Below are 144,179 nucleotides of genomic sequence, written 5' to 3'. Positions count from 1 at the left end.
GTGCATCACCTCTCTCCTCTCCATCACAGCTGTACATAGGGCACCTTTCAAACTGGTGGCAAACAGATCTGGGAAATGTCCTGAGTGAGAAAAAACATGGTTTAGAATTGGGAATGATGGCCCTGGTGAATGGAGAGAGCATAGGATGTGTGAGGTGCTTGAGCATCTCTGTCTCTGCCCTTCAGCTCATCACCCCTTGGGTAAAGGTGGCCTCAAGATTTTTTGAGGGGTTTTCCAGCTCCCCATGAGTGAATTAAGAATGGCATTATCTGGCTTATGAGAATTCCTTTTCTTTCCTTCTCAGGCCCTCATACAAATGCAGGCATAATGAACCATGGTATTTTATTTAGGGAAAGAAAGAGTATTCCTACTCCTTTTTCTGTTGATCTACACATCTGTTTTTGTTTGGCATTTTGGTTTGTTATTTGGATTGTTGGGCTTTTTGAGACTAAGGGGGGCTAAGTAAAAAAGCCACTTGTTTATTTTCAGTGTCAATTTTTAATAGAAAGCTCAGCGCGACACAGATAATCAGAGAGCAGGAGCAATAAGACAGCTCTGGGTGAGGGATATGGGGGCAAAATTACCACCTGATAACACTGCAGTAAATTCTTCCTTAATATTTATTGCTCCATGTTGCTCAAGGGCCTGGAGAGAGAGAGAGCACATTAGTGGCACTGGAGTCTTGTGGCTGATGGGTAGTGAGGATAGTTACTTCAACCTTTAGTGAGCAATCAAACGTCAATCAGACTCAACACTGAGAAGAGGGCTTCTAGCAGTTGGTTAGCATAACATTAAATAAGCATCTGCTCCTAGTCAAAGAGAGCTAAAGAGTTTTGAAAAGTAGAAAGCAGAAGATGAGGACGTCTAATGCAAATCCACACTGCTAGCAGCCATAAGGTGAGCTACTTTTCTGGTCTGTGCACAGCATGAAGGCTACCTTGAGCTCTTACAGAGTGGGTCTCCCCTCTGACACTGTGTCAGTGTCTGTAGGAGACACTTCACAGCAAGGCATTTCATGTCCCCCATGCACCCTTCATCTTATGGTTCTGGGTCTATATGTCAGTGCTCTGAGAAAAAAACAGGGCAGACAGCTAAAGAGCCTCCGCCAAATAAATGGGACAGAGTGTTTGCTGATCAATCCACCCCCATATCTGGCACAGTCAGTGAAACCAGCAGCTAAACAGGTCAGCCTCTGTCAGGAGAAAAAGTAGGCTACATGGGGAAATATTGAGTACAGACTTAGCAGACAAGGTGGGAAGCAGACAACAAATGAATACATCTGTGAATCTGAAAGAAACTCAGACTACCAGGGCTTTCAATTGCAAAAACCAAAAACTACTTGTTGAGGAAGTTGTGGATGCCCCTCCACTCAGAAGTGTTCAAGGCCAGGTTGAATGAGGCTTTAAACAACCTGATCTACTGGAAGGTGTTCCTGATCATGGCAGGGGAGTTGGAGCTAGATGACCTTTATGGTCCCCTCCAATTCAAACCATTCTATGATTCGGTGATATTTATGTAGATTCACATTGCTGATAGCCATGAGGTCCTCCCTTCATCTGAATAATGCATCCTACATGGAGTTCTTCACAGTGGGATAGGATATAAACACTTGCAGGGTAATTTCCACCAAGGCTACAAGAGAACGAAATTTGCCAGAGCTCAAAAAATGAATCTGTCATCGCAAGATCAGTATTTGCAAGTAAAAGTGTTCAAGTTCAGCTTATGATATTATTTGCCTTGGCTTCATGTCTGTCACTTTTAACGGATATTTTCTATTTCAGAGGCATAGAAGTGAAGGAGTGTGTTCCTCCATCAAGATTTCAACAACTCCTGGCTTTGGAAATATCTCAGACAGACCATCTTTCCATTTTTTTTCACTGTGCATGTGTGAAAAACAGTACAACCTCTACTATTTCAACAGGTGGCTTTTCACTGTAATGTGCTCCATGTGCTGTGCAAGTCCTTGCTGTGGTCCTGCAGGAGGGCACCTCCACAAGCAGAGTAAACTCAGCCCTCGTACATTAAACGTTGACAGTGCAATCCAAAAGTCGAAGTTTTGAAACAATGATACTGAGCAAATGGATCAGCACTGGAAACAAAAAATAAATGGAGCAGCTGAAAGTTGGATTCATTTCACATGCCTGAGTGAGAACAAACTGAATCTGTCAGTCAGCAAAGGGGAGTTAACAAGGAATTGTCTCAGGAATGCCACACTTTGCTATGGATGGGAATGCTTTATCTTGCTCAGGCATGGGATATCTGTGTATTTACATGTGATGTTCCCAAATAGTAGGAGAAAATTAAGTCAGTCATAAGATTCATAATAAAAAGTACATATCGCTTCATTGTCACTACCTCTCTCATCTAAGATGCCTTGTCTTATCAAGGATCACATGGACAAGATCATCACTTCAGATGAACCTTCTCCAATATCCTCTTAGGCATTTTGAATCAATGTCACATTTCAAGGAACAAAATAAATATAAACATTAAAAAAATGTACTGATTTATAGAAAGTGCATCCTGCCTTTTAACAAGGCTATTTCAGAGGGAAACAGTTCAGTCTCCTATCAGGAGTGATTTCCAATTCAAATTTGGCAACTTTGGGTATAAAACCTCTATGAACTAGTTCTTGCACATAACTAGTTAGTACCAAAACAAAAGATTTCTCTGCACCAGAGATGGGCTTAGGAAAGCCCAACATGAAAATAATTCAACATTCCAGTGGAACAGCAGATTAAATAATTACTCCAGAAAATAACATGCAAGGCCCACTATTGATGTCAGAAAGAATATTTTAGGAAACTGCTTTAAAAAAAGAGACAACTATGGATGAAAAAGCACCTACTTTGCATTTCTTTCCTACAGGGGGGAGCCTAGACTCTCATTTGACTCATTTTTCTGATGACTATTCCACGCCAACCTTTTTAAACTATGTCATTTTGGGAATCTTACCTGCTGTGCTTTGCATAAATTGCCTTTAAAATATATTATCATACCAAAAAAAAAAAGGTAAAAAATTTGTTAAACAAACACTATCTGTTTTCCCTCAGCAGTCTTAATGCTATTGGTTTTCCTTTTTGCTGTTTCTTCTTCTGCCTCATTAATGGTTATACAGATAGTAGAACTGGCAAATAATTTAGGACAAAGTTAGGCCTAAGTAAGCCTTGCTCACTATGCATTAGCCCAGTATAACTCAGGCCCAGCATTGAAACTCCACTCGCAGAAAACCCCTAACTTCACCGTTAACAGGGCATGTTGAAGTAGGTTTTCATGGCTACAGTTTCCTGAGTTGTTGCCTTCACTGCAACATCACAAGGGCAGAGGTCCACACAAAAGCCCAAATCTGTAGGGTGGACTTGCCTCAACTTTTACCAAAAGTTCAGGATGTAAGTAAAGAGTGCTCTGTGTTTCTCGAGACCAGTTTTTATGTTCCCAGTTTTAACAGCAGGAACTTTGAAAGGTTGCACTGCTGCAGTTCCCCCTCCAGCACATTGTGGTGTAACCCACCAGCAGTCCCATACTAAAACAACAGACTTGGGTTTGGAGCCCTACTAAAATTTGGCCCAGGACGGACAGTGAGGGTTGAGTTTGGAGTAGTCCATGGTGCACTTATTGAAAGAGAGCCAGACAGGACTCAGAGCTTCAGTAACGCATCTGCTCTTCACATGGGGACCACCCAGCTCACACTTGCCCTACTGTTCCTGAGGATGGACAGCCATCATGCTGGGTTCCCATCCATGTACTGCCAGTTCCTGTGCCAAAGAAGGTCCTGATCTGTATCTGCATCGACATCAGCCAATGGGAACCCTGAAATAGCACCCTGCAAATTTGAATAGGAAGAGGTAAGGCAAGATTTACTTTCAAGGCAAACAGCCCTTTGATATCAAATTCCAGCCTCTCAGCAGCAACAGCCTGATGGTCTCTAACTGTCACTAAACGGTGCATAGTGGCTTAGCATCACTGCCAGTGGGCGGACGGGCTGGAGAGCTGCTTCTTTCTGATGGCGGCAAGCTTGTGGGCCAGGCCTAGGGCTCATCCATGGAAGCGTGGAGCACTCCAGTAACACGGGCCAGCTCAGGAGCTCATGCATTTCAGAAACACACTAAATAAACAAGCAGACCAGGAATCGGTAACCACTGCTCCTGTAGGAAATCCATGCAATGAAAAAGTCATCAGCCCTGCCTTTTTTTATCCATTCCTCTCATTCCTGCGATTGAATTTCTTTCCATGCCATGCTTTCCCACCCCGCAGCTCCCCCTCAAATGTCTGAAGCTGCAATATTGGCTACCAGCACAGAGGAAAAAGCTGATAAAAGATGATACACCACTTTCCCTATTCCATAGTTTCCTCTTGATGGATTTAGAAAGGTCTCAAATGCAAAGAGAAATTAAATCAGCAGGTAGGAAGAAAGATGCAAAGTGAAATTCAAGATGCTGGAAAGCCGCTTTTCTCCAGAGGTCCTACTCTTCCCTGTGTCCGGAAGACAGGAAAGAGCAGACTGTTCATGACAGAGGAGAGAAAACTTCTGGGGGTCTTTAGGGGGAGCTTAATCAAAGAAATTATTTTCCCACAGACCAGAGCTGAGCAAACCTTAATAGCTTTTTCCTGATTGAAGAATAAATCAGCTATCAATTTATGACTCGAAGTGTGTATAACAACTTTCCAAATGTTTTACAGTTCTGCAAGTAGCAATGCTCACGTCCTTTCCATTTGGGTTTTGTTCTCGCCCACTGATTCAGCTAATGGGATAAATATTCCTCATGAAGCTGCAGTTTCAAAAATAATGCTTAAATTTTTAAAGAAAGGTGTTTCCAGCATCATATTATACATGTATGCATAGAGATCCACATGTATTAGAGGGAAAGTTAATTGTAAGCCCACAGTGGGCTGGAGGGGAAGATGTTTGCATGGGGAAGCCTAGCCCCGTGTGCAGCACAGTGGGGCTGGTGGAGGGCAGGGGGGTGGAGCAGACACCCTCTCTGCCAGGACATCCTGTTAACTGGACCTCTGCAGAATTGATAAATGGCTCCGGGTGGCTTTGTTTGTTTAAATGGAAGTCGACGTTTTAACAGCAATAAAGGACTGGCTCAATAATTCGCCAGTCCAGCTATCAAGGCGAGTATGAGCTCTGAAATATATGGGCTGCATTGAAGAAACTGAACCCCGCTGCGCCTCGGTTTGTATATACACACTGCTTGGGCAGCCGGTATAAATTGTAAAATAAGATGACAATATTAGCATCTTCCCTTGGCTTCACCTCACCAAAAGAAAACCACAGAGCGAAAGCTATTCAAGCATTTCCTTTATGCTCATAAGTTAATCAAGAAACATCAGGGAACAAGACAGCTTTATAACTTTCCAGTACAATGCAATACAATTCACAGACACTGAATGATTTACAGTTACCTTTCCAAAGTGTGGAGGAGAAAATAATGTGTTTGTGACTTCCGAGACAGACAGAAATAATGACAATAATGAAGCCAGGGAACATCTTGAGGCATTTACGAGAGGATTGTGCTCAAAATACTAAATGCTGCTTTCCCCTCTCCCCCTCCCAAAAAAAAAAAAAATAAAATAAATAAAGTGGGATCGTTGCTGTGTCAAAGTCAGGGGTCGATCCTGCTACGGGGCGGGGCGAGGCGGGTGGGTCGTGGTGCCTTTGGCAGCCCCCTCCTCCTGTGTGCTGCTACGTATCATGGCCGAAACAAGCCGCTTCCCCAGAAGCGCTCCGTGCCCTCGACTGGGACTGGGAGTGGAGGTACAGCCCCCGAGGACACAGAAATCCTCCCGGGCAGGTCACTGCCTTGTTCCTGGGGCAGAATTCGGTTCCCCAGAATTATCTCTTTTCCAGGCGGACTCTTTAAAGTCCCTGACACCTCTGAGGCTATAAAGAAGACGATCGGAATAAAAAAACGAAGAAACAAAAAAGATCCCCCAAATAAACCCGCCTCTCCCGTCATACCTTCGCCACCCAGGCCCGTGGAAACGGGGAAAAGGAGGTCACACCTCCTTTCCACGATCATCCTTTTTAAAAAGCGAGTGAAGTTCCCCTCATCCTTCCTCCAGGTATGCCAGGGCAATAACCCTCCCTAGGTCCCGTGAGAAATTACTTTCCGCCTTTCCACGGCTCAGCATCTCCTTTCCTGCTCCCGAGCGCTTCCGCTTTTTAGAATTGGGAGCGGTTCCCTCACCGATGCCTTTAACAAGCGAGAAAAGAGAGGGACTGAGAGGGAGCTCGGAGAGTCGCTGGGCACTCTACAGGTTTGCAGTCATCGAGGCGGACACTGCCGGTGCATTTCGCTTTACAACTGCCTCTCACCCACTGCAACGTTTATAGCTAAACAAGTTCACAGTCTACACATAGTAAAACATCGATGCTGCGCTTAATGGTTGCGGAGAAAGGCTCTTCGCAGGGATCCTCATAAAAGCCCTTTATTTAGTTTCGAGCGTTTTCTCGTAATCAATAAAAGTTGGTTGTTATCTCCCGGTGCATTTAGCGGGGAGGTTTATTGCCTGCCGGGAGGATTACGGGCGAGACGGGAGTGCACCATAGAAGGAAGGGACTCCCGAGTCCCTATATCCCAGCCTCGGATTCATAAAATATAACCATCCATTACGTTGCCGATATCTGGAGCCAGCAAACATATACAGACTATAAATTGTCGCCGGCGGGGTGCGGGCCGGCCGCGGGCGCGGGGGCTCGGCCCGCCCGCATTCCTCCCCGCGCAGGGGGGCCGGGGGGTGGGGGCCGGCCCATCCATCACCGCCGTTATGACTCTGCGATGCAGCAAATGGGTTGTGTAAGGAGGCAACGTTTGACAAGGTGGCATGGTTATCCTGTCCAAATGATGCATAATATTAGTATTAGGGCTTAGATCATCGCATGCTTTTAAAATCATCACCGCTAACTAGAGAGGGGGAGTCCTGGGGGCTGCAGGGGGCAAAAGTTTCCATGTAGATAATGATTATAGATGGTGGGATTTATGGGGAGGGGTGTGCTCACAAATAAACACGTTTACTGTAGCCACAGAGAGGGGTCGGATCCTGCCGGTACCGCCGTGTCGCCCCCCTCCCCCCGACCCGTCCTCCCGGGACAAGTTTCGGGAGGAAAGAGCGGTAGGGGCCAGGGCTCTAGCAGCCCCGGGATGGCCATTGGGACTGTACGCTTCCCATCCCTCCCGGACGCATCCTCAAGAGCTCACTTGAGGAGAAAGTAGAGACTTCTCACACGCCTACTGCTAACCGGCCACGGCCGCGGTCACAGATACTAGTGGGTGCGAGCGAGAAGGAGTTCTCTGGGACTAGGGAAGGGGCCAAACTCTCCACATCAGGAGCTGCCCTTAGAAATATAGGATAGTGAAACAACTTGTACCGGGATGCTTTCATGGAGTCAGGCTGGCCACGTGTGGCATCTCACCCTCCATCTTCCCGCTTTCTGGGGCTAGGAGTCAGACACATGCTGGGGGCTGGAAGATCCTCGTCCGAGTTGAGAGGGGAGTCTGTCCCGGTTCAGCCCTGTTGTAGTCCAGCTTAAATCGGGCATGGCCAGGCGGGCTTTTCCGCCTGCAGTCAGCCCGCCCGCGGAAGGGTTAAGGGAGTGTCTGAGCCAAGGGAAGAAAGAGAGGAATGGAGAGCTCCGGCTCCAGTCTTCCGCTCCTGCCTTCCCTATAAACCCCACCGCCGCTCCCCTGCCTGAGGCACTGCGCAGTGCCCGGTCCCTGCGAGGCTGCGGCACCGGGCCAGATCGCGTTTTTCCAGGGGAAACGGCTTTGGGATGCCGCTCCAGTCAGCAAACGAAAAGGAGAGGAGGAAGGGGAGAAAGCGCCTCTTAATTTCTCATATGTGCTGCCGCCTCGCCCGACTCCGTTACCGGAACACGGTCTAAGGAGAGGGCAGCAGAGGCTGGTGACAATGGTGCCATGAGGAGGATGAAGTCCTAGCTAGGCGTGATGTAACAGCCATCTCTGACCCCTGGATAGTTGACTTATGTGACTGGTGACACATTACCCGGGAAATGAGTCTGATGTGATTTCTAGAGTGTGCGTGATCCCCCCGCGCACCCGAACCCCACCCCTCTTTCCGGCTGCTGGGTGCAAGAAACCCTCCGACCACTCCGTCCCCTCCAGCATCCATTCCCATCTAGTCGGGCGGCCGGTGTAACCGCACCGGACCCCGACAAGCGGACAGGAGTGGTTTCTGGCAGCCTCTTCTTTTGGTCGCCGAGGAAAGGCAGTGGTCACAGCGGGGTGGGATGGGGGGAATGGACACACATGCGAAAGCAACGAAGGCTGAAAGAGATGGCCTGGGACCAAGCATAGCTGGAGGGATGTGATGGCTGGAAACCTTTGATTTAGGGTTTGCCTGTAGAACGGGGGTGGAGGAGGGTGGCCTGTTTTTTTTTAAGGCAAGCAAAAATTTGATTATAGCGTAAGGCAGAGGTCTGTGATTTGCGGTGAACGGATTTCATTAACTACGGCCGTTTGAATCCCGGAAAACCGGGTCAGGCCCGTAGGGCTGGGGACGAAGCTGACCCCGAGGGCGGGCGGAGAAAGCAACTCGGCCGCGGCGCCGGTTCTCCGAGCCGGGGAGAGCGGTGGCGGCTCAGAGCTCCAGTGGCCGCGGGGCTGGCAGGACGGCGGGCACTGCCCGGTGGCGAACATTGCCCTGGGGCTCGATCGCCTCGGCCTCTCCACACTCGTGGGACCGGCCCGGAGGGAGGGGAGGAGAGCGCGGTTGCTTTCCCCCTTGCCCCGGTGAGCAGGGGCAGCCGCGGCCTCTGCTTTTGCTTTGTGCTTTCTCCACTCGTGTCACCTGCTGCAGCCGTCACCTAGGCGAGAGGAGGGTGGCTTTGCTTCTCCCACCTCGAGGTTCATCTACAGATGATGATGATGATGATGGTGGAGGAGGCAGCGGTGGGCAGGAGGTACCCAGAGCGGCCGTCAAACCGTCCCTTCGGGGGCTGCCCGCCGACGCAGAAGTGGTATTTGCTCTAATTGCCGCCAACGAATGTCACCGGCAGAAGGAAAAACAAATGTTGCCCCCAAAGATCCCGGAGCAGAATTTGGCAAGGCTCCTAAAGACACCAATTAGCAAAGGCTAAACCCATTAATGAAGTGACGGCTCTCTGGTTTCTGCCAGGTGGTGCAGATCAGAGCCCCTGTATCTGCCGCAGAGCTCCGCTTCCCTCCAGCCAGGACCTCACAGCAAACCTCCACATCAATAATACGCTTAATGGATCTCATTAGGGCTGGGGCCGCCAGTCCCGGCCGGGGAGCAAGGGAGGGGAGGGGAACGGGAATGAGGGGGAAATGGACTCCCCTACCGCGCTGCAGAGAGATGGGCTCCCTCCTCCCGGGGGTCGATGGCCAGACGAGGCTGCCGCCTCCCCACCGGCAACGGGAGCACTCCGCTACCTGGCTCTATTCCTAGCAGGGCTCACCCACCTTACCCTCTTCGTCCGAACCCACTTAGCCCACCGAGAGACGAGCATCTTCTGCCGTGAGGGCTGCGGGAGGTCCCAGGGCGGCGGCCAGAGCCTTTCCGCGGAGCCCGGCAGTCCCCGCCGCGACCCGACCCCACAGCACACCCTCGAGCCGGGGCTGTGGAGGAGGAGGGAAGGAAGGGGCTTCTGCAAATTGATTTTAGAAGAAAAGCATCCAGACCTCACCTCTGTAAAAGGGGGATGGTAGAGAAGGGAGGAAATATTTCCGCTTTGGCTGAGGGAAAACATAAAAAAGAGGAAAAAGGGAAAGCTGGGGTAGGGTAAGCTCGGCCGAGGTGAGCTGGAATATTTAGCTAATGTAGGTTAACTATGAAAAGAGACTTCATATTTCTCTCTGAGGAGTCTCTCCAGGTCCACAGCCGAGAATACACACAGCAAACGTTGTGCTTGAATTATAGCTGAGGGTTTGCTTTATTTGAATTCACTGTTGTTTATTTAAGAAAGTGAATAAAGGTTTTGTGTAAACAGCCATTATTTCTGATGAGCGCTCAACAGCAATAAGAAGGGGGTGGTTTTTTTAGTCGAGATTGTGGCAAAAGTTGACATTTCGGAGATTGCAGTTTGTCTTGCCGACGCCAGGCAGTCCCGAGGCATGAGCTGCAGGGAAAGCTGAGTGTGCCTCGGAGTGTGAAACGGCGATGCCGAGCGAATCGGGGTCTGAAAACAATTATTTTTTAAGACATCAGCTTAAGCCTCGACATTAAAATAAAATAAAAATATTTTCCTAAGTAGCGGAGCCGGTCTCGCTCAGCTAACGAGGGAGGCGAACTCAGGTTTCGCTGCCGCCGGCCCCGTCACCCGCGGGGCTTTGCAGGGGGGTTCAGCGCCGACCCAGTGGTGCTGTGGCGGACCACCCCCGGCCGCCCCCTCCCACTGCCTAGAGGGACAACGTGGGACCCCAATGACAGCTCCTCGCCCAGCATTTTTACACCATAAATCCCTTGCTTAAAACATTGCGTCCCTTTTGGTTTATTACTACTGAATTTAGGTTTTTTTGTTCCAACGCGGCTGTTATTTCCGAGGTTGCCTCGAGTCTCTCTGTAGACGGGAGGTTTCTGGTAAGAAATCAGGAGGGGAAAAGAAAGATGATCTCTTTGGATGTCTTAATACAGCGCCCAGGGAAAGTGGGAGGTATTGATGAGATGATTCCCGGGAAAGACCTCGACGAGAGCTGGCTCTGACCAGCCCGGCTGCGCATCTCTGCGGCTCTGAATGCTCGCAGACGGGTGCGTGACGTCGGAGAGGCACGGAGAGGCCTCCCGCTTCACTATTAAACCGATTTCCCGCACATGTCACACAGGGAGGAGACAGAAAAACCTCTGTTTTCGGTGTGACTGCGTCTGTCTCATGGTCTCCCGTACAACCTCTACTTTGAAATAAGCCCAAAAAATGTCTACCCAGCACCCGAGAGGGGAAAGCCGAGCGGGTGTGTGCCAGAGAGCTGGTCAGGGCCACGAAAAGCGAGGGTAGCGTTGAGGAAGCCCCTCCTGGCCCCTCCGAGGGAACCCAATCCCCTGACAGGCAGGGGCAGCCGTACCAATGCAGATCCGTTAAGACGTGTGGGTGCAATCCAAGGTATTTGGAATCAATCGGCACAGGTATGGAAAGAGTCACAACGGATTAAGTGGGGAGTGTAGAGACCACTCGGGAAAAAAAACAAAAACAAAAACAAAAACAAAAACAAAAAAAACCCCACCAAAAAACCCACCAAAAAAACCAAAAGCTGTGACCCTCAATTTAAAGACCGTCGAGGAACCGGATGGGCGGGGGGAATCGTGGGCTCGGGCGTTTTGCCTTCAGAAATAGCCAGCATTCGAAGCCTTTCATATTATCAGAAGATAATAAAGCAAGCAAACAAAAAAAAGGGGCACTTTCACGCTTTTTTTTTTTGACCCATTGGGGAGGTGAGTGGCGTCGCATTGCTCTAAAGATGGACAAGTCGACGTGGATGACAAATGGCCATCGAGCTGCCTGCAGTCACGACACTGTCCCGACTTTTCCCGCAGAAACTTAGCAGGAACTGCAGCCTCTCAGGACCGGGAAAACTCCCTTCTCTGTCGAGACGGCTGCAAATCCCTCCATCCTCGCATCTTTCCCCAAACTCGTTTTCGTGGGTTTGTTCTACCTGCCCGAGGACGTGCACAACGGGAGCAATGCGGTAGCGAGATTATGGTGTTGTGGGGTTTTTTTTCCCTAGCGCCGGGGGAGATGAAAAAAAAAACCAAAAACACAAACCCACCGGCTCCGGCGCTTGGCCAGAGCAACAGCCTTGGGTACGCGAAGCACCACAGCCAGAGAGAGACAGACAGACAGAGAGGCAGGGAGGCAAAATCAGGAGCAAGACGAAGGAATGTTATCCAAGCTCTTTCATTCGTATCTGAGCATCTGTCTCCGTAGCCCGGGTCGCGACAATGTTATTTTTTTCCCCTTTTGACAGCGCTGTCTTAATAAGGTGCTATAAACGCGTGGTCCCTGCTTTCTCCGCGACCCGGGGTCCAGGTGGATATTGCTGTCCTGTTGTTTGGGCAGGTCGGAGGAGGGGAGAACACTCCCTCCCATACCTTCAACTCCGCGCTTAGAAAGGGCGCAGCTTCCTTTAACTCAAGGGAAGATAACCTCCCGACGAGCTTTTCCTTTCTCATCCAACCAGAGCAATCTCAATCTCCTCTCTCCCGCATGGGTTAGTCTTTAGGAACAAAGAGCCCCAAGAGGCAAATCCCTTAGTGACCGTGAACCGCGCCACGGCGGTTCATCAGAGGAGAAACAGTCACGGATATCTTCCGCAGCTTCCCTTGCTATTCAGTGAAGTTATAACCCCACGACAAACCTCGCGCTGACGGGCACAGCAGCGGCCCAAAGGATAGCCGCTTTCTGGGGCTGGAGGAGGGGCCCGCTCTGTGCCCCGAAATGTTGTCACCCCCCCCCCTTTTTTTTGTCCCTGACAGTCTTTTAAAAGCAGAACCAATTTAAGAGCTCCTTCCAGCCCCTTGCCCTCGCTTCCCTGACCCAGTAAGGCTCGGACGGGGCCGGCACCCCGGTTGCGCTGCTCTAAGCGGCCGCTGCGCGCACCCAGGGGCGCAGCAGAGCTCTGTGCGCACCTCTCCTAGAAATGTCCCTGTCCGTCGTGACCATGACGGAGCCTCTGCACGCTCACTTACACCTTATTTACAACTTCAGTCGTCCCCTCTTCACCCCGCAAGACGGCCTCTCTGTTTGCCGTTTGCTCCAACTCGATTTTCCCCAGTGCTCGTGGCTGGGGAATGCTGTCACCATTTCATTCTCCTTCTGCAGGTGTTTGCTGCTGCCGAAGTCCTCCTCCCAGCAGGGCTAACCCCGAGGAGCGTGTCCTCCCCCAGACCCCAAGAATTCTCACCCGAGCCCCCAGAGAACCAACAGGCGAGGGCCAAGTGCTTGCCCACCTCCGCATCGCCAGAGGACACCCGGAATTTTTTGGTCCTACTTCGCCATCTCATTTTCTAACGGTGCCACAGGCTCAGCTCCCACGGGCCCAGTATGGTGGGGGGTGGCTTCGCTTCGCCTGTCCTCGCCTGAATCTCCCCGGGCAGGATCGAGCCTCCCCGGCTTCGTACATATTTGAAAATAGAATTGCTCCGGTTAGGGCCTTGTAGAAAGCCCAGAGGCAAAAAGCCCGCTTCCCAGTAGGCAAGGACAGGAGCGGCTTTCGCTTTAATCAGTGCTGCCTGAGAAGGGAAGAAAGGGACGCAGGCTGCCTGAGAAACGGCCTCCCAGCCTCCCCTGTGCTCCGGGAGGAGAGGAGCACCCAGCGCCGCTTTGTATTTTGCCGAAGAGACAACCCGACGATGAACTCGAGAAGGAGCCGGAGCGTCCCGACCCAGACTCCAAGGGAGCCCCGGCGGAGTGACCTTCCCAGCTCCCTGGGAAGCATCAAATCCCGCAGCATCCACCGAGGGCGAGGGAGAGGCTGCCGTGTGCCCCGGCCCCCGGCGCAGCCCCGCGCTCCCTCCGCGCCGCCGCGGTCCCATCCCGCGCTCAGCCTCCGCACCGCCGCGCCTGCGTGACGTCACGGCGCGCGCCCCCGGGACGCACCGCACTCCCTGACGTCACAGAGCACTCACGACCTCCCCATCCCGCCGAGGGGTCTTGCGGAGACGTGCACCGCAAATGGGACCGACACTAAAACAAAGCGAGCAAACACGCTCCCCCATACACACGTACGCACCCCAAACCTGCCCCGCCGCCTCCTGGCAACGTTCCTGAGAGTCGCGAGAAGTCACACAGGCCAGTCGCGCCTCGCGTCAGAAACCAAAAGCCGCCTCACCAAATACACATACATACGTACGCACGTGCGGATCGGCAAATGGAACCGGACAGTTTATCACTGGGGCCACAATTTCCCGTCATCAGATCCGGTCCTTGTCATCGCCTCCATTAGAAAAGGATGAGGGAAAAGGGAGGGAGGGAGGGGAGGGGAAAAAAGAAAAGCAAAAAACACAGAAGACTGCCTCGGGAAGTTTTCGGGGCGAGGAGAGCGAGCGGGAGGGGCAAAGGCAGCCGCGGCGGCCTCATCGGCCCTGTCCCCCAGTCAACAGACTAACGTGGTTACAAACCATAGCAAACATTTTATTTACAGGAGATATATATATATATATTTATATATTTTGTCAGTGCAGTATTTCTTGGCCGGATTATTCGAAGCAACATGTTGCAACCAATGAGGACGTTGGCAAAATACTTCACATTGTAAATTGTTTGGGGCGGAGGGGGGAAGAGATTCGGAGCACATTCTCGGGAGTCCTTCGCTCGGATTTTCCTGGAGAGGACAAGGGGCGGGAGATGGAAAAGAAAATATTTAAAAAAAAAAAAAAAAAGAAGAAGGAAAAAAATAGAGAAGTCCCGCTCTCCTGCGTGCGAGCAGCGTGGAAGGAGAAGCGGCCGCCTCACACGCAGCCGTCCCGGGGCCGGGGCTCCCCGCTCCACCCGCCTCCCCGGCCTCTCGCTCCCGGCCGAGCCGGGCCCTGGCGGCGGGCGGGAGTGGGTCTGTGCCGTGCCGGCCTTGCCGTGCTCCCGGGGCGGAGGGAGGGAGATAAATTAAGGCGCGGATCCCGGCCGCGGGTCCGCCCCGTCTATAGGCCGCTCCGCGGCTCGGGGCTGGCGGCGGCGGGCGGCGGCGGGGAAGGGGGGGCGGTGCTGGCGGAGGACTTGCCGAGCCCGGCGGCGGGCAAGCTTCGCTCGGCGCCCTCAGTCCGTTCCGTGTCGCTGGGGGCCATATCGAGGGAGTCAGCGTCGCTGCTGTCGCTGTCGCCCTCGGAGCGACTGGGGCTGCGCTCGGGCTCCCCGGAGGCGGCGGGTGGTGCGCCGGCTCGCTGGGCCTCAGGCTCTGGCTCCGGTTCCGGCGGCGGCTCCTTCTCCTTCTGGGCCTGCGCCTCCTTGGAGTGCCGCCACTTCATCCGCCGGTTCTGGAACCACACCTTCACCTGCGGCCGCGCCGCCCTTAGACGGGTGGCACGGCCCCCCCACCGCACAGCACCGCCAACCTCCCGGCCCCACCACCTTCCACTACGGACGGGCGGTGGGGGGAGAAAAGGAAGCGCCATCTTCGCCTCCCTCTGCCCCCACCCTTACGTGACTAAGGTGGCTTTATGTTTTTTGTTCCTTCTTCCAGTTCGCGTGTTTAATTACCAAACACCACCCCTCCCCCCGCCTTTGTTGTTTGTTTTTTGTTTGATTGTTGGGGGTTTTTTTCTCTCTCTCTCTCCTACTTCTTCCAGGAAACCAAATCTTGCTTAAGAAACCACAGCGTTATACAATTCTGTGCACTGCGGACCCTCAATAGTGGAATCATTACAGAGTGATGTTTAATGATTCCGTTTGAAGAAGAGTTTTCACTTCCCCAAACCTAAGGATTTCTCAACGTGGGGAGAGATTTAGGGGAAAAAAAAAAGAGAGAGAAAAAAAAAGACATAAAAAATAATGTGATGGTTTCTACTTCCTTTGACCTAAACTGCCTCTTACAACGAGTTGCTCTTCAGTAAAGAGCACACTGATGATGTCTGCCCCGGCCTTGCTAGCCTGCTCCGCAGTGGCCAAAACAAAGGCGAACGCTCAGCTCCAGGCCGCGAAACGCCGCGGAACCTGCGCGCAGACGACTAGGGAGAGGTCCTGCTCTTCAGCCAGCCCCACCAAATATCAAGGAAGATAAAACTCTATGCAACCGCAATCCCCCCGAGTTATTCCTCTAAACTGGAAGTAAGATTTGAAATGAACCCGAAACCGTTCTTACTTGAGCATCTGTCAGCCCCAGCATTGCCGCCAGTTGCTTTCTGTCCGGTTTGGTGACATATTTCTGGATTTCGAATCGTTTTTCTAAACCTTTCCTTTGCAGGTTGGAAAAAACAGCCCTGGACCAGGAGCGTTTCCTCTTGTATGTCTGGGGCAGCGTGTCCTTGGTTAAAACTGCGTAAGGACCTGAAGGAGGGGGGCGAGAAAAGACGGGGGAGAGAGAGAGAGACAGCGTTATTAATAGCCATGCCTGTAAGGGAACCTTAAATCGATCAAAATAACAGCCGGATTGTGGTGTGCGGGATAGGCCCGGGCCAGCACGGCCCTACCTGGGGATGGATGCGGGTCCTACCACCATGTGCTTATTCGGGCAAAGTTGGAGCGGTGTGAACCCGATTTATTCCCCCTTTCCATACCTCTTCCCCTCCAGCCCCCCCCTCCCCGCCTCTTCTCTCGGCCCAGGGTATTATTACTTTTGTATTAGATGGGATGGTACTCTAGGTCAGGCCCTAGCCGGCTCTTCCTTCCCCCCAAGCAACCCGGCTTTCACCCCAGTTCGGAGCCTCGCTAGAAAACAAATGCCCTGGCCTTTCCAAAGGGCCTGGCGAGACCCCCCAGGAGGAGAGTGCCTGGGCCAGGGTGGGGAGCTCCTCCGGGACGGCGGGCCCTGCGCCACGGGGCGATCGACGAGGGACGAAATGTACCTGGAAAAGTGTCTTGAAACTGGTGCTGAACTGAACTCCTTGGGTTTGTATTTAAGGGACCCAGAATAGCAGAGGCCTCGTTAATAGGGTCTAGAGACGCGAAGAACTGGCCGGCGGAAGGCTGCAAGTTGGGGAGATGAACCCCAGTTTGGCGGCTGGTAGTTAATAAGGAGGTCAGATCTGTGAGCACAGGAACAAGGAGAGCTCGATTATATCGCCGTCGAAACCGACACCCCGGCACGCTCCAGGACACGCGCGGAGCGAGTCTCCGGGCAGAGGGGCGAAGGGGGCAGGGAGGGCACACCAGGCAGCAGCCTCCTCGCTCCGGGGCGGAGGAGCTCTCCCTGGGAGAGGCGGCCGTGCGCCGGCAATCAGACATCCTTCGGGGTATTTACTGCTTTGGTCAGGATGTTTAGACGCCGCGAGGGGAGATGGATTGCAGCAAAAGGCTTTTAAAACGGGCAATGCCCTCGGAGGCCAAAATTCTGCGCCCTCTTCGGGAAGTCGAGACCATTTCGTCTGCTGTTCTTCCCCCTACTGCTATTTTCCCCGGAGGTGGAAACCCTGTGCCATGGGGGGCTGCCCTGAGCTGGGGCGGAGTGAGGGGGTGGGGGGGAGCTATTTTAGGGAGCACTATTAGAAACTTGGATTTATAACGCTTATAAAAAACTCAACCCCAAACCAAACAAACAAATCAAAAAACCCAAACAAAACTCCTTATCTCGGCTAGATGGTAAGTTTTCAAATCGCGGGCATATTCGCTAAATACCAGGCTAAATAAAAGAGCCCCAAGAGCGCTAGTATGGAAAGCGGACAAACCAATTTCTCTACCTCTCAGCGTGTTGCCTTCTTTGACTTTGGGGTCAAACTCTGTCGATAAAATGCGGTCGATGCCGAATTTCAGGTCCTTGCTGGCGGGGGCCGGCGCCGAACCGTGAGTCTGGCCGCCCGGCAATCGGGCAGGGGCCGGGGCGCCTCCGCCGCCAGCTGCCGCTGCCGCCGCGGAAGACCGGTGTTGCGGGGGGCGGTGGTGGTGATGGGAGTGGAAGGCGGCGGAGAGCGGCGAGAGGCGCGGCGGGAAGGCGGTGGCGGGGGCGTCGGGGGCCACGACGGGCGTGGGCCGAAGCGGCGAGGCGGTGGCATGGAAGGGACCGCTGTGATGGACGGCTCCCAGCGTCGCCGGCATCCCCGTGGCGGGACCTCCGCTCAAGCTGTCGGCGGGTCCTCCCGCTGCCTCGCCGCCGGCGTGGAGGATGTCGGCGATGCAGAAGGATGGCTTCTTCGCCGCCGCGGCGTCCAACGGGAAACAGCCGCCGGCTGCCGGTCCCGATGCCGAGCAATACGCCGCTGACCACAAGCTGAAGTTGGATGCGTAGAAAGGAGCCAGCCCGGCCGTGTACATCCTTGCCCGGGGAGGGTTCGCGCTCCGCTCCACAGCTCAGCTCCCGGGTGCGTTCCGCGGAGCTGCCCGCTGCCCCAAGCGCATGGGGAGGGGATGACGAGGCGAAGGCGGCTGGCGGAGGACTTGCCGGAGGGGCAAGGGTGGAAAAAAAAACCCAAAACAATCACCAGAAAAGAAAAAGTCCCTAAAAACCCTCGGCGAGACGGAGAGAACGAGCGGGCGAGGAGTGGTGCGGCGCAAACAAAACAAACCCAAACCAAACCCCCTTTCCTTGCACTGGGGGAAGAAGAAGAAGAAAAAAAATAAAATATCCACCCCTCCCCAAAACTTTCTCCGGCAGCGACACTCCCGGCTCCGGAGCAGCCCTCGCTTCCCTCCCCGCGCCCAATCCACGATCCGCGGGGCCGGGCAGCACCGCCCGCCGACACGCCCACAGAGGGCCGTGTCAGTTGCGCGCTGTCGGTGCGGTGGCCCTTACCCGCGACTCGGCCGGTTTGCCTCGCAAGATACCCACTCCCCACCTCCACCTCCTTAAATTCCACCCTCGACTTTAAAACAACCCCCTTCCCCTAAAAAAACACCCTCACAACTACCTAAAACCAGAACAGCGCTGCGCTTGCCGCCCCGACTTCCAAACGTTTGAAAGAAACGCGCAGGAAAATTCTTGGGGATTGGAGGCAGGTCTGTCCTCTTGGAAATGATTCCCAAAGAAATGTATTTCCACCGCGGATAAATGAGCCCGGAATAGCCTGGAAGAAAATGAGTCTGTGCTGATGAACCCAACAGATGTATTTACGAGAGCTCCGAGCTATTCTGGGCCCACGACGCCTTGGATCCTACATTAGCAGCGGCTAATTAATTCATTGTATCTTGTTGACAACGTAATTCTGTCGATTTTTAGCGTGTTTTCCAGCCCGATGGCTGCGTCTGCTTTCACACCAATTTCACCTTAAAAACTAGCTTGTCATTTTGCAACCCTTTGACAAATAAATCACCTCCACTTAGGGGTTTTTCTGTGGGGTTTTTTTGTTTTTTTTTTTTTTTAAGAATACAAACATAAGCTATTTTCGCTGCAATAATTTAGGGACAGGTTTTTTAAAAGCGTCTTTTGCGCTTCTTTTTTTCTCTCTAACATATGTATTTATTCTCACCTGGATCTGAAAACAAAAAAAATACCCTCCTTTCTTTAATTTTAGTTTTCGTATATGTAAACAGATCGCTAACGTTTTGAACAGACTCCCCGGTCGGACAATCGCAGGTTTGCTGTTATTTTGTTTCAAAAATGGAGGTTTTTTAAATTTTTCTTTTATGTAGCTACCCAAATTCTAAAGGTTTTCAGGGAATCGCCAGAAAAGCAAACTATTTTTCTGTCGCCAGGTGTGAAGAAGTAGCTTGTGTGTGAATATTGAAACCACCTGCCAGCCAGAGTGAATTCATCCCTTGGGCAGAGAGCAGGGCCAGAGGTGAAGCTGGGTACCCAGGAAAAGCCAGGCACTGCTTTTCTTTGCTTTGGGGTTTTATTAGCGAGGCCAAGAAGAGAACGAGTTGGCTTTGCCAAATTGTGCCCAAAAACCGGAGGCGGCGAAAGTAAGAATTGATTCGGTTTAATTTTTTTCCCTCTGCTTCGACAGCAGAAAGCCTCTTCCCCTTGCGTCTTCCTCCCCTCCTTATTCCCAGATGACCCCAGAGCCAGCCTCTTGCTCTCAAATCGAATCAAACGACTCCGGTTTCACTTGCGTTTCCACGGCCGGGCAGAACCGCGCCACCAGCCCGCTCGAGAGAAGGGCAACGAAGGCAGCTCTGCCCGTTGCTTCCTAGCTGCAAAGCCCTTCCGAAAATTATTACCATCCGTGATACTGATACTGGTATTGTCGTTCTATCACTCTGGGGCTGGGCGCCGGCCAGCCAGGGGGAGGAAAAAAACTCAAACCAACCAAACCCGAACTACGGTGGTTTTATTTTTAGATTATTTCAAAGCTTCCCTCGCCTCACTGCCGTGCAGCGCCCGGCGCTGAGCAGCACCGGAGGGAAGAAGACGTTTGCGGGGGCCCTGGGCAGCCCCGACACGGGCGGCGGCTCCGCTTCGCCGGCGCTGTCGAGGCCCGGGACCCCGCTGGGCCGGCGCCCACGAACGCGCTTCTTCCGCCTTGTAGTCCCGAAAAGAAGCAATAAAGGATTCGCACTAATGCACTTGACCCCCTCGGGCTGGGCCTCGGGAGGGCGAGGGAACGGAGGAGACCGAGCCCCAGGGGCAGGTGTCTTCTCGCGGCCGGCCCGCTCCGCCATCGGCACGGCTCGGCAGCGCTGCGCCCCTGCACATCCTCAGCGACCGAAACCTGTCCCCCTCCCACCTCCTCCCCAGGGGGACAGACTGTCCTCTCTCCCTAAAGGCCGCCGCAGGCCTCCCTGTCCGCGCACCTTCCGCCTGGGCGGCCGGGGGGGAGCGGGGCTGCGCTGGCCGGGAAGGCGGCAGCCCCTCCTCCCCGAGCAAGGAGGGAGAAGGCTGCAGGAAACCCGGGGCTCGCTACAGTCCAGGTCATCTCCTGTTTTTTGAGAGGTTCCAACTCGGACTAAATGAGCGGATGTGCCTGCGAGATTTGTCCCAAAATAGAAGCGGCTTTAGTATTTTAGGATACAGCAGAAATCCTTATTTCTTCCGGAGAAAAACTTCATAATGAGCGCGAGCACTTCCCTTTTCAATATTTGTGCAACTTTATCTCGACCAGCAAGTTGCTTTGGTGACGCAAATCCGCCCTTGTGTATTGCAACTACAAAAATAAATGCAAGGAAATCAATTCCCTTCTAGCAATGAAAACATAAATATACAGCTGCGACTTTCCCCTTTAATCTTGCTTTCCGAGGGACTCGAGAAGGAGGCGAATGAACTGCGCAGGCAGGAGCGATGCCTTTTTTTAAGGAATGGAATCCCGAAGGACTTTTTTTTTTCTTTTCTTTTTTTTTTCCCAGACGCTGATAAAGGGCGGGGGGGGGGGGGGGGAGATAATTCGAGTTCTTACGAGGAGAAGATGGAAGGGCTAACCCCGAGGCGTTGCAGCTCTCTGCCCGCACCCGCGGGCACCGGGCCGGCAGCACCGCGGAAAGGGCCGGGCCCTGCCTGCCCTCGCCCCACGGGAAGGACGAGCCGCATTTTCGGCCGCTCCTGCCCCCTCAAACTTCCCATTCCGGCGTCGAGCCGCAAGCAGTAGGTCAACCCCGCGGGCCCTGCCGAAGGGCTCGTAGCCAGACTCCCCTCGGCCGCCTACCCCCGCAGCGCGGCCAGCAGCGAGTCCAGAGCGGTGCCCGTCCTCGGCACGGGCTCGTTCAGCCTGCGCGCAGCCCCCGTCGGGCCCTCCCCTTCTGTGCGGGCAGCGCTCCCCGAGGCGGGGTAGGGGGAGCACAGTCGAAAAACTTTCACTCTCTAGGACTCCTTTGACAAATACTTATTCACACTTCGTTGCAAACTCTCCAGGGAGATTATTTTCTCGGGTGGCATTACGGGGACTGCCGCCACCGCGGGCCTCCCACGAGCTGCCGTGCGCCTTGTGCTCTGTGCCGTGCCCCGCGCTGCGCAGCGCCGGCCGCCCGGCGCACCCGACCCAAAGCCCGTTCTCTGTCGCCACCTGCCGAATGGACCCCCACGCAAGGCACGGACCTGGCCTCTCCCCTCCAAATTTACCACTCGCTCCCTCGTCCCTGCGAGCAGCGAGCAAGGAAATTTTAGGACTCCCCTCCCCGCTCCCCCCATCCCACCGCCCCCGCAAATCTCGTGGTTGCAGGCTTGGCAAGAGCATCTTCCAGATTGCCGGGCGCGGGCAGTGTTGTCTTGACGGCAGCTGCCGGTCCTCCCCCAAGCGCCGCCGTGGGAAGCCGGCCTCCAAATCAGTCCGCAGGCCGAGACCCCTACCCCCGAGCCCCCCACCAGCACGGGGATCGGCAGCTGGAGGCAGGCCGCAGGCGCGGGCCGAGGGTTAATGGGGCTTCCCTCAGATGAGCATCTATTTGTTATCTGAAGTGATCGAGAGAAGCGCAGGCGCTGCGGGCAGGTTCTGCCTCAGAACCACAAGTGAATTAATTAACTGAAGCTGGTCAGCTCCCTGGTGTTACCTTTCTATTGTTTCGTGCGTTCTTTAGTTGGATACCTGTGCCGGAAAGCAACGACTGATGCTCTGTTCTTTGAGGAGCCTAAGTGGAAAGCACCTGAAAACATGCAGGTGGGGTCTGGGTGTCCATGCGGCAGGGCAGGATTTCAACTGTCCTGTGGATGTATTTGCACCAGTATCTGGGGTTGGGTGTGATTTTGGAGGGAATCACTTACAGCTTTGCATCGCGGAAAGATCTTGGGGTGCACAAACAGGAATCCTTGACGGGAACTGAATCCACGGGGCATGTCAAAACAACTCTGATTCTATGATTCTATGATGAAAAGCCCTCTGAAATGCCTGTTCTGTAGTTATTTGAAAACTCCGTGAGGGTTTCTACATGTGGGTACTCCCAAGAATTGCCCATATGCTATACCACAATAGGTCCCACTAGGCAGGTCCATGTGTCAATGTGCACTCAGGTCCTGAGGCTCCCAGCTCCAGGGGCAACACACGAGCCACTGAGCTGGAGACTTGTTCTCACACTTGCACATTTGCACTCTGTCTTTCGTTCAACTGCTGGTCTGATGAAATACATTAGATCATATGATACTTGACAGCTTTCAAGAGAAGAGGCTTTTTGCATTCTCCCAAATGCTCTATCGCCACTCAAGACTCTTCAGACAGACAAGGAACCTGAAAACACTGATTCCTCTCTGCCTCCGTGTACCTGACTCGTAGATTCACGATGTGGGAGGGCACTGCATCTTTTCAAAACCATGTTTATGAGAAAGGAGTGACCTCTTCTCTTCTCTTCTCTTCTCTTCTCTTCTCTTCTCTTCTCTTCTCTTCTCTTCTCTCTTTTTTTCTTTTTCCCTAATGAAAACTGCAGCTACATAAATCTTACAGAAGGGTCAGGGTAATAAATAGCTGTTGGAAAGAAGCACCTCTCTGCAGCTCTGGGAAAGGAGTCTGTGTTCTGAAGAGCAACAGGGTCAGGACAGTCCCTTCCTTGAGATTTCCTCTGGGTTAGACCAAGCAGGTCCTGCCCACTGAGCTGGCTTTCCTGAAGCCCATTTTTAGGTATTTTATACTGTGCCAGCAGCCGGGTACTGTGAGCCTGCAATACTGTAAGGGTTTAAGCTGCTCAAAGTTACAATGCCAGTCTCCTATGTTTACTCCATCCCTGCCCGCCTTTTCACAGAATCACAGAATCTTAAGGGTTGGAAGGGACCTCAAAAGATCACCTAGTCCATCCTCCCTGCCAGATCAGGCCACCTAGACTAGGTCACACAGGAACTCATCCAGGGTGTCAAACTATAGAAAATTAACTCTGCCAGTAAAAAAAAGCAATTTCTTTTCTGTCATAGTTCCCCAGACTAGCTTCTTTATTATGTGGCCAGCCAGAGTGAGTGAGCTGGGGGAAAGAGACATTTAGGGAGGACTGCTGTGACCCTCTTCTAGTCTACTCTAACTTCTTACCAGGTCACCCCTTGTTGTAAGTGCTGTCTCTTGGAGATGCTTTCTGCAGTCTAAAATGGATCCTTCTTGCATGGAAAGGCTGTGAGTTTGCTTTCATTTCCGTCAGCATCTCCAATTTCATACACTGCATCCAGACCATAATCTACTTGCAGAAGGAGTTATCACAGGCTAGCTGCAATTTTCCAGGCCACACGAAGACAGAGGTCTGCAGAGAGCTGGTCTGCAATTAACCCTCAGTAGCTGATTAAAAGGTGACTTGATGTGCAGAAGTGCTGACCTCCTGTTTTAACGTGCAACCGCCAATGACGGAGGCTTTTCACATTCACACACTAGATTTAATTTGTGCAGTGGTCAGCAACTCAAAACAAGTGTCATTGCAAAAAATGAAGGTGATTCAACGCTCAGCACAGAAGGGTAATCTGTGGGTATTCCCCAAACCTGACAGGAGAGTATAATTACTCCCGTTTTCAGCTAAGATCCAAAATGGCACCCCCTTAACTGAGGCAAACCGCTGCTATGGAGGACAAGCTTAGGGCATCTTAGTTCCATTGCATATGTAGGTGCAAGTACAGAGGGAAACGGAACAGAGGATTTTTTTATTCCCATAGTGGTCCATCCCCTGCAACAATTTTGTCACATCAACTGTTTCCATAAGCCCAATCTGATGCTTCAGGCCCACCGCCCCTTCAGCCGCAGTACATTAAAGGCACTGAGCAGAAAAGCCGTTCAGTACTGAAGAAGGAAATACTAATAACAGCCTAATAAAAGTTTTAGTAAGAAACTGTTTCCTCTTGCTTGCCAACAGCGGTCAAAAATGTGGGGAAGCTGGAAATAAAGCTACCAGAATACAGTTTCATAAAAGGCAAAATCAACCCCTGAAGGAAGTCAAGTTTCTAGAAGAAAATTACTCTGTAAAACTCATCTGGATTTGAGCAGTTACTGTTTTTCTTTCAGCCCTCCTTTCATGTTCTAAGTGGACTTAAACGCAGTAGATACACAGCAGTCCAGCTTTAAAACCAGCTCTTTCCTTGCTAATAGCATATATAAAATCCCAGCAGAATAAGACCATCACGGCCTTTAAAACAAAATCCCATTTTAAACTCTTTTACCTAAAAAGATGCCTTCTGGTGATGCCAAATGGAAGTGCCAGCCAGGGGAAGTTTTATAGTCCCATAAACAAGCACACCAGATTATATAGCATGTATGCAGCACCCTCCAGACCTACTTCCCTTGCTGGAACTGAGTCTGCCTTAAATAAAGTCCAGCCATAGCTTCCTAGTTCCACGGGCAGCTCACAGCTTCCCTGTGCTGAGCTCCACCAGGTCTTGGAAGACCCAGACCCTCTCCCTGTGAAACACCCAAGAGGGCAAGGGGATCTACTTGGAGCTGAGCATAAGATATCTGCTTCCCAGCTGTGGGTCTGGGATGCTGCCTACAGCAATAGCCATTCCTCTGTGCCTTCAGCAGATGGAAACAAAAACAGAGGAGATGCAGTCAACGGAGAAACGCAGCACAGAGGGGAAGTAATTTCCTACTGATACCTCTAACACATTATTTTGTATCTTGATGTCTGGGCTCTGGTTACCTTTATCTTAGCCAAGAGACTGTAGTGATCATAAAATGTATTTTGCTTTGATTTCTTCTAGAAAACTTTATCATGAGATTTTGATTATCTGTCCTGCAGCAGTGAATTCCAAAGGTTCATTATCTCCCCTGTCTGCCTTCACTGTCCTGTCCTTATGTTTTTTTTCCTAACTTCTCATCTCCTTGAGGCATCCATTCATCCTGGAATTGTGAAATGGAGAGAAAAAAGGCAAGGCTGACCAGTTTTTCCTTTCATTTGTCACTGTGTCTAACCCGAATGTTTACCCTTGCCCCTTAGATGTATAAACGCTTTTCCAAGACAAGACAGTCTCTTTTTTTTTTTTCCCAGTTAAGCAATCCATTTTGTTCAGAGGCCACACTGAATGGTAAAATGAATCTCATTGCATTTCAAGTCTCAGCCTGACTTTGCAAGGAACAAAAACATTGAAGACAGTCTTATTACTGTGATCTTTCACAAATACTAATGAAGCAGCACCCTCTAGTGCAAGCTAACAATAAGATCCTCAATAACAACAACTCTTCTGGGTCAAATTCAGTCTTGGTGCATCGCCACTGGGACTGCTGGAGATGAGCTCAGCCATAAGATTTTCCCTTTCCACGCTTTGAAACTTTCCCAGATTTCCTCCCTTGGACCCACATGGATGCTTAGGGAACCTATCACAGGCTGAACGTTGCTCAGGTCTCTGGCAGAGCCAGGCAGCATTGTCCACAGACAGGCAGCATGGACTTGCCAACCTGCCACGCTGATTCCTTTTCTGAGGGATGCTGCTGCTTGAGAAGTCCTGGACATAAGAAATCACAGAAGCTTATAAGCATAGGCACATAGAATGGTAGGGGTAGGAAAGGACCTTTAGAGACCATCTAGTCCAACTCCCCTGCTAAAGGAGGTCTACCTAGATCAGGTCACATAGGAACAGTTCCAGGCGGGTTTGAAAATCTCCCAAGAAGGAGACTCCACACCCTCCCTGGGCAGCCTGTGCCAGGGCTCCCTCACCTGAACAGCAAAATAGTTTTTCTTTATGTTTAAATGGAACTTTTTGTGTTCCAGTTTCAACTATCCCTTTGCCAGTAGCTCACCTCAGGTCTTGAGTGTTGTGAGATTCACAAGAGGGATCCTATCTGGTTTGAAAGGAACAAGGTCAAAAAGGAGGAAAAAAAAGGGGTTGGCTGATGCAGGGAAGGGGCCTGAGCCTAGGGCAGGACTGTGGGAAGCAGAGCTGGAGCATGGAGAGGGGTTCAGGACTCTTTAAGGAGAAAGGTACTGGTTTCTGGGAGAGCAGAGAACTAACTGGGTGTGGAAGCTGAGGCCGAGGGCAGCACAGTGTTGTATTACTTCTTGTGAATTTATTCCATTACTAGCAATTTCCATAAGTTTCATCAGTTTTATTGTCATTAGGAGGAAGGAGAAGAAGAAAACAACACAATTTTGGCAGAGCTTGAGCGGAGGAGACCCGCGGGGTGAACGAAGGGGAGTGGGGTCATTCCTGGATGCCATCAGCCACAACTTGGAGGCAAGTTAACTGTGTCGTGTCCCACACAAAATCCCATGGCTCAAACATACATCTAGGGGTTTTATAAAAACACAGAGCTCCTCTCTCACACTCTAAAATTAGCAGTGAGTAAATGGCTACGTGAGATTTCAGAAAAAGTTTAAAAAAAACATACCTGCTTAACCAGAGGTGGAAATTTTGTCCAACATTTCAAGGCTAGACCTTCCTTTCCTTAAGAGCTAGAAGGGAACTGCAGTGTTTAAGGCAAGGAAGGAAAATAACTCCCTCAATGTCAAACCAAGGTGATGCTGAGGTTTGTCAGCCAGCATAGATCCCCACAAACAGGGGGGTGAGCTTTTGCTCTGGGCACACATGGCTCCTTACTGGGCCAATACCAAAGCCAGAGCCCTGGGATGCCAGAGCCCTGGTGTACCAGAGCTAATGAGCTGTGTAGCAGTTTTACCTCTAATGCTTCTGTTTTTTAATGTACCGGGCACACTGTAAGTCCAGCTTTGGCTTCAGCATTAAAAGTAGGAAATGATGCTTTTTCTCAAGACGTGATAAATATTGGCTTGGGCTGTGATTTGGTTTTGAGGAGTCCTATTTTTAGGTTGATGACGAAGATTTCCAGGGTGAGGTTGGATCATGCAGGTAAGGGAGTAGTGGCAGCCCAAAGCCATCTCAGTGCTCTCTGAATGTGAGGCTGCACTGAGGAAGGATGCAGGGGCAGGTGGAGGGAGGTTGAACTCCTTCCCTCACCCAGCCTAGGCAGGAGCACTTCACCCCTGGGCTCTCGTGATGCTCCAGTTTTCTGAGGCAGCCCTTCACCTCCACCCCCATTCCCTACCACCTCCGGGGGCCCTCCGCACCATGGCTGGATATGTCCCTGCTAGGCTGGGAAGGGGATATCTTACAACAACCACAAAAACCTGTGGGATTGGGGAGAAGAAACGGCTCCCTACCTTCTCCATCGCCACACTGTGTTTTACTATTCTCCTCAAATGAAGCAAACACCATTATTTTCCCTTAGGTGTTCCCGGGGCAAGAGTATTTCATTGAAAAATGGTTCTTTAATGCTAATGGGAATTATACTCCTAGCCTGATTTATATTAATAAGGCATGTGCAGTTTCTTAGTACATTCAGACCCAGATGGGAAATGGGATTTTTTTAACTTTTTTTTTTCCCTTTTTTGTCCTTACATGCAACGTCTGATGAAGTGCTCCAAGCATACAATTTAACAAGCTATTCTCCTCTGGCCTTACAGATGAAAAATAGTCCGTTGTGTCAACTCCTCAGATGCCTATTTTTACACCTTCTGTTTGTTCTTAGTTTGACGTTGTTAATCACGGTCCCACCAAAGCCCCATTGTTCAGCTCTTCAAGAAGAATGTTGTTATATTGACTGTTTGTGCGTCAGCCCAGCTCTCTCTGGAGCTGCACTTGGATGAAATTAGATAATTTCCATTAGGAGAACAGGCATTATTAGTCCCCAATGCCAAATTGAGAAAAGAGCCAAGATTACTATTTCTGGCTGTGTTCACCTCAGGAAGGAACCTTCTCAGCTTTAATGGGATTTTGCTATTGTTGGTTGCCTTCTGTTTGACACTGGGCCAGCAGGGTTGAAAATTGTTTAGAAAGCTGCATGAAATATAATAGAGCCCAAGCCATTTGCTGCAGCACATTCCAGCGTGATGTTTATTTTGAAGGGGGAAAAAAAAAAAAGAGGAAAAAAAATTATTGTCCTTGGCAGAAAAAAAAAATCCCACTAACTTGACTCTCAAGAACATATGCTTCTTGTGGCTGTTGTGCTTTCAAAACGTGCAGCCAGGATTGGCACATTACGTACAGAAGTGGTAAATCTCATACTATGTGTAATGACCTACAGGGCTTGTAGAAGCAGATCACAGGCACAGGCAGAGACTTCATGACAGGAAAACAAGGCGAGAGGTGATACTGGGTCAGGTCCCAAGGAAGAAGCCTGATGTTTATCAATAGCATCGTGTTCTGCAGCTCTGTCTTCTCATCTGTAAAATGGCATCAGGCACACATCTGTGCCGCTCAAAGAAATTAGGAGGACAGGAGCTCCCCAGACTTTGCTTTTGCGGGTGCCAGGGCTCTCCTGAGGCAGACTCATCCTGCCCACAGCCCCAGGGCACAGTCCTGCCCATCCCACCAAGCTGCCTTCCCCTGGCAGTGCCTGGGCTCTGCTGTTGGAGGGCAGCTCTCCTCTCCCTCCTTCCTTGTGCCCCTCTCCATCACCTTTCCCAGACACCTCGCCGGCCTCTCGATGCTAATCCTTGACACTCAGGCTGAGAGTGGGGATGGTGGGCTGAACTCTAGCTCAGCCTCGAATTCCTCATGCATCTCTTTCTACTCCTTATAGTACTGTTTTGTTCTCTGAATGCCATCTTAAAATAATTATTAATGAAAGCAGAGTTGACTTTGGAGGGAAAGTTTCTGGTTCTTTGACATTTCAGACGTGTAAGCTATCTCAGGGTATCGAAATGCAGGACATTTTTTGGATGAGATCAGAATCCAAAAACACATTCTCCCTCCAGACTGCTTTGGAGCCAGACCCACCTTTACCACCTCTTGTCTATCCAAGCCCATAAGAAGCTCAGCAAGTAGAACAAAGTTACCTAACTCTAGAAAAAATAAATAGAGAAAGCAGTCTTCAAAGCCTTCAGACAAGGATCCATGCAACAGTGCCGGCGTTATCCCTGGGCAATAAACCAGAGCGCTCCTTTGTTTATATAACCAACAAACATTGACTGATTGCATAGTCGTGGCTCAAAATCATCCACCAAATAATGAAAAATACAACTAGGCTAAAACATTTCCTCCACACAAAGCTGTCACCTGCCTGCACAGGGCTGTTCTGACTCAGGCAAAGCAAAGCAGTGATCACCTCCAGCAGAACCGACACTCAAGTCCCTATCTAGATCCAGAGCATCAGCCACCCCAAGTGCCTCCCTCCACAGAGGCATTTGTAGAGCTGAGCTGGTGGGTGCAGTTCAAATTTGGCAGATTCTGGGTGGAGACAACCCCTTACTGTGATTGCTCATCTCCCAAATCAGCTATTCAGCAGCACTGACATTTTTAGGAGAGGTCAGGTTGGAAGTTGACCTCAGATAGACCCTGCTTAGAGCATCCTTTGGGACCTACCTGACACAGAAGAGATTTTAGGCAGGCTGTTGGGGATGATGGTGCGCCGTCATCATAAGGTTTGACAGCCGGACTCCCCTGAGAGGTTTCCTTGGTCTTTTTCTCTTTCCCAGAGCTACTGAAAAGTGCTGTGCCACCACACTGGTCACCCACTGGTTTCACAGCCCAGTAGAAAAGAAATTGATCCCAGTGCCACCTCTGGCAACCACCTCTGGAAAGCCACCTCTGGCAACTGCAGGCAGTGAGGCCCTTGGTATTTGGACACATCAGGGTAAGGTTTATGGGTCCCAGATGGAAACATCCAGATAATGCTCAGGCCCCTGTTTTCACCCCTCAATAAACTCTGGAGCTGACTCAAGGAGTGAAATGTTCAGAAACTGTAGATTAGACATAAAACAATCTGTGTTTATAAGGCTGGAGGAGCTCATCTGCACCCTGGCTATCCCTTCACATTGAGTATTTGTCTTCTCACTGACCTTTTCATTTTCTTCCTCTTCATGCTGTGAAATGTTCATTGTCTCCTGCTAAGGAAAGTTTGATAAGGATCTTGCTGAGAGCGGCTTTTAGGAAAACCCATTGCCCTGAAAAGGAACTAACCATTGTAGAACTAGTACTTCAAAGTTATAGCAGTATCTTGTTGGGGTTTTTTTTACCAAATAAATAAATAAAATGAAGATGAACAATGTGTTTCCATTTAAGGGGGAGTGTGGGAAAATCCAGGTCTCATCAGACTGGGAAGCGGAGTGATATATGCTGACTAAGAGACTGGAAATAGCGTGGCTGTCAATTGAAGGAATTTGGGGTTGAATAATCACATCAAACAGTCAATGTCAGATGGGAACCGTGGCCTCAAACCTGTGCATTTGAACTCCTCCGGATTCACACGAGAAAACATGCTTTGGCTCCACATGTCGTTTGTGGAGAAGCCCAGGGCTGGGCCATCCCTTCTGCTGAGCAGACAGGACCATGCACCCACCCGGACACCCATAGCAGAGCTGCATCTCCAACGCAGGAGGTCATGCAGGTTGTACCCTCTGCCTTATGTCACAACCCAAGCAGATGACAGCCCTTGCAAAACCCCTCTCCTTGGCTTCAGACATCTCTGTGTGGGAGCTCACTGCTTTGCTCCTCAAACTCGTCACCCCCTTGGCACTGTCATTTGTATTTGGGACCAAGGCCCTGGATTACAGAGGAACTCGTACCTACATTTACCTTTGCTAAGGCATTTTCCACTCCACCTGGCACCGGCCGACGTGCACTCAGCCATGGTCAGATGCTTCAGGTCTAAGGTTGTGTCCAGCATGACCCATCATCAGGATGGTGGTGATAATGGGACATAATAATCCTTGTCTGTTTCCCTTTCATGTATTTGCATCCCAAGATGCGGGTGGTTCTGCTGCAGCTGGCAAGGACCTGTGCCGTGATCCCATCCTGCGCCCCCAGCACTTCAGTCCAGCAATTAGGGATTGTCCAAGTATTCTTCAATGTTTTCTTTTATGGATAATTACTCTTTTTCTTAGCTGTTGAGGAAGGGAGAAAAGAGCAGAAGAGATCTCATCCTTTGGTGCTGTGGGACTTGGTGCTGTTTTAGTAATAAGAACAACAAGATATTGGAAAGAAAAAAAAAATGCAACGTCTAAGCATGTTTTTAAGGTTGGTGGGAAAAAAAAGACCTTCTAGTCCCAGTGGTATCAGCGAGGGAAACATCCATTGGATTCTAGTTCTTAAAAAAAATATATCTGAGTCATGCAGAAAGTGCTCAGCTTGGGTAACGTGTGGTTACTGGAGCGCTCAGTGAGGGGGAAGGGAAACAAGCTCCCAGCCCAGAGCCTCATCATAGCCTTATGAAAATTAACATGTCTCTGAAGAAGTGTTCTCAAACTGAGGAGGGTGCTGCTTGTCCAGGGGGAGAGGGAAGAAGAGAGGGAAGGATGTTTCACTTCCATCTCACTCCAAACTTGCTAAATTCAGCCCTTCATTTGCTGAAGAACTAGAAATCACGCTCCACCTGGCAAGATCATTTTCCCCCTTGTCATCAAAGGCTGGAAAATGGGTATCTGCACTGCAGGAATTTTTCTGAATAGGTGATGACAGTTACAACTTTATTCGTTTTTCCACAATTTTATGGAGATTTAGGTGAGTGCTCTGATCCATATTCACGAGAAAGCCTGCTTTCCAAAAGGTGAGATCAGGCAGAGACCCTCCATACCTGAGAGGACGGGGTGCTAAGTACACATGCACTCACGTGTCCGTACACATGTGTGGGCTCAGGACAACACCACACCAGGCAGCCCAGAGCACTGCATGGGCATTTTTCTTGGAGAATGGAGTCAGGACAATGAAAAGGGAGGAATGGAGTCGGATATTTCACTCTTTTTCAGAAAAGAGATTCTCTGACAGTAGGGAAAGACACAGAGAGACAGAGCAGGGGAGGAGGGATCTGTTTGCGTCACTGGTGTGACTGGATTACAGCTGATCCTCGCTGTGGACTGCGTGCCGCTCTCTTGTCATGGCTCTGCCTTGGCAGACTCTCCCATCTCTGGCTGAAATGACAGGAATGGCAGGAGCAATCGATCCTCTTGGAGATGCCCCCGAAATGCCACCCATCACCTCGCTCCAGAGAGACAGGAAATCTGAGTAGGGGGAAAAGCATCTCCTGATGGCCAGGTTGCCCCGAGCCTAGGGCAGGCTAACAGATCCTTCCATCCCACACTGGTTTCTTCCTGGAGCTTGACTGGGATGGTTTGTGGCTCAACCATAACGTTGCTTTTGGTTTGATGGTTAAATGAAGTCCAGAACCCCCCTGAAATAAAATAATTTAGGACCTTATTCTTCAGGTTCAGGTTTACTGCTGGTGTCTTAACCTACTCTGAGTTACAAATGAGTAGGCATTTCTCTTGTTTCTGCACCAAAAATGTCCCATTTTTCAAGTTCTCAGTAAAGCTGGGAAGTGTCCATGTTAAATGCTGTTAAAAGAGAAATCTTACATCTTTATCACCAAGTCTCAAGGGCAGGCATTTTCTCATCAGCTTTGTGGACAGGATATGTGAGTTAGAGAGATATGGGGTTTAATCACTGTCCCTCAGACATGCCAGGTAGAAGGAAAATGTTTTTTTTTTTTCCTGTGGTTTAAATTAAGGCATCTTTTGCAAATGAAATTGGTGACAGTAGCTGCTAGAGAGACAACACTAACTAGAGAAGATGCAATGGGATCCACTGTTGAAGGTCTGAGTCGTCAAACTTTTGGAAACACCAGGGCCTTAGGGTGTGACAAAATAAACAACCCAAAAATGAACCAGACAGAATCACAGCCCTTTTAAAAATAAATAAATGACTGAGCTGTTGCTTATCACCCACATGAAAGCCTAGGAAGTAATCCCCCAAGGTCCAGCGCCAGCTCTACAGCCTCCGAAACGAACACGACTAGAATTTCACTTTGGACCCATCTCTCCAAACATGCTGCAAATCCCTTTGCAATGAGAAGCACTTAATAATGCTTCTATTTATGATCATCCCTCCAAATTTAAACATACATTTAAAAAGCAAATAGGGCATGGGTGATGTGCAGGAACAGCTTGCTGCTGGTTTTTTTCTCTTCTTCCTTTCCCCCCCCCCCTTTTTTAAAAAAGAAAAGAAAACAGCCTTAAAGAGGCCCCCTCAAACGAGTTCTGTTCATTTGTTTTTCTTGGAAACTGACAGTCTCCTTAACTCCTTTTAGACACATAAGAGGTGAATGATTAAGTTGAAACTATTATCTTTGCAAAGGACATCTCTTCTGGCTGCCAGCCGAGCAGAGAGGAAAAGTGAAATGAAATAAACAGGCCAGAGCTATTGTGTCCCCAACCGGTCCCTGCGGCGAGGTGCTGGGAAGCTTGGCAAAGTTGAAAGGAGGTCCCTGGGTGGGGACTGTTAATGAGACAGGGCATAGTTTGGAAAAACTGTTTTTTTCTGGCCAGAAATAAGAGTGTGTGCATAATTTAACATGAGACAATGTCAGCCGCCCTCTAAACAGGTGCCACTTGGAGCTGGTGACCACTCCTGCCAGGCGCGGCTGCCCACTCTCCTTCTGCACCACACAAGCCATCTACCTCCTGTCCTCCTCTGCTCCCTCAGAACATGAAAGCAAACCTTTTGCCAACAAAGGGCATGAAATAAGTTTTGGAGGGCTTTGGGATATTCACCAGTGTTTTGAATGCCTTTACAGTGCAGCTGCAGCGTTTGAGGCTGTGGACAGGGAGAGGTTGCCCATGGTACTGGGCAGCAGGCAGCGACAGGGCGAGCAGTGGGCCTCTTCCCCACCCAGGACACTTCCCCCTCAAAATACATCCCCATTATTTCTGGCTCTGCTGATGGCTGATGGTGTGACAGTGCCAGTCAGTAATAGCCTGCATGTCCATATTCCAACTGACATGTGAGCTTTGGGCAGGTGTTGCCAGGTGATTTGGGGAAGAAGTCTTGTGCATATAGAGATGAGCATCTTCAGGGCCTGATTCCCAGGTCACCTCCAGTTGTGGTTACTGCTCTTTGAGCCTCCAAGGCCAGCAGTGCCAAGACACTGCTGCACTGTCACCAAGGAAGCTCAGGGACACATTCAGCTGTTGGTGCAGGAAGACACAAGGTTTGGGGGCTGCAGCTGTCTGGGGGAATGGTTCACAGCACTAGGGTGACCCACTGACACCAGATCATTCAGGGAAGTGGCTGTGCCAAGGGGCACAGAGGGACATCAAACATGAGCTTATCCTTATGAAACATCTGGGCACATAAGCATCTAGAAAGTTTACAAATGCTTACTGTCTTATAGCTGCATCTGACAGCAGAAATTACATGACATGCTGAAAATAAGGTGACTTAGAATAGTTTAACCCAGCTTTATTTCCAGACTTTAGAGTATGGAATTAACTTGTTTTTAAGAGAAACATGAGATGCAAAATACTTACTAATTTGTTACTCCAAAGGAATTACAACCAGCGCTTGGATATCTCGGTCAGGACAGAGACATTGGTAAGCCAGTGGGTAAAACAGTGGGATTCATGCAGCAGTCATGCAGGATGCACATATGGAAGTTGCTTCAAAAGCTGCTCTATACTTGCTAATATGGAAGCTGTCTCAAAAACCAGTGTTACTTACTAATTTAATTTGAAAAAAATTACTTGTAAGATCTTTCAAATTGTCTCTGGACCTGATAGAGTCAAGGAAAAGCCTGAAATGACCACCACAGCCCCTCACATAAGGCCTCATGTACCTATTGACTGTTGCTCTGAAGCCACTCCAGTGGATTACAAGAAAAGAAGAGAAAAGAAGAGAAAAGAAGAGAAAAGAAAAGAAGAGAAAAGAAAAGAAGAGAAGAGAAGAGAAGAGAAGAGAAGAGAAGAGAAAAGAAAAGAAAAGAAAAGAAAAGAAAAGAAAAGAAAAGAAAAGAAAAGAAAAGAAAAGAAAAGAAAAGAAAAGAAGCCAGAAGTATCATTGACGTCACAAGTAACATCTGCTCCTGTAATTACTTTCCTGTTGGCTGTTTTCGGCGGCGAAGGAAACCCGACAGAACTAATATCCAACAACGGATTACAGTTTACCTCCTTGAGATCTCCAGTTTTTCTGAAAGGACAAAAAAAACCCCCACCATACATCACAGCTGATTCTCAGCATGTTGCCACGAGGACAACAGAAAAATCAAATGCTTGGCTTTAAGAGTATGTTTACAGATCACTTGCCAGGAAAGGAGAGCTTAGAAAACCTCCACTGTGAACTTCCTACATACATACATACGTAGCCCCACATGGCACAACAATGCCGAAGTCACCTGCCAGGCCAAGCTGCTGTAGGGGAGGAAAACTCACACCAACCTAACGGTGCCGACTCATTGAGGCTTAATCTTTGAGCCACACGCAATCGAAAGACAAACAGCAATAGCGGCGACAGCGCGTATGTGCAGAACAATAGTACGGCAGCCAGGACAAGCTGCCCAAGCGCGGGTCACTTTGAAAAGAGTAGAAACCCTGGCAGACTGCAGAAAAAGAGAGGAACAAAATTCAGTGTAGCGCAAGCCATTTCCAAAGAAAACACGCAACGTGGACAAATTATCTGCTAGACGAGAGAGGGTGGGTTTTCTGCAGGAGTAAAAATGGGGGATGACGCAAAGATCCTTTGTACTACATGCTTTAGCCTGGATCAGCTAATAGATGACTTCCCTCCCTTGCCTTCTCCAGAGCAGAAGGAATAAGAGGCAGCATCTGTTCACTGCCTCACCAGAGCCAGGATTTTCTTTCTTTGGGTTTGAGATCACTTCAGTGCTAAGGCACAGAATTAAGCCTTACCCCATTTCTGCTTCTGCTTGTCCTGGCAGTGGTATTGCCTTCCCAGCCTGGATGCCCTCCTGGTGCTGCAGCAGTATGTATGGACATCAGCTGCTCTGCAGAGATGTCCTGAATAGGGCTGTATTTGCTCTGGGCTTGCTCAGTCGCTTGCCTCACTGCCATTGCAGCAGTGGTGCATCTCTGCATGCAGGAAAAAAAGGTTTCTCTTCCTTTCCTGCACAGTCGGCACCCCTCAAGTTTTATATTTTTTAATTTTTTGATGGCATTTGGTCCCAGTGGTGGTGAACACCCACAGACCTTTCTGGCCCAGCCTGCCAGGAGGAAGTCTTGGCTGTCTATTCCTTCATCAGCTGTTGGAAGACAGTGGCGGTGACTTTCCCAAGCAGATGGAAAAATGATCTGCCAGGAGCACTGGATCCAGAAGTTCAGGGTGACTCTTAGCACCAAATCTGTGGGGACTGATTTCTGTGCTACTCCTGTCAAGCTCAAAGCACCAGTCCCATTTCATTCATCTTCATTTTCTTCCTGTTCTTAAAGCAAATCTAAAAAAGGTTCCCAAACTATTGTTTCAACAGACATACCATAAATCAGATGTCATAAGGGTAGAACACTGCTGTTCCTTGAGCCAAACGCATTCCCGTATTTCCTGGCTGAGGATGGTGACCATCAGGACAAGCATTACGTTTCAGCTTTGCTTGGGCCTGAAGTCAGCAGCCGGCAAGGGGGTCTCCATCTGGAGACATTTTATAGCACTAGAACTGTTCTCCTCCAGCAGCAGCCACTGCCTGCTAATATAAAAATACTTGGGAGAAAAAGCAATACATTTTATTAGGTTAGTAGGAGGGAAAAAAAGCTCTATTCAGGACTTCCATTAACTTTTATGAATATCTCCAAAGAGATTTATTTTTATAACAACATTGAAGCAGAGGAATAAAATCCATGTTTCTTGACACTCACAATTACAATTTCTCACCAGAGGCAAGTCCAGAGTGTCTGTGGCCAAGCCCTGCTCACCTTGTTCCCATGGAGAGCACCTCTGAAAGCCAGAGGCTGGCTGTGAGAGGAATGGGGTGCCACATGGCTGGCACTCAGGAGATCTGTACTTGTATTTTGGCACTGCCACAGGTTCCCTGCGTGACCCTCTCTGCATCACTGGTTTGTCCCAGGGATGTTCAGTTCTGTTCCTGGAGTCCCACCAAGTGCTGAAGTAACTCGTCCCACTTCAGATCCTAGCCTGTGGTAATCGAAGGTCATCTTTTGCCTGGAAGCTTAGTATTTCTACTCAATTAATACACTACATTCTCTCACTCACTGCATTCACACCGCCCAGTCAAACACCAGCCATTTTCAAAACCTTCCACGTTGCTGGCCTTCGCTGTCTTCTGGGCTGGGGAGCTCCTCAGCCTGGACACACACCATGTAAATATACTTCCTCTGATCTATTTTGAATTTGCCACCTTCTAATTTCATTGAATGCCCCTTTGTTCCAGTGTTATATGACACAGTCCCACCAATCTATTTTCTCTAAGACCATTTATTGTTTTCTTTCCCCTCTTAAAACCTAAAGCAATGTTACAGAAAGAAAAAGAGAAGGGAAAAAAGTGGTTAAAAAAAAGCACTCCGCAGGAAATCGTTCTAATAAAAAAATATATGATGGTTCATGGTGTGGCTTTGCCACTCTGTACAGCTGTTTCAAACAAAAGCCAAGTGGTGTTGAACTATCAAGGCTGAGGCATCACACAGGAGATGCACATGTATGGTCCAGGTAGCTCTGATGCATTGGCACAGGGAGGGCAGGTGTCGGGGGGCAGAGAGGTGGAGGCACCTGCCAAGGCTGTGCCCACAGGCACCAGTAGCATCCCCAGTACTGCCAGCACCCAAGTGGGAAATCTGTTTGTTTGGACTTGAAGCTGCAATAGACAAAACCTGAGGCATTTGGCTATTGCACCTCCTGCCTGGGTGCCCTCCCCAGTGCCACCTGAGGGAAAGACTCCTCTCCTGCCCAAGTACCCCCACATGCTCATGAACCACACCGTCATTAATCCAGCAGGGAACATGACAAAAATATCACTCTGATGAGTAAAAGCCCCTCAGCTGGGAACATTTTCACAATGAGATTGCCAGCACCAGCTGGGGAGCAGCTGGCTGACTGGGGTGGTTGTGAGGCTGCTGTGGCAGTCGGCTCTTACCCTATGCAGCTCTGGGGATGTGCTTTATGCTGCAGCCAATGCAAGATATAATGCAGAAGCGGCCTCATCCACATCCCCAGACACAGCTCTGTCCCACACTGTTTATGGTTTCAGATGCATTTTTAAAGCATGTCTGACCTCTGTTGATATGCTGCTCAGTGACCGTGCAGCTCCTACTGGGAAGGTCTGAGGAGCTCAAGGATGCTGGGTGAGATGACCCAGCACGTGAAAGAGCACTAGGACCAGACTCCATATTGATGCAAGCAAGGCAATCCCACTGGTCCCCTCTGGGCTTTTACAGTCCAAGGGGATGAGTGAATCCTATCTCCTCAGCCTTGGCACCAGATGCTTGTCCTTGGTTGTCCAGGCTACCGTCCACCTCGTGGCACACAACGTGGTGTGAAATACCAAAACACTTGAAGTAACAGATATACTTTTAACTAGTAAGCCAAGAGACAGCACTGGCATTTTTTAAGCAGCCCTGAGGTAAACAGGGCTGCTTGCTTCTTGTTTCAAGCTGACTGCAGACTCAGGCTTAGAACAACACACTGATTTATACTGGGATCACCATGTTCTCCCCCATTGCAAAAGCCTGGATGCTTTACATCTTTTGCCTTCCTTTAAGTAAGTGGAACAATAAAAGCTCAAGTTCTGCATTGCAGCTTCTGCAGCGATTTGACAAGTGACTTTCCAGTAATTCAAGCAGCTGCATCTTCCCATCATCCAGAAGCTCTTGAGTACCTGAGCAAGATATCACAGGGGCTTGGTATTCTCCTCACAGGGAATACAGGCCTTTGCAGTTCTGGTGTTGACAGGGTACCAGCCACCACCAACTCTTGGCACCAGGTCTAAGGCTGCAGACTACCAGGGCAATGCAACAATCACAGCCCTTCTGCCTGCTTCACCCAGCGAGTCAGCATGGAACTCCTGAGGAGGGAGGCCAGGGGAAAGAAGCAGCAGCAACTTACCCATCCCTGGCTGGAGCAGAAGGAGCAGGGCTGGCTCTTCAGGGCTCAATACAGACACTTCAAGTCACTCTTCCTTCCCTAGAAAAAGAGGGGTCCATCCTTGGCCTCCTCTTGACACCATTTATGCTTTCCTAAGGTCTTAATCTGGGTTCAGAGTAAAGCATGCAGTGAGCAAGTAGGTCATGCAGATGCAACCAGCCTGTTCAGGTACTTGTAAATTAGGAGGAAAAAACCCCACAACACAATTGCCTCAGGACATTGTCCCCTAAGGCAGAGACAAAGGTCCCTTTGCTGGAATGTCAGGCACGTGTCTTTTCTGGGGAAAGAGCATCTGCCTCCTTGCTCTGCTTCCAGTGACTAGGTCCCAGAGGGCAGGACGTGCTGCGCATGAGAACAGCAGTGATGAAAACATCTCAAGGCAGCTCCATTTTAAACTCAAGAAGATTCATATTTAAGGCATAAGAATTTTTTCAACCCACTGTTACATCTCTCTGCCGCCCCTGCTCCCAGTGCCAAGGAGAACCTCTCTGAACCATCAGCTCTTTCTCAAGTTATCAGAGTCTAGGCATGATGAATCTCTCTGTCTTTTAAATTAAGTGAAAGTTTATTTGAAGATGGGGCGGGAGTACTGTCTCCCCCCCCGGCCAAGGCAGGCAGGCCGAGGCAGGCTGCAGGCTCAGCCCCAAGCCGGGCTCCCGGCACCGTCTGCTGTACCCGACTGCCCTCTACCCGGCGGTGCTGGATGTACAGCAGCCCGCGGCTCGCAGAGCAACCTGGCTCAATCCCACTTCTCGCAAAGCGAGACCCTTCATGATAAAAAAAACCAAACAAACCCAAAACAACAAACCAAAACAACCAAACAAAACCAAGGAGAAATGCATCCAGCCGTTAGGACATAGTCCTCTATTTTCTCAAGTCTCATGCCACAATGCCCCGAGTAAGGAAAATATGCCCTTGCAAATGTTTATAACATCTGATTTAATGTTACACAGCTTCTCCCAGCCATAAACCAGAACAAATACTCCCAAGATTTATTACATCCTTCCCTCCAGGGTCTTAAGCAATTGTACTTGATTAATTCAGCAGTTAAACAGCACCAAGCAGAAGCATGATAATTTTGCACCCAGGATTCCTGAGACACGTACTGTTTTCCACAAGGATTTAGGTCTAAAATCATAAAGACGAGTCCAAATACGTTCTTATCCATTTGCATGGGATAACAACACACACTGGATGTCTACTCGTTTGAGAAAGATGCTGAGCTAGGTTGCCCCCTGACATTCAGAATTCCTTGTCACTTTTTGAAGCAGTAAATACCTGTTCCTCAGCTTACATTTTGAATAGGACAAATATTCTCAAACTTGCCTTACTGTAGTGTCATTTTAAGTGATAGAAACATTTCTTCTGCACCATTGTTAACAGAAGTGAGATCTTGTGATGTGTTTCTCCTGTAAATACCCTGTCTGGCAATCTCAACATCTCCTGCAAGCAGAGTGAAGAAACTTCCCTTTGCCCCAACCCCAGACAAGAACCCAGATTTGCGTCAATTCTGTTCCTTGCAAGTCTATGAAACGGTTCTGAAAGTTCATTATTTCTTTTCTCTGCATGAATTCCTTACAGCAAATTCTCCCTGAGGAGAAAGACAATTGTGTTGGTAGCACGCTTGTGTCAGAGATTGGTACAGTGACAGGCAGTTCTCCTCCAGAAAGGCATTAGACAAACAGAGACCAAGAGTTTCTTACACGGTTCCTTGGGACCTCTCAGAGAAGGCCCATCCACGTGACAAGGGCTCCTCTAATACCAGCTGTAAAACATGAACAGGAGATGGAAGAAAATAGGTAGCCTCTCTGTTTGACAGCTTCTTCCAGGGTCCCACTCTGTCCCCTGAGAGACCTGTGTGCCCAAGAAAGAGTGTAAACTGAGGAAGAAAGCTAAACCTGCATTTTGCATATAATTAGTGAATGTATGGAAGCAGAGCCAGAAAGCACATTGGCTTTGAAGTGCTACAGCAATTGAAAATAGTGAGCCTACTTGATATCATCACTGCAGTGAGCAGAGGGTACAGATTAGGATGTGCTTCAGCCAACTACAATGCATGGAATTTATTGCAAATGAAACTGTTTACTCGGCAATTTGCAAGTACTGTCAGGCTTTTTTACTGTTGATTTTTCAAGTATTAAAAAACCATCAAAACAATATTAACTGAATGCTCCCCACGCCCTTCCATATCCTCAAAGACATTTACACATCTTCAAGTAACCAAGAAAAACGACCTAGATTGTTTGTATCTGATGGGTCATTACTGTTCTACAATACTCACTGGAGAACGCATGTTAACAGCGGTTTGACAATAATGTATTTGAAGCTACACAAAAAAATGGTGCAGTGTATAGACTAGTGCTTCAATTGATTTGAAATATGGTCTAGCATTTGTCTTGGCTGCATTAACAAGGTCTGTTTTACCAATACATTTGTATTTATGATGACTAAGGGCAGATTATAGTTGTTAAAATTTGTCCTCCTGACATGAAAACACTACTTTGTCATTAATACATTTTGCAGCATAAACTATGATGTCAGGTCAATGTAAAGGGTAAAAACTTTCCTAAAGTATGCACACATCATTTTTTTTAAAGCTATTGAGCCTAATGGAATAACAAAGGTCATAATAACAAACCATTACAGCTTTGGTCTTGGCAACTATGTCCACAGAAGAATCCTCCAAGAAACAATCATCATTTCTCCAATGTTATGGCATTAAGACGACAGGAATGGTTCACAAATGAGTCATGTGAGCCCAGAAACGCAGTAGCTATGTGAAAGCTGAGCAATCAATTATTCATTTGTTTACCGAGAGCTTTCTCAGCTGACATTAACCAGAACTTCTTAAAAAGAAGAGCTTTACAGCTGTCCTTGGCTGTCCCATGAGGCTGTGCTCAGAGTCTGAAAAGATTGCTTAATTTCTCTGTAAGTAATCTGGTATTTTTATTGAAATAAACAACAACATAAGGACTAATTAACTGGGTTCGACCTGAGACCTAGCAAGTGTCAAAATATCAAGGACCCACGATCGGGCTGATGATGAGAGACTGGGGCAGGGAAAGGGATGTTCAAGCAGCCAAAATCTAGCTCTTGCTCAAAATGCAGTACATGAAATCCCAAGTAAGCTTTCCTGTACACAGAGTATTGAGGATATATACACACATTTTGGTCCCATTAATACACATAATTAATCTGCCCTGATAATGTTGCAATTTTTTCTCATTTTATAGTGATTGTTTACCCTAGAGTCTGGTAAAATTCTTACACTGAAATCTTCTTCAACTACAAATGAGTAAGATTTAAAGGGGTTTAAATGTCACACCTTCAAATCTCTATAATCCGTGTTCTTTTTGCCTTTTTTGGTTTGAAAGACCCATCCAAACCATGGAAAACTGCCACACAAAAAGAACTGAGAAAACCTGGACATAAACTTGGTGCAATCAAGTGCAAAGCAAGTACATAAAAAGACATGATATGAGTGGAGTAAAAAAAAAAAATTTTGAAGTGTCATCTACGTGCTAAAGCTGATGAGGAACACTAAAGCTTAGGATAAAAGCTGACAGCAGAAAAAAGTTCACACACGGGACTCCATCAAATTACTTCTGAACTCCATTAGCATTTCTATTTGAAACAAAACTGAGAAAAACGGAAGTAGCAAAGTCTTTCATGCTGACATTTCTGTTGTGGTCAGGCTAGATTCTCAAGATGCCATCTGTGATACCAAAAAGAAGTGATTATGGAGCCAAAGATTTTGTTTTTTCAAAAAGGCTGGCAAATAAAAAATCCTTATCTTAACCTTTTAATAGTTGCTGAGATCAATCAGCTTGTTTGTTTGCTTGGTTTTGTTTTCTTTTTTAGACTGATAAAAATAAAAAGGTGTGCATACTTTAGGAAACATTTCACCCTTTACAATGACCTGCATTTACTTTTAGAAATAAGGGCAGTAAAAACTACACTGTTCTGGTAGCACACCTTACAGTTGGACTCCGTGATCTTTTTCAGTCTAGGTGATTCTATGATTCTTTAAAGAGACTGAATTCTGGGGTTTGTAGTACAAATTGAAATTCTGGCAAGAGGAAAGTCCAACAGCATTTGAGAGGTGGTGTGGCACTGCTGTGAAATCTACTCACTGAGAAAAAAAAAAAAGAAGAATCTCACTTTTCATATGCTTTTTCAGCACTTCTAAAGAGACTTTACCTACCCATCCTACGCATGTTTCTTGAACCCACCATCCCTCCTCCGTTCTTTATAAAAACAGCCAAATGAACCCAGCAAACCCTAGCACTTACCGGAAGAGTAATTGGATTGTTAGAGAGCCTCACTAGCCAGGGAAAGGCTTGGAGGGCACCCAGCAGTCCTACTTTTACCTCTTTCCCTGATTATGCCTAATGACACTCACACTTCAGATAGTTTATTACTAAGCGCAGCTTCATCTTCCTACTTTATTAGAAAAGCAAGCATCAATCCAACCATGTCAGAGACAAAATACAGGAGGCTCAGAAAGGCTGCACAGGGTCACTTTAGGCAGAGCTAGGAACAGAATCCCTGTCTAAACAAAAGTCTGATCCATTTCACTCCACTCTCCTCTAAATGATTATGCCAATCCTGTGAGCTGTAGACTGCCTATAGGTAAAATCTCACCTGTCGACTTTCACTAACAGACAAATGTCTTGTTAATGAAACCATTAACAAGACAAAAAGCCAACGAAAGTATCAGCTCTTCTGCATTAGCCACCACATAGAGGAAATTCAGACCAGAGGAATCCCAATTCCCATCTGGAAGCTACAGACAGAAAATAGATGGATAAAACATGAATCGCCACCCTTCCAATACATTTATCTCTATTACCATTTCTCTAATTTCTAATTCTCTAATTTCTCTATTACCAAGGGGCTATTTCTCAAGACTTAACCATCTAGTACAAAAGTGTGTATAGAAAGAATCTAGTCAATGTTACTTTTGATGGACATACATCTAACAGCAATCCCCTTCTCTTTCAAGTGCATGACTGTCACCTGAGAACCGTGGTTTGGTTTGAGTTTGTTGATGTGCCTTTTTGTGGCTGCATACATGAGTTTAGGGATGGAGGTGTACAAAACACATACAACATAAAGACCAGCAGCCGATCAAACTGAAAACTCATAACATGAAGTTGTGTATATCTAAACTTCTTAAACAAAAAATCTGATTGAAACTAATTTTGTGAGCCATCACTTACAAAATGTTCAACCTTCTCAAGGTCACCTGCCCACAAAAGAGGCTTTGCCTTTTGAACATCTGAGTTACAGTCCTAACTGCAACAGGTAGTATACCATTTTATGCAGTTAGTTGGAAAATCATCCCATATATTCATTCATTTTCAATAGCAATAATGTCTGGACAATATTATTTCTACATAATTCTAGTAAGTTAATTGAAACAACACTACACTAATTCAGCTATGATAGTGGGAAGGTAAAGACAGTGCCTTCACTTTGTCCAAAACTGCTAACTGGGAGTAATGTAAATGAAATCTCTGTCTTCTGATATTTTTTTTACTTTCCCATATCCATTGTTGTCAGTTGATTAAACCTTCTCTGGTACTCTGACTGCTCTTTTCCAGCAACTCAATTTGAGAAAGAGTTGACTGTACGTGGCACATCAGTGATACAGTAGTAGACAGCTGTTGCCTCAACATACTCTTCATTCAGAAATCAACACTGGCACCCACCCCCACTACCACACTGTATGCTGGTGCCTGACAGATCCCAAATCGATGACCTGAGTATGAAACTTAAATTTTAATTTCTTTTTCAGAACAGTTTCCATCCCTTTTTAATAAAAGCTGATCATGTGTATTTGTCATGGGTTTGTGTGGAGCTGCTTTTACTTGGTAGCAGAAGGAGGGAGCTGCAGTGCCGGTCCTCATAAGCAGTTCTTGAAATATCCCCCTGCTCTAAGTTGGACCCACCTCCAGCCCAGCTGGGTCAATCTGGCGGCTCAGCCATGACTATTTAAGAAGGGGAGATCTAAGCTGGAAGAGGAGGTGTAGGATTAGTACAAGATGGAGGTAACCTTGAGGACCCCATAGTCAGAGAAAGTGGAAGGAAAGAGGAGAGCCAGACCAGAGACCCTTCTGCAAACCACGGTGAGAACACAGCTGTGCCTGTGAAACCCATGGAGGGCAATGGCAGCACTGAGAGCCACCAGCAGCTCCAGGTGAGTGTGCTTGGATAGGCAGGAGACTGTGTGAGGAGGTGGCCATGGCGCAGGCCGTGCTGGAGAGCCTGCGGGCCACAGAGACTCACACAGGAGGCAGAGAGGAGCTGCCGCCCTCAGGATGAACGCACTTTGGAGTGACCCGTGCAGGACTGCCAGGTGTGTGAGGGAACCCACACTGGAGCAGGGACAGCTGATGAGGAGCTCGTCTGCTTGAGGAGAGACAAGTGTCAGGAGCCATTGGGAACAGACTGACTGAAACCCCCACTCCCTGCCCCTCTGAGCTGTTCATGAGGGGAAGAGGTAAAGACACTGGGATCAGAGTTCTGAGCCCAGGAAGAGGGGAAAAATGAGGAGAAGGTGGTCTGAAAGGGCTGGTTGTGCTCTTCATCTGTGTACCACTCTGTTGTTTTCTGTTTGTTATATTTTGGGGTTTTATGGTTTTGATTGGTGGTAGATTAAATTAATTTCTGTTTTCTTCCCCAAGTGGAGTAGTCTTGTTTGTTTTGCCTGGGACCATAAGTGGTTAATTGCTGAAGAATCTCCCTGTCCTTATCTCTGCTCACAAACCTCTCATTCCAGTTTGGGGGGGGGGGGGGGGGGGGGAGGAAGTGATAGAAGAACTTGGTGGGCATCTGGCACCCAGCCAGGGCTAAACCATGACAGTATTTCTCTCTATTAAAGAGAACAAGAGCAAGAAACAACCACATGAGCACTGGTGAGTAAAGGTGAAGTAAAGCCACAAGGACAGATTAGCACAGGGAGAAGAGAGAGATGGTGAGCAAAGCAAATGAATAAAACTATCACAATACAGATAATGATGGTCATGACTAAGTGACTGGCCATGGCCATCTTACAGCATTCCTTCTGCTTGAGAATAATTTTCTCAAGAGACATTGTCCGATGTATAATTGCACAGAAAACAATGCAATGCTATCACATCCATCTCATCTACCCTGTATTCTAGTTACATTGGTCTGCTAGAAAAAGTACAGTAAACAAGAACTACCTCCCTTGTCACATTCCTTCTGCTTCATTATTCTGCTCACCAGATAAAACACCTGGTCTAAAATCTGATTCACATTCATTTCAGGACTATCGTTCTATTAGGAGGAGTGAGCACATGCTCTAAGGAAAATCTGAAGGTGGAACATCAATATATCACCTGTAGACATGAGAGGAAAGAATAAATAAAGTTTGGCAAGTTATTAAATCTGTATATGGATAATATTTTTTGAGAGCTTTGTGCGATGCAAAATCCAAACCAGAAGGGAATATGGTACTCATTTCAGAAATACAGGTTCAGAAAAAATATTTTCAGATAGCTGAAAGAGGAAAGGCACTCTCTTACTCAGTTGTGAGAGCCTGGATTCCTCCCACCCAACTCTATGTATGAGATTGTCATTGCATTCTTCATAGTTAGGGGATAGACAGAGGCATCTCTTGAGGCTGGTTTGGCTCTGCTTGCTCCAGCCTCCTCTGCTGGACCCTGCAGCTAGGTGGCAAGTTTTCTGGAAGGCATCTCTACACTGAAGTACATTCAGAGAAAGATCATTTCAGTTATGCCTCAAGTACCAGTAAAAGTTAAACTCATCATCAGAAAGGCAGAAACGGTGTTTCTAAAGCACAGTGTTTAGCTGGCACTTTTCTCCCCACCCCCAGCAACAGGAGGACAAGGCATACTGCAGTATAACGTGTTTACAATGCCTATTTCAGGATATGTAAAGCTCCATTTTCTCTCCCAGCTTATCAGAAATCCCTCACTTGGTACCGAAAGAGCTGGCTCCTTTCTGGATTTGGAAGGAGCAGAGAAGTATATCTGGGAGTAAGTAAGGCTACAGGTTACCTAGTATAGGTGGCCTCTTTCTCCATTTTGATTATACATTTTGCCTAGGGTTCACAACAAGGGAATTGTTCTAAAATAAGAAAAGCACATAAAATCACAAACTGTTAAAGGGACAATCTTATTCCTGTTGAAAACAGTGGCAAAATGTCTACTGATAAACAGGGCAGGCTATTCAACAGTAAAACAACCACTGGTGTGTTCATGGACACATCTGAAGCAGCACATGGGAGAGGGGCATCTCCCAGTGGCCCATCTGGAAGAATTACATTTCTGGCAATATTAAAACACGCAAATATTAGGGGGGGAAAAGCTCCCTGAAACATTTGGCCAAGGGGGATCCAAGCTCCAGTAATAGTAACAGAGCCCTGACAGGTGAGCAACAGTAACTCTATTCAAACGTGGGCTTAAAATGTATTTGTACTTTATCAGTGATTTAAGATCTTTACTTTTCTATTTATTTTAAAAGCAGCAGCACTGTCAAACAGCTGACAATAAGAGTAAAATGCAGCTTTTTTTCTTGAACATCTGGAAAAGGATAGGGGTAGGAGTTTGCTGACAACTGTAGAGCTAGTACATATTTAGGACCTAGTGCTGCCAAATGTAAAGCCTCTCCAGGCAAGAGTGAAGGATCTTCAGCTGGATCTGTCCTCTGGGATGCAGCAGAGGACATCAGTCCCTCAAATTAATTATTCCCTTTCCTGGAAACCTACACTTTGCTATATTTATGGGAACTTAAAGTTCATGCACTGTCCTAAGAGAGCCTAAGAGAGCACACACTGAATTGTTTTATCTGGGAGAAGTTTATGAGTTTTTTAAGATGGTCAAAAATAGGCAGAGTTCAGTATATTTACACTGAAGTCACTTATAGACACAGTGCTCGTTTGTCCACACAGATATCCTAGTGAGCAGGTACCCAGCAGCAGACCACATTGGGACTTCTTATGTGTGGACTTCAGCTGGAACAGGTCTCACAGCAAAAATTGCTACATTCCCAGCACTACACTTTTCTACATAAATAACATGGTAACCAAACCACGGATGCTCCCATGTGGAAAGTTTATGAGGCCAAACAGCTCACACAGAAACTCAGAGCTCTGAAGAAGCAGCAGTGCAAAATCCTACAGTGTTCAACAAAAACATCTTGAAGAAGGGAGAAAGGCAAAGATCATCTGTACCACACTGAAATCTCAAGTAGAATCCTACTCATCCTGTTCAGGTGAAATAATTCTCTAGTTTCAGGTCTCCGTCTTGGAGATGCTGGATGTATGGCTTCTTAGGGCTTACAGACAAAGAAGATAACTAAAATGCCAGTGATTAAGGCTGAGCACATTCAAATGAAGAGCTACTGAAATGTGGAACATGTCAGGAATCACAAAAAGGACTCGCTCAAATAAGGAATGAGTCACTCTGAAAGCAATTTCCAGTGGAAATTGAGAGTGAAAATGTACCATATTGTGCTGTGGGTTTTGACAAGTATAAATGAAAATCAAAGTGAACGCACACAGTTTTATTGTGTTCTCTGGATATGTGAGGCTAATTCAGCTTTGTGTTGTATCCTTATATCCACAGATTACATATGCACTAGGTTGTGGTTTTTGGTTTGTTTTCCCAGAAGGTGCAGGGAGAGTTCAATAACAATCTAAATCACTTTTAGTTTGCCATTCTTTGTACAGAGTTTTCCATCCAAAGTTGTTTATTCCAGCAGAGACAGGAATTAGTACTAGTCTTTAATGACTTAAAATGCCAGATTTACAATGGAAGTGGCCAAATCCATAGGCTACATTTTAAACACCTTTCCATGTCCTGTCCACTGTGACTGTACAATCCAGCTTCTTCCCCTCTTTCCCACTCAGAAAGATTTTCCCAATGCCTAGCCTGGATGAGCTCTGCTGCTCAGCCACCCACAGACTGAGCCCTGCTGTACACATGCATCTCCTTAAATTCTATCTAATTTTGGGTCAGACTGCTTGGGCTGCAGTAAAGTTAGGAAGATGAGATGCCTCACAGAGAAGCCCTTCCTGTTTCTCTCCCAGGATGAAATCCTAAACGAGCCTTTTGCCCTTCTCTTTCAAAGAACGAAATGCAGTTTTGCCTTCACTGCACCTATGGATCACTCTTAAATATCCATGATGGCAACACACCATTATCATCAGCCTTTACTTCAGAAAGGGGGACAACTATAACCTGCACCTCAAGGAAAGAGGAGCTAAAGGTGTGTCTACCCCACACAGCCAAGCATGAGACAAAAATACCCTTTGTAGCAGCAACCCAAGCTCCTCACACCACAGCTGGGCACTAAGCAGAGACAGATCTCAGCAGGATGCACCTGTTACCTCCATTGTGGAGTCAACCTAGCAAAGCCCTGGGTGCCAGCCTTCACCTACAGCTGCCTTGGGGTTCCTTGGCCTGTGGCTTCTTCCAGACCCAGGCTATGTGTGGTCTGGGTGCTGTAGGCTGGCTATGCATACACACAGGCTCCTGCCTATCTCCCAGCAACACCTGGCAGCCCTCCAGGAGCCACTGCTTCCTGACTGCCAAATGCTTGCAGGAGACAACTATCTCTGTTTCACTCTGCTCCTCTCTGAGAAAGAGAGGATGATTACCCACTCTCCTTGGGGTTTGTAGGAAGCCCAAAGCTGAATTAACATGCTTGAGGTGTTGCAAACCCTTCGCAGGGCAGCCATTGGAGGATTTTACAAGTGACTCCTGGCTCTAACTCAGAAGTGGTTTCCTACTCTGTCAGTTGGCTGCAGAAGTAACACTCAACAACATTTTCATGAGCTTGTTACCACCGAGACAAAAACCCAAGAGGGACTGAAGACTGTCGGTGTCCTCCACCCCACCACCAGTGGTGAGGCACTGCTGGGTAGCAATGCCAAGCAGGCTGGTACCTGGAGCTGAGCTGCAGCACCTTTGTGGTCGGAGGTGAGATTTCCCTAGCACCTTTCCAAAATGTAGTGGAGGTGCACTTATTTTTTTGTTACACATGAAGAGTGCTTTCTTCCATTTCTTCTGATTCATCACAAGGATGTTAACAGAATGACATTAAAAATACTCAACTTTTGTCCAAAAGGAAGGCTTATGAAAAGGAAAACCATTTCCAAGAAGCTGCTTTATAGACAATAGGAAACCCCTCTCCCCTCCTCGCCAGTCCTGCACACCCCAGGAACACCATTATCACAGCACCCTCACTCATTACACACCCACATCTTCACAGGGTGTTTCTTGGTTATTTCAACTATTCATGTATCATTTCAGCAATCACAGGTTATTGCAGACAAAGCCTGCCCTGGCTTTTGAAAAGACTCCTTGAAAGTACTGTTTTGTTGAAAAAAGCATAATTTTTGTGATGTCACTTCTGTGTGCCTTGAAAGCAGCTCCTAGAGATTTCCTTTCTAGGTGATTGTTTTCTTACTTGTTTGGTCCCTCTTGCAGAACTTGTAAAGGCACCTCAAAGCAGAGAAGCAGCTTGCAAGATTTTGCCTAATGTACTTTTTCCTTTTCAGAGACTGATAACGTGCAGCATTTTGAAGAAGTTGATCTGTGTGAAACCTTCATGTGTTTGTTGTCACTCTTGTGTGCCTACGTGGCTTGGGCTCATCCCACACAACTGATGGAAGGCTCCCTAAAGCATAGATTTCTGTTCAGCCATGCCACTGGCAGGGACTGGGTCCAGCCACAGATGCCACCAAAACAAGAAGAACTATGCACATAACTTCACTTGGGACAAGTCTGAAGAGAGAATCTTGATCAGTTAGTTATTTTTTAGTACTGCTGTTTGCCAAGAATTTTCATTTCAATATGGGATGGAGATTCAAAGCAGAGAAGAACTCCTGACACTAATGGGATTAGAATCACATAATCACAGAATGGTAGGGGTTGGAAGAGATCTCTAGAGATCATCTAGTCCAATCCCCTGCCAAAGCAGGTCAACCTAGAACAGGTCACACAGGAAGATGTCCAGACAGGTTTTGAAACCCTCCAGAGAAGGAGACTCCACAGCCTCCCTGGGCAACCTGTGCCAGGGCTCCCTTACTCTCACAGGAAATAAGTTTTCCTTATGTTTAAGTGGAACTATTTGTATTCCAGCTTATGTCCATTACCCCTTGTCCTGTCACTGGGAGCTACAGAAAAAAGTGTCACCCCATCCTCCTGACATCCATCCTTCAGGTACTTGATTAGACATAAATACATTTGCTCTAACCCAATAAGCCTGAGATTCTATGTCCCTAATTGATTTTGCATCTTTCCTGATATATCATCTTCAAGAGGTAGATATTTGGCATGCATCTACAGAAAACCAGATGATGCATTCATCAAAAGCTTCTGTGACTGTACTAGCACAATCAACATATAGGGTAGTGTATCACATTGGAAAACCCCATGTCCCAGTACCGTGCAGCTGTGAGATCACACTGAAAAGAGTTAGTGAAAGATTTACTGAGGTTGCAAACCCAAGATAAGTGACATCATTCTCCAGAGAGGGCCTTCAGCAGAGCATTCCTCACAGTCACAGCAAAAGCCAAAGCCGACTGCACGCTGTGGGCGGCCACGAATATACAGGCAAAGCTGATTTCCAGTGCCACCAGATACCTCAGGGTATGACCCCTGATGCCAACCAGCACACAGAGGCTTCTTTTACAAGGCTGCATAGATGTGCACACATCAGGGTTGCTGCCTTGCTCTGTGGCACCGGGGGAGGCTGCAGGATCTGTTCCTGAGAAGCGTCCTTAGAAGCAAATTATCATTCTAATGAATTACAATTCTTCTTCTTTCCTTTCCCTGACCTCACTAGACACTAAGGTCAACAGAGAGTCCCAATACCATCCCATCACTCACTTCCCATGCAGCTGCACTATGCCCCAAAAGGTTATGTGAGCAACTAGGCTACGAGCCACTGTAGCTCTAGGAAAGATGCTCAACCTGCAGAAAAGGAAACCAAGTACTCAAATAAATACTATGCAGCTCAAATACATATGCATAGCCAAATACAAATGCACTGGAAGGAAGGAAGGAAGGAAGGAAAGGAAGGAAGGAAGGAAGGAAGGAAGGGAAAATTGGAGAGGAAACAGTTTTAAAGGCTCAAAAACTATCAGAACTTCATCCAGGGCTGGGACACTATGTACCATCTCGCTTTATTTCATTGATGCCAGGAGACTTTTAGTTCAGAGGATGTGCCAAAAGCCCTGTCTCCGTTTTTTTTTTAGTGGAAACCTGCCAGGAAAGAAAACAAAAAATCCACGTACACATCTATAATAGGCTGTGGCGAGCATGAAACAAGACTAACAAGCCAGAGAAGTTTCATATCTTGCAGGAATGGAGTTTCCATTCCCTTACACAAGTGAAATTTATAATTCAAAAGGACTTTCTCATGGGAAAAAGCAAGCAATCAGAAATGGAAATAAAGTGGTCACAGCTGATTATGTTGCCAACTTGAGATGCCTTCAGAGATCTGTTTGGGGCAGGGGAGCCTGACAAAACAAAGTATTTGAGTGTAAATGCAAACCACTCAATTTTGAAGTAAATGTAGACTTCTTACACACTCAACAATAAATGTACATGCATGTGTATATACACAGACATACACATGCTTTATGAACAGCTGGCTGGGTTTGAAGGAAAGAAATGCAACGTCTGTATTGCATTACCCACTAAAGGAAGTGAGAAAGGACAGAAGGAATTGAATTGCCTTTTCAAAATCACTTGTATTGTACAATTTTTGTGGAGAACATCAGGACTTTGTAATTTTGTGGAGAATATGCAGACTAAACATTGGCATTCCACAAGTAAACCCTAAACAAAACCAAAAGCATTATCTGAAGTCTATTATAAATAAGGCACAGTCAAATTTTACTCTTTTTAAAAGAATATATGAGCTTGTGTAAGTGTGCTTGTAGTCAGACTCACCTTGGAACATTCTTCACCCTCTTAAATTTACATATCTTGATGCCTTCAAATACAGCTCCAAATCCACTTTGACAGTTCCATCTAGATGAAAAGGTATTTTGCCCCTACTCACATTAACAGAAGATATATTAAACAGCATCTGTGGGAGTCCCTGTCAGAACATCCATGCCAGAGAAACATACTTTATCCAAACCTACTCCACTGAAAAAGGGCAAACAATCCCAGGGGGACCAGAGAGGGCAGGAGCTATCTGTGATGCTAACTAATCACTTTAAATACAGTCTATTTTCTTCAAATATATTTATGTATGTAGAAAGCTTAATGGGATAGGAACAGCTATTTTTGGGTTGCAGAAAGGTCAGAAGCATGTAAGACAAACATTGGTGTTCCAAGGGTCTTGTAAGGATGCTAAAATTGACAGGGATTTTTAGGAAAACATATTTTTAGTACAGATATGCTGGTAGATGGCTCCATAATGATTACATATACTAAGTAAAGGACTCCACTTGTCAGTCAGCAACAGAGCTTTTCTATTGCTTGGAGCTGTGTTGTAGGGGATCTTTTTCATCCCCCTCCCCAAAAAACCAAACCCACAAACCCAACAAACCTCCAAACCAAGCATTCTTTGTTTTAGGGTTTGTTGTGTAGATTTGGTGGGTTTTTTTAGGAAGGAGGGAGGAAGGAGTTTTTGTTTGTTTGTTAAGTTAAATTAAATAATGTTTTAACATACCTGTGCACATAAAAAAGTGATCATTTTCTGCTAGCATCTTGAAAATCAAATTAAAAGAAAGCTTTAATGACAGTGAATTATGTTGCCAAGCTAAGCAACCAAGGCTTTACATGAAATGAGACGCCATGGGAAGTGGTGTTGTACCAGGCTTCCCCTTTTCAGCTCAGCGTGGAGGAGGAAGCCCCTTGTGCCCCTCTGGAAGAAACTTGCCATACTCAAAACACTGAAAGAAGCCCCATCCAGGACTTGCCTCACATTCACATTTAGCCATGCCATCCACATTTGCAGTTTCTCCACAGTTGGTTAGCAACAGAATAAAAGAGAGGAAAACACACTAATATTTGTATTTATTCCAGCAGTTTTCCCTTGTTGGCTGCACTGCCTGCCTTCCCTGGGGTCCAGAAGCATGTTCAAACTAAATAAAACAGATGGACTTTGCTCTCTTTGGACATCTTAAAATAAGTACATACGTTCCTTAACCCTTCATGAGTGCACAGCTGCGACTCTTAGCACTGCTGCCATTGCTTTCAAAGATAGACTCCACAAGGCCAAGCTGAGTCCACAAGATAAACAGAGACAGGCTCTCAGCAGCTCCACAGAAGGCTTAGCAAGCTGCTTACACTGTATATGCTCTCAGCATCCTCCCAGGAGCTGATAAGTCACAGTGGCACCACGGGGCACAGCTGACACAGCCACCCCGCTCAGCAGAGTCTCAAGGAGAGCCTCACTGACTGCTTATGCAAGTGTTTTGGTCACACAATGTGGAACAGTCTGCCCAGGTAGAAAGCAGGTACACACAGAGTTGCATGCAAGTCAGGTTCAGCATAGATCTTCTGCTCCACCAGACACAGTGGCCAAGAGCTCTCTGTTTTGAATTGGTTGTTGAAGGACTCCAGTTGCTTGTCCTTGCATTTCAAGTAAACTCAGCCTTCTTCTCTAACCATTTCCAGGTCTGAAGAGATAGTTTCATGGAAGTCTGAAAGGATCAGGAATTTTTCCAGACTTTTTACAACTAAGTTGAGGTTGATGGATCTATTTGGATTCCCGGTGCTCTTCACAGCAACCCTCACACTCCCAATTAGGGTGTTTGTGACTTGCATTTCTGAACACATGAACATGAGCTAGCAGAGAGTTCTGCTAAAGGCCACAGAACCTGGGATGCAGCACACCATTACCAGACAGGCTAATGCCTGTTCAAGAGAAATAAAGGAAGAGCTGAGGGAAATGAAACTTCACGTCACCTGATTCTTGAGACAACAGGAAAGAGGTTTCTCTACTGTACATAAACTCAAGGAATGGAGAGTTAATACTGACCACCAAACCGCCCACCTGTAAAGGCAGTGGAAGGTTTCTATTTTGAGGAATTCAATCTTTACCTGTGAAAGGATCTAGGACACTCTTGGTGCTCTTCATCTTTCCCATGATCTCCTTCTAGTCCAACTGTCACGGTGGCTTTTGAACTTTTACTTCAATTCTGAAGTTTTCAAAGCATAACAGTGAGTGTCTGTGGCCCATGGTATGTGAAGACAGGTGAAAGGGGTATTCTGCAAGTCTGTATTTAACATCTGTTCCTTTGTTTTCTGCAACTAGAGAAGACTGCACTCTGTGACCCAGATGGTTTCTTTCAGTCCTACTCTTCTGTCAGTGGAAGAGTTACTTCTGTCAGTGGAATGGTTACTTCTCAAGTAACCATTATGTGTGATGGAGCCTTGCTATTCTGCAGCTGACTGAACATCTGCCTGCCCCTGGGAAGCGGGGAGTTAAGTTCTTGCTTTGTTTTGCTTGTGTGCTTTTCCTTTAAGGATAACTGTTTTTATCTCAACCCACGAGTTTTCTCACTTTTACCCTTCTGAGTCTCTCCCCCCACCCCACCCAGGGGGAGTGAGTGAGTTGCTGTGTAGCGCTTGGCTGCCAGCTGGGGTTAAACCATGACACTTACACATACAACTTTCTCTCTGGTTAACTGCATCTTTTCCCAAACTTAGAGGTAAGATTAAGAAAAGTAATAATCTCTGTTAATTATACATGAGCAGTAGAAGTTAAATATCAAAACAAGTAACCGAGTTAAATACCAAAACAAAAAACAAAGAAAAAAGAAGATTCACAAGTTTTACAGCTTACAGGAGTTTGGATTCAACAGAAGCTTGTATTTCTATTTTCTTAGATTTAAAAAAGCAATTAACATTTTTAGGTACACAATTTTAAAACCAGTGATTTGTTATTGACATGTTTTCAGTCAATTTCCTAAATGGCTTTAGCAAGATCAAATACAATTCCTACAGTTACAGCAGTTCAACATTTATATGAAGATATTTATATTGCAATGTTTGTAAGTTATCTTCTCCACTTCCCAGAATGGCTTTCTCTCATCTCCTAACTGATTTAAGTGTCATTAGTGAAACGTGTTGTACTCAGACGCACACCTGATTAAGGACTCTTGCCAAATTTTTCTAAGTGGCTTTTACAGGGATAAATCTGAGGTTCAGATCTATAGCATTTTCTTAACAGGAATGCAGATGTAGTTTCTCATTGGAGACAGCCTCATTTCCAAATCAGCCCAATCAATGATACTCTAATAAAAGGCAAGATGATTTATACCACACGATTTGTGTTACATAAAGCCTAATGTGGTGGTAAAACAACAGTGAAAAAAATATGTTTAGCTAGAGCCAAAAACTCATCTCTTTTTCCTTCGGCTTCTTTGACTGAATGGACACACACGTAACTTGATGGCTTTGCTGCAGGCTGTCTTTGATTAATCATACCATTAGGAATCCCACAAGGTTTCAGCTCCTGATACCAAGGACCTTCAACATATGCTTCTTAAAAAGGAATCTCAGGATTATTTTCCTTTCCAAAAGATGCTTTTTGTCTCACTTCCTCCCACTAATTGCTGCATCAGGCATAGCAACACCCAAACATTGCAACGTGCAGTCTGACCTGGGCACTTGTTTGTCATAGGAAAACTTTAACACTTACACAGCACTCTGCTGACAGAAGGATATTCACGGCAACTCAATAGTTCACAAACAGAAGAAAACTACTTTCCCCATATGGTTGCTTCAGGCTTGCCACGTATGCCTGAACTGGCTCAAAGACACAGTGGCTCTCCATTTTACAGATCTGAGCTGTAAACACGGGGCAAAAATACCAGTTTCGCATTCACAACAGAAAGCAAAGAATCTCAACACCAGATTGTGTCGTATTTGTTCTTCTTCACACTTAATTGGATTCCCTTTTTTTGCCTAGATCAACACTCTTTCTAGATCTAGTAATCCAGAACAAAGCAGTATGCAGACAAGCATTGGAAAGATGGCTGGCTCTGCCTTAGAGTCCACTTTTTTTTTTAAAAGAAAATCACGTAATATTTAAAGAAAAGGCACTACTGCCATAATCCAACTAGGTTCTTCCCCTATCTGCTCTATGCAGCACAAAATATGGCAGAAAATCTAACTACCAGCAAATGGCAGAACCTTTGGTTAGAGGTAGGGGGCAACCAGAGATCTAAATGCATAATCAGTAATAACATAACACAACATAACATGCTCAGTCCAAAACCGCAGCTTGCCAAACATTTGCTTGGAGCTAGAGAGGAACTATGTACAAACACAAGAGCCTACAGTATTGGCCTGGACATCAGCTTGAATGTGCAGGCTTAGAATTACATCACTCAAGAGCTTTTCCTCCCGTCTAACGTGCATAAGGTCTCTGATCCAGCAAACACCTAGTTCTTTTAGTCAAATTGGAAGTTCTACTGATACAGCAGCAAACTAATCACTGCCCTACAGGACTGGTGTGACAGTATGCTTCAGAGGAAAAAAAAGCCTGATGGTTCAAACTCTATCAAGCAGAAGTCACAAATTAAATAAACCCCCAGTCTCCCAGATTGTCAGCCAGTGTTTCCACCTCCAGACTAGAGCAGCATTTCGCCAGCTCACAATCCTTCTCCTTCTGATATTGCTCCCATCTTGAAAGACAGTAATTTTCTTCAGGAAAGGACTGCATTGTAAGTATCATTGCGAAAAAGGATCTCCAGTTATTGATAGCGTAAGATGACTAGGACCAAGAAGGGTGGAATCTAAGACAGTGACTTGCCATCTGCTCTCCATGTTCACTTGTAAAGGCAGTTCTGTGACCAACATATTCACTTTACACTTGGCATGACAGGTTTTGTGGTTTTTATAGGCACTGATATGCGATGCAAAGCTCATGTACATAATTTTGGATCCCGATAGCGAGTTTGACATAAAATTTTAGGAGGTGTGATGCTCACAGCAGTGCTGTGAAGTCTGTCTTGGATTAGAGTTTCTTCTATTACAGCCCCCAGAAAAATCTAAAGACGTTTGCTACAGCCATGCTAGCAGATAACATGATCTGAAGTGAGTGGCACTTCATAGCCTCAAAGACCCCCTGCACCTTACAAAGGAACATAGCACAAGAGATATTGCCAGGAACAAGAAAAAGTTATGCTGGTGACTATGCTCGTGGGAAAACAGTTTGCCCGTGAAAGTGAAAAGGCATCCTCTGATCACGATCTCTCTCCTTACTCAACCATCTTGTACACAGGATCTCCAACTTGAATTACTCCAGTTCTGTCAACAGCGAAGTATTTTCCAAAGAGAGGGCTGGATTTGTGTAAATGTCGCTCGGACGGATCACACAAGCGGTAACTGCAGAGAGAGAGCACTTCTTTAGAATCAGTGCTAGCAAATTCTAACCAAAGCATCAGTGATGAGAGAGGGGACATGTGAATAGTGACACCCCGATTCCGTCACCGTACTAGAGTAAAAAGTCAAAAACATTGCAATTGAGAGAAACCAGCAGTTCAAACGGAGACAAAAGCCTGATTGTATTCACATATTGGTGCATAATATATATACAAAAGACTTGATAAAAAGAAATGCCAAAGTTGCCAAGTCAGACCTTTAAATACTTTAAATACCTGTTACCCCAGGCATTCAGCCTAGCAGAGATGAAAGAGACAGGGAACGTAAAGTTTGCAAGAAAGAAGAGAGAACTTCCTGAACTTTCTTACCATATAGAATTGCAGAAGGTAGAACGGAAGCCAATATGCACAGACACTTGGCATTATTATGTACCACACATACTTCAAACCACTTTTAAAACAGTAGTCTAACATCTGTTGGGATCTAGCCTAAATCCACTCCCACAGCCTAAGAAGCGCTGGTATTTTTACAACCTTTTCAATGTTTCCAGGGGCTCCTTCCTGTCCAGGGCTCCAGTGTCTGGGTCAACAGTTGTTAAAATACACCTGCAATGACAGACAGTGCCAAATCAATAACAGCTTCTTATCATAAATCTCTCTCTATAAAATTAACAGTCAAATGTTTACCTGCTACAACACATTGTTCCTTTCATCTCCACGTTGCCAATAATAATGTCCTCCCAGGTGTCCTGAGGGAAGGTAAACATAATACACAGATTAGATGTATCCTCATGCAAACACTTCTCCAGGAGTGGCGTGGTCATTCCTAGAAGCAGAATCACCATTCCAGACAAGCACCTTTACTCGGTACCTCTAAAATAAGCACAGTTATACTATGGTACTATTTTAATGAAATCCCTCTGGTCACCGCAATCATCCAATTGAGGTCTCACTAGTAATTGTATCTGGAACAAAAGATACATAAGTAATAAATCTCTTGTCTGAACTTAAAGCAAGTTTATGCTTACTTTATGTGTGATAATGTGATTGGTGACCTGGTCAGTTACTATTTTTGCAGGAAAAGTCTTTAGTGGAAGTAATTTTTCACTTCTCATCTGCACAAACTTCCTATTGCAATTCCTCTTGGAAGACAAAAGCCCATTCCCAATTTAGGAACTTCTCAGATCTGAGAAACTACCAGACCTATCTAGGCCAAATTCTTTGGAAAAATGGCAACACAACATAAAAACATGCAAATGTCACCATTACCAGTTCATTTCCTCACCAGATACTTTCCTGGGTTGTGTTTTTTGAGCTACCCGAATATCGTGAGAGATGCAGTGATAGACTTGCAAGACTGCAAAGATCAGTTTTGTGCCAAAGGCTCTAAATCATGCTGCCAATTTACAAATTGTTCATTTGTATCAGCAATCAATCAATTATAGCTTGCACAGCTTTCCCAACTTAAAGGCAAGCTTTCAGTAGCAGGCCTGTCATTCAAACATATTTCTCTTATTCCTTTGCTAAGCTAAAGCTGCGTTGACAGGCCTGCCTCCTCCCTCAGTGTTTCAGCGTGCGCTGACGTGAGCAGAAGCTGCATCCCTCTGGAATTCAGCTGTAAAAAAAAAGTTAAAAAAAAAAAAAAAAAATCACAGAATAGTAGCTTTTCTCATCCTTGTAGGCACCATCACACAAGGAAAGTGAGTTACAAAGAAACATAACCAAGCCTCCAAAAAGACATTTAAGACATTATTTTACCTCCTCAAAAGCACTGCAATCTGTCACGAGAATATTTGGCCTGAAGTTCTCCATCTTAACTTTCTTCTCCAGCTTTCTATTTAAATCTTCCAGTGAAGCTTCTGAAAGCATCAAGACTGGGCTACAATCAGGATAGGCAACCTACATAAACAAGCAGAAACAAATCCTAAGGTTGCTGTAAGAGCACAGGAGGAAAGTCGTGGAACAGCAAAAGGACAGGTATGCTGGAAGCAGTGGCCACATAATTATGCTGACTGGAAAGTTGCCCCACTCAGGTTTTAGTTTTCCTGGAAACAGGTTAACAAGTAAAATAACATGCTCTTTCCTATTTCAGTAACCACAGCAAGTTTTATTTGCTCAGATGGTAAAATTAAACTTCTACTTACAGAACTAAACCAACATGATATAAAGCTACCACAAGTTCTTACAAAACAATACCGCGTGTACGTCCCAGACATTTATTCTAGGTGTAAAACAGATTTAGGTATACCAGTTAAAACATGTTATGGAAAGTTATGAATAGGTACTTAAGACATTTATGGACCTGCTGAACTTACCTGGTTGCCTACAAACAGCTAACTAGATTTTTCTGCAAAGTGAATCTACCTTAATACAGCACCAGAGGGAGCTTCATGTACAGAGTAGCTAGACTGAGTTGCAACTGAACATCCTTCTAAGTTTGCTTTGAAGTAGGAAGGTTACCATTTTAGCAGACAAGGCCAACAAACAAAAACCCTCCAATCTGGTAAGAATTTTAGTGTATAGTCCTCCTCTCGTCTTTCTCTTGTATTATCTTCTCCTCGCCCTTGTACATGCCTTTACAAATCTTGAGAAGTGTTGAAATAACTAAATATACAGTTCTGCCCTCTTTTCATGCTAGGATTCCTGAATGTCACTCCTTTACATCTGTCATCCCTTCTGCTGAAGCCTAGCCTTCTGTATTGGTCTCAGTGCCCTTACATAATAAATGCATATCTATAAGTGTCCATATTTGAATATACCACCTTGTCTTCGTGCAGTACCAAGCAAACACTGATGCTCTGCAGATAATAACATCACATCAGTAAGGCAAAGCACTAACAATTTTGCATTTGCTTAAAAAGCTTACGCTCATCAAACCATCTTCCCATGAGAAGGTTGTTCAGACAAAAAGAAGGGCATCACTGGCTTCAACAATACGAACATCTCCTTTCCCTACCTGCATTAACGTTCTCTTACATCATACCTTCAAGCCTCTTCCCACAGAAAGAGAGAGATGAAAGCTCTGCAATAGTCTTTGGATTTTAAATCCTAGGCCCACAACTATAGAGCCCTGGGTTAAGCATTGTTCCTTCAAACAGAACAGGAGGAAATACAATTCATATCAGTACAGTCCTAGACCTAACAAGGGATAGGAACAGAAGTCCTCTATGCAACACAGATTACACCATCAAAACATCTTAAAAAAAATATTACTTTTTTCTAGTTGCTGGGGCACAAAAGTAATGCCATTCTGCAATGTAATAGCTCCTCTTTAAATTTCAGTATCAGACTCCAGCTGTGAATGGTCAATAGGTTGGAACAAATTTGAAGTAAAATTCAAGCAACTCATCTCATCACAGAAAAGGAGAATATTCACGTGATTTTAAGTACCTGACTACACACCTTGCTAAACTGGTCACAGCCACAACCGACAGAACGGGCAGGTTTTGGCAACCGTGCGCAAAACAGTTAAATGGAAGTGCTTCTGAGAAAAAGAGCATTCATTTACCTCATCTGTGGTTCGGAAAACATTCATTATGTCCTTTGACTTTCTTGGCACCATGGAGGATTCAAAGTGCACCAGTCGATATGGCCCCGAATTCAGGAAAGTGGTGATCCAATGGGCCACTTCATCTCCACAGTCCCTGCCTTGGATATCCAGCCCAAACACCCTGAAGGATCACAGGACACATCAGCAAGGTAGCAGGAAAGCTGAAAAGTCACTTGTTATTCAAAGGCAAATAACTTCTTTTACTAGTGGTAGCAAGACACGGTAAACAAACTGCCTGGATTATAACAAAGTGGAAGTTGCTTTCTGAATTTGACACAAGGATCACTCCTAGTGTGCAATCTCCATGTGGCCATCTTGTTTTGAAAGCCATCGTACTTTCAAGCAAGAAAACAAAAAGGGCTACTCCTGCATTTGCATGTGCCCAAGACACCAAAAGATTTACACTCAGAAATCAACTAAAAGGTAATTCATTTCAAAAGACAAATGATAGTTTGAAAGGATGTGGTTAGTTACTTTAATTGGCATTTACAAATTATATTAAATGCTGTAAGTGGTCCTGAATGTTAAGGAAGCTTTCCTTCAGATTTTAGGGCTGTAAAAACTTAACCAGAGCTCAACGAAACTCTTAAGCTCACAGAATAGCTCAGTAACTTCAGAGAGGTTAAAGATTCATAATGGAAGCAAAGTCCACGGGGTATAAAAAGCCATTATCAGTAGAATACAAACAAGTTTACACAAGTTTCTTCTTCTCCCTGAAAGAAAATGTAAACCTCAACTCACTCTTTTGATACACATCAACGTCAGTCACGAATAATTTTACTTCTCTCTTTGAAATAGCTATTTTGACGCAAATGCACTGCAATTTCCTCTACCTGTGCAATCGTACCCTGGACAGCTTAAAGCACAGATACAGGTATCCAAACAGATCATCTAGCCCAAGCTCATCCCCTAGGAGCTCTACTTTACTCATCTAGGGGAGAGACGAACCATTAGGGTGCTGGCAGCAACGTCCCCGCTCTGTTTGCTGCGATCCTTGTACCAACTTTGCGGTACAGGTTGGGATTAAACACCACTGCCTCAGACAGTATTCAACTGCCGTTCTCTCCCTTCCATTCTCTCGCAGTCCCTGCGTGCCCTCTGGCTGGAGACACAACAGAAGTGAGGGCCTTGCAGTCTCCAAAACCACTGTTTTCCACCCACAAAGCATATCTACCCCAAGCACTTGGTGGTATACAGATCCACAGGAACAGTTCATGTAGTTTCAGTATTGCAACATAAAGTGCACAAATGAAGAACACGAGGCTTCTTAACCACAGTGCTAGAGAAACCCTTGTAAAGTATGCACAGATAGAAACTGTGCCTACACAACTGTAGGCTTCAGTCCTACATTTGACTCCCTCAAACAGAGGATTTTTTCAATATTCATGTCGAATCTGCAACTGGACCTACTAGTTTCAAAGATTAGGATCTGCACAGCCTCCCACATTGCCTCAGTTCCCAACCATGCTACATGAGCTGGCACCTGCATGAGCTGGCACCAACCTGAAGGCGTCGTGCTTGCCTAGGAGTAAAATAAACAGTCTGGGCAGAGGGTCTTTCTGGCAGAGCCTTCTGTGCAGCAAGAGAGACGTTCTTCCTCACAAGCTATAAAAGGAAGAATCTAGGAGCAAAAGGCCTGAATGCAGTACTACTCCCAAACCTCATTCTTATGAATGGATTAGAAAGAATCAGCCTTCATTTGGCAAAGGGTAAATTGCTTAAGCACAGTAGAGTCATGCAACACCTCAGGATTCTTCCTGAGAAGCGCAAGGCAACTTTTAACCATGGGTATTGCCAATTTCACATCCTGTGACACAACCTACAACATCAGACAACTTGGTCATTTTTGAAGTCTATTTACAAGCATCCAATTTTTGCTTACTTGCATTCCCAAAGTCTAGCAAATTTAAAGCCAGAAAGTGCAATAGATTATTAAGGCAAAGAATGAAAAAAAAAAATATAAGAAAGAAAATCAAGAGAAGAACAAATCACTGAGATCTAAAATTGGAAAATCAGAGCTATTTTTTCATTACTGGAAAGCATTTAGTCTATTTAAAGAGTTTTCTAATGACACAATACATTTTAGGAAAAAAAAATCCTTGAAAACCGCAAGTTTTTGTAGTGTTATGTGTTACTGCCTAACACGTGGGCATTATAGGCATTTTGTTAAAGCCTGAGCTATTTCTCCATGAGAAATGCTATCTTTTGTAAATTGCACCTGCCTTGTATAAATAGAGATACTGAGCTATGCTGATAGAGGGTTTCCACAGCAACAGACTTACACTAAAAGCTGGTGAATGCAACTCCTTTCCAGCACTCCAGCATTCCCTTAGTTTTAATTACAGCAGCTGGTACATTAACCCTCTCTCTTATCCAAAGGAAAAGCACTTAGCAGTACCTTTGCAAGGGCTAACATAATTTACAGTTACTAAATAGTCATATATTTACATTTTAGCAGAGAAAAGGTTTTCTGTTTCCCCTCCCCCCAGCAAATTTCCCAGCATGGATTTCAATACACAGATAAAATAACTAGGCCTACATTCATAACAACAAAGCTCGAGGGACACAGCTAAATGACTTATGTTTGTAACCTGTTCACTTGAAACCCCTCTGAAGTAGCATCTCCAGGGCATGAGTTGCTCTCTGGGGATTCCTGTCTTGCCACCATGATGACAGAGTGAGCTGTGTCAACCAAGTTGTTAATTCAGGCACCTCAGTTAAACGCCTACTGACAGGGGTGAGGGAATCTGAACTCCAACATCTCATCGATTCTGAACAGCCAGTGTGTATCCAAAAATGCTGATGCATATACTTGTGATGACCAAAAAATACCAACACGCATGACTGAGGCTCTGAGATGCTCACCCAGGCACAAATGAATACACCAGAAGTAAACACAACTGAGTAAACATGACTTTCTATGAAGACTGAAGATCACACTTCATTTGGCAGATGTATAATGTATGGTTTTTGAATACTGTGCCATCTCTTCCCAATATTTGTTTTCACTAGTGATTAGTAGGTTAAAACTAGACCTTTTGTTATGACAAACAAAACTGGCCTCCTGCATAACACACAGTAATGAAATTCACAGAATTGTTTGGATTGGAAGTGATCTTTAAAGATCATCTCCTCCAACCCCTCTGCCACAGGCAGGGACATCTTCCACAAGATTAGGCGGTTCAAAGCCTCCTTCAACCTGGCCTTGAACACTTCCAATTATGGGGCATTCACAATTTTGCCTGGTAAGCCATTCCAGTGTCTCACCACTCGCCACAATAGATTTCTTCCTTATGTCTAATCTGAACCTACCCTCTTTTTAGTTGAAAACCACTGTCCACGCAGGAAAACACAAACCACCACATAGTGTCGAAAAGCAAAGCATGTGAGGGAGAGATGGTATTCAGACAGATGAGAAGGGGTTAAAAAAACAAATAAATATAACTTTTCAGTACCTGCAGTTCAGCACGGGATTCTTCCTGGGAAGCTTTATGGGCAAGCACAGCCTCTTCATTTCTGGTGCCTCCAAAGTCAAGTGTCCGTTCTCAGACCCGACAGATATAAGGACCAGCCGTGGCTCCTGGCGAGCTGTAACCATGTGCCCATCTTCCTTGGTCACAAGCCAAAACCTGTAGTGCAACGCCAGGGGTCAGAAACGCGTCGAACACCGTCAGAGGCAGAGGCCAGGTGGAGGGTGCTGCCGCAACAGCACCAGCGCACCGGCGCCTCTTCAAAGGCCGAGAAGGAATCCAGAGGCGGAGCCAGAAGAGAGGGCTGGCGGCAGGACCTGCCTCCCCGCCGCCTACCCCGCAGCACCTGTCCGTTACCTGTCCCGCAGCTCCCCGCTCCGCAGCCCCATCGGCGTCACCTGCGCCCGCGACACTTCCACCCCCTTGCACGACTTCACTGGGTACACGACGAGGCGCAGCACCGTCCCGACCCGCTGCAGGCGGCGCGCCGCCCGCCTCCGCCCGCCGGCCCAGCGCCATGCGCCCAGCAGGGCGCCCAGCGCCAGCGCCCAGGCCGCACCTGCCCACAGCCATCCCGGCCGCGCCGCCCGCAGCCACGGGCCCAGCGCGCCCAACGGGCCCAACCCGACCCGCGCCCCGCTCATGGCGACTAGGCCCTACCGCCGGTGCAGGCGCCTGGGCGGGGCGGGGACAGGCCGCGGGCCAGCGGCCGCCCCCTCCGGCCCCGCCTCTCCTGATGCCCAATGCGCTTCGCAGCGGCTGGCGGGGGTTTGCTCGGCAGCTGCACGCTTCCCTCGACCTCGGCTTCGGCAGGGCAAAGACCTGCGGTGGAAGAGGGTATATTTTCCACGATAGCATTCACATTGTCAGGGTCCAAGTGCACAAAATGCAGGTGGCAAATGCGTTTCTTCTCATAGCTGGGCTTCTATTAAAAACAGGGAAAGTATGAATAAATACATGAGGACATGGAATTCAGGTATTTGGCTTGGCTTGGAGAAGAAGTGACAAATGGGTGGCTGCAGGGAAAGAGATGGTGTGAAGAGCATCAGAGGTTGAGGTAAGGGAGTCCAGTGCCATTTGGCCATCTTGGGGTATCTGCCCACACCGGCTGCCTGGTACCAAACTTGTTTGCCCCATCTGAGAGTTTCCCTCTTGTCAGCAGGGTCACGGGGACATCACTTTGTGGGACACGTGTCTGTGAGGCAAATAGAATATAGAACAGGCTGGAGTGGCCAACAACATTGTCACCACAGGTCTCTCCTTCCTCACGGGCAAACCAAGAGCCTTGGCTCTTGATTTCCCTCAGCTTCTGCGTTAAGGCCAAATTCATAAATTAAAATTGTCAGGATCAGTGTGCCGAGATCAAAGTCTCAGCAGACGAGAGATGAGGAAGCTTGGCGGTAGGCATTTCTGAGAGATTCAGATGGCTTGGTCACAATGGACTACTGAAAGTACTGTATCAACAGCATCCTGGCGGGCAGGATGTTGAAGACGTGGCTGTCATGGGCCTCTCTCAGGAGTGCGTGTGGATGGCCAGGCCAGGAGGACTTCTCACAGCCATCCCATCTTGAGAAGTGGGCTTGATCACAGGCCAGGATCGGAAAATGTTCCTGCTAATGAGAATCATTGTAGCTGTTAAAAAGTACAGTGTGATTCATGACAAAGTGATGGTGGATGAAGACAACATGATGGATGTCAGATGCAAAGGCAGTGACAGCAGATCCATCTGCACTGGCAAGGCCCTCAAAGCCCTGATCTTCCCCAGGGACAAGAGTGGAGTCCATGGAGGAGCCCTGAACCAAAAGGTCCATTATATGATTGTGGGTATGCAAGCATGAACCAAATAGTGGCAAAGAGACAGACATCTTCTGCCAATAAACCTGACTTTGTTGCAGATGTCTTTGCCTGCTTCTTTCAGGTGTGGGGGAATGCTGGGCAGGCAGCAGTGCTGGGACACTAACAGCCTACCTGACCAGCTGTGGTGCAGAGGAGAGTAACATCTACATTCCTCATCAGGAGGCTTGGTATTACTTGAGTGGTCTCCTGGCCATCTTGGGTAGTTGCTCTCTGTTATTCTCATGTTACTGACCGATTTGGGGTGAAGGTCTCTGATAACTTTATCTTTGGGAAGGCGCAGGAGGAAGGGCAATGTTTTTGTCCCCTTATTTCCCAGTTGGCTGTTTAAATCATGCCCTGATGCTAGTCATGTTTTTTGAGACCTTTCTCCTACAAGTAGGCCACAACACTAAGGATATGCAGGACTTGTGTTTATTTTCAATTTGACCCTGGAACAAGCCAGATCATCTGGAGATTAACTACCGATCAGCAGAACCTCGTGCTGCTGTTGGGCTGTCTGGGAGGCGTGTGCCACCTGCACACCTTTCACTTTTGAAATCCCTTCTTACACTGCTTTACAATTCATGGTTTTTATGAGATAAGTTACCTGGTTTGTGTCTGAGGCATGGGGATCATCTGAATGTTGCTTCCTTTCCACCCTGCTCAGTCACACTATCTGGCCTCAGGATCACGGGTCCCTGTAAGCCCCCCAGGACCCCCAGGAGGATAGAAGTTGTGCAGAGTGTTCCCGATTTCCTTCTCCATTCACCAGTACAGCCCTTCCCCCCTGCTCCCGCTCGTAACTCTAAATGGCCAGTCTGAAATGGGGCAGAACTGTTGTGCTTGAGATGGGACTGATGCAGGGAAGACTTGGTATCTCCATCAGGGCTGATCTCCTCACACACAGACTTTCCATGCTCCATCGCTTCTACCAGTTGTGGCAGATGCCTGGCAGCGAGCCTGAGTCCACCACGTGCCATCCTGCTGCAGCACAGATGAGCTGTGCTCATCTCACCACTCACCATGGCGAGACACCCTGTCCTCCATACCCCTGGGACTCTTCCATTGCACCAGGTAAATCACAGGAGCTAAACTGCTTGGTCCAGTTCGACCAGACTTCCTCTCCTCCTTCAGACTGTTGACCCACTGAGTCAGAAACAATTATTCGTGATGACTTTTATGACAGCCACAGACAAGAGAGGAGTGTGAGCCCTGCTGAGTAGACTGGGAACCCTTGCATGCTCTTTGATAACTGTTAATCTTCTCATTTAACATGCAGTCAATATTTTATGATTTAATTGAATTCATGCAGAGATCTTTAATCTGCAACTGCACCCACAGGAGCAGAAAAATACTATAATGAGAACCAGGCATCTAATGTATCAGCAAACGTTCAACAGAACTGCTATGGCTGTCTAATTAGTAAGCATTGTCTGATAGCAGTGCTCGCAAGCATGAACCAAAACAAATCGGTGTGACTACTAAAGCCATAAAGACACAAAAACACAGAGTGGTTTTAGAATCTAATAATAAAAGCGATGCATCAGATGCAACAAATCAAAAGATAAATATTAATGTTTATGCTGGCCACAAGTTTTTAAAATGCACAGGCATTCCTGACAAAAGTTGATGCTTATTTTCATGAGCTTAAGGCAAAAATGAGTAACTATCTCCTGTGATTTCTTGATCACTGGTAGCATTCTCCGCTGTGCAAATCACAAAACGTGGGAAGCTTTTGCTCTCTGAACTTCAGTCTACAAAGCATCAAAATAACAGGATTTGGAACAAGAAGAAAACATTTTGGGTGATTTACTGCTTGATCCCTTCTCTTGGATGCCAGAGAAAATAGGTCTAGAGTGTTTATATACTTTACCAGCATAAGAATTTGGAGAAGTATGGACCTGTACCGTGTGATGGTGTTGTGAACAGCTGCAACTTCTCTCTAGTTGCACATAATGGGCAGCACAGAGGTGTACAAAAACAGATTATTTCAGTCTGAAGGACTTGTTAACTAAATTTGTAAATAACTCACCTTTGCTAATGGTTGCATATTACTTTAGAGAAAAAAAAATCTAAATCCAAGAATGATCTTGAACATTCATCCCCTAAATCTATCGGCCTGGAGCCTAAGGAGATTTGGTTCAGACCAGTGCTGAAGGAGCAGCTGTTACATTCAGCCCTGACTCTTCTTGGAGACTATGGCGTGAAGGAGCTTAAAGAGGAATAACAGAAAGTGGCAGCATCTGCATAATCACTCCTCTCTTGCTGTGATACAAGGAATGTAAAATGAGAAATAGATGCAGAGAGCACGGATGTGGCTTAATGTTTCAGGTCTAAAACTGCAGCCTTTGAGAGAAGCTATTTTCATCCCTTTACCAGGCACCTCTCAAAAAGCCTCCAGTAAGTAGCTTGACCAGCAGGTTTGTTTAATCCTCCATCCCAGGCATGCCTGGGCTTCCCTAGGAGCCACCAACTCCTTCAGCTATCAAACAATATGAATAGAGCCATTCAGTCAAAATGTAGGTACTGCTTTTGTTACAACCCAAACACAGCCTCTTGTGTGGCAGAAGTGTACTTGCTGCAGCCAGAATGGGCACAGTAAACCTGCACTTAAAAGGAAATGTCCGTGTTTTCAATTGCTTATTACTTCATAGAATCATAGAATGGTAGGGGTTGGAAGGGACCTTTAGAGATCATCTAGTCCAACCACCCTGCAGAAGCAGGTCTACCTAGATCAGGTCGCATAGGAACATGTCCAGGCGGGTCTTGAAGACCTCCAGGACAGGTGTGCTGAAATTCTCTGCACTGGGTTCTTGCCTCAGGCTCCTTAAAACATGTCTGATCAGATGGAGGATTCGCAGTGTCAGTCCCACAGCAAACTAGGGCAGGGCTCTCTCAGTCATGAAAGCAGGTGATGCCAGTATGTCTTGAAAAAGCATCCTGTCAGCTCAGGAGCAGCCACATGACGAATTGGAACAATTTCTGTGGAAAAGGTAATGTCCTATCTGCCTTCAGATTCAGTGGGAAATTGGAGACAATTCTTCTGGGGGCAAACCTAAACTCTTGTAGCAGCGGCTCAATTGGAGGTCTAAGATGAATGACAAGGAAAGAGCTGAAGAATTTTACTTGTTTCCACTTAATAAAACCCAAAAGAGAAGTGACTGAGGGTCTTGTAGGTCTTAATAAGTGTGTGGTGTTGTACTTTGGAAAGGCGTAAAATCCCACACCAAGGGGTAGATTTGGATGGATATAACAAAAAAAGTCCCAGTGACAAAGATGAGGTGTTAGAATGGAGCTAAATGTAGGCTGGGCTTGTCTCAGTGAAGGAATAGGGTTAAATGCTTACCCCAGGGATATGCCAGTTATTTTTGCAATGACTCTCTGATAATCCAGCCAACAGCAGGGATGAGGAGACGACACAGCCAAATATGCAGTCATCCTGTGCTGATTTCAACATGATAAACATGATATTACACCCCCACACCCCTACAAATTATAACCACCTTCCAAACTTAGAAAAAACAATAAATTAAACAGATTCCTACACCGTGAGGAGGGGAGGGTAAAAGCATTGCTGCTTCCTCTTCAAATCTTCAAGGAAATCAGAGTTCAGTGAGTCACACACTAGAAATGAGCTCAGTGAAATTAATGTACAGGAAAATCTCAGGCGGATAATTGGGAACCATAGAAATAAAAATAGAATCATTAATGATAGATGCTTTTTACTAGAGCCAGAGCACTGAGATAAAGGGATCATTTTTGTGAAGCTTTGTCTACACAGAGAATCATAAATACATAAACACCATGTGAGTTGGTAGGCAACTTCCTTTCACGTTCCCGTCATAAAGGAAGATGAATTGAAAATTGTCTTTCTCCTTCAGTGAAGTGCTGAACTTCAGTCTCTCTAAATTCACCAGGACAATACAGGCTAACATTTGGCCCAATGTTAACTAACCCAGGCTGACAACATTACAAGTTCTTCCCATGTTCTGTAAATGCGATTCTCCAGGTAGACGTAGTATCTGTCAGGCTGCTTTAGGAGACTGAATAGGCAGAGTAGAGCTGCCTGTCATCTGGGAGAGCAGGTAAGGACAAAAGGAGAGCAGTGCATTTATTCTGTAGCACAAGGACTAACACACTTGTGCAACTACATTTTAGCAGTCATCATGGGCAACATGGGATTCACCAAGGAGAGCAAAGTCCCCGCTCCAGGCACAGCTGAAAAAGGAGTCTGACACTGATTTAATGTCCTAGGAAAGGAAGCAGTAGCAGAAATAGGGGAAGGCAAAATGCATCAGGGCGCAAGTACACACAACATGCTGGAGCTGGGTCCAAGGCTGCTCCTGGGAGAGGTCATTTCAGTCTGCTGACCTCCATTCCTCCTGTGTTTGAAATTACACATCCTGACTCAAGCAGTTGTGATCTCTCAGCAGAGGATGAGAGTCAGAATCAAGAAGTGGCCATGGCTCATTGACTTTCCTCCAGTGAAGCAGCCTTAATCAATGGTTTTAAGGCACAGCAAGAACCTCAGGACAAAGCATAATCCTTGTTGAAGGAAAAAAAGAACACCACGACAATATTCCTACATCTTTACATTTGAAATATTAGCAAACAGGAAACTCAGGATGCAACTGTGTAGAAAACACTGGTATGTGGAGACACACTGCTGGGAGCCAGCATCCTGAAGATGGGTCTGGACACACCAGGAGAACAGCGTAGGGAGGGGAGGAAATCCTTGCAGGAGGTGAGACAGAGCAATGAAGCAGGACGACAAGGCTGGAAATCTGATTTTTTTTCCCAGGAGATGGCGCTAAAGGACAATTGCCTTTCAGCCGGCGTTGTGCAACGCAGCGGAAACTTCGCTGGGGGCCAAACTGTTCCTCAGGCAGAGTCTGTGCTGCCATCTTCACAAGTCGCTCATTATCAGAGGCAAAGTTTTATTAATGTGTGCTTTTAGCAAGGCTGAGGCTATTTCCATACAGTAAGTAAATATAAGCTTTCTGCTAGCTACGGCAGGATCCCACTCATAGACTCATAGAGCCACCTAGGCTGCAAGGAGTCCAGGTCTTTCCTCCAGCCTCCTGCTCAGAGCAGGGTTAACACTGAAATCACGTCGTGTTTCTCTCCACTTCATACAATGATGCCTTAAAAGCCTCCAGGGACTGAGACTCCCCAGCCTTCTGAGGCAACTTCTTCTCATGCTTAATTATCATATTGGGTTTTGTTGGGTGGGTTTTTTTTCCCTTTTATCCATCTGTAAACTCCTAATTTTCAATTTATGACTACATCTTGTTGGCAACTTCTTCTTAGGTATTGAAAAACTGTTGTTGGCTTCCTCCTGGGTCTCCTTTCCTCCTCCAGCTGAATAAGCCCAGAGCCCTGAGCCTCTTCTCATAGGGGGATGCAGGATTCAGGAAGGAGCACCATCCTCCCTGAGCTCAGGTTGGACTTCACCCGAAAGTCTGATACTACTTTTTATTACTTGTTAATTTTATTCCTTTACTTTCTTTTACTTTATTTGTCTCCGTTAATCTACAAGCTCTTTAGACTCCCTACTGCTCCTTGAAGAAAAAATGATTTTCACAGCAGACTGTGTACAGGTAACTGCAGCAACCTGGCACACATTTAGGTCCAGTTTTGTCTCAGAAGAGGCTGGCACCTAGCTGACAAGAGATTCAGCACAGAGAAAAAGAGACAACTGGTTTTGCAGCACTCCAACACAAAACCCTTACAGACAGGCAGAGGACAGAAACATTGTTTAGCCCTGAAGTGAACCTTGGCCTGGGACTGGCAAAGCCCTGGAGGTGCCCATGTGGTGTGGTACAGCTTCCCTCAGTTACAGCACTTCAAAAGCAAGCTGTTCGAGAGTGCTTCCTTGCTGCTAATGGCGCAGGACAAAGGACAATAGCCGTGAGGTCTCTGCCATTTCCTCAGAGCCTACAGTAAGCCAGAGTAGTAATTAAATGTTCTGGCAAAAACAGCAGAAATAAGCTTTATTTTGCTCTGTGACTCATTAGGAGGACACTAGGAATAGCCAGGAACTTCATTTAAAAGTGACTTGCCAGGCTGTCAGGTTAGTGAAGTTCATTCCTGAGAGAAGCGTGGGTGAGCTAAATACTTCTTGCCACTTTCGCATGTATTCAGCTTCCCAAACTTATTTATCCTGCCATTTTTTAAAAGAGATGGTAAAAGGCAGGCAGAAATCCAAAGGCAATTAGCACAGCAGCACACCACTGAAAACGAAAACCTGTGTGGTGAAGCAATGGGTAGAAGTGCCATGCAAGTAACTGGAAGGAGGAACATATTTTGCCCAGTTAAAATGTCAGGTCAACTCTTGCCCGTGTACCTGCTGTACCGTAACATCCGCTATATCCCACCCATGAGAGTCAAGTGTCTGGTTTGTTCCTCAAAGGAACCAGGAGATGAGCTGCAGACAAGCCCATTTTAATAAACTGAAAGCTCTCCCTTCTGGGGCGGCCCTTCCAACATTGTCCTTGCCAAGACAACATAAAGCTCGTGCAGAAGCCAAGTGTTAATCCCAGACTGTCCCCCTGGCCTGGCCCCAGCAAGCCCAGCCTCCTCACTGCCACCCACCTCTCACTCTCCTCAGAGTCACTGCCAGACTTCCAGCATGATGGCTCTGCTTCAGATGGAGGTTGTCATTTCTTATGGGCTGAGCAGGATCACCTGCCACCCGTTGCTGAGTTAGTCATGAAATATTTCCTCAGCCCTTAACGTCTAACACCTAAACATCTAGCAACCACCATGCTGCAGGATTTGGCCTGTCCTCTGTCTTTGCATCATAGCACACAGACCTGGCACAGCAGGGATGCTGCCACAGTTGACAGGAACTACAGCCCTCTGCCATCCACCCCACTGAAAAATGAACCTCACCCTATAGGTTCAGATTTTTTAGGCACTGCTGTGTGAGCTGGGCTGGTGAGGAGAGTGGTGAACCCTCAGATCAAGTCTTGGCCTCACATATCCACTCCACCGGCTAAGGAGTGAATTACCGCTCAAGGAGAACTGATAAGCAGCACTATTTGGTAGCCTCAGTGAGAACAATCAGTTCATTTTGAGGAAGGAGAATAGGCTGGCATGAATCACCAGCTGTTTTACAGCAAACAGCTATAGGTTACTTGCTTACTTTTTCTTTCCCTTTCCTCTTTGTTTGCTTTTGGAGTATTTTAGAAACACTGTTCAGCAGAAGCTGACTTGCCAAGATGCATCAAGCTACTTTTAGGCTCACATGAGAGCACCACTTATATATCATTCAGGTTTCTGTATGGATGGCAACCGCGTTACTCCCTTGAAGTTGCAGCAGGTGAGCAGAGACCATAGGTCAGCAGGCAAAAAGTCAGCAGTAACCACTGCCAGGCAGCTCACAAGCTAAAGTTCACATTTACCTCTGTGGAAAGTCCCTGCACCAAATGGACTGGACTCTGGGTGTTGCAATAAGGGAGCAGCCTTTCTATTCAGAGGACACGTGGACAAATAAATGGACACTCATTCCACACAGAAACTTGGAGGCACAAGTCTCACCTGCATTGCTATATCATTCAAAAAAATCAACCAACCAAACAAAAAAGCTCCAATGATTCTGTAAAAGTAACATAAAACACAGAGTGGTGTAACAAAACTCCATCCCAAAATAAGCAGACTGGCATGGCATGTGTGCAAAAGACACAGCAATTATCAATACCCTCTGGCATGCCGGTGGGGCAGATCAGAGGGGCAGGTCTGTCCCCACAAGGGAAACTCAGGAGACACAACTAAAGGCATGAAATCAATAAGTCCCTTTGTGGCTATTCTTACCCCAACTCATGCAACCTTAGATCCTCTGCAGCCTCCCCTCTGCACCTCACCATTCCTGAGCATTTCCTTGCAGTCTGGATTACAACCACATCCTAAAAAAGCGCTGAGGCCACAGGGAGAACAACACAGGGAAGTTTACACTGCAGCTTCCCCTCGGTGCTTGGGCCACAGCTGAGAAACTCCTCCTTTGTGGGCTTACTTACGCATGTAGGTAAACACACCACGTGCATCACATTACTTTTATTTACAGTCCAGTTAGAAAAGAGCATTAAAAATTCCACCTTTGCTTCCTGTGCTACATTTGAAAGAAATGCAGTGTGGTTTGCTGAGACGTGCAAACCCCTTCATTCAAAAAGACAAAGGAAGCAAATGAACAACATTGTTTTTTTTTTCCAGGTAAGCCAACTCCTTGATTACAAAAACGCTATCAAACCTAGAAAGATGTATAATACAGAGTAAGTGCTAGCACAGAAGTAATTTACTGCCACCTCAGAAGACTGGTAAAAAACCCCAAACCCACAGAATGTTGAAGGCACATAAACCCCATTGTTCCTGTGTCATCAATACAAGATTGAGATCTCTGAAGGTGCGCCACTGAAGCTGTTGCATCCGCATCGCATCGCTGAGCCATCTGACGTTGACATCTTCTAGCTACAACTTCCACATATGAAAATGAAGATGGAGCTGGAAGGTTATGTGACCCTCTTCTTACACAAAACAGTTGTACATTCTTACACCAAATGCTCTGTGTATATTTCTTTTTTCAGATGCAGCTGGTAATCCATTTTTTTTGTGCCCGGTGAAACACCACAGAACTCAGTGTTCTTATGCCCCAGCTTCCAGAATCAGGTAGGTCAGATATAAACTGTGTTCTCAGTAGAAAAAAAATACATGCAGATTTCATAGCAGCAGAAGAAAAGTTTGAAATATTAATCACAGTGCACCTTTAATGTCCCAAATCAGAAGACAAACACACCTCAGTTTCTTTCTGGATCATTACACCAGTCTTCAGATTTAAAGGCTCATTATGTCCAGTGTTTGAAATGAGCGACTGTGATGCAGCAAAGTTCTCCCTGTCTCAGACCACAGTCCATTTATATCCAAGTATATTTTTAAGTATATTCATAATCTTAACTCCCTTGGAGCAGGTGACACAAAAAGCCTTAGAAAACCAAAGACTACCTTTTCCTGATCCCTTGTTATCTGTTTCCTCCACTGCTTTGGCAATTCCTCTCACTGGCCAGACTCAGATCTGGCTGCCCCCAGCTGCTCCTCCCCCCCCCTTTCCTCATCCTCTTTTCACTTCTCTCACCCTCATCTACTTGCTCTTCCATCTGTCCTCAGCTCCCTTCCACACATGGCACACTGGAAAACCCACTCACGTCTGAGAGTGAACTTGAGCTCGATTAGTCAAAGATTATTTCCTCACCCTTACGTTTCTTCAACCCAATCTGATTATATAAAGCACTGGAAGTTTTTTCAGAAAAGAGTATTGGGTGCTGGGAAAGGGGCTGGCGGAAGGGCTCGGGGCTGGCACTGATCATCCAGGAGGTTTGTGGGGCGCAGGTCTCAGAAGTGGTCCCAGGACAGCGGTGGCAGCCTGAGGTCCACAGCGGCAAGGTGCGTGGGGCTGCACTAGCGGATGAAGGAGGCCACCTGGGTGGCCACTCCAAAGGGTGCGGAATAGGCAGCCGCCAGTCCCTGCAGCCCCACCACCAGGTAGCGGCATCCCTTCTGCAGAGCTTTGCCCACGTTCTGCCGAGAGACACAGGGAAAGGGGGTGAGAAAGCAGAAAGAAGAAGAGAGGTGATGGCAAATGCCTTCACGTAAAGTCCTCCCCATAGCTAACATCACCGACCCAGCAAATGAACCTCTCCCACGGCTATGGAGCGATGTTTTGCCATCTATTTTTACATAGAAACACACACCCACAGGGTATAGTTAAACCAAACGGATGCGGCCTCCACAGGAAGCCAGGCCTTTATGTGGGCTTCTATTCAAGAATAAAATTAGTCTAACTTCACACCTAGTTTGGAGAGAGATGTTTTTCCCACACATACATGTTTTCAGCATGTTAGTAACTCCTAAAAGTACATAAGCATTTGAAGCTGGTGCTGAACAAGAAGGCGGTGAGCCACTGAGAATACTTTTATGGAAACTTTGTTGCTTTTTGTCAAAACAAGATTTTTTTTTTTGGTCAGAAGAAGAATGCTTTGACCCACTCTTGTGTCTGTGAAAGTTGAAGAAGTCGTCTGTGTACAAACTGATCTGTGTACTGCATTACAGAGAACTTGATACGGACTACTTAAACCAATGACCTTAACCTAATAATCTAATCTTTCCGCTCCTGATAGTTTTTTCTCATCTGGCTGGTCACCGCTGGGGAAATAACACAATGTGGTCATTTTGGAAGGAATAACAATAAACCGAATGGTCTTGTGAGATGAGATCAAAAGCACCTCTTGTAACATCAAAAACATTGAAACAGAGGATACACTTTCAAATCTGTGGAATCTAGTTAATATCTATTATATTCCCAGGATTCCTTCGAGATGGATTACAGCGGTACCGGCACATGAAAACATTTGGCTGTCAAGATGCCATGCATAGCTCAGTTCTGCTGTATTTACTCCCAGCTCCCTTCATATAAGTTTCCGTAAGACGGCAAAATAAAAAGGCAGCTTGAGGCTGGGGATGGAGCCTGCGGACAGAGGAGGAGACACGCAGGGCTTTCCCTTCCCACCTTTGCCCCTGTCTCACCACGTCACACCAGTCACCGTCATTCCTCCTTTGGGCCCCCTGTGCAGCTTCCCTAACCAGCACCTCACCAAAACTTTCACGAGTTCTTCTTTACTGCCAAAGTCAAACTGGCAAAAACTGTTCCTGTGGCGATGTCATTGGACCGATGCAAAAGGGGATACACAACATTCAAAAAGTGGTCTGTGCTCTTACCAACAGCACTACCGGCAACGTGACAAACTGCTGTGACAGAACCACGCTCACAAAACTGCTCTGTGTAAATCAAGATGATGGACTTGAGATTGCTTCATACGACATGTGTTTACTGTGACTCAGACAACCACACTGTTGAGAACTCAAAGTATCAAACTGATCACGAAAGAATGAAATATTCTAGCCCTCTCTTTATGAAACAGCAGTACTTGTGAGGCAGCTCATGACTATGCTGTCATCTGTAAACTCCCTGAATTTCAAAAGCAAGTAACTTTGCTAAGCTAACTGGCATTTTCTGCATGTCAGACATGGCAAGCGTATCTTTACCAAAACCATCGTTTTTTACAGAATGCAGCAGAACATCACGTCTCACTGAAAACCTGTAATCTATCCAGCAGGAAAAGATTCCCCATGCGAGACAGGTTTTTCCTGCTAACACATAAACTATTTTTGGTTTCTTTGCTACGAATATGCAAGACATGCCTTAGCTGGATTTAAGTGCCATGAACAAGAGAAAAAGAAGCAAATCCTTCCCAATAGCACTTTTGCAATCAAAGGCACTCGCCCTCCAGGGAGGGGAAAAAATAAAAACTCATCAGGCAGCAGGACCTGGCACTTCCCACACAGGAAAGCAAAAAGACAATTTTGGCCAAAATGGTAGTTACGCAACGAAGAACTTGTTGTGATTTGGTTTTTGGTCTTGTTTCTTTTTGGTTTTTTGTTTTTTTTTTTTTTAAACTCAATTCAGTGATTCTTCAGGGGATACCCTGAGGGTAAACTGGGAAACGAGGGTACTGGAGGGATGTTATTACCCTTCTTTCAGGCACTGAAGTGAGTGATAAAAACGCAGAGTAGTGCAATTAACTGGAACTTTTAAGGAATGGTGTCAAAGCAATGACGTTGAGGGAAATGCAGCACAAGGAAAGCCAAAGCCCCCGTCACATGGATCAGCTTAGTGTCAGTTTCACTCCGAAACGGCAGATTTTCAGCTCTTTGATCCAGGCGAGGGTCGGCGCGGTGCCTTCCCCGGCGGGACCGTCTCCTCCCCGCCCGGAGCCGGACCGCCGGCGGGCTCACCCCGGCCTCGGGGAGTAGAGCTGGTGCCCAGAATGCCCCAAGGACGGGCAGGGGCTTCCGAGGGGCCCTCGGAGGTGTGGGTGGGGGTGCCGAGGCGCGGCTGCCCGCGGAGCCCGCTGCCCCCCGCCCGGCGTCGGGGCCCCGCTGCTGCTGCCCCCCAGCCCTCCCTCACCTTGCCGTACTTCTTCAGCCGCTTCGCGTAGGGCCGCTTTTTGCTGGCCTCCGGCGGCCGCAGCGGCTCGTAGGAGTCGGGCAGGAGGGCGAAGCGCACTTTCCTGGAGCCAGCACTCTCCTCCTCGTTCAGCGCCGCCGGCCGCGGGACCTCCGCGCTGCGCTCAGCCGCCGCCTCCTCCTCCTCCTCGCCGGGCAGGATAGAGACCTGGTCGTCGCCGGGCCCGCGGCGGGAGTACCTGCCCCTCGCCTTGGCGCCCAGCCGCGCACCCACCGTCATGGTGCCGCCGGGCGCTGACCGGCCCTCACGGAGCCGCGGCCGCTTCCTCCGCAGCCGCGCCACAGGTGTGGCCGGAGGCGGCCGCTGCCCCCTCCCCGGGGCGGGACGCCTGAGGGAAGCGGGGCCCCGGCTGCAGTCGCCGAGCCCGCGGAAACCCGCCCGGGGCAGCTAGGGCTGCGGCCTCGAGCTCTCTGACCCCGCTACGGAAAACACTGTCTTGCGTTACTAGGCCAGCGGGGGTAGTTGCTGGGGGAAGCTTGGGGCCCGTGGGGGAGTCCCGTCCCTCCCTGCTGTCAGCTGTGGGACGGGAGGACGCTGCTCCCGTGCTGCAGCCCGGCTGCTTCAGCCTGCACGTCGCGACTACTGCTGAAACACCGTGGTGAAAAAGCTCCTTCCCTGGCACCGCACTCACCGCTCCACCCCAGCGGCGGGTTGAGGAGATCACACTCCTTTCCCGTCCCTCCACAAAATCTATTACGGATGTTTCCTCAGGTGAACAGCACCTTCTGCATACAGGGCTCTGTTCGGCTACCCCTGCCAAGGGGAAAGTACCGGAGTCTTCAGGAAAAGGCAGTTGCAGAGTAGTTTTTGCTCAGATGCAGGGGGCTGACAGCTCCATGCCTCTGCAGCTGCAAGGGCTGCAGTTAAACATCTGCGCTTCCTAAGCGGTGTCCATGTAGGTGGGGCAGGTCAAGCAAAGCAAAAATTGTATAGGGGGGATCGATATAATTTATTCAAGCAGTATGCAACCACTTTGCACAAGCAGATGCAATAAGGGGGCAGACTAATCCTGTACTGTGGATTTTTTTTTACCGAGGATCAAAGGGTTGAATGTGTGCCTTTCTCAGATGCGCCCTTACCCTTCAACAAGTAAACCCTGCAGTGTAGTTAGCTGACCCAGGAATGGTGTTTCTCCATTCTCACAGCTCCAGTCAGAAAGCTGTGTAAGCAACAGCTTGTCCAGTCCTCTGAAGGGTGGAAAACAGTAACTGTCTCAGGTCCATCATTGCAGGAAAAATCCTCTGTCCCCTCCTCTATTTTGTATAAAAGGTGTCACCCCTCCTTTTACCATTGTTGGTTTTTAAAGTTCAGAAGGCTGAGGTAGAAACCCAAACATAGGACAGAATTTCATGCTCCAAGCCCCAGTCCCAAGCACACACCTACCACAGACCACACATGGCCCTTTGAGCTCCTTCTGCCAGGCTCTGGCTGCACAGGGCTCAGTTTGGGGCCACCCAATTCTCTCCACCACCTTCCAGAGCTAAACTTGCCCATGTCCTGGAAGTGCAGGTATACTCTCGACGCTGCAGCCACAGGGAAATGGCATGGCATGCATAGGTCCTGCCCCAAATACCCATATTATCAATAATCACAGTAGGGAGCCTGAAGCAGCAAGGCGAGTTAAATTCTGCGTGCTGTGTTACGTTGCGGTAGATTTTAATGTTCTGCCTTCTTAGTCTGAGGGATGAAGTAATTGCTTGATACTGATTCAATAGCAGCATCAACAAATAAAATACCTGTAATCTGTAACAGCTGTTAAATCAGATTTTTCATGTTATTAACATCAAACTACCTTGGAATTTTTGAAAAAACAAAAGCATGAAGTATTTTTCTGGGCCTTGGAAAAATGTTTACATCTAAGTTTTCTATTTATAGATCCATTACTTTGCCCCTAAGTGAGAAGTGCAAAGACAGTGAAAGATTTGTCTTCTCAAGAGGGTGGGCAGTGAAAGATGTTTGTCTTCTCAAGAGGGGCAGGCCTTTCCCTGCAGACTGGGTTTGTGTCTCATGACTTTGTTTTCCAGAGTTCAGCAATCAGAGCCTCAGATAAGACATCTTTCAGTTGACATGCACTGTCTGCATTTGTGTGGCAGCACGGGAAGCCAATGTTCTGAGATTACGAGGTCCAAGGTACCACTGGCATGTATGACGAGCTATCAAAAATCTCACGTCTACCAGGTCATAGCACTTTATTATCTTCCTAACTATATGGCATGCATGACACCACTTGGTTCTCAAGTACTATGTCACATCCACATAAGCAGGAGTGAACATTTGTAGTCCTTTCCTTGACCTATATACATTTTAATGTTTAAAATTGGACTGCATGAGAAGGGGTCTGCTTAGTTTGAAAGCACCTGTATGTATTAAATAAAGCAGTGAAGCAAAACACCAACCCCAATCCAAACACCCCCTAGAAAAGCTGCCATGAAATTACCATCTGATACGTAAGCCCTCTGAAGACCTGAGACATCCCTGTCTCACCCCTGTCCCTTCCTGACGCTGCAGAACATGATGTGGCATTTAACCGTCTTTTGGATTTCTCAAGTTAAAGCTGTGCTGATAAAATGCCACCCTGATCCCCTCCCACATGAAAGTCAAGATGCACTTTGGATGCAAATGTTCTTATCCTGCTCTTACCGACGGAGTAACTTAAAACATTATTACCGAGGGAGTAACTTAAAACATTATCAAGTACATAACCAGGTAGCACAAGGGACCCAAAACCCCAAGGATGCAGTAGATATACTCCCTATGCTCTGCTTGCTAAGAAGCACTTCTGAGTGAGTCTTTTTCTCAGATCTTCCTATCTTGCTCCTGCAGGAACAGGAGAGCCAAACAAGGCATTTGGGTGCAACTACACCTCTGGTATCGAGATTGGGCGCTCACTGAAGCCCTTAGTGTATCACCAAGAGAGAGTGTGGGAGGTAGGTCACAGTTCATCTCGCAGCAAGGCAAAAGAAATGTGAAAGTCAGGCCAATGGCCCAGTGTCAGTACAGTCATTGGAAATAACACCAACTGCAAAATGTATCTAGAAACATTAAAGGAGCACTTTGGAGAGCCGTGGTTCACAAGAGAGATGAAGTAAAATGTTACCTCTGTCTTCTGGAAATGCCCTCTGTTTTGTGGGACACGAACACAGCTCTGGTTACATGAAGCACTGAAACCCAGTGACAATCTAGGGCAAAGTTAGCCGTGTCAAAGCGAGGCCTGCAAAGAGGGAAGCAATCCTAAGTACTTGATCTAGTGACTCACAGTATGACCTATATTTTTTTCACTGAACCTTTGGAAAAGGCAAGAGGTTTTGTTTCACGACTGGGGCCATACACGATCTCAGATTAACAGCACAGTTTAGCTCCAGTGGTGTATTTCCAAGGATAATTGAACATGGGTATTTAGGGGTAAATTGAGCAGGCACACAAACCCCTCCCAAGGCCGATTTCTAGCCAATTTCTGGAAAAGCTCCCGCAGATCCCTTTCTAAGAAGTGCTAAACCACAGCCCCTTCCTTCTGGAGGGCGTAAGACCAGAGAAGCAATGGAATACTAATCCCGAGTTCACACCCCGCTGAAGCCTGGACACCTTTAGGACTATTTCACTACCTGTAGTAATTATCACAAATTATTGATAAAGGGCAAACCACAAGTATTTTAGTATGAGAACTGTTCAAGTAAGTTTTAATAGAGTGCACCAGTGAATCAAGATGACTTGCATCAGATTTTGTTTCGATGAACATCAGATAAAAAAAAGAAAAAAAAGCAGAAAAGGGGCTACAGTTCTTTCTTTCCAAACACCACCCTTTTTCTAAGGCAACAATACACGTCCATTTCCGAACATAACTGTTACAGAGGAAAGCTACATCACAGTACAGTATGTAAAGTCCATCTCGGTCAAGAAGCCATTAGAGAATGGCACATTTACTACACTTACAGCCTTCTAACTTAGGGTTACAGAGTTTACCACAGCTTTTTTTTTTTTAATTTTTATTTTTTTAAAGTGACAATTTCTTAATGAACTTTCTATTCTTCACAAGAGTGTGCAGATGGGGCCCATATGTTGATATTACAGTAATTACGACATTAAATAACATTGCACGACCAACCTCTATGGTTAATTCAGTACAAAATAACAAGTATTAAAATGTACCAGTACTAGTGGTTTTACATAGTTTATAATCATTAATTATGAAGGAAAAAAATGTGGGAATTATTTTTTTTTTTCTTTTCTGTAGGCAAGTGCCTAATTACAAAGCTGCACATTACAGGCATAATAATGAAGTGGAATAAATACAAGAAACCTGGTAAAATATTAAACACAAACGGGTTACATGGGAACAAACTGTACAACCACGAAAGCATAAATCAACAATTTATCATTATAAACAAGGTATGTTTAGCTGTAAAATATTATGTGGAATCGCATGTACTCTTTGGGGGCACATGTTCCAAAAGCCAAGCTAATTCCTGAGGTGGTATTATTAACTTACACAATTGGTCAACACTTCAGATTATCTTGTGCTATTAAACAGTCCCATTATTAACGTATTTCCATAAAATGGAATTTATAGTCTTCTGAAGGCAGCAAACGAGTGATATTTTACACCATAATATCCAAATGAAATAGTTAACGGTTCTCCATTTTGGTGCTACATTTGTTAGTGGGCCGCGGGAGTAAAGCGCTGTAATTTGCAGACAGATCATCACTTAATGCCTGGTTTCTGTTCCCCCACAGCTCTGAGCTGGCCCAAGGCAGAACAAAAGTTTTTAAACTCTAAGTGCCAATGCTGTAAACATTGTTATTTCCCCCCCTTCCCCACCCCCCAACTAAACACCGTCCGATAACAAGGATAAGAGCCAAAGATAAGCAGGAACAGTCTCGTGCAGAACAAAAGCCGATTAATCTTCGACTTTTGGTTCAAATCATGGACAATCTTTAAATAATTAAAAATGGTCACGCTACAGTTGTGAAAACTATCTTTGTGCATTTGACTCAGGACACAAGGTTTTTTAAAAAACGCATGGTAGAGGTAAGACTTATAAAAACCACCAAAAATGTAAATGACAGGGAAGAACTTCTCCAACTCAAAGCATCAAACATACATTTCTGTGCAGAAATCTAGACAACTATACAAGATCTGAATTTAAGCAGTCATCTTTTTATTATACAACTCTATGAACATAAAATGAACAGAATGCTCTATATACTTACCTGTACATGTGAACATAACTTCTTTAGCTACAGTTATTTTAATATAGGTCATACTGGATTTAACTTTACAATTCTGAATAACTATGTATAACCTTATTGCGATAAGGGCAATTTCTACACGGGGAGTTTCACAGGCCAATCACATTGGGCGTAACCAGTACATTCAAAGTGTAGATGTATGAATCTTCCCTGATCCCAAAAAATTTAGGTTCTCTTTACAGCTTAAGCTCGTTTGCTATCTTGGATGCAATGTTCTTAAATGCGATAGAAGTCCCAGATATCCTCTTGAAGCGCACTCCGTTGAGTGACAACCGCGGCAGTTTGCAGACTTCCATCTCCCACTGAACGAGGCTGTCTTGCCGCGCATCGCCGTGAACGCAGAAGAGCAAAAACCTCTCTTTTTGTTCGTAATCACAGTTATTAGCGTCTAACACCTTCCGAATCTCTCTCATCATATCATTTGGGTCCATAGAACTAGTGGTCTTCATACTCCACGTGAATCGCAAGGAGCGAGGCTTCGAATCTTTGCTGTCCTCCTTCTCTCGGTCTTTCGGTTCCCCAGAAGTGCTCCTGGAAGAAGTGACGTACAAGAAGAGTCAAAACCAAAAGCAGCGTAACCAAGAGGGAGAAGAGAAACGCCGCTCTCGAGCAGGGGTTTCCAAACCGCAGTTGGCACGCTGTTGCTAGTCACAGGCGAGCCAATTCAAAGAGCTGGATGGATACTGTTAGGAGCTGTGCGCCACCTCCTGCATGCGCCTGAGCTTCAGCACAGCATCAGAGGCTGCCACCAGCACTGCTGCAGCTCCCAGCAGTGGCAGGCGAGCACAGCGAGTTTGGAAAGCCCTGCTCTAAAACGTTCTGATGACAACATGTGCAATGGTGACTGCGGCAGACACGTTATTCCATACTGCTCGAAAGAAAGTGGAATCTATGTAAAAGCATGACTGAAGTTCTGCTGGTTTTATGATCTGGAGCATGCCATATACCAACAAAACTGAAGTTGAGGGACATGATCCTGAAGCATAAATCATACTGTAAAAGCAGCAGAGGAAGAAATCCCACCCTGCAGATTCACAAGGCTGCACTTAATTCCCTCCCCTCTTTTCTGCCTTTCTCCCCTCACTTTTTGCATTTAATGTTTTTTTGACCTCTCTCTGTGAAAGACTATTATTATAATGTGTTTGATTTCAACCAATGAAGCAGAATTTTGTACTGTAATTTGGTTGTTAACAGGCTTGTAACTGGCTTGTTTGTCACCCAGTTAAGTAGACGGCCAGCAGCTTTTTCGCAGAAGAAACAGTGACATGTAGACACAAAGTATTTTAGTTGATACAGTCACTGGGACAAAATGTCAAGGGAGTGATTTGCAATGAAGGTCCTTACTCTGACACTTCCTTACCAAATAGATTACTTATTCCATTGTAGAAATCATTTTGAGAAACAGTACTAAACGATTTTCACAATAATTGAAAAGCCAACTATTTCTCTTCTTGTTACAGGTACTTTGGATGCCCGATGCCTCCCTGTCTGTCACCAGGGAAAGGTGCTGTTCTCATTTTCATGGTCTATAAACTGTCACTTTCCAGAGAGGAGTCAAAATGAGCATTTTTAATTTAACTTTCAGTGCGATTCCTAGAGAATCACATTGATATTAAAGAGGCAGAGCATGGCAGAGATAAGATCTCAAACAACTTTTAGCCCAAAACAGACACTGTAGGATGACAAAAAGTAGAGGAAGCTAGACAGTGAAAAGCAAGAGCTGAAAGCAACTTTACCTTCATTTCATTTGAACATTTGGTTAATCTCTCTTCCCTTTCCATGTCGGGAATTGAACAGCTAATAGACTTTGAATTGAAAAGGGCTAACATAGATAAAATGCATTGTGTATTATATAATGTATCCTGTTAAGAATGTGCCTTTTTTTTTTTCCAAATAAAGGCTTTCTGTTTTGAAAACTAAATCAATACTTTCTGTAAGTGACCAGTTTGGAATGCAAACTACAATGCCTGTTCATTAGAGAGCATAAAAATAATAGTAAAAAAAGAGTTATGCACTGTGCTAAGCACACCAAAAATGCAGAACCAAATGCTGAAACATGGCAAAAGAGCAGATATACTGGAAAATGAGCATATGAAGGAATGTTTTATTATTAGCAAAGCATGTCTAGATTTGTGTACAGCGGTTGCCATACAAATTCAGTATTTAACAGTCACCATCATTTGTCTGAATGTCACTTATTTCTATTTCTCAGTGCAAAGTGACATTCATTTCTCAGGGACTGCAAGGTGTTTACTTCTGGCAAACAGCAGCTTTAGTAATGAACACGGTATGCAACTATAGTAAAAATTTAATATATGCGTATATACACACATATATTACATTTTCCACTGAAACCAAAAGTAAACACCATTAAATCTTTATAAGCCAAAACATGGCTTTAAGTGCCTATATGACTGGCTAAATCCTATAGGGGGCCTTTTTATTGAAAGGAATATGCTTAAATTAAGGTTTTATATTAAATACTTCGCAAGAAAGCAAAAATGAGGGATAAAAGATCTCACCAAACCCACCTCCCCCCAATAAAAAACATTTTGAAATACAGATTACTTAAGCACTATTCTATTTTACATTCTGTTAAAAAAAAGTGTCTTTAAGAAATCACTTAAACCCTGATGCGAAAGACCTAGGAGCGAAGTATTAATAGTGGCTCCTCACCTTGAGGTGTCAGTTCTGCCACTGGCTTCGCCTTCACTTGGATCCCTCAAAACAAAGTTAAGGTTGAGATTCAATGATAAAGGTGAAAAATAAAAGTTAAGAAAACCTACATCTAGAACAATGTTAAATAGCTACTGAATAAAACAAAACAAAAAAACCCAGTATAATAAGGTCAAGCCTAATACTGTTTAATATAACTTTTTTTCCACAGCTGTAACTTTAATCTTCCTTTAGGATACTTTAACTTCTTTCAGCTCTGACATTAAATTGTTTAGTTTCTTAAAAAATGTTTGTTTTAAACTGATGGTAAAAATTAACATGTTGTTCTCAACCTACTGCAGACAGAGCAATGGCCACATGTAATTCCAGCAAGCACAGAGGAGCAGTTGATCAAGGTGGTTCCAAGGGATTCCACTCTGCACCCTTCTGGGTCAGGCCTTTAGACCTCAGCCCTGAAAACACTTAGGTACCTGCCCACGCTTAAGCACACTCAAGTAATTACAGATAAGATGTGCCTAAGAGTTTGAGAGACCAAATGTTTGGAGCCCAGTTCAGAAAGGTTACTTCAACATCTGCTTAACTTTAAGCAGATCAGCTGTTATGCTGACTTCGGTTGAGCATGAGGTCAACTGCATCTTTTTTATCTTGTTAAATCAGGGCTGTATTTTATCAAGGAACTGTTTTGTATTCTGACGTTTTTGTCTGAAGCAACTTGAAAAATATCCATAGATTTTATAAGCCACCTAGGTGTGTTCCTAGTGCTGCTGTACAAACATTTTAGCACTCAATTTCAATTAGCTAATTAATTTAATACCTTCAAAACACACAAACTTTAGTAACTAACATCAGAGATGTATCATATAACATAAACCACTGATATAAAATACTTTCATACCCTATTCATTAAGCATAACTATGCATTTATTGTATATACTTACCAGAAGAGGCATTTACCTTTGCCAAAAGATAGCAAAAAGTCTTTCATGACACCTTCTAATCAAAGTATGCTTTAAACAATTATTTCCTAAACAGTACAGAAGTTAAGGCATGCATGTAGTTATGCGATCCAGCTAAAAGGACAGCAAAAATAACCCTGAACCTCCACTCATACAATCCCAGCCACTAAAAATATCAAAGTTTAAGAACATAAAAACACAACAAAACACCAACAACCGCCCCCAGCAACAAACGAGACAAACCCCCCACCATGAACTCTTCACCATAGGAAAATGTATTTTTAGCAGTATAAAATAGAATAGGAAACAGTATAAAAATTACCTATAATTTTAAAAGACATAAATTTATAATATGTTAATTCATTATACATAGCATACAATATTGTTCCAATACTGTAGTTTAACATAATGAAAATATTAATTATTAGATCTGACTCTTATCAATTCAAGATACCATTCCTTGCAAAAAAATGACCTGTAATGCAAGAAACCCAACCTATACTCCTGAAATTGGTTATCTACTTATAAGAAACCACCTTTCCTCCCACTTGAAAATCTAGAGACAACACAGATGGCTAAGTTTGCTGTAGTTATTTTTAAAACCCGACTAAAAGCTCTCTTCCCCCAACAAAGTGCTGGAGATACCAATAATTAAGGATCATAGTCCTGTTTTCTTCAGGTTTCTGAAAAAAGAAAATCAAATACTTGTTTTGGTTTTTTAGATGATCATAGGTGGTCATCATCATAGACACACACTGATGACCATCAGTGGCTAAGAGATGGCCGTTGTTTTTTAGATCATCATCTCAGACACAAATGCACTATCAGCTCACCAGGTTCAGTTGATTTTATGAGGAACATCACTGCATTTCTAGCTTTCTCTCTTCCTTTCCCTTGTAGTATCATCTTACAGAATTCATTATATTTTACTTACAAATTTGCAACTACTAGCTTTACTTAGCTTTGAAGTGGTTCTTCTGTTTGTTTTGTTTTTTAAAAACATATTAACGGTAGAATTCAGTAAGGTCATGACTCTGCAAAGGAAATAGAGGTTTCCAAGATATATTTCTGTCATAAAACTGTATGCAGTATAGACAAATCCATAAGTAGGCTTAAGAATTATTGGTCAATCACTGTTAGAAAAAAGGCAAACTGAAAACAAAGACCCCTTTTGCAAAAGCTACTGTGACTAACTCAGTCTCTTGATACTAAAGAGTGTATTTGAAAAATCTTTCGCAGCACCTCTTCTCATAGTATTGTTGTAGTTAGCATCAGCACAGGAACAAACATAAGTCCAGCACGTGTGGGTTTTCTTCTTTCAGAATCTTGAACTTACATTTGAAGCAACTCGTAACCTGATATGACAGGCTGCATGATACTAAAATATTAGTATTTCCAGACATCCAGATTTCTGCCCAATTCTAAGCTTCTCATTGATTCACAGATTCTAGAATTCCCTGAAATAATTTGTTAATACCTATTCTTCTTAAGTACAGCAATAAAACTGTTGTAAATACAGTCTTGCTACAGGTCACACCCAGGTAAAAAAGTAAACTACTGTTACCATTTAAATAATGACTCATTTTTAAGTCACGCTTTCAGTATTTAAGTTCATTTGATTTTAACTTAATTGAAATGTCTTTGTGTTTTAGCTGTAAAGCATGGGCAAAGCTCCCCGCTGAGTGACATTCTTTTGCTCCTTTAAGATAAAGAAGCAGAATTGCCGGTAAAACGTAACAGTTACAATATACACAGAGAAGCAAAACAAGGCAGGTTCTGGAAGGAACACATAAAACAAGCAGCATTCTAACTAAATTTACATTTACTTCAGACTTAAACTGCAAATTCTCAAAGACTTTGCAATTATGGTCCTAGTGGTAAGCTGGGCTTTTTTTCTTAAAAGTCGAGGTACTAACCTGCGAACAAACTTGGAAGTTATCTTGCTTATTATACCAGTTGAGGTCCCTCTTCTAGCATGTGCAAAAGCACCGGTTTCATGGGATGGTGAGGCGGGTGGTCCATTGTAAGTGGCATTACGCCGCTCCCTTAGCTGCTCACCATGGAAAGTGCTTCGACTTGAACTCCCCCGAGGAAAGCGGGTTCGGTCTGGAGTGGTAGTGCTAATACTATGCGCAGACGGGGAAGCAGCAGGCACTCTTTGAGTTGCACTGCTGGGAAAACAGAGCATAAATACAGAGAAAGACTATGCTAGAAACCCTCCTACATAACCATTTCTCAAAGAGAGGAAAAAAACTCCACTCCTCTTTTTTTTCTTTAAACCCTGAATCTGCAACTGATTTGCTTTTATGATTCACATTTAGAAATAATCAAGAGGTATTTTCACTGTAAAATCAAATTCTCTCAAGTATTACGAGCAGTTAAAAAAAGTATACACAGATACTAGAACAAAGGAGAAAAGGTAGAAAAGTCTGTAGTAAGATTCCCAGGCCTCTTCCAGAAAAGATATGTTCATCAAAGTCTTTCATACACAAGCAATCCACAAAACAACATATATTTAAGACGTGGTCATTTGGGACAAATAAATGTTAAATTCCATTTGGGCTGTTAATAGTAAGAGCAACTATACTACGGTGCTTTTAGACAGAAATAAACCTAGCAACTTGCAAACCTAAGTGGTTAACATTTCAGTATTTTGTTTGAATTACGGTGGTCTATATTGTATGGTCCTGTCTAAATTAATTTAATTTTTAGCTGCTTAAGTTTTCCAGAAGCAGGCAGTCAAGGAGCTACTTTAACTCTATGTAAACATGTCTGATGAACAACATCAGGCTTAAAGCATCTGTAATTCCCACACTACTGGAGTAAGCTACTGTTTCAAAACAGAATGCAACCTGACAGTTTTGAAAAGATTACACACATATTTAAGTGTACAGTGAACTGAACAACAAAATTTTCTAAGTGCATAGCATTAAAGAAATAACATCAATTTATTACCTTGGTCGGTAAGCTTCTGTGCCATCTTTGATGGTTGGCAGTGTAACTTTTATAGGATGACCGGAGGCAGACATAGACTTTTGATGTCGAGGCCGTGTTGATACAGTAGAAGCTACTGCAGAGCCTGCAGAAGACGTGCTACTCGCGGACATTTCTGTTAGGCTTTTACCATGGCAGCAAAGTAAGAGGGATGGGAAAATGAAAAGGGCAAAGAAAGGTTAGTGTAAAACCCCATAGAAAGCAGGCAAAATAACAACTGATTCTTGGGGTTTTTTTGGTTGGTTTTCTTTTTAGAACACAGTAAGTGCTGTTTAAATAACCATTAGGTTGACTGATCACGCTGCCTTAATCAGCTAAAGAATACAGAATTCTGAGAAAATTATATTCATCCATAAATCAAATTGCCACATGTTAAATTAGGCCTTCTCATGCCTCCCAAGATTAAAGCTTTCACACACATTATTCGAAGTAATGAAGAAAAGCTACAAAAGAGTATACAGAAATAGTACAAAATAGCAAAAAAGAAAATGGCAAAAGGGACTGAAATAGATTGTTTAAATATGCTCTCCTTTTATGAAGTAAATACTCTTATTTTCAGTAAACACCTAAAACTTGAAACACTTGGAACTGCTGTCACATTATCTCTTGCCAGTGACTGTATTTTCAAAAGGCCAAGTTGCACTTGTATCCCAGTCACTGCTATGCTGAGCCAATCCTTTCAAGAGTTCCTTCTACCAGTACTTATATTCCTGCTTCTCCTAAGTGGCAAGGAAGAGAAGAAAGAAGGGGCAAAGCCATTCTGTTATTAATTTTTAAAAACAAAAGTCGAATGACTTAAGTCAAACTACAGCTTTGCCTCTACAAGTATAAATGAAATTGCATTAATAATGTATTAGCAACAACGGTCCCAAAGCTAAATAATAGCAGCAGCGAGATAAAGATTTTGGATGGGTAATCTGGTAACACAAAATGTTCAATCACACCAAATCCAAACTCAACTACACCACAGTGTATTGTAGTAAAGGCAAATATACAACTTAAAAGAAAGTTCTCCTTCTTGCTAAAGAGCTGAGTATAATCACCACACTCATTAAATGAATATGGAATAAGAGTCATCTATCTGTTCAATACTACAGGAAAAAAAACTCCTCACAAAGCTGTAACATGAAAAACTTTGAAATAAAATTCTTTGCCAATTTAGTGCTTTTGATATTAAATCTACTGAAATAAAACCTTCATCAATACTTGTGACATCAGGAAAAATATTGTAGTATATATTTTAACCCTAACTATAAAAAATTAACCCTAATTTTAAAAAAATTAATATCTTTTTTAAAAAAAGGGCTGTTACAAATTTTGTTCAATTATTTTAAAATATACACAAAACCTGGAAATACAGTTTTGAAAGCAACCATCTGATAATTTTAAATTACTCGTTTTTTTCTTTTTAATGTACCTCCCTAAAGCACTTTAAAGAGCTGTACTTTACATGATCCATAGCTCATCATTTTATTAAAAAACTCAAACACTAAGAAAATAAACCCAAACTACCTTACTAGATTATGTTATTTCATGCTAAGGTTTTGTCTTTTCATTTTACCTTAACTGTTTTATTTAAATAGATTAAAATAGAGTAAGATCTATTGCTTTCAAGCAAATAAGATCTAGTTTTTATTACTCTCCATTAAAGTCAGTGTTTCATTTTTCAGTCAGTGTACAGGGGTTAACTAATACCAAGAATGAAAAAAGAATGTATTTTAAAAAAGAATAATTGTGGCAGTGTTAAGTATAATGTAATTTAACAAAACATATTAAACTGAGTGTAATTATCATCCCACATACCGATACAAATTGGCTACCATCACTAGTAAAATAATATTTATGCAAAAAAAAAAAAAAAGATATCAAAAAGGATAAGTCTTAATTTAAATTTTGAGTGACTACTAAGAGAAATGAAAAAGGATCAGGCTACGCTGTTAAGGGAATCCATCTGAAGCTCTCCACAGTACAACTGCCTGCTTAGGTGTGAGCATAGTTACTTTACTCTGTTAGAAGACAACCCTTGGTAATAAACACGACTCCATAAAAAGAGGCAACGGCAGATCTACACATTCAGTTACAAATTTCATCACAAGCATAGAAATTGTGGCAGAAGATGAGATGAAAACACACAGAGTTTATGTATTTAACATCATGCTTCATAACGGTGTGGATTATCAATTGCATAATCCGCTGTTTCTGTGCCTCAGTTCTTGTACTCAAATTAGTAAGCAAGAGAAGATGAAGAATACCTGTTGTCCTTCCCATTCTGTATTGCAGAATAGCGATCTGAAGAACGTTCACAAACATAAGTGTTTCTCCTTGTCATTCCGCTACCAGAAAATACATTATTCTAGAAGATAATTAAGATTAAAATTAATATGCAATAGAAGAAAGTATTTATGTTGTACAAAAATATAAGCATTGGAAGCAAACCAAAATAAGTTTCAGCTGTTTCTGAATATTTTTAATGTCTTCAAGTGTGCCATGCACAGATTAGCTGCTCAAGACTTACCTTCAGAACATGATATAAAATTCCTCATTTTTAATACAGTACATCCTGAATTTAGGGTTGGAGAGGTTTGCAAAGTGCTAATATTACATACTGATGCATGCTGGTGAAAGATTTGAAATACACTAAACTCGGGTACTGTAAGATATCATGAAGTCTGCAAGACTTACTGGATGTTTAGGTCTCCTTCATCTACAGCTTTTTGGCATTTGACTACTGAATAAACTGTTTCAAAGTCAATTCTTATAAGGAAAATTACCAACTGCAGTAACTGAAATTACTCCTGTTAGTCCAAATATGACTGAAGGAGATCCTGCCTTCCCTAACATTGTTACCCTCCAAGTTACACGAGAGTATTTTTAAATGATCCTTATTAAATTAGCTTTGTTCATTCTAAAACTTTTTCTGTGTAAGCTGCTGAACCCTAACTACTGTTGCAGTACCACTTACAAAGCCTTCCACAAACTCCTCAAAATAGTAACAGAGCTAAAAACATACAAATATTGAAATTGCCATTAGCAAGTAAATCAATTTCCCATTCTTCATAGCAAAGATACTCCAATTTAATTATATCTCACAAAGCACAGAAATGCTTTTGATAAATCAGCTTGTACCATGCATAACTGTAATCAGTTTTGGGGCAACACAAGTTTGGGAAAGCTCAGATATGAAATTGAGTCTTAGAAGACTTGAAGTTCCCTGAACACAGCTATCATTTCAACAGCTCTTTGCATGATAGAAAAATACTCTATTTAAAATATGAATAACTGTTTAAAGCATCTGCGGATGTGTTGCAGATACAGTCTACAGAATATTAAAGGTTAAATGAACTCCAGCATTTATTTTGTTTAAAGAGAATTCTAGTAGAAATGCGTATCATCTTCCCAGAATATCCAAGACGGGAGCCAGCACATAGAATCTCAAGTGACAATGAAAATTCCTGCTGCCCATCTACTGTACTAAAAGACTGCCAGAATTTTTATATTTAATACAGCATGTCTCAAATAGACAAAGTATCCTTGAATCTTAAAACTATGATCCATATGTATTTCTTTTCTCCCTCTCCATGAACTCTTGCTCCCCAGTAACTGTTTAAACACTATACAATATTTTTTATATGATGTATCCTAAACAATGCTAATATTGCACATGAACTTCCAGAAGGCAAAGGAGATGCTTTCACATTAGGACAGACTCCCTCTTCTATTTGGAATGTGACATCTGAGGCAGTAATATGATAGTGGTTTACAAACCCACAAATGATACTGTAAAACAAAGCAAGGAAATGAATAGTTTCTTAATACAAGAACCAGGTTATAACTCATAATATCAACAGGATCACACCACGGAATGAACAAGTGGGTTGTTGCCCCTCACCTCATTTCTGAAGTCCAAAATCGAGTGGTTTCAGAACGTGAAACAGATAAATTTAGAGATAAAAGTTGATGAGGGTTATTACATAAGACTATTAGGTAAAAGCCTCAGATCCAGCAAGTCCCCTGACTTCCTTGTAAAATACAGAAGCATTAGAAAGCAGAAAAACAGCATCCCATATCGGCTCTGTTCTTTCCCTAAATATCTACTATTAGCTTAAGAGATCCTCAGTTTGCCCAAGCACACACATTCTTGTGCTTACTGTTATGTTAGCGTTAGAAAAAGTAAAGTCGCAGAGGGGAAGGCAGAGGTTTATTTTTAAAGCCTATTTCTGTCTGCCAGTAAAAGTTACCAGAAATAGACTTAGTGGCTTATTCAGTAACCATTATGTCTATAGGAACCTTATGCTGCAGGTTTTGTTTAAATAGGGAAAAATAAGTGTAACAAGCCAAAAGCACACACACTCACACTGGGAACTGTAGTTGATTTCTTTCTTTCTGGACCCACAAGTGGACTCGCAGCCATCTCTCCTTTGGATCCCACTGTAGTGCTGCTGAGTTTGCGTGAGACATCTTTGTCCCAGTCTTCTTTCTGTTCACTTTCCACACTGTTTGCCTGAGCCCTTTTTGTGTATGACACAGCAGGAGGAATTGAGGGACCAACTGCCAAATAAAACCAGGATTAATAAATATCTATAAATAATCACTGCATTTTTCTTGACCAAAATAGTCTAAATATAATTCCCCGAGTCTAAAAGAAGCATTTTAACAACTGTGACTGCAAACTCAGCACATAGACTGACCTACTAAACTGAGCTTTGACAGCCTACATTTTTTTACCCACTTTCGCTTCACTATCAATTTGCAATTTGGAATTAGTTCCCATTTCACATTAATATCTAGAAGAGTTTCATTTTTTGGGGGAGTGGGGAGGTGGGGTTGATTGCGTTGTTTGGCTTGTTTTTGCTTTATTTTTTTTTTTTCTTTTTGCTGCATGCCTTTTTCTCTAATCACTACGAAAGATCCTTTACCCCTGAAAACCCTAGAACTACTTTGTTTCAAAGCATGTTTATACTTAGAAAAATTATATCCTTGAAAATAATTCGGGGTGAGTCCTCCATCAATGAAATTTTACATTCCCTTGAAATAAAAATCACATCAGCTGATGATCTTTACAATTTTGGTTACTGTTTTTGAAAAAAACGGCACTACTAACAAAGAGGGAGAATAGTACAGAAAAAAAATGGGGGCAAAATTACAAATAAGAGTGTAAATTGGGCAGAAAAAAAGGCCAAACATGCCAGAAATATTTCCAGTAATTCGATAGTTATCTAAAAAAAAAAAAATAAAAACTCCTCACTTTTCAGTTTATGTTTTAAATAGAAATTCCTCTTTGATGCAAACATTTTTCACCTGAAAATGTTTCCTGAATATTTGGTAAAACAGTTGTCACTTGGAAACAAACAGTTCAGTTCTAATTCCAAATATACTGATAAACATAACGGTTCACCACCTTTAAGTTTATCCAGACCAATATTTTGCCATTACTTCCTAAACAGGAAACATCCTCATAGTCGACTCACTAAATAAGAGAAAGTAACATGTCTGGAAAATTACAATCTGTAAATTACATTGATTCATATTTACCACAGACACATTCATACAGATAAAAGCATCACAGCGGAGCATGATGAGATACACAACAAATGCACAGAGTGGTGGACCTGCCAGGTTCACAAAACACTGTACATTCAGACTGAAATTGTGTATGTTACTTTACTTGTTGGAATGTCATCCCCACCATGATCACTGAACCGCCGTTGTTTCTGATTAGTTGATATACTCCGTTGGACCTTCAGGTGAGCGGGAGACTGCACAGAACTGTTGTTGAGGTCGCTGCTAGGACGAGACCTTTGGCCTAAGTTGCTGCTGGACAAGGACTCACCTCCTTCAAACTACAAGAAAAACAGTTTTTCAAAAGTATAAACAAAATTCAATGTTACTGATACTTTTATGGCATAATAAAGAGAAGATTTCCAATCAAAACCATTTTAAGTTGTATCCAGAGATTAGTTTTCTTCAAAATGAATTTTATCACTTCATCTGTTTAACACGCTTTAAAAACACACAGCTAAAGCTAAGAAGTTAATAAATGCTCAAAATGAAAATAGAAGAACCTTGACAGTAACAAAAACTGTGCTATTTTAAAGCCTAAGCCAAAAGAATGGCTCCCCAGCTTTATTTTTTAAAATGAAAGCTCAAAGAGCACTTATTGGCTTCAAAACAACTTCAAAATGCACTGGATTGAATCAGAAAGGCTAAAAAAACAACTACTACCGATTCAAGGATTCTTGATGGCTTTCAACATATCTTTACAAAGTATGTAACTCAGCCGCTGGTTTGTTGATATCTAAGAAGCTTAAGTTGTAAGAGCATTGGAAGAGAAATATCCTTTTCCAAGCAGTTTGAGTCAAAATAATTTTACACAGGTTCCCTCCATGCTCTGCCATCACAAGGGAATTCTGATTCAGAGATGTTGCGAGAAAAAGCAGTCAAGAAGGATGCATGGTTGAGATCTAAACTATCTTGGAACTACAGGAAGGCCAGTGAAGCAGCAGGAAAAAAATTCCTTCAAAAAGAAAGCCTTGGTCTCAGCTTGATTTCTTGAAAACCCTTGTGCTCCCAAAGCATCTACAAATCCCTTTAGCTCTGAAACAGTCAAAATATTTTTCTACCACAATTGATTACTACTATACCATTATTTACTAAATAATAATATATACTATAATACAGTATATGAATGGGAAAGAAGAAGTATCTCAGAGAAATAAAGGACATCACTACTGAGTAGTTAAAATAGTAATTGCTCTAGTCAAATAAGCAATATCAGATTTTAACTGTAAACAAACAACAGAAAGAAGACTTAGCACTTCAAAGTCATGTCACTTCAGATTAACAGCTTTTTAAAAGAGAAATTGCTCAGTTTTACAAGTAAATGTGAAGATACTATATTCAATGTATTTCTTCATATGGGAATAAACAAGATGTCCAAGAAGACATGAAATGGGAAAGACATTAGTAAGTTAACAATAAAAATTTTTTAAACAAGGATGTTACAAAGTGATCAACAAAAACAAACATTGACAACCAGAATATTCAACCCAGACAGATATAAAGGGCAAAACAGAAGATGTAAATTAGGTAGCACTTACTTCAGGTGGTTTTCTACCTAGAAGCAAATAAGTAGCCATGACTTCATCATACTTTTGGTTTACTAAAGATTCATGGATTTCTTCCCTTGAAAATCCCATTGTGACCATAATGTCTAAAAGAAAAAAAAAGAGCCAGACACATTAGCAGAATAAGGTCTTGGGTTTACTGACAACTTAACAACAATCAAAATAGAAAAACCCTGTCACGGTTTAGCAAGGAGCAGCTTTTGCTTGGTAACAGGGGGAGGGGGTTGCCGTGAAGACCTGGTAAAGAGTTTTTGGACTCTCTCCAGGCTCCTGGGTTCAGATCCACCTCCAGCTGGGCTGGGCCAATCTGGCACCTCTGCCATCACTACTTAGGGACAGGAATTTGAAGTATTTGCAGGAAGTGTAAGAGTGGTACAAGATGGAGATGACCACATGGACCCCACAGTCAGAGAAGGTGGAAGGAAGGAGCACCACATCAGTGACCCCTCTGCAAGCTGTGGTGAGAATGCAGGCTGTAGCCCTGCAACCCATGGAGAGTCATGGCAGGACTGAGAGCCACCAGGAGCTCCGTGTGAGTGCACCCAGACGGGCCAGAGACTGTGTGAGGAGGCAGCCATGGTGCAGGCTGTTCTGGAGAGCCTGCGTGCCGCAGAGCAGCCCCACACAAGAGGCAGAGAGGAGCTGCAGCCTTTGGGATCAATGCACATTGGAGCAGCCCGTGCAGGGCTGCCGTGTGTGTGAGGTACCCCATGGACTTGCAGGGAGGACAGGTGTGGAGCCCACCTGCCCTGAAGACAGACAAACGGCAGAAGCTCAGGAATAGACTGACTGAAACCCTCACTCCCTGCGTCTCTGGGCCGTTCAGAGGGGGAGGAGGTAAAAACACCGGGATCAGGATTCTGAGCCTGGGGAGAAGGGTGGGGAGAAAGTGGTCTTAAAGGGCTGGTCGGACTCTTCATCATTGTACTGCTCTGTGTTGTTGTATGTTGGTTATGTTTTGGAGTTTTATGGTTATGCTTTAGTTGGTGTTGCAATAAATTATTTTCTGTTTTCTTCCCCAAGCCGAGTAGCCTGGTCTGTTTTGTCTGGACCTCAAGTGGCAAATAAGCTCTCCCTACCCTTTGGCAACCCTCAGGTCTTTGGTACTTGAGGCTAATCATGATCTTTTGTTCCCTGATGGACCTAAACCATGACAAATCCTTATAATTTAACAAATAATGAATTCAACTCACCTATCATCATCTTTGCTGTGCAAAATGACTAAGGCCACAAACTCCCTTATTTCATTGTTATTTTCTTCTTGAAAATTCTCAACTATGTTATTCAACGTAGTTCAACATTAGGTTTTATTTAACCAACAAATACAACACTGGGAAATATGAACTATTAAAAGCTACACGGTCAACACACAGTTTCTGACCACAGCAAATAAAATTGTTGCCCTCATAAGAATATCTTTTTACTTCTGCCTGTTGACTTCTGAAATTGTCTTTTGCTGTGCTTCTAGACTAATGTCAACTCAGGGAAGTCACAACACTAGTTTTAAGAAGGGCACTGCAATTAAATTGCTCATTTAAATAAAAAGAAAACATTTGTACGATGAGATTGCATCTCAAATTCTATAAGAGAGTTTAGTTTGACTTGCAAGACAAAATTGCCTAGGTACATCAGATACAACATCCTTGTTGAAGTCTTACCTATTCTCTTGGTGTCATTAAAATCTGGTTCAGGTTCAGTATATGGCTTTAGCTCTTCTTCTTCATGGCCAACATTCATCCACCGATCCTTCATAATTTGCTACAAAAAGAAAGAAGCTGTAGGTCAATACACTATTTACAACACGTGATTAAATCTGTGGTTGCTGGTCTGAAGGAAAACAACTTAAAAATTCATAAAATATGAGTGTTGCTCTTTCCTTCACACCTTTTCTACTCACATCCTACAGTTTCTCCTTTTAGCTTTCACATCCTTTCGCTTCTGTTAGCTCATTCCCCTCTACTATTTACCCTTGACCATACAACCTACATGCCCAAAATAACAGAAAAACTACCAAGAAAATAAAACTTCTGCAGTTCTAACACACAAAAATATTTCATTTTGTACCCTTCACTTCCACCTTCTCTTAATCTCGTTTTGCCCTAGTCTTGGTTAAGATCCCTAGATGTTACTACAATACCAACTCTATCACAAGAAATGACTCCTTCAAATAATAATAAAGGAAATGTTTAGAGACTAAGGAATATTTCAGGAGCATGCTGATGCTTCCTACAGTCATTTGTTTCAAGACTGTGATGCCAACTGGTCAGGTTTTCCTATGGATCTTCTCACTGTGCTTGACCTAAATATGTTCACAGTTTGGCTGGAGGGAGAAATGCCTCTTAACTCTCTCTATCCCATACAGATACATAAGCAAATTTCTCCTGCATTTTTTGGAAAATTTCCTTCTGCTATGGCCTGGATATTCTAGATGTCTGCGAGACTCATAAGCTGGAATTCCTACCCACCACCACAATTTCTCCTTAAGGACATATTAATCTTTGCTAAAACAGCTACAATAATTTTCCCTCCTACTGCAACAGGCATATGTGCCTCTTCATGGACAGATGCCAATATTGCTCACTAGATTGACAGAAGGAGGAAAAAAGTACCAGCAAGTCAAGTTTCTCACAGACTCCAAACATGCCTCACAACCCAGCAATGTGTCCTCATGGCCAAGAAGGCCAATAGTATCCTGGTGTGGGCTAGAAGGGGTGTGGGCCAAGAGAAGTTCTCCTGCCCCTCTAGTCTGCCCTCTTGACACCACATCTGGAATACTGTGTCCAGTTCTACGCCCCTCAGTTCAGGAAGGACAGGGAGCTGTTGGAGAGAGTTCAGTGCAGGGCCACAAAGACGAGGGAGTGGAGCATCTCCCTTGTGATGAAAGGCTGAGGGAGCTGAGGCTCTTCAGCTTGGAGGAGACTGAGCGGTGACCTCACTAATGTTTACAAATATGTAAGGGTGAGTGTCAGGAGGATGAAGGCAGGCTCTTCTCAATGATGTCCAATGACAGAACAAGGGGCAATGGGTACAAGCTGGAATATAAGAGGTTCCAAAGAAACATAAGGAAGACTTTCTTCATTGTGAGGGTGATGGGGGACTGGAACAGGCTGCCCAGATGGGTTGTGGAGTCTCCTTCTCTGGAGACATTCAAAACCCACCTAGATGAGTTTGTGTGACCTACTCTAGGCGACCATGCTCTGGCAGGAGAGTCAGACTAGGTGATCTTTCAAGGCCCCTTCCAACCCTTAAGAGTCTGTGAATTAAGTTATTTCTTGCAGAGAGCAAAAGACTCAATTTTCCATTGATTTGGCTGCTGCCAAATTACAAACTCAAATAGCTGGATCCTTACAAGAACAATACAGAACTTTGTACTTGAGCCAGTTAACTTTTTGCTGACACTAAGACTTAGACTAAAAGATTTGCTCTGAATTCTATCATAGAATTGACTTTTTTGGCACTTGAGGAGGATAAAGAGGAAGGTATTATGAACACATATTGCTACACTGCATTTCTAGTACACAGAGCATGAGTCTATTTGACAATAGTCTTTGGTTATGTATTTCTACCCTTGAGGTATCACAACAGAGCACCAAGAGAGTACTATGAAGTATCTGCATTTACAATTTTTTAAAGATGCCGTTAATTACATCTAAAATTTAAGCACAATGAAGTGTTGGGATGACACAAATCGCACTGCTCAAATCCTACCTCCCTTTCTTGATCCTCCCTGAATTAAGAGATAAACTCAACAATTCCCACTATCAGTTTTTCACATCTCTTCAGTAGGTGGATATACAGTTCAATATAATTTGCTCTAGGTTTCCATCTGTTAAATATCTTGACTTTTGTTAGCTTCTGACTTTTAAACACATGATCTCATAGGTGTACTGAGTTATTGCACAATTCTTAAAAACAAGCTTTTACTATGAGGCATTTTTAAGTGACAAATGATCCAATACCAGGATCAATACTATATCTGTACGTTCAGCTGGGCTTTCAGCCAGCTGATTAAAGAGCAGCAGCCTCGCTCAGGGTATTTAGAGATCTGATCCAGACTATATTTCTAAAAGATCAACCCAAACTGAATTTCAACCAACTAGGAATTATTGATAGTTTTCTTGAAAATTGATGGAAATCTTACCTAATAAAAATTTGTCCTTACTTAAGGATATGTCAGTCTCAAAATTCTTTGCTTTATTACTCTTTGTAAGTGTAAGTCTGCTCTGTGAGAATTTCACATAGCACTGCTGCTTTGCAAAGCATTGAAGACTGGTGGGGGGATATGGGGAGGAAGATTTTTGTTGAAATCCTGACAGTTGAGAGACTTTCTGACATGCATTTTTCCTGTCTCTTCCTGCAACAATTTACTGGTTTACAACAACAATCTCTTGCTTCTGAAATGTTTTTTTCTGTTGCAGCTATAAGAAAGTCTAGCTGAACCATTTAAATTAAATTTTTCCTGGTCCTTACCAGAGGAAAAATGCTAAGCCTAATCCATATGGTGCTGATCCTGTATCAGTTTTGCTTTGATGCTAATGTCACTGACAAATGTCCTATTGGATGGTCTGGGAAAACTTGTCTAAGAACTGAGCGGGTGTATGGTTGGGAATGAGCAAATAATGACAAGACAAAGCACAAATAAATACCTTCCCCACTTAAGATGACATTATCTTTCCACTTTTTTAGAAATTTCTAAGAAATATATACTTTCTTTCTAAATAAGTATTTTTAGAAGTTCTCAGAAAAACAAAATAGTCATTTATTTCCAAACCACGTACCATAGCTTTCTAATTCAAGAAATGTGATTTCGGGAATGTTCATTTTAAAAAGTCTGTGATGCCCCCCTTCCTCAGATTAGCATACTGATCAATGTCTGTTATCATCAGTATTTTGGTACTGGCTCAAGACCCCCCCAGTCACACATCGCACTTACTCACTCTCTTCCATACAATCTGACAACTACATCATACCACTGAGGCTGCTACCCAACACCCCTCTCCAGAGACAGAAAGGAATTTTACAAGAACCTAACACTACAGTACCTAGAATGAAAGTGAAATTAGAGCTGAATAGAAACTGCTGAAAATTCAGAGAAGTATTCAATAAAAGAAAAATCTGTTTTCTTTAAACTTAAACACAAAACAGGATAAAAGCAATCTCTCATCATCTTCGAATGACTATGCTCTTATCATTATGTCCTCCAGACAGTAATAAATCCAACATAACTAATATCAGTTAAGCAGAAGCCACCACTCACTGCTCTCTTCAGCACAGATTTTAAAACAAGTCACAAACCAGCATCAGCACAAAATAAATTGCATGCAGACAAAATCCCAGTAAATGCATGCTTCCTTGCACAGGTAGCATTCATGCCATCAAGCATTAAGTTAGGCCACTACAAATAAAAAGCTGCTTAAACAGGATTTATTCTCTGGAGCAGCATTCACTGCTGCATAACTATGCATGGAAAGATGAAATTAAAGTCACTGGTGATTAACCCCTGCAGATACTCTTTAAAAACCATTCTATTTATTATCTTCAGCTCTACCTTCGTCTCTATGGTAAGCAGATGTTATTTTCAAGTCTCTTTTTGTTGAAGAATTCATAAAATATTACAGAACAGCATTTGAAGTAAACTCTACACAAAATATGTTAAATATCAGCTCCAGAGTTATCCAGCAAGTACATGCCAATACAGCAATCTTGAACAAGGCAGCCTCTTGAAAACACTGAACCTTTTAGACACAAGTTATGCACAGGTATTCTCTGCATCCCACGGAGAGAAAATCTAATTTACTAACAACAACAAAACTTGATAGAAATCCTCAAAACAGATTCTAGCTGAGGGACACAGCAAGTATTACCGTATATGTTAATTTTTCACCTCCTCAGAAACAAAGCTATCAGAAGAGGGAAAATAGAGGACTGAATAGAAATAACTGGCAATTGCCTAGCTTATAATTCAAAGAGTTCTTAGTGTTTTTCTGTATTATGGCACTAAAACAAACAAAAAACAAAAACCTTACACAGTTTTCTACCACAGTTATTCTTCTTGCATCTATTCTTTTTAAGAAGTTGTGCTGGAAATGGTAAGGTATATGAAAAATATTTATGGTACTACCTGTGTCTGCTGCTGGTTTTGTTTTTCTGAGAAACTCTGAGCAGAAGATACTTACAGTTCTGTCCTGCTTTCCACACAGGAACTAGCTCCATTATCTGACTGAAATAAGTGGAAGCAGTTTGCACTTTTAAATGTTCTTAAATGCCAGCCTTTAGTGAGCTGAAATTAAGGTTAGATTTTCATTCATTAACACTTCCAACTCTCAAGCTACGCTATTTCTGAGCTACTTCCAAATTAATGTTTGTTTTAACAAAACTTTTGGGCCCTTAAAACGGGAAGAAAGTACACACCATGAAAAATAAAGAAGTCTTAAGCAATTATTGTATTTTATGCTTTATTAATCCGAACATCTCTTTTTTTTTCTCCAGGATGAAATGACTTACTTCCAAGCTGCCTCGTTTTATTGGATTCAATACTAGTAGCTTCTTAAGTAGATTTTCACAGTCTGTGGACATGTAGAACGGAATGCGGTACTTCCCCCTCAGTACTCGCTCCCTCAGTTCCTTTGAAAGAAAAGTTTTAAAAGGTGAGCATACTAATGACAGAGAAGATTTAAACAGAATAAAAGCCATGCTTTCATATTTTAACTGTACCTTTAAATTCTGACCATCAAATGGCAACGATCCGCTTACTAGTGTGTACAAAATCACTCCAAGGCTCCACACATCCACTTCAGGGCCATCGTATTTCTTTCCTTGGAAAAGTTCAGGAGCGGCATAAGGTGGACTTCCACAAAATGTGTCCAGTTTATTACCAACCGTAAACTCGTTACTAAACCCAAAGTCTGCAATTTTAATGTTCATGTCTGCATCAAGTAGAAGGTTTTCTGCCTAAGAGGAAAACAGAGGAGGACAATTTAGGTATCAGAATAAGATCAATGTATTACAGTGTATCATTTATTAATAAAAGCAAAAATATCCCTCTTTCTAAAACAGCTCACCATTTGTACCTTTCTTTCAGAACCGAAGAAACTAATCCTGTATACATGACAATGACTGAAAACTGGCTATGTTTACTCAGGAAAATACAACTGCTGAAAGCAGCTACACAGACTTGAAAGTCAGCTAATGCATTAACTAAGACGGCTTTCTTTTCTGGAAGAAATAACTTATTTCAGCTTTAGAGCAAAGTGCCTAGACACATCAGAATAGTAGCTTCAGCTTGTGACAGGTTCATGCCAACTACTGATGTCAAGGAGCATAAATCTAATCCCAAACATCTCCTACCACTTTGGTAAGGTAGATGTTAGAAGGGATTTAAGACTTTAAAAGATGATCTCCTCTGCTTACAAGATGAAATGCTTCAAGCTACATGCGTATCAGCATTCTGTACCAAAAAATTACCTCCCCTTCATTATTAGTGTTTGCTTTAGCAATAACAACGCCAAAGGTGTTTAACACACAAGTATTACATTGTGTATTAAATGATGCATTTATATATCTCTAAGAATATTAAAGCCTCTGCAGCAATCTTCATGTGAATGCAATGCACCACAAACCCACAGAGCTGAGTATTCAGGAACCTGGAGAGTCTGTAAACAGATCTTATTCTTATTATCACAGGAAGGTCAGCAGATTAAAAGAGCAAGGTAAGAGAAATACCAATACATTACTGGGAAAAAAATTAAAGTGCATTTCTCAAAGTGCAGCAGAACTGGGCAACGTTTACTCATCTAACTGGGTCCCTGCTCCTGATCTCACATCAGCAATGTGGGAGCAGCACTAGGCAGTGCAGGAATCCTTTTCCAACATGAGCACAGGCACTGGCCAGAGCAGAAGTTTCACCTAATTGCCAAACATGAGTTTTATGTCAAAGACAGACTTGTCTCATCAGATGCTGCACTCAGAATTGAGTACAGAAATAAAAAAAGTCTTACTTCAGAATCTGGGAAGCAGTGATCATTTTGTTAGTTCTTTCAATTAATAAGAGCAAACATGATTTTGTTTGTATTTATTATAAATAAAACAAACCCAGCAAACAATTTCACTTGTCCTCAGTGAAAAGAACAGGACATAATTAACTAGCAGTATATCATGCCAATAGCTGCACAACAGAATTTAGCCTTTATTAGGAGTAAAATACAGCCCATTTTTACAAACTAACCATTCTGGAAAATATTTTATTTTCCCAATTCACGACCTGTAATCTCAGCTGGTTCCAGCTAATGTGCCTGCACACAGACTCAAATAGATATTTTCCAGATTTGACAGCCTTCTACGTTACTGCACAAAGACTTCATTTTCCTTGTGCTGAAAACACCACTGTCAGTGCAGCTGCTCTGAGATTACAATAGCCCTTCTAGTTAACAGTACTCTGCCTCCCAAGTGCCCCATGCTTTTAGGCTCCTTACTTCAAACAAAAACAGGAAAAAAAAAGCCTTTTTAATACGCCAAACAAAGACTATGCTCTTGTTGGTTACATGTTCACTGCAACAAGTATTAACAGTAACCAGAAAAGTAAGATAAGTTTTGTGCATCACAGGATGAGCAAACTTGGAATTCATAATACTCCATTTCTTTGCAAGCTGTTGCTAATCAGAAAATTAAAAGGAGACAGTTTAAGTACCCATGGGCCTTTCACTCCCTCCTCTTCTGCCAGAGCAGCCTGAACAAACTTGCACATCTTCTTACAGGTCTCTCTAGTTTAGTTTGAAGTAACTTACATATTATGGAGTTCACCCTTTCTGTTATGAAAGCCAAAAACACTTACAAAAAAAATCCCCCAAGTGGTGCTAGACCTGTGACTTGTGGTGCTAACAATGCCAATTAGTCAGCATCCTGATACCATGGAGAAAGCAGATGTGAACACAGACTCAACTTTAAAGTCGCTTCTTCCTTCTCTGCTGCTCCATGAGAAGAGTTAAGCAAGAGAGAGATGACACATAACATTTGGAAAGAGGCAAAGTGAGAATGCTTCCTCAAAGCCATACGTTTAGCTCTTTTTTCCCTTCTGGGAATGTATTTTTCGTTGGCTAGGCCGACTGGCTCTCAGTCACACCTAACACTGAACATTTCAAATGAGTCTAGCATAACTTCACCCAAAAGAAGACACAGAAGGAGAAAAGCAAACAAAGAAATTATTATGGAGCCTGCCTGCCTGTCTTGCAAATAGGAAAGAGATCAGCAGAATACTTGTGACAGATGGTAAAAGGGATCCCTTGCAAGCGCTGCAAAGAAGTTTTGGATATTCCTGCAAGCAATGCAGTGAGCTGTATGCATGCAGTGGAACTAAAAAAATAAATGAGGAGTGGAGGCCATACTGGGTTCTGAGAGAAAAAGTGGATGTTAACTAACTGCAGTGGTTAATGCAGTAAGACTCAATAATGTAACTGAATTGAGCAAGCCAGTGCCAGATAAGCACGAAAAGATGGACTCCCTGCTCCCAGTCAAGCGTAAGGCTGAGACAACTAGTGAAGCAGCTTGTCCAGCCAAGTCAATAGCTCCCTAGGTGCAGTATTCTGGAACACTCAACAACAGTGATTGCAGTAAGCTCCACAAAACATTCAAAGGCCCAAAGCACCAAGGCAACACAGGGAGATTTTTTGTTGCTTAGTTTTTTTTTTTTTTAAAAATCACAGTTTCAGCGAGATGCAGCCCTTTCCTTCCCTGCATTCTGACTTCAGAGCGCTGGCCAGGCACCTCCCTCAGCAGATGATAGTGGCCTTGGGTCAGGGCAGACTCAGCAGAAAAGGATGTATTATCCAGCACCATATGCACATGCAGAAGCTGGCAGATTGACAGGTATTAGGCAACAGATTTGTAAGAAAGAAGCTGACAGCATGCTGCAGCGTATTATAAGAAAGTTAAGACAAAAGACATCAGCAAAAAAAAAAAAAAACAAACCAAACCAAACCCAAAGCAAACCCTTTGGAATTCTTTAACCTCAGTTTTTCACAAGTATTTAGATATATCAGTAAAAAAGAACCTACACTGATGTTTTCTTTGTAAACATACACAGACGTCAAAGCAAGAGTACACGCCAACTTTTAAGTGGATCAAGATCTTGTGTCCAAGTCCCATGATATCTAAACTTGGCAGGAAGACAACTTCAGACTGAAGGCTTCAGTTGTACCTGCAATTGCTGAACTCTAATTTGGTCTGGTATGTTATACAGACAAATTATTAGAAAGTATCAAAAAAGGAAGTTAAACTAATTTCTGTTTATTTTCCAATGTTTAATTCAGATAGAAAAACAAATTGAGCATAAACCAGAAGTTCAAATGGAGTAAAAAAAACCTAACATTTTTTCTTACGAATCACTAAGAAAAGACTTTTTTCTCTATCTTGCAATATATTTTAACTGAAAGTATTTTAATGAAGTAGTGCTGATTGGTACTGAACTTCTGAAGCTGAAGTGTAGATATTTGCATTCCAGCAGGTATAATTCTTTGGAGAGAACATTTTTCTTAAAGCCAAAGATGGAATAAAAATAACATATGTTCTATCTTTGTCTCTCTCCTGTTCCAACAGGCAGGCTACGTTATTTTTGTACTCTAGAAAATTGAGAATAAAATGCAAGTGACAGATCACTCATTCACATGTTTGAGGCGTTCAGAGACAGTGGCAAGGATAATGATATAAAATGGAATTAACTCTACACTGTCAACTAGCAAAATGAAAAATAAGTAAAGTCTTACCTTAAGATCACGATGAACTATGCATTTCTGATGACAGTACTGCACAGCAGATACAATCTGAAATTCCAAGATGATCAGTGAAATATTTTATTTCAGTATAACTATGTTTTTCTATATGATTTAGCAATTCTGGCTCCTGATATGACTCCGTTAAACACAAAAAATTAATAAAGCCTTCCATTTAGAAAATGTTAATATAAGTTTCATTAAAGTTTAAATACTAAAACTAAAAAAATCCCTACAAGCATCTCATTTTCTCATTAAAAAGTAAGTTTAATACATAGTCTTGAAAGTAATAGGAGAAATACTTATTTTAAATGCAGATCACCCAATAGCAACAACTATAAAACAAAATTGTTCCATCCCAATTCAACAGCTGGATGTAACATCTCAGATTTTATCTTATGAAATATTTACAACATCTCTGCAATTCATCCCTAACAACAGTTAATGCAACATTCTCATATACATCTTTCGCATATACTTAACAAAAAAAAAAAGTCTGTAACATTAAGTTTCAGTTTAAAAGCAGTTTCTTGATAATTACATACAAAATTTTGATGAAAGCTTTTCACACTAATCACTAAAACCAGGGTAAGACAAAGATTAAGATGAGAAAGTTTCTAGTAAGAATATAAAAACCTCTTACAGGATACCTTTCATATAGAACAGTGTGACATGACACAGCAATATATATTATATCTACATCTCTACAAAGAACATCTGTTAAATTCGAAAATATTCAGAAAAAGATTAAACCTCAAGTGAGTCACAATAAAATTGTGGCTCTTAGGAACATCACTAAAAAGAATGTAAAACAGTCTTACTATTTTTAGATAGTACGTAGGAAGAAGATATTTTTCTCTTCAGGGATTTTTTCCACTCCAGCTTTAATAAACATGATCACAACAATGAATATATATATATATATATGTTTTTTTAAGTAAAAGAAGTGTGCTCACATTCATGTCTATCCGAAAACACCATAAATAGAAACAAAAGAAACAGTGAACGCTAATTTCGTACCTGCCTGAATTTTGCCCGAGCCTCTTTTTCTTTCATTCTTCCATGTGCAACTAGGTAGTCAAACACTTCTCCTGACCATGACAAGGACAGAATGTCAGCCCCATTTGCTCAGGTTTTATTTGTGACTCTCATGCACAAGCAAATCTTTCTTGAAAACAACAGCCCCACCCCCCATTTTTGAAAGGAAACAGGTAGCCAGGAAAAATTCTTTTTTACAGTTTGCATTAGATTTCATTTCTTAGATATGCAATAGTTAAGAAACACAAAAATGGAACCCTTCATACTAAGGCTTCTTCAATTTTAAAAAGAAACTTTCTTTAAAAACATTAAACAAATAAAAAATAAATGAAAACCATTCATATTGCATGTAAAACATGCTGGGAAACAGGCAACTTATGTACCAGACTTGTTTCTCATATCTCTAGCAGCTCCACTTATCAGTATGGTATTATTTCTGTTTTTTCTTTCTTGTTCTCTTTTAAATAAAGCTGCTCAAATGCCTTTCAGATCCTCATCTTTGCACTGTCTGACAGGCAGCCTTTCCTAGCTCGTCACTAGGCTATGCTGGGTTCCCTTCCCACGTTCAAACACTTTCCATTCACATGCTAAGCAGCCTCTCAGGCAGGCACCTACTATCTCTTCTAACTCTTTAAGATCCCGCTGGTCCCCTTTCCCACATTCCTTATCCCACAGACCAGCCTCTCCAAGTGATTTGGCACACATTTTCAAGATAAAATGAGACACCAGTGCTTGCCTAAATATAGCAGATAAACAGCAAGTCACACCAGAATCAGCACCAGATTATCTCCTGATATTCCAGCAGAAACCTAAGAACAGTAATTATCACTTAAGCACAAACCTAATAAGTTTCTTTACAGAATGTGATGCAAGCAGGAAAGTCTGCCCTAGGACATCTGCTAGGACTCTTGCGAAGGCCAGATTGGAATAAGCCACTAACCATAAAATCCTTAAATCGTTCCTAGGCATGCAACCGGCATGACTTTCTGTATTTCAGTTTATCCTTAAAGCAGAATTAAGAATCCACTTACCCCCGCTGGCATATTCCATTACCAAATACAATGTCTTTTCAGTTTCAATAACTTCAAATAGTTTTACTGCAAGAAAAATGAATGAGAGATTGCAGCAGGGAGCAAAAGCACATCACAAACAAAAAATTGTACTCATGAAGTGAATATAATTTGTGGCCAGTAATAACACTAAACCATACGAAAATTTCATATCCTTTAGGTTAGCACTCTTTTGAGAGGAAAAAAGCAACATTAATCTCTAAATCATGGTTGATAATAAAGTATATTAACTCACAATTTTCTCCAAAGTTTATGCACACTCTACAAACAAGTTCATGTTCAAATTCGTATTTAACAGAGGCATCTTTAAGATCATACAAACCTTCCCTGTTTCCCTAGTGAACTGCTCCCAGTTCAAAATCTGAGACTCTGACCAAGTAAAGTCGAGTGGATACCAGAAATATTAAGTCTGAAAGACTTTCCTCAGAATTTAAAAGTAATCGTTTAAGACAAACACACCCCCATCACCACCCCTAAAGAAAGCAAAAACGGAAGAAGCTAAGAATGCTGGAAAAGCAACAAACAATTCAAGGGATGAGAAGGGAGTGCCTATCATGTAATAACTCATACACCTCATCCATACCTTGTATGCAACAAGCCCTCTGGCCGATTCAGGACCATTAACTGTCTGTGGAACAAGACTGTCCAGCCCTCCTCAGCCAGAAGAATTGTCATCACAAAGTAGGGCCCTGAAGCTGTGGGGTAGGTGAAAGAACTAAAGCAGAAAGGGAAAATTACATACTTCGTATTTCTAATGTTCTGGAAATATCAGTCAGTGGGAGTCTTTCCTAGATTGACCTAATGGAGTTTTGCTACTTTCACCTAAGAAACTTATGGGTTTTTGCCTCAAGTGTAATTTTAACGCATGAGGGAAGTTTGGGCCCTCAACAGACTGAGGCGCTCAGCATCTCCTACTTTGCATTAAAGGCTTTCCTGGACTGAGTATTTTCTTGTGAGAGAAAAACTCTTGTTTCAAGCAGAGTCAATAAAGCAGGTTAGACAATGAAGCATTTACTGAATGCTCACTGTCCTATTATTGTAAAGTTTAACAAACAAAAGCATAGCAGTAAAGTACAATCAAATAAAGTCACAGAGTAAAATGTAAACAGTATAATAAAATGTTTGCAGAAAGGCAGGGCTCCTACCAATATTGGGATGATTCAGTATCTTCATTATTCGTACTTCTCGAAACAACTGCCAAGGAAACAAGACAATTTTCTTAGAATATGCTTATTAGGGAAAAGTTATGCAGGATATGCAATTTTAGATGGCAAAAAGGAGTGGCATAATCCCCAGAAAATTGTATTAGCATAAAAGATAAATATAGAGCAGTGAACTCCAGAAAACGTAATCGAAGTGTCATACGTTATATTAAAATAACCACTACCAACTACATATCAAAATCAGACTAATTTTTAAGCTCTATACAGACATAGGTAAGTACTGTAGCCCTTTCTGGAGTTTCACACTGACCAAATCCAACAGGTTATTCAAAATTGTAATTTTTTGTAATACACAATAAGTAATTTTTTGTTACTTATATACTCCAGTTTTGTCTTTGGTGACTGGTAAGCTTGGGTAACTACTTTGAATACATATGTAACTGTGGGTGGAAATACAAGGTGTAGTACTACAGAGAAGTCATTGAATACAGAAATGTTAAAATATAATTACATAATCAGGAATCCTGTAATCCCTAAGTCCTGTTGCTCTGCAGAGGTGAAGCAGGCAAGTTCACTTTTCTCATAACTGCCAAATTTTACACTGGTTCTCAGACAGCAACGCCTGCTCTTCCCCCAGCAAAGCCCAAAGGTTTATGACTGATGAAGGTCTACTCCATCATTGTGAGTCACATAATTAGAAACAATTGGATAAACTTACAGACCTACTAAAGATAACGGTGGGTTTACTTTGTTTTTTAAACCAGAAACAAGAGATCTTCATTCTTAAATTTCTAGCATTCATAGGTTTATTGATTAAATAAGAGGTGAAACAAGACTAACTTAGGCACTCAAAGGGAATAAGACAAACAAAAGGAATCCAAAATGACTACAAAGTTGTTACTCTATACTTGAAGCTGTCAATATTGATAAACTTGCAGCATCTTGCTTCAAATTAACAGCATATCCCCATTATGAAATCTATTCACTGTGCTGCACACTCTTTAGTCTTTATTTGGACTGAAGTAGGACGCTGAAATGAAGGAAGAAAAGCTCACTGGCTCATAGCACTTAAACACTTTGGAAACATTTTAGTGCTACAGTCCTCCTTACAGAAGAAATTGGCTCAAAGCAGAAGTGCCCTGTTGTTGTTTTGCTTGTCTGATGTCTCAGAGGGTATCCCTCCCCTTTTCAAAATTAGTCCCATCTGTTTAGATGCTACTTTTGCAAAAGGCTACAATGACACAAGCCAGAGACCAACACAGGTCCTCAAAGAGTAGCACTGTAGTTTCTATTCTGTGATGGCTGAGGTACAAGTTAGAAAATACTGATTATTTTTACTCTATTCGTAAAACTGATATATATAGCATTTCTAAAATTTTCTAAAAGATTTTTGTTCAAGTAATATTATTGCGGTTCTATATATACATTATTTAAGTAGTTTAGCCAGTTATCCACTTGACTTATATTGCAATAATTAAAATAATCTCAGAAGGAAGTAAAGACAATAAAAGCATTTCTCTGAGAAAATATGAACTGTATGATGCAGCTTGCTTGTGTCCAAAGTGTAACACATGGGTATGTAAATACTGTGCTCTAGAATTAACTTCAGCAGATATTCTTATTTCCTCACAAAGTCAGTTATTGCCATGAAAAAACACCATTCTGGGTTGTTCTTTGTGCAGTTTTTTTTTGTTTGTTTTTCTAAGTATTTCAATTTGTTGCACCAAAAAAAAAGTTTCTCAACTAAATTGGTACCACTTAGTTGGGAGCTGATCATTCCAAACTAATAGATTGGTTCAGAAGGTCTTCAGAAGAGTTTCTAAGCAGGTATGTAAAAAAAACACAATTCCTGCCAGAGGATTGGAAAGACATTTCATAACTTAACAGTAGTACTGCTGGTATAAAAGTTACAGCAATGAAGGCATGTCTGCCTAAGCAGGATTAAAATATTAGACTTCTATAAATACAAACATTTTAAAACTAGAAAAAAAAAAATCAACAAGAAGTAGAATTTTACATGTAATGTGAAGCACACAGTAATTGCAAAAGAAAGTGTATTATTCTATTTAATATTCTCACAGAGTTTACAACTTGTACTTTCACAAGTTTACAACTAATTAGTTTAAGATTCAAATTTATTTCCCAGTGACATGAAATTTTTGTTCCACAAAATATGTAACTTTCCTAATACGTATTTTCCTTTAAGGAAGTAAAATAGTCATAAAAGTCTGTTTTCCTCAAGCCAGAACATGACCTCTAAGCCTAACAGATACTTTGTTACATGAAATAAACATTTATTTGCTTTGGTTCTTAACAGAAGACATCACCAAGACCCAAAGTATGGGGTTAGATTTATTCCATAGAAATGTCAATATAATTTTTACAACACCTTGTATTAAATATCCTGTTGAATTGACATTTTTCAGAAAAATGAAGCATGTCTTCTCATATAAAAGCAGGTACGCAACCTTGGTAGTCACCACGAATATATCAAGAGGTAACAGTCTTAAACTTTTCAGAGGAAGTAGCTATTTTACAGCAAATTCTAAATGAACTCAACCAAGTCACAAGGTGGATTTGGGTATTTTCTTGCTGGTTGTGCCTCTGAGTTGGGGTTCTTTTTTGGGGATTTTGACTCAAAGGCACTTGTAATATTGGTTGAAATGCATTTGCATGCTTAGAATAAGAATTGAACAAGGCTGAAGCAGCTGAAATTAAGGTGATGATCATCCACATAAATCACGTCAAGCAGAAGCTGAAAGGAAAATGGCTATTTTATTTTACAGATGAGATGGTGTCAACCTCCCCACAGGCATATCATAGTACAGAAAAAACAAATCAGCAGAGAAATAATTGAAAGAATATTTAAATTATTGGAATTGATTTGGATGTACTTGTTAACTAAATGGCTTGCTCTAAGACGGAAAAAAAAATCCTTAAGTGTTGTACTCCCTACAGAACTCCCCTCCCAGCTGCCTGCCTGGTACTAAAACTACAGGCATACAAGGTTGCCTGCTTCATGAGATCCACATTCCTGTGTTTTGCACTTGTTATGGGCTTCTGACAAGTTTCCAGAAGTTGTTTACCTGGAAATTGACATTTTCAGACCCTTCTCTACAGTAACTCAGGTATAAGCATCTTGCAAGTTAGGCAGATGTAATGTTTATTCCATAACACTGCTATGCAACTAAGTCAAGCAGCTTTGCTGAAGCTGCTTGATGTGACAGACATCTTCCAAACCCAGGAAGAAAGAAATTGTTTGAATGGCTGAAGGAAATGAAATAGCAGAAGAAGCACTGTGTAGAGACCACAAACACAGACATAGCACAGATTGGGTAGTTTCTGGAACATATGGTCCCAAGGGTCTTCCCAATCAAATGCAGAGTGAGGAAAGAAAGTGCAAGGAACCTTATTTCAGTGTTCAAAATAGCAGAGGGGCAGTAAGACAGAACTTCATCAGATGAACTGTCCTCTGGAGCCTTGGTGTATACTCAGATCCAATATAATTGCACATGTACACAAATTAAGAAAATTACAATGGTCACACCCTCAATAGTCTCACAAGAGAGAAAAGATCTAGAAAAAAAACATCTCCAAACGATGGATAACACTAATAAAAGCATTAACAGTATTCATGTATTAGAGTACATTGTTTTACATTGTAACTCTGCGTTCTGTGGAGCACCAATTTGGAATAAACCTCTTCCACATACCCTTTCCCCTTGCAGAAGCACGCTGATCATTAACACTAGTTATGTCAAATAAGGTAATTATAAATGGACATATCTTTAAACAATAGCTTCTATGCCCCTCAATAACATCCAAGATACCTCTATACGCAAACGACGAGATGTACTAAAGCAACAAGACCATAGTTACTTCCTACAAAGCCAAGTTTGTTAATTTTATAGAAACCTGGACAACACATGGAGATTAGCTCTCCTTTCGTGACAACATGAGCTGCAGGATTATGTAATGATCTATTATACTGACAAAAAATATAGTGCTTTCAGAATTCATGCACACCATTTTATTCAGCAGCAGTGTACTGGTCGCTCAGAAGGTGTAAACGCTCTCTGACTTTTCTTCCTTCACCCCAACACACATTTACAGGACCACTCTTCATTCTTAGCAAAGTTCTACCATCAAAAAAAAGCTCTTGAACAAGCACCTCCTTGTTGCGAATGGGTTGTAGACTTGGTAGCTTCATTTAAGAGAACAGCCATCACCACACTCAATTCATAGAACTTGTAACTACGGAAAAAGCACAAGGTCTGAAAATTTGATTCCTGCTTTTCCAGTTTCACTTTATCAGAATACAGATTGCAGAAAGTGAAAAGATCTTCTGTCACACCATTGCTAACACTTCAACTTGCTGTCAGGTTGACATCTATGTTTAAGATTTACTATCTTTAGTCATTACAATCAAATTAAAAACCTTCAGTTAACCAAGGCTTTTTCTTGGTTTAAAAGATATGCTTGAATGGTACTGTAGTTTCTAAATCATTACTGAGAAGGGATGCAGCAAAACGCATAGCTTTCAATAGGTAACAACAAAAATTGTGCCAAATCTACTACTTCCTTACTTCAGTTCTGCTTTTCTTAACAACGGCAAGGACCTAAGTCTGAGGCTTTAGATAGCTTTAAAGAATAAAAGGAAGCCTCCTGACCTCTAGAAAGGGAAAATCTGAAAGGCTACTTGCTAATCAGACCTATTAAGAAAAAACAACCTCTGCTCCACTAGCAGTTTGCAGAAAAGCAACAGAATGCTATTTTGGAAGCATGCTTAGTGAAGGCCGTACAAGAAGACACTTTCCATGTAGCAGACATGCTGAAAATAGAACAGCTATTTTGATAGAAATGCTAGTTATGATGAAACCCAAATACTTACATTTGGGAACAAATTACAATCATGACAGTGGAAAAAACTAAGTCAGTACAATATGTTACTGTCAAGATAGCAAGTTGACAAAAAAGCCAGCTCTGTCATCTAAACAGGTGCTCACTAAGTAAGATGAGAACCACATACTGAAAAAATTGAAAACAAAAAAAAGAGCAGTGTTTTCCCTTCAACAGTGTTTATCTACTTGGATAAATTATCTGTTTAAATAAATTCATGAAGCAAGAAATATAATGTAACTGAAGACTATCACATTGCATGCACAAGGATTCAAAACTAAAAATTCACAAAGTCAGCTTACTTGGGTCATCTCCTTAACAACTGATGGTTTATGTTAAAAAAAAACCTATGTCTGTGAAGTATCCTGTCCACACTATATGGCACAAATAACTTTGGATAGTGGCTAAGAACAAACCAAATACTTTCTTTGCTTTCATACCTGTGACTAACTGCAGACCCAGTTGATATAACACTTCTATCAGCTGAAGTATATGCTCAAATATTCCTGCTTACAAAACAGAATAGTGGATAAGAAGCTATGATGTCTTAATTTTACTTAATTGGGACAACAGCAAATACTATGGCTAAACCTACTTGCACTTAGTATCCTTTATATTACAGTGAATGGAAAGGGAATGATTTTGCGAATGACCCTGTGCCTAAGATCACTACATATTTGTTTGATCAATAATAATCAATACTGAAGGCCTAAAAATGTGGCTGACAATTTACCAGCTTTGAAATTCTAAAGACTGTCCTCTCAACTATGCTAATTTAGATGGTTCAAACTCAGGAGTGGTACTTTTATGGCAGTAACATATTCCAACATTCCTCTATGAACTTTCATTAGAAAAGTATCTGTTCCTATTGAAACAATACCTCTATCCCCACTTCCCATTCCCACTACTTCCTCTTAAAGAAAAAAATGACTACTTAACATTCCTATGTATAGTTTAATCCTGATGACAAAATTATTAAAGGATAAATTAAAAAAAAAACACTATACTTATAATACCTAGTACATAAAGAACCACAAACTTTACAAACTGTTACTTTAGGTAACAGTTCAGTGCAGAAAGAAAAATAAAGATGACTGATTACATGAAACAGACCAAGACTTTTTTATTAATGTTTACAATACACAAGAGGCCTATCAAAATACTAATAGAAGTAATCTAAGCATGCTGATGAGACATCCATCCATCTTTATTTCCTTAAAAAAAGCTACAGTTGCTTGAGTGACTGTGCAAAGTTGTGCTTAACCTTACTTGACAGTTTCACTCAAAATTCTGAGAAAACTGTAGAAAGCTGAAAACATTTTGAGCTTCAGAACAAAGGTTACATTTTCTGAAAGTTATAATTAGGATGTTACAAAGGAAAACAATATCAACAAATTAGCACACTTTCCAGCATAAGCAAACGATGCATGGGATAAATATTTCTAGATGTCATTGAAGAAGAATGCAATTGTAGATAAATCACTAAATTGAACTTCTATCCTCAGCTCTGCTCTAAGCTGCTGCCAATTGTACCTAAAAACATTTCTCTTATCAGCTTCTCAAAGAAATAACAGCAGCATTGTCCCATTACATGAATACTTTGTGTAGTGCTTGTACAGTGCCACAACATCTTTTGTAGGCTATGAAAGTTTCATTTATACTTCGAATGATCTACTGAATTATTACTAAATGAGTGAAATAATTTATCTATCATTAAAGTAATTATCACAGAATAAGTTTTTCAATGATTAGTTTTCCAGAAAATTTTAACATTTTTTACCCTCTCATCATTCAACAATGAGGCAAATTCACCTAGGTCTCCAAATGTAAATACCAAGCTAGGTAGGAAACAAGCTACATGAGTAGCACAGAATTTCCCTAAGATGCTCTGTCACACATTGCCTCTATGGATCCCTCTTCACTAGCTCAAATATTAGCTAAGAGAGTTGTTTGATATAGGATACAGGACTTAAGGATGGCAAAGCTTTTGCATGGATTCTGTACAGAAGGTTGAATCAAAAAGAACTTATACTCAAACAAAAACACTATAGGAGAAAAATTAAAACAAAGAAAGAAAAAAACAGAAATTAAAGCAAAGTTGTTTGTATGTCCCCATAACCAAAGTTACACAATAAATGTAACAGCAGAGATAACAGCCTCCTCCTCTCATTCCACAGCTACAGATGGTAGCCATCTAGTATTTGTAAGCCAAAAATGTCATAAAATTTTACACCAAGCAACCTGTCACAGGACAAATCCAAACTTATGCATAGTTAAATAGCTAAAACCCCAAAACCAAACAAAAAAAACAGGGTCTTATTAACACACTTATCACAACGTTGATGAGTAACTTCTGAATCTCCATCAGCCATACACAAGAATGATCTGATTATGTTTAGTTACTTTGTTAATTCTAGACACAAAAAGTATTTGCCAGAAGTCCATTAACAAATGTTTTACTAAAGTTGAAAACAAAGGGGGAAAAATCCCAAACATTAAAGCCATAAAAATGGTACTATTGTCTGGAATGACATTACTTTACTACATTAAAGAAAAACTCAAGAAAAAGAGTATCCTGTACAGCATTAGGTCTCGATTTAGTATGTAGACAAACTGTTGGCATACCTAATTATGTACAAATTTTGTTGTCAAAGAGTAAAGCTGGAGGAGGAAGGAAGAGCAAAGATGAAATGCTTAGACAGGAACCACACAGAGTAACTGCCCTGAAATTGCACATGTACATTGTAGCAAAGACAGTAGAACACCAGTGCCTCCCAAGGTCATACATACACAAATTTGTTTGTTTAACAAGATAAAGGGATCGAATATCACACTTAAACTGTTTGTAGAATTTCAGATGTTATGATATATTCTTACCTTTTGCAGACTAGTAGGATTTAGCTGGGTTTTATCTATTATTTTCACAGCAACCTGGGGAAAATCAAACAACCAAGGATTATGAAACTCATAGAAATGTTTTAATAGAAATAGATTGCACCTCTGTAAGCAAAAACACAGATATGCCTGTAATACACACATGTATGTCTGTTTTTATGCATTTCATCAAGCAAAGTTTCCTCACCTATTAGGATCTATCAGCAGGAGTTCAGAACTTTGCCACCAGATGGTATCACCAAAGAATCAGTTTTATACTTCCATCAGTGTTTGGACAGAACAAGGTTATTCCGTTCACTGCAAAACCAGGCCCTCCAAACACAAGATTTGTTTCTCAATAGATTATCAATATCAATGAAATCTATCAACCAATGTCTTTGTCTTTGGTTTTGGAAATGCTTGGAGATGAACAGACCTCCTCCCAGCCCCACAACATCCCTCAACACTTGATAAACTTCTGGATCCCTTCACGGAGAAGGCACATTTTTAAAAATAAGGAGGTTAGAGGGAGAAAACTCAGGCAACCTCAGGTAAACTTATCCTATATCCTGAAATAGCCTCTTTACATCTTCCTTGAATGATGACCAAAAATGCACTTTTTCTATTCAGAAGAGAAAAAGTAAAAGAATAGCAAAAATATTTCTTGTAAAGATAGCCAGAGAATATAAAAGTCAGCCTTTTTTGTTTTTTGGAAAGGCTTACCTCTCTTCCAGTAAGCACATGCCTTGCCAATTTGACTTTGGCAAAATTTCCTTTTCCTATTGTTTTCAGTAAGCGATAATTTCCAATATGAGGATGCTCTTCATTGGTAGATGTAATGGAGTTTCTACATCGAGGGATGTTCTGTCTGCTACTTGACTTGATAGGCTGGACGTGTGGTTCAGTGTATCCATCCACAGAGGTATGCTGGAAGGCAGATAAAATGGTTGGGAATTTAGTTACCTTTGATTTGACAGCTGCACCAGAACAGACAAAAAGCATAAAAAGGTGTAGAGGGGAGTCATTGCTTTACTTTTCCTATATAATATAACCTTGGATGTTAGCCTAAGCAGCACATGCTGTCCTTGGGCAGAGTTTGATGCATGCGTGAAGAAAACAGTCTGCAGAAAGATTTTATCAGCTCCAAAAGTAAAACTAGAGATACCTAGGCAGTAATCAGCAAGCCATTTGCACACTTTTTAAAATATGAAACTATGCCAAACTACCACTGTATTGCACATAAACTTGTCTAATCATAAAGCAAGTTTAGTCTTCTAAAAATGTACAGTACAAAAAAATTTGTACTTTGGCATATTTGGAAGCAAGGTTTCACTCAATTTTTTTTAAATGTCTTCACTCAAATCATTATGGGAAAAAAATGGTCTTTTCAATTAGGCTTTGTTCTTTCAAAACTGTTTGCATCTTTTTGTAAGTCACAAAAGGTCTCATCAAATAACAAACAATATACATATTTATTTAGAAATAATAATCTATTCTTAAAAGTCTCCATGATAGCTCAACGTATTTTAAACCTCAAAAAGTCTGAAGAACTAAAAGGATGTTATTTTTAATGCATGCCAACACATCATCCCACATTGTTAGTCATTGAAATCGGCAGTGCTTCTGTATTTTTTAACTTCCAAGTATATAAGGGGCTTGGAAATGTTACAAGGAGAAACCAAAGTAACAGAAGACGTCAAAGGGATGTTAAGAGTATTTGAAGTACTTTCTGGCATTAGTGGCAGACGGGTACAAATGTTTAACAGGTAAAATTTAGCCTCTAATCTTTTAAGTTACAGATTTTTAAGCAGGCAAATATTGTAGGTAGACAGAGCATCTTCTCAGTCCAGTTTTTAGATTTTTTAACAAAAAGGCATGCTTACTCCTAGCTAGCTCCATTCCTGCTAAACATAAACCACCAACAACACTCAAAAGACATCTTAACGTTTTCCCCTTGTTCATTAGTTCAATCAAAAGGTATTTTGATACCTTTGTATAGAACACTAACTGAGACTGTTTCTTTACAGAGCAAAGGTTTCTAAATCTCTGACCTTAAGCTGAAAGCAGAGTCAGAGTCAGTGGGAGGTTTCACTGTTTCTCCCAGAACCCAACTTAATATTTGTCTAATGCTGATCTCACCTATCATTCCTTATGCAAGTAATAATTTTCTTATGCAAAATATAATTTAAAGCAGTGCTTCCAGCTTCAGTATACTTTTATTATAGACTGAAGTAGTTCCTCTCCTGTAAACATCCAGACTTACAGATAGCCCCATTGAGCCAGACAGTGTTATTTCAGGACATAAGCACTAGTGGAATTGGGAAAACTAGCAAACAGCTGCAACACAACCGGAAAAAACAAGGAGTATACCACAACCAGAATGTTCTTCCCAAATGTAGCACAACTCTGCTTACATCACCTACAGCATGATTAATTATTCACTATGGCCAGGAGAATGGTCCTAAATATATTTTTCCGTTTGTCTTTTCATTACCCGAGTCTCTGACAAATACTACTTTACTCCCACTGCTAAACTGTTTTCCAAATTGCTGCCAGACCAAGCAAGCCAGGCATCTTTAGATTCTGTATATCAGACAAATTTAATCAACCGTGAAATAACATACTAGCAATGGTATTCATCCTTTAGAAGCACATAATTAAAATACTTTCTGTGGACTTAGAGAATCGGGACAGCTCCAGGCAAAGAGCCTTTGAACATTCCTTCAACATTGGACACTAGTCCTACATGTGATAAACCAGAACCCAAATAAATCTCACCTAAGAAAACATCCTCCAAGATCCGTATTTTTACAGGGCTAATAATGAATGTTACAGCCATACCTAGAACCCTGTCCAGAGCTACAGCACTATGCTATCCAAGAAATTTTAAGAGTCTTTGAGCCTATTTATGCACACAATTACATCTTTACCACTTGAAATACAATGCCTACCAGAAGCATTTGCAACCCTAAGATCAATTGCCAATTTCATATGCTTCATAGGATTAGTCTACTTGAAGGGATCTTCTAGATACAGTTACACAGGCAAGCAAAACCAATGCCATGGGCAAAGTTAAAGATGGTTTACATAGGATAGATAATTTTAATGCACAATTACCAAGGCCACGGTGACAATATAAAGTAGAACCAAATCTGAAATAGTTAAAAAAAAAAAGAAAAAAAGTACCAAGATTCATGACCATGACAATTTTGGATTTTGGGGTTTTTCTGTGACAGAAAACTAATCTCCTTTGCATAGTTTCTTAATTAATCCTTCTTGCAAAGATTATCTTCAGAGTCAGTCATGTTCCCCAGTTATGCCCAAGGATGACAGAAAACATAAAGAAGGTCAAGTTTCTTAGTTTGTGAGCCACTTTTATATAGATAAATACATGAATCTGAACGACACTGAACGAATTTCAAATTACTCTTAAGTCTTGCAATAGGCCTCTCTTTTGCACATGGACAGCTTGCTATTGTTGGAAAGTACAGTACTCATCAAGTTCTAAAAATCAGCACTTAACCTTGTTATGTTTCAATAAGATGTTGAAAAAAATTGTTAGGTCAAATAAGGGTATCAGAGATTACTTCCAAACAATGCTAAAGCTGAATTTCACAGAAGCATGCAACATCAAGAAGCAGACAGGCTACATAGTCTAAAGATCTTTCTGATCCATTACAATACATTCATTCATTATGCATCAACTACTATGCGTCTATCTAAAAATGCCATTTCAGAAGAGTAATATCTGAGAAATCTTTCAGGGTGCCGGAAACAAGCGGGCAGCAAAAATGAAACACTCTACTTGAGCTTCACTGTCATCTTAAAACAAGTCCAACAACCTACATTTCCTACACCGGAATTTATTTAGGGATTCTGATATTTCTCTACATACCTTGATACTGTATCTTAATATATATACATACACACACACACATATATATATAATGGGAAACACTAACTTGCATCATAAATATGACTCAGTGTTAAAATATATAATCCGAAATGAATGCATAAAATGACAGACTTAAAATAAAATGCAATATGTAGAGCTGAAGCAGTGTATTAGAGCAGCTATTTAGGTATTTTGCATGTTACTCAAGTTTTTTAAAACCCCAAACAACTGAACAAGAAAAAAATCCACAGAAAACAAATATCTACCACCCTTTCAGAAATCTCAAACAAGAAAATAAAGCATTTTTAGATTGCAACTGAAAAGAGCTCAATTAACATTTAGTATTACTAACCAGGTTTTTTTTTTTCAACATGTTCTATTAGTGTTACTTCAGAAAGTCAGCAGCACTGAAGTGGCACTCTCTCATGTGAGAGAGTTAGCCTGACCCATTGCTTCCCCAAGAGACAAAGCCATCATTTTCCCTTTTTAACCAAGGCAGCTTTGCAAATGCAAGATGACCCAATGCTCAGACACTTTAATCTTTGAGAACGTGCAGAAGACCTAATCCCAAGAAAATACAGTGTGTGCTCCACTACTTATTCAGTATATTTTTGCTACTTAATGAGCCATTGGAATAGTGTTCTCATGGATTGTACGCTGTAATAAAACTTGCATGATCACATATACTAATTGCTCTTACAGCTTAAGTCTTAAGAAGTCCCCAAAACCATTCCAGTCACCAGACCACAGGGACATTCTCAAGAAAACACTGAAGGCCTCTACAGTCCTGGGTAGCTTTCACACATTGGTCTGTCTACAAATACAACTTACTTGACTAAATAAATGTCTTTATCCTACATTTTCCCCTTCCTGAATTACCACAAGGCAAATTTCTCGGTTCAGTCAGCCCATGGAAGCAAAGTATACACACATGGTCCTAGAAAAGATGTTATCATCGCACTTCCTCTCTCCTATTCTGAACTTAAGTTTATTGCAGCCAATATTTATATTCATAGCTTCAAATATTTTCAAGTAGATGCCATACACATGAGGATTTAACGACTGTCATTTTGCAAGGTAATCAAAATTGCTAGTCCAGAGAGGGCAAGTCTGAAAGATATAGAGGGCCATCTTCCAAAAAGCTCTGGATCTGCTGCATCAGAGGGGAAGGAAATGAGAGAAAGATGAGAAGTACTGTCCCAGACATTTAGCTGTTTTCATGTTTTAACTGCTTGCCATCTGTCACTATTCCTTTGGGACCTAGAAGCTTCTAGCAAATCAGCAAAAGAAAGACTCGCTTGAGGTGAAGTGCATTCAAACTAAAGTAGAAGAGTCCAATTTTTTGACAGATTTTGTTAAACATCAATGTAGAAACCAACAGAAATGTTCAGATCGGCTTGTTCGGCATAACATAGCAAGAGCATCCCAGAGGTTTAAGTTTACAGGTATGAAGCATGGTGCACAAGATGATAATACCTGATCTATCAGGCAGTACCAGAAGAAAGGAATTCACTCCTCTTCCAGGTAAACTTTACATCTGCACAAACCCACAGCTTACTCTTGCCAATATACCCATCACACTACAATTACTAAAGCATCTCTGATCTCAATGAAAACATGAATAAAGCACTACTTGCTCTAATTTTTCATCTTTCTCAGACATGTTAAAAAGTGCTTTGGAGGGGACAATTAAAGTGACTGAGTGTATGCACATATGAATATTTTCACAATTTCTTATTAGCACTTAAACACACACTAGATTGTGAATGCATGGTAGAAATTTCTGTTATTTAAAAAAAACCAAAAACACGAGACCCAAAGCAACCAATCTACTCCATTGAAATGGGATAACATCCAGGACTCAGCTCAGAAAACCCCAACACCACACACAGTGAGGGAGATTTTTAATCACATATCAAGATCAATGCATGGCAGAGACAGAAGACAATCATACAAAATTGTGACATTTCTCTAACTTGTATCCACATTCTGAGTCTGCTCACACTGCTTTCCAGAAGCACACAAAGAAAATCAACAACATGTATGTGCATCTTTCTGGTTACATGATATTTACATAATATGTAGGAATTCCAGGCATGAACTTTTCAAAGAGCTTGAAGCTATCAGCAATATAAACCAATGATTTTCAATAAAGCTGGCCTCAGGCAAGCATATGGAAACATTTCATTAACTGATGCTGTAACTCCGAAAAGCATTTTATAGAAAACTTTTAAAAAAACAAATCCAAACTGTAAATACGGAGTTGAACTCATAGCATCAAGTGAGATAACTTCCTCTTACAAAAAAAAGGTATCTTGTTTAGTATCTCGTTTTCTTCCTAATTGTAATATTCTTTTTCCAAAAAAACAACTTCAAACCTCAGTGAAACATTCCTATTTCAAAGTGAAATGCAGTCTATTAATGTCAATACACAGTAAGATACCTTTCTAAAAGTATACATCTATGTTTGTGATAGGTAAATTTGCACTGAGCATTGAGAAAAATCTTATTCTGTGTTTGTTACTATGGTATCTAAGCCCCTTAAAAGTTTTGCTCAGTTTTTTTTTACTGTTTGGTGTTTTGTTTCTTTGGGTTTTAGATGCTCAGGATAGCTTTGTGATACATGTCAGAAAAAGTTTGCCAGCTTTAAAACAGAACTTTTCTTCTAATCACAAACTACACAGGAAGCAATCTAGGATAGAAAACAGAGCCCATGTGCAGTGCCATTTACAGCTAACATGGCTTTTCAGAGTACATTTACATATTGGTCCACTAACCTGTCATAAATCCTGTCCATGTAAGTAAACTTGCTCTCAATTTTTGGTTTTTAAGTTTTTTTTAAACACAGCAGTAATGCCATATGGAAGGGTGGAGTTCATTATCACATGGAATCGCAGATACTTTTTATTCAAAGTATTTTAAAAAACCCAAACCCACACTAGTCCTCTCCTGAGAAGTCCGTCAAAGCATTCCAGAAAAACAAATACTTTCACAACATTAAATCAAGTCTTGTAACCTGAACTCAGCTAACATGCTTCCGTCTCTCCCTGGGCCCAAAGCCCTCGGCCTGGCCAGGCGTGCAGGTGCAGAAGAACAGGACCTTCCTGCCTTTGTTCCATTTCACTCAGAATTGGCACAGCTATTTCAACCTGGCACTTTCCTTCCTGACTCATCTCAAATACACAAACAAGATTTTCCAGGTTCTAATTCAGGAGTCAGCCCATTTAATCTCCATTAATTGCTACAACCAAACAGAATTCTTCCAGTTAAAATTGAGACAAGCCAGCTAAAAGCTGCTACAGCAAACCACAGGTGGAACAGAGAGAGGAAAAGAAGAATTATTCCTAAAACCCTATTACATTTACTCATTTTTGTCACCAGCTATAGCACTAAAAGTTACAGTCAGCCCTACCAAGCAAAAGCGTAAACTATTTCCTGTCTTGTCACAGTGAAATGGTTGATGTTCTTCACCCATGAAACCTAAGGTGAACCCATGTTTTTATAGAAAAGCACCAGAGGGAGAAGGAAGGAGGAAGGCTATTCTTCCTGCAGCCTCCTGGACACATTGAAACAGTGTCCTTCATATAGTGAGTTCTTTCAACATTTCTTACCAGCCACTGCTCTTTCCTCGGGAGGTGATCAGTTTAACCTTACCAGCCTTTTTTGACTTGTTTCATAACATCTTCAAACCTGCCAGCACAGAACTCCAGTGATAGTTTCCAGCTCACCCAGGACATCCTGCCAGCACTCAGAAACATGGGCAGCTATGGGGCACTGCTGCTGAATACCACAGCACTCACAGTTTGCTCAAAATCTCTCAGCAAAACAAAAAGAAAACGAAATGCTAAAGCTGGTGGTTAATTGAATGAAACAAACAAGAATAGGAACACACCCGGAAAGTGAAACTTCTGGCAAAAGAAACTGGCAGGAGTTTTTATTGCACTTATAAATGATGCAGCCAGGTCATTTTTCAACAGGCATGAAGAAAGGCAGAAGAGAGACATGAAGCAACTTACGGTTCAGGATCATGTCAAGCACAGGGACTCTCAAAAATTTGCAGAAGTACAAGGTGTGGAAAATCCTTTAATGTCCAGCTTCAAAACTGAGGGGAAAGGACTGCTTCAACAGTCTGGAAACTACAATCTGGAAACCTGAGGCTCTTGACAAGGAGAACAGCAGCAAGAGGCTGCTGGTTTACTCACAAAAGAGCAACTAGATTATTGTGCCAAGTGGCTCTGACACTCCTAACTGAAAAAAAACAGTCTTCTGGGCCAACTGAAAGGGTTTTTATTCTACAGAAGAAAAGCATAGACACAACTAATTGGGGCCATGCTCTGAATCCAAACTCATTCTTTCAGATTTTATGAAATGGGAATTTTTTCTTCTGTTGCCCATTACCTTCCTAAAACAGCTCTGACAGGGTCCACAAGTGGCACGATGGCAGCCGAAGCCAGCCCAACACTGCTCACACATCCGCAACTACTTAGAACTGCACTACTGCTGGGGCAGCAGGATGGAAAGCCAATACAAGCAGAATAGTCAAACAAAACCTAACAACTCTTCTGACAGGGTAACCTCCAGGCTCCCTGAGCATGTGTACCCCCCCCCAGTTTCCCAAGCATCAGTGCAGGCCCAAGGAGGAAGGGGAACATCCAGCACCAGGAAGATGAGGCTCATCAGCGCCACGTTAAGCTCTTGAGGAACCAGACTGTTGGGACAGGAACAGCATGGAAAAGAAAATTGATCACACCACTTTTCTTGATAATACTAAGGCAAATTGACACCAGTAGTGAAACTTTAGCTAGGAGATACGTTTTCCCATTCCACAACAAGGTAAAAAACCAGCAGGACTGGGGAAAAACCTAAAAGAACCCCAAACCAAATTAGTCCCATAAACAAATAAGTAGACTGCATATGAGACATAGAAGAGCACACAATGTGAGCTTAGGAAGCTACCCCTTAAGAGTGAAATGCATGGGCAATGCACCCTTAACATTTCTGTTACTTAAAAATTAAGTCTTCCTTTAGCAAGCTGGACAGCATTTTTTAAGTCTTTACATCCACATTACAAGATTCATCCAACAATGAATCCATCAAGACAGATTACCATCTTATTTTCAAAGCTATTTTACTTTGAGGTCGTCTTAACTTTCTGAAATAAGGCCTGCTCCTAAAAAGTGTTGAGATAACCAATTAAGATATCCAACCTGATAGGAACACACACTAATGGATGCAGACATGTCATAGAAAAGAAACTGTAGTGCAGTGCAGGAATCATTGAGGATCATATCAAGCTATGTTTTAAGTGAAGTTACCCAATATTCAGAAGGAATTTCCAATATTCTCTTGACATATACCTTTTAGAGATCTTGTAAGTTTAATCTAAAGGGTACAGAGACTCATCTTATTATTTCCCTTCCTACAATACAGTACATAAAACACAAATGTAACTACTACTAACTGAAGTTATTTTTGAGAATTAGAAGAGGAAGAAAATGAATGGATCTACAGTGGATTAACAGGATCTATTCCATGCCCTTCCACAGGAGCTACAGCCTTCAGGGGCAAGGAGATGCAGTTTTAAATATTTAAGACAGGATATAATCAGATCTGGCATTCTGCAGACATATTTTCATTATAAGCAATGATAGAAAGGTTGACTTTTAAGGTGGAATATGTATTTTGTCACAGGAAAATCAGCCACTTTCCTAGGAGGAGGAATCACCTTAGATAGCATAGGACACTTCTATCAAGTTTGCACTCAAGCAGCATTCAGTTGTAATGGATTTGTATTTGTCTCCCAAGAACAGTCTAGTAGATTCTGATCTGTTGGTAGCACCTGCAGGTAAAGTTAAATAGATACTCCTAAACTAAGTTGGTTTTCTGAATTTATAAACTATGTTTAACATACAGAGGAAGATTATGACAATGTATCCAAACCAGCTGGTACAGTGGGACACGGTGAACCCAAAGGAAAAAACCAAAGCAATATAAAGACTGTCTTCTGCTGAGTGCTTTCTGCCCGGTGTTTCATTTAGGTGTTAATTAACAGATCAAATACAGCCCTACAGTTGGGCTGTAGTAACTATTTACCTTTGTGTGGATAATGCTACACCACATTTCAAGTTAGCAAATATATTTCCAACCTTGCATGGATTTATGCTTAACTTCAAGCTGTCCAAACACTGTTATACCCCTTGGACCAGCTCGTATCTTGTGATCAAAGAGTGCGCTTTGCACAGAGCTCAGGCTGCAATCTCCTCAGATCGTCTTGTTTCTAAACTCATGCAACCACCTATTTTAACCTTTGCGCTTCAATTATTTATGATCACAAACTACCATAATGTATAACTATAGAAATATATGCAACTAGGAAATCAAATAGAAAGAAGGAAAAAGAAAAAACACAGCAGCAGTATCCCTCAAAAAATTGGAAAGTATGTAATATAGCTAGAAAATAATATTTCTTTATATGCATTAAACTGGCAAGTACAATAATACAGTAAATCGTGAACACTGACAATCACACATATACTGCAGATATTTGTCAATGTAATGAATTCAAATCATAAACAGAAATCCTGTATGAGTATAGCTAAGATGTAAAAAGTCAAGCACAAGAAAAACGAATGAGCATAACGAATAGTCTATGTTACGTAAGTCAGCAAAAGAAGCAAAAGAAAAAACATCACAGGATGCAAAGAAAAACCTTTGAAAGAATAGATTCTGGATTTACCCAGTCCCTTAAAATAAAAAGGTAAGAAAACGTGGAATAAGTAGATACATATATGTACCTATAGATATGGATAAAGTTTAAGAATATCAGACAAAGAATCTATTATTAAAGTTTTGAACAAAATCTACTGTATATTCAGAATGAATACAGTCATTAAAACAATATATAGTCCAACAGTAAAAGTAAAAAAATAAAAAAGAAGTATGACTTTCATGAGTCTTTGACATGCAGTGGGTGAGGAATCCCAGATCCCCAGCGATGGTCTTGAGATAGGATGCCAGCCTGCAAACTGTCAAAGCCAGGCACTTCCAAACTTCTGTGTCTAGATGGCTAAGTACAGCAGATAAGCAGTAACTGCAATGATGGCCTCCAGCCCACAATTAGCACTAGCAACTCTTGGTTAAGTTCTGAGCTGGACAACAATACAGTTTGGTTAATACTAGAGCAATGCATCTCACAGTCTGGAAATCCCCAGCTGAGGTGGCTTAAACTAATAGGATGCTGTCTCATATCAAAACAGGAACTAATTTAATTCAGTTTTAAGGAAAGTCAGGAAAGCAAAGAAACTATGGGAACCTGAGGACATCAGTGGGTGACAGGGACTAGCAATCTCCCTACCAGCAACTGTGAATCCATCCTCAAAACCTAAAGGAGTGTCACTCATGCAGATTTCAAATGGACATCACTGAAGTATTTCCAAAGACGAGTCAGAGAGCAATATCACGGTCTCTCTTGTATCATCAGCTTTCCTGGGGTCCCTCTCCCGCCCACACGCCTAAGATGTTCTTGCCTCTTAAGAGATGAGAAAAGCCTCAACGTTATAGGAAAGATGATCACATATCCCCTCACACAGTGTTGCGATTGCTAAATTATCACAAGCTCACTGGGAAATCAGTTTGTAATTTTCTTCCCCTAATTTACCAAAGTAACTAGAATCCTTCCAATCCAGTGGATAAGAGCTACTGCATTAAGTATCATTCTTGCATTACCATGCAGTTAACAAAGAATCAACTCATCTTGTACCATCTTCATAACACCCAACAACTGATCTGATATCAGGCACAACTTTCTACCCTCTCTCAAAAATTTTCTGGAAGTAAACTTAACTCTAATATATGAGAACTCTACTACCTGTCAATATACTTGACAGTTTCCCAGTTGGCTGCCTTCTTTTTGTCTCTCACCGAGCTAATCTCAGAAGTATCTTCAATTAAATCAAGACAGTATTAGGAAAATAGCTCAGGCATCCATTAATGTTTCACTCTATTATAATAGCTTTAGTCTAATAGTCAAGTGCTATATTTAATTCATCTTCTTCTGATTAGTAATTATTTTGTGAAGAAAATTAAAACAAACAGATGGATACAGAAGACCAGTTTGTCTCTTCTATCCTACTCCAGAAGGCTTGACCCCACTCACTTTGAAAATAATTCTATTTAAACTAAGTATTGCACACCACTAGGAAATGGATTTAATGAGTAACAGTGAAAAGCTTGTACACAATACCAAAACACAAAGTTTTACAAAAGGTCACACAAAGATAACAACAGCAGCAATAATAATAATATTTTATCTTGTATTTAGAAAACATCAAATTTAATTTTTATGTGTGCTACACTGCATAATGAATATGGTTCTTAAAAAGGACCTTTAAATGCAGTTTTTATCAGTCAATTTTGTTTTGCAGTTTGAGGGATTAGACTTCCCTTAGTCTGAACACAAACACTGCTGTAGGCACACATTCTAATGATAATTACATCTTCCAAAAAGTAATCCAGCATCTATATTAGATCAGCCCTCATTGTTCATACCAACTTTCTGTAGATGAAGCTTCTCTGGACTATGCAGTAGATGGAGCAAGAGTTTCATTGTGAAGTGCTTTCATGAATTTTCTTTGCTCATGTGCATCTTACATCCATCACTAGAAGAAAACTCTAAAAGGCAGCCAGCCTTGTTCATTTAATATCATATTAAGAAAAGTAAATTTGAAAAACTACTGTACACAGGTAAGCCTGGTAAAGACTACTGAGATAGTATTGTTAATATTTTCAGTATACATCTCATGGTATTAAATGATTACAATTGTTATTCCTTCTGAATCTGATCCTGAGGAGAAAATACTATTTTAGTCCTTTACCAAGTAATGACATTTTCCTGATTTTTTTTTTTTAAAGTACCAGTCACAGTCCTTTCTGTAATAATTGCAGGGAGCAGAAAATCTGATTACTGATGGAAAAAAAATTACTAAATAAAAACCTAAATGCTTTGAAGAATTCTATTACCTTCAATCAATAATATTATCTGGAATAGAGATACGAGTAAATACATTACACACGTAACCCATATCCTCTCCAAGAGCTCAATGTAGCATTTAACAGGCTAAGGTAATTTCCACGGCAAAAATCAGACTCTTCTTAACGCACAAGATTCTCTGAATTTTTGAGCTATGTCTCCGCTTATTTTAGGTAATAACAGAAACATCTAAGAATCAGAACGATACTTATATACAACTGAAGCCAAGAATGCACTCTCAAAAGGAATTTCAGATATTTACTGTTTAAGCACAAGCGAGTAATTTGCGCTGCTGCTACATGCATTGCAGTACACCCAACACTTCCCTATTCCTAGTTTTGCAGAGTACATTCCTCATGTATGTACTAATTGTCTCAAAAAAAAACCCCTCTCTTTACAAAGAACGTTATAAAATTGAATGTCTTTTCTAAATAAACATTATAAAGCTCTGGTTACTCTCTGAGGTTGTCCGAGAGCAGAAAGCAGAGTAGCTTTACTAGAAGGGAGAAAAGGAAATAGAGAGTGAGGAAAATACAACTTTAAATATTTGCCTGTTAGATTGTAACAATCCTTTTTACTAGTAATTTCAAGAGTAGCTCCCAAAACAGAAACAACTCCCCTCAGTCCACACACAGCAAAGCATTTCTTCAATCCTTTTAGCTTTACAATTCGGATTATTCCCATACTAAAATGTTCTTTGGGATTCATATAAAATTCTGTTACTTGAAGGATAAACAGGAGCTACAACTACGTAGCTTTAGTAAAGCTTTGTATTGCTTTTGCTTATGTCATTAAATGAGCAAAACTGGAAAAGGTCCAAGAAAGAGTGAGAAGCATAAGGAAGCTGGCAACAAGTACGCAAGCTCAAGCACAAAAGCACATTAGTAAGCAAAATGTGGGGAAAAACAAGGGGAGGAGTGGAGGGGGCAAGAATGTGATAAGATATTAAATTACAGGTGTTAAATGGACAGCAACTTAATGAACATGAGTAAACAGAACGTCAGAAAGATAGATATATATTGGGAAGTACAAAAGGATGCTGTAATGGCAGGTTATAGACTATCACCAGGTTTAAAATGAAATCAGTCAAATACTTGAGGGACTAAGTAAGGAAGGTGGTCTATGTGATAACCTTTAACATTGAGAATATAAATAAATGTCCTCTTCCCCTCTGAATAAGGGGGGTGCCAGGACACAAGTAAAAGACATTTTACTTTATTTTTCTTTTCCTTTTTTCTTAAGTATTGGGTTAAGATGGAAAAGATAAGAACCAACTGTGGGGAAAGGAAGCTGGGAGGAAAGCTTCCAAGAGAGCTGAAAATAGCACTCTATCGCAGTGACTAAGGCTGTGCCTCCACTTACATGAAGGTGCGTGTTTTACTGCATCATGAGTAAGGCGTGGGTCCTCCTACAGAAGCACAGTAGAGGAGAGGCACTACAGGTTTTACCATTTTACCACGAGGTTAGCCTTGGGCAGGAGCCTTTACAGAAAGCTCTACTAGAGCCTAATCTATCCAAATCTGATCTGTTTTCTCCAACCACATCTTTGTAGTGAAAGATATCACTTCACTCTTAACAGCCTTGCCTAATTTTGTCTCTGCTTGAGATTTTAAAAGTTATCATGCACTATTATTGCTTTATAATATAAAAACAATTAGGCTTTGTCACTAGTAATACCATCATTATCTGTTCTTGCAAGACTGCCACGGGCTACCCAGTTCAGCTATATGAACATCGATGTGCAAGAGCTTTCACGAGAGGTGAAATCAAGTTCTGTCACATTACTCAAACTATCCATATCACAACTGAGTATGTTTAAAACACAGTTCTGCAACACAAATGGACAAAGCTCCTTATATTGAATCAATTAAAATGTTAAGTTTGGGTATCATTCCCTTCTCTGATGAATACGAGTAACATTTTTCTACTTCAGTGAATTCTACAGGCCACACGTTTAAAACATTATAATTCTACTCACTGCCGACACACCACTAGAGTAACAGTGAACAAGCCAGACACCAATCTTAAGTCAAAAATGTTTTACTCTCCCTCCAGTATAACTCAACTATGTTCATCATTCCTTACCTGAGAAATTATTAGGACTATGAACACACATATTGGGTATTCCACTCACTTTCAAAGTGACCAGAAAATTTAAAGAATGTTTTACAGCTTTTTCTCTTCTGCTGCTTTAGCTTGGAAATTAAAACAACGAAACTAGCTAAAGCTTACCTTAAGCCAGAGTCCTCTTTCTAATATGTTGTCATTCTTTTGGAGAATGTAAAGTGTGAAGAGAAAGAATCTTTCTTTACAAACCACTTTGTATTACTGTACTGTGAATGTAGGCTTCTCTAACACATCTTACATTTTTACAAAACATAGTAAGTCTGAAACAGTTAGCAAACAAAAATCTGTACTGAGCACTTAAATCTTGAACAGCTCAGCAGGAGTGTTTACAAAAGTCATCTTGATCATAAACCACCTTAATGTTAACTAAACAAGTGGAGCACAGACACCCACAGTCTACACCTAAGTCTACACCTAAGGTGTCCCACCAGCATAGAATAGCAAGATAAAAGAAGAAAAATTACTGTACATGGATCCAGGAAAAAGTAAACAACAGAACATAAGAATTTGAAAACACACAAGCAATGCATTAATTTCAGTAGAAGACAGCCTGCTTTCCACAACAATTTAAGTGATGAAAAGTGACTGTTGAGAAGACAGAATTTCAGAATAACATAGTGATCTTCCATTCTACAGAGTCGCACAGAAAACCTGTGCTTTTGGGTTTTACATAAATACACTCTATTGATCAATCATTACAGCCTAAGCCATGGCACTGCTCCATGAGCACGTCTGGTTCATTGCTTTAAAGGTTAATTGCAGCTCAGCTGAATTTAACTGTGCAGATGCCTTACGATGACTGTGAACATATGTCTTTCAGCATACGTCGGTGTTTTCCTTCAAAATGTACATAAAGAAATCCCTGATAAAATGCTCATCTGAGAAAGACTAAGAAAAAAACAAAACCCAAACAACCAAACTTTTTTTTTCCAACCATCACCTCAGTTCAAAAAGAAGCATGATTAGGACAAGCACAAAAAAGTACTTTTCAATGCTTCTGCTTATTTTACCATTACAGCTATAGTGTTTTTGGTCACTGCTTAGAAAAAAAGATAAAACAAACATAGGGAAACTTGCCTTAGAACAAGAACTATTTTATCCCCTCAGAATTTTTAACCTTGGATTTGCTCATCAAAATTGTCTTAAATTGGTATCATCACATAAAGCTATGAAGTCACAAACTAACCTTGAGAAAAAAGGAGAAATTTTCTTTCTTACATGAACTACAACAGGCCCATTTTCAAGTTCAGTTTAGCACTGAGCAGAGAGAACACATGCAAAAATGTTAATTTAGAATGTGAAAAAAGTTAACAAATAAGCTTGGTAGATGATGTGGAGTAAAAACTTATTATTAAAACTCAGATTCAGATGCATTATATTCATTACACTGAATGACATTAATGTTTTGATGGAAGTTTACTATTTTCATGGTTGTTTTGTGAAACATTGAACTGTGGAGAATATTTCCCTTAATTTACCACTACCTAGAAGGAAGTAAAAATTCGAAAATGAAGACCTAGGAAAAAAAAAAACTGTGGAGTAGTTAAAAAAAAAAAAGAAAAAACCCACACACCACAAAACAAAAGGAATAAACCCACCAAAAAACAACACAATCACCTTTGGTGACTCTGAAATTCCAGAAAGATTTTTAAAATCCCCCAATAACCCAGCCACAGAATGCAGAATGCAAACATTGTATTTCCAATAAGAAAAAAAATTGATAGATTGTTTCATGACTATAACACAAATAAGCTAAGTTTGAAACATGTCACTGTCTGCAGCAATGTACAAGTAGTGTCTTTAATCTGGAGGGCAGCATAGAGCATAAATGTGTATTAAAAAAAAAAATCAGTCAGAGCTACTAAAAGATAATATAGAAACAGAATCAAGAAAGTGTTTCTGATATCACAATATTTGAAAAGTTCATTCAAACTCTCAGATTGCTAGTAGGCCAATTTGTAAAAAAACCTGTCTTAGGGCTTCAGTTCCACCATAGACTTCTAGCTTCATATTAACAGTAGAATTATCTCTCCTTTCAACAAGATAGACCAGATTATTTGAGAAACTACTAGTGTTTAAATTTCTCTCTCAAATATCACTAAGATATTAAGGCTACTAAATTCCGAGAACAAGAAAAAACAACTCAGCAAGTGCAAATACAAATTGCTGATAGAGAACATTTTTTTTTTCTTTTTTAAAATCTCTATCTGCTGATAAGGCATTATGAAATGAAAAATGAAAAAATGAAATTACTATTTTTTCTATGTTTAAACTATTAATACAAAATAGAAGCTAATAGGAGCTCCCTCTGCTAAGCAAAAGTAATTTTGATGATAGAAACTTAAACACACTCATAGTAGAAGCATTAATTTCCATATATAATTGGGTGCCATGGGAAAGAAAACACTGCCTTTACTGATGATTAAAACAAGTGCAGAGTTTGAAAATTAAGAAAGCTATATTAATATAAATGGTAAGTCCAAGTGATCAGAAAAACACAATGGTAGAGACCCCATTGATAGAAAGGCTCCATGGAACATAATCTCCTTGTTCTAGTTCAGCGTTTAACTCCACTGACCATGTAAGTACATGCAAGCAGTTTTCAGAATGCCAATCACAATCTAACTATGTTTACCTATGAACCTCAGAAACCCCATGAAGTATGAAACGAAACAAGTAGTACAATCAAATTACATTAACTCTTTCTGAACTTTAATGCTACACATCTCTTTTATGATGTCTAGAAAGAACACTGAAGTGTGAAGCTATACTTTTATGTGTTTGTTCAAAAGCATTTCTCTTTACGGAAGGAAAATGAAACTAAACATCTATATCACCTGTCCTGTGACTCTCACATTCACATGGAAGGATATCTTCAAAATTGATAACATACTTCATAATAAAATGGACTTTGGTCTCTCTGTTCATAATGCTCTAGCTAAACATGTGTTTTTCACCACAAACTTAGAAGCTTGCTCAAGATCTGAACCAAAACAACAACAAAAATGCCTGTACAGAGAAAACAAACATTCAATATAAGATTAGAATATAGCCTGTTCTTAACATTCAAACAAACATACCACCTAATGGTGCATATATGATCAAGGAAAATAATCTTACAAGGAAAAAACATAGGCATTCCTCAGTTTGCTAAAGCCCATCTCCTGTGGATAAGAAAGATACAGCTGTACTCTTGAACCCAAAAGGTTTGGAAACTAGGCCATTCTTCTGCTCAAGGCACTAAACGAAAGAATTCTTGTCAGATACTTTCTCCCACGCCCCCTCTGTCCAAATCAAAACCATGTGTTCTTATTGTGCAAAAGTAAATCCAGAAGGGAAAAAAAATAACCACAGAAGAAATTAAATATGGTATAATTATTATTACCCCAACCTGATCACTCCATTCCATTCTCTTATCTCTTGCCCTGTACATTTTTTTTTTGCTCTTTAAAATGCAGCTTTACCTATCTGTGTCACCCTTGACCACATGTACTTCAGCTGGCATCGAGACATCACCCTTCCCTCACCAGCCTGCACATGAGTGTGCATGTGTCAAAAGTATAATTATTTGTATGATAATGAAGCAAATCACATGATCATAGGTCATTATATCATCCTTCCTTAACATTTGCTCTGGCATGACATCTCTTAAGCATTCTCATATGGCACGGGCTAGGTGAGACAAACTGTAATTTCCACATTGCTCCTCATCCCTGGCCAGCGTTACCATCCAGCATTCCTGCCATACCTGTTCCCTCTTCTGCCATAAACACGTTAAGATCTCTGCAGCAGAATTAACCAACTTCTATGCATCTGAAGACTACACCACAAAATAATATCTTAGAATTTGTCTAGATGGGTGATGCCACAACACAAATAAATAGCAATACCTTCACAAATAGTAATATTTTCAAAAGATTAGATTACACTTACTAGAGAAAAAAAAAAAGTACTCATGCCAGACTTATGACTTTCTGACTTTCTTATGTCAGAAAAAACAAACTACAGCATTCTCATTTTTATTAATTTTACTAAAACAAGTAATATACAGCTGACCATTGAATCTCTAAGAGTCTTTTCTTACACAGAACTCCCCGAAAACATTAGGAGAATATATTACTGATTTTTTTTTTGGCCTTAATTCAGGAAAATCATTCCTCAATATAATGATATGATATATATCTATATGAAGGGAAAAACATAAAAGCCCCTCTCTCCTCAATTAGTATCAACTCAATGAAAACAAAACAGTCACGCTAGCTCAAAGCTTTTCTTTCTTGTCCCTCTTCTTCTCCAGCCTCAGCAGAAATGGGAAGCTCAGCTCACCCAAACTAACCCCCACTGCAAATGTTTGAATAAACTGAAACATTACCTACCACAGCCTACGTAAAACATCAAAAGGAAGCTGTAAATAGTTACATGTACAAGATAAAAATACAGGAAAATTATTGTTTAGAATATTACTCTTACCCCTCACTTGAAAAAATAAATTCAGTAATGGTCACAAAAATAATCCTTGCTGTACTGTCTCCACCCATTAATTTCCCCAAGTTCAATAGGAATAAGTGTTTGACAAATATTCTATTTTGTTTCTTTAAACATGGCTTTCATGAAAAATATTTACGGACATATGTGACAAAAGTTAAACAGCTCTGGGAGATATAAAGAACAGCAAAAAGGAAAGCGGGGGGGGGGGGGAGGAAAAAAAGGTGTGAATTTCTATAACACAGACCTATCAGTTACACACATACTGACTGTTTCACAGCCACCGTTTCCCTCCACCTGTTGTTTGTCCATTGTCAGAGATCCCTGTAGCTTTCACTCCAGCTTTCTGATAAGACTTTATCAAGTAATCTGCTGCATGACCTTATCTCTTAAAGACTACTTTTAAAGGGTGCTGTGGGACAGAAGGCAGAAAAAATTACTAATATGAATGTTTTTTACCCATCCCATTAGGAACTTCTGTAAATCTTCAAAGAATGTACAGTCTTAAAATAGGTACTATACCCCATTATTACACTATTTGTTTTCCAAGTCAAAGAGTGCATGCTTGCATACTCACTGAAAAAAGCATATGTTTAAATTAGAAAATAAATACACTTTCAAGAGCACTGAAAGGAGCTGCCAAGTGACAGGGGATGGCAGTGGTAGGGTAGCTCTCCATGATTTCATGCAACGACCTCACATCACGTGCAAAGTACAGCTGGATGCGTACATAGGTCTGTACACAGAACCATCAATCAGCTCTCTCCGGGATACAGAGCTACAGTCTGTCCCTTGAGAGTTAGACAATGGAGCAACATTGCAGAGATGGAAGAAAAGAGCACTCTCCTGAAGATCACCATTAGCTGCACAACTTGAGAGCTTTGCTAATATATGTAGTACTTGGGAATTGGAAATACGCACTATAAAAAGATGCACTTATTTACCAGGCCAAAACCACTAATACTTACACTACTCTTTAACTCCTCCCTCTTCCCAATAACTTCTCCCTTTAGTTGTAACTTCTTATTACCTCAGTTACCCAGAGCTTAGGAGATAAACTTTGTGCATCAAGACCCATCAGCAGAAGCACTTCCCCAGTTCATTAGTGTTTATTAGCAGCGGGAAGCAGTTAAATGTAAATTAAGTCTCACATCTCTCTCACAGAGTCCATTTTAAACCAAGGAACACTGCTGTTTGGGAGGTCAGCAACAAAGCACCTCCTCTTCCATCTCACATTTCCCACTTGCGCAAAAAGTCTTATGCAAGGGAGACCACAGGTAGTGGGGAGGGCTTCCCCAGGCTCCCTGAGGGGCAAAAGTGACAATCTTCTTAAGCCCTCTGCTCTGAAATCCAGCAGACACTATACTAGAGACAGTAGTAGAATTACTTTGTGCAGACTGAGGAACTTACTACCACATGATTCTTTACTGTTTATCTGATTGAAGGATTACATTCTCCACTATTAGGTTACAGATTTACACCATGATTTTCAGGAGCAAAAATGCAATTTTCAGTATTTTCATTCTTGTTCAAACCCAAGGGGTTTTTTTGAAACTCAATGTATTCTTTAAAACAACAATAATTAAAAAATAATCCTTACTTAGCTCTAGGTGTCAAAATAGAGCAGAAGTAGCATAGTATTTTCTAAACAAACTAATAACACTTTAATTGAAGTGTTCATTCTGTAGAAGTTGATGACGTTTATTTCCATTCGCTTTCTGTAGACGTAGTTTGCAAGTCTTAGTACTATATTGCTGGATATATGCATAAATATTTCTTATCCTTCATGTCACATATCTCTCATCTACATTCCTACATATTTTGAAATGGAAACTCATGACTAAAGTGTATCACTCAAAACTGGACTTCATCATTCAATTAAAGCTAAACTTTCATTTTAAACTCAAAGACTTCCTTTAATTCTGACACTAATACAGGCCTCATCAGTCCATGAAGAGTAAAGGACAGATCAAATGCATCTTGCTTTAAGCTCTAATTAGTAACCAGGCTGATATTGCTATGTCAATTAAACTTTTGCTGAGCAACCAATACTAAAAACTCATTATAATAAGACATGAAGTTAGGGTTTCATTTGTTTAACTATATTATCTCAGTTCTGTTACCTTTGCCTTTCAAACCCTCTTTCTCATACTTGCTCTTCACTTCATATCATTCAGTAACTTACTCATCTGCTCCTTTGGCTTGTACAGTACCAAAAACTATGAGCTTTTCCTTTTGGCCAGAAGCTCTACGTATTGATGCAAGACAAACAAACACCTTCAACGCATTTCAATCCACCAGGCCGTCTTCACTTCTCACTGTCACTTGCTAACTATGTAAAGGTTGGATGCGATTGCACACATTAAACATTAAACTTCAAATTACTCCTTTTTTTTTTCACCTGCACCTTCTGCCGCCTTCCCAAAGGCAACGAACAATATCTAGCACACATTCCAAACATAACTCGTAATATTGGTTCCCTCATCCAAGATAGAAATTTCACACCTCCCCATACTTCTGCCTATTTCAATGATCACCACCAATGGACAGGACCAAACATGGCCCACGATTTTAAGATTTATCATATACACCATCTGTCAGAACCAAGACCGGTTATTTTCCACGGGTAGACCCCGCAACAGAGAACAACACTACGCTTCTACTCTTATCAAGCCCGGGCGGAGCAGAGGAAGAGCGCAATGATGTTTAAACAGAGCACAAAGGAAGATAGAAACAATCAACTCGGGAGATACCAAGGACACGGCGACAGCCTCTCTCAGACGCAACACAAAGCAAAATGGGAAAGAATACAGGAACAACGACGCCGGGGACTATCTTCGAGGTGCAAAATCAAACAAAGAGCAAGTACATCTGAACCCCAGAAGATGAGAGGGGCGAGTGCCAGGCTGTTAGAAAGCCCACGCATCAGTGCCTCGGCCCAGTTACAGGGGTGCCTGGTGTGGGGGACGTGTGAAGGCAGGGCAGCCCGGCCTGTCGTCCGCCGGGGCCAGAGGCCTCTCGCCGGCGGGGGACCGAAGCCAACTGCCTGTATGCGTCTACATAGAGCCGCCGGCTTCAGTCAAGTACATATATGGGCAGCCCGGCCCAGCCCGGCGCAACAACGCATGGAGGGGCTGCCCAGCCGCGGAGGGGAGCGGCAGCCGCCCGCCGACCCTGCAGGAGGCCCGGAGCCACGGGCGAGCTGGGGCGACGTGGAGCCCAGAGCGACGGACCCGCCCCGGCAGCGCCGCATGGAGGAGCCTGAGGCGCGGGCAGCCGGCGGGGCCGGCCCGGCGCGGGGGTGCGCCCGGCCCGCCGGGCGAGAGGCCGGCCGTGGACCGCCCGCCCCTCGGGCACCTGGCCTGGGCGGCAGGAGGGGCCGGGCCGCCACCAGGTACCGGGGAGAGGCGCCTGCGGAGGGGGCAGCTGGCAGGGGCGCGGCGGAGGGGAGCCCGGCGCGGCACTCACGTTCTCCGTGTCCCGCTCGTTGACGGTGGGCAGCGGCGTCCGAGTGGACATTCTGTGGGCCGCGGAGGCGCCGCGCCCGGCGCGCTGAAGGGAAGGCCGTCCGCTCTCGTAGGCCGCGGCGGAGGCCGCTGTCTGCCCCCGCCGGCAGCCGGGTGCACACGGCGGGACGCGGGCCTCCTGCCGCGTTACCGGCCCCGCTAGGCGCCCGGCGCCATCGCCTCGCCCGCCCGGCCGACCCTCCGCCCGCCTCGCTGCCGCCGGGCTCCGCGCAGTTCGACCGCCGGCTCCTCCTCCTGCCCGCTCAGGTGAGCGGCCGGCAGCACAGGGGGGCCGCGGCGCCTCCTCGCAGCATCCGGCAGCAACACCGACTCCTCCTCCTGCCACCTCTACCCCGCGCTCCCTTCTGTCTCCCCTCCTCCTCTTCTCCCTCCCCTTCCCCGCCCCCGCCTCGCCGCGCTGGGCCTGGCCCCGCCGGCCAGGCTCCGCCGCCCCGTGCCGCAGGAAGCGCTGGGCGGTGCGGACGGGCGCGGCAAACGCGGGCGGGCGAGTGGCCTCCGCCGGCGATGCCGTCCCTCCAGCCGCAGCACCCGTCTCGGGTAGCGCCGCGCCGGGCCCGGCCTGGTCCTTCTGGGGTGAGGGCCTGCTGGGAGGGCCCGCAGAGCCCCGGCCCGAGGGAGCAGGTGTACTTGTTGAGTTGGGAGGTCGAGAGGAGAGGACGACTCGGTGTCACTGGGTCAAGAGCTGTCCGGCGGCGCCGGGAGCACCCTTCAGGCAGCCGGAAAGGGGGAGGGCCGCGAAGAGGCCCGCGGGGCTCGGGCGGTCAGTCGCCAGGAGAGCCTTGCGTCAGGGACGCGGGACGGGACACACTGGAGCAATGGGGCCCGCTGCA

The 144,179-nt window shown here is 43.0% G+C and overlaps 4 protein-coding genes across 12 annotated transcripts; all 4 read right to left on the bottom strand.

Annotated features, from left to right (window-relative positions):
• Positions 1-14,086: 14,086 nt before the first annotated feature.
• Positions 14,087-18,245, bottom strand: HLX (H2.0 like homeobox). 3 transcript variants are annotated; one of them, XM_061991466.1, is made up of 4 exons: positions 17,302-18,245; positions 16,471-16,650; positions 15,768-15,952; positions 14,087-14,297 (listed from the first exon to the last, which is right to left on the bottom strand). In XM_061991466.1, the coding sequence occupies exons 1-4, from the start codon at positions 17,870-17,872 to the stop codon at positions 14,112-14,114; spliced, it is 1,122 nt and encodes a 373-aa protein (XP_061847450.1). In that variant the 5' UTR covers positions 17,873-18,245; the 3' UTR covers positions 14,087-14,111. The 3 variants fall into 3 exon arrangements, with proteins under 3 accessions (XP_061847450.1, XP_061847449.1, XP_061847451.1); XM_061991465.1 differs by having other exon boundaries at positions 14,207-14,961; positions 17,302-18,240; XM_061991467.1 differs by lacking the exon at positions 16,471-16,650 and having other exon boundaries at positions 14,207-14,961; positions 17,302-18,241.
• A 37,766-nt stretch (positions 18,246-56,011) lies between these two features.
• Positions 56,012-66,271, bottom strand: LOC104555878 (mitochondrial amidoxime reducing component 2). The gene is made up of 7 exons (XM_010199492.2): positions 65,929-66,271; positions 65,557-65,730; positions 62,060-62,222; positions 60,310-60,450; positions 59,239-59,300; positions 59,086-59,157; positions 56,012-58,555 (listed from the first exon to the last, which is right to left on the bottom strand). Exons 1-7 carry the CDS (start codon positions 66,213-66,215, stop codon positions 58,429-58,431), a joined length of 1,026 nt encoding a protein of 341 aa, XP_010197794.2. The 5' UTR covers positions 66,216-66,271; the 3' UTR covers positions 56,012-58,428.
• Positions 66,272-75,447: 9,176 nt separating this feature from the next.
• On the bottom strand, positions 75,448-79,976 carry C2H1orf115 (chromosome 2 C1orf115 homolog). The gene is made up of 2 exons (XM_061991463.1): positions 79,424-79,976; positions 75,448-76,977 (listed from the first exon to the last, which is right to left on the bottom strand). The coding sequence occupies exons 1-2, from the start codon at positions 79,700-79,702 to the stop codon at positions 76,858-76,860; spliced, it is 399 nt and encodes a 132-aa protein (XP_061847447.1). The 5' UTR covers positions 79,703-79,976; the 3' UTR covers positions 75,448-76,857.
• A 3,155-nt stretch (positions 79,977-83,131) lies between these two features.
• On the bottom strand, positions 83,132-143,686 carry MARK1 (microtubule affinity regulating kinase 1). Of its 7 annotated transcripts, none has more exons than XM_061991456.1 (18): positions 143,291-143,686; positions 121,011-121,214; positions 120,291-120,344; positions 112,497-112,545; positions 111,313-111,378; positions 110,264-110,334; positions 109,238-109,294; positions 105,195-105,431; positions 104,985-105,104; positions 100,139-100,238; positions 98,454-98,566; positions 97,022-97,196; positions 95,711-95,904; positions 93,609-93,709; positions 91,318-91,479; positions 90,279-90,533; positions 87,407-87,451; positions 83,132-85,261 (listed from the first exon to the last, which is right to left on the bottom strand). In XM_061991456.1, exons 1-18 carry the CDS (start codon positions 143,339-143,341, stop codon positions 84,907-84,909), a joined length of 2,409 nt encoding a protein of 802 aa, XP_061847440.1. In that variant the 5' UTR covers positions 143,342-143,686; the 3' UTR covers positions 83,132-84,906. The 7 variants fall into 7 exon arrangements, with proteins under 7 accessions (XP_061847440.1, XP_061847441.1, XP_061847442.1 ...); XM_061991457.1 differs by having other exon boundaries at positions 90,279-90,530; XM_061991458.1 differs by having other exon boundaries at positions 97,043-97,196.
• Positions 143,687-144,179: the final 493 nt, after the last annotated feature.

The sequence above is a fragment of the Colius striatus genome, chromosome 2 (genome assembly GCF_028858725.1).
Source record: "Colius striatus isolate bColStr4 chromosome 2, bColStr4.1.hap1, whole genome shotgun sequence".
NCBI classification, from domain to species: Eukaryota; Metazoa; Chordata; class Aves; order Coliiformes; family Coliidae; genus Colius; species Colius striatus.
Note: the sequence above shows the minus strand (reverse complement) of the source record. Positions and strands in the feature narration are given on the sequence as shown.

Bases quoted from the DNA above. Each gene is read 5' to 3' on its own strand.
- HLX (XM_061991465.1), bottom strand. From the start codon at position 17,872: ATGTACACGGCCGGGCTGGCTCCTTTCTACGCATCCAACTTCAGCTTG. The intron at 16,651-17,301 runs GTAGAGAAATTG...CTGTGCTCACAG, and splicing joins AGAAGGCAACACGCTGAGAG to ATCTGACCTCCTTATTAACT. The intron at 15,953-16,470 runs GTACATTTCGTC...CCCCTCCTTCAG, and splicing joins GTTTCAAGACACTTTTCCAG to GTCCTTACGCAGTTTTAACC.
- LOC104555878 (XM_010199492.2), bottom strand. From the start codon at position 66,215: ATGAGCGGGGCGCGGGTCGGGTTGGGCCCGTTGGGCGCGCTGGGCCCG. The intron at 62,223-65,556 runs GTACTGAAAAGT...GTGATCCTTCAG, and splicing joins AATCCCGTGCTGAACTGCAG to GGTGTTTGGGCTGGATATCC. The intron at 59,301-60,309 runs GTAAAATAATGT...ACCTTCCCTCAG, and splicing joins ATTGCAGTGCTTTTGAGGAG to GACACCTGGGAGGACATTAT.
- C2H1orf115 (XM_061991463.1), bottom strand. From the start codon at position 79,702: ATGACGGTGGGTGCGCGGCTGGGCGCCAAGGCGAGGGGCAGGTACTCC. The intron at 76,978-79,423 runs GTGAGGGAGGGC...GTCTCTCGGCAG, and splicing joins GGCTGAAGAAGTACGGCAAG to AACGTGGGCAAAGCTCTGCA.
- MARK1 (XM_061991456.1), bottom strand. From the start codon at position 143,341: ATGTCCACTCGGACGCCGCTGCCCACCGTCAACGAGCGGGACACGGAG. The intron at 100,239-104,984 runs GTAAGTCATTTC...TTCTTTTTGTAG, and splicing joins TAAAACGAGGCAGCTTGGAA to CAAATTATGAAGGATCGGTG. The intron at 85,262-87,406 runs GTGAGGAGCCAC...CACTTCTTCCAG, and splicing joins GGCAGAACTGACACCTCAAG to GAGCACTTCTGGGGAACCGA.